This window comes from Eutrema salsugineum, unplaced genomic scaffold (genome assembly GCF_000478725.1).
Source record: "Eutrema salsugineum unplaced genomic scaffold, Eutsalg1_0 scaffold_1, whole genome shotgun sequence".
In the NCBI taxonomy this organism is placed as follows: Eukaryota; Viridiplantae; Streptophyta; class Magnoliopsida; order Brassicales; family Brassicaceae; genus Eutrema; species Eutrema salsugineum.
Genome location: NW_006256909.1, coordinates 652,036 through 780,110, shown reverse-complemented (window position 1 = coordinate 780,110; position 128,075 = coordinate 652,036). Strand labels below are relative to the sequence as shown.

The 128,075-nt window shown below is 36.6% G+C and overlaps 40 protein-coding genes and 1 pseudogene across 47 annotated transcripts in view; 23 read left to right on the top strand and 18 right to left on the bottom strand.

Moving 5' to 3' along the window:
• Positions 1-419, top strand: part of LOC18030080 (probable cinnamyl alcohol dehydrogenase 6) — a 2,714-nt gene extending 2,295 nt beyond the window's left edge. Inside the window, exons 5-6 of the mRNA XM_006411768.2 lie at positions 1-72; positions 184-419. The exon at positions 1-72 is cut by the window's left edge and continues 82 nt beyond it. Coding sequence (XP_006411831.1) covers positions 1-72; positions 184-392 — 281 coding nt within the window. The 3' untranslated portion in view covers positions 393-419. The remainder of the gene's footprint in view (positions 73-183) is intronic.
• Positions 420-2,074: 1,655 nt separating this feature from the next.
• Positions 2,075-4,188, top strand: LOC18030079 (cinnamyl alcohol dehydrogenase 7). Its single transcript, XM_006411767.2, has 4 exons — positions 2,075-2,216; positions 2,330-2,443; positions 2,950-3,617; positions 3,830-4,188. Exons 1-4 carry the CDS (start codon positions 2,131-2,133, stop codon positions 4,036-4,038), a joined length of 1,077 nt encoding a protein of 358 aa, XP_006411830.1. The 5' UTR covers positions 2,075-2,130; the 3' UTR covers positions 4,039-4,188.
• Positions 4,189-5,343: 1,155 nt separating this feature from the next.
• On the top strand, positions 5,344-7,855 carry LOC18030078 (cinnamyl alcohol dehydrogenase 8). The gene is made up of 4 exons (XM_024149331.1): positions 5,344-5,641; positions 5,733-5,846; positions 6,689-7,356; positions 7,493-7,855. Exons 1-4 carry the CDS (start codon positions 5,556-5,558, stop codon positions 7,696-7,698), a joined length of 1,074 nt encoding a protein of 357 aa, XP_024005099.1. The 5' UTR covers positions 5,344-5,555; the 3' UTR covers positions 7,699-7,855.
• A 1,269-nt stretch (positions 7,856-9,124) lies between these two features.
• LOC18030077 (dof zinc finger protein DOF4.7) lies at positions 9,125-10,008 on the top strand. Its single transcript, XM_006411764.2, has one exon. The coding sequence runs from the start codon at positions 9,172-9,174 to the stop codon at positions 9,919-9,921; it is 750 nt and encodes a 249-aa protein (XP_006411827.1). The 5' UTR covers positions 9,125-9,171; the 3' UTR covers positions 9,922-10,008.
• A 130-nt stretch (positions 10,009-10,138) lies between these two features.
• Positions 10,139-12,138, bottom strand: LOC18030076 (pentatricopeptide repeat-containing protein At4g38010). Its single transcript, XM_006411763.2, has one exon. The coding sequence runs from the start codon at positions 12,037-12,039 to the stop codon at positions 10,363-10,365; it is 1,677 nt and encodes a 558-aa protein (XP_006411826.1). The 5' UTR covers positions 12,040-12,138; the 3' UTR covers positions 10,139-10,362.
• A 222-nt stretch (positions 12,139-12,360) lies between these two features.
• Positions 12,361-13,878, top strand: LOC18030075 (uncharacterized tRNA/rRNA methyltransferase slr1673). Its single transcript, XM_006411762.2, has 4 exons — positions 12,361-12,705; positions 12,845-13,148; positions 13,262-13,312; positions 13,406-13,878. Exons 1-4 carry the CDS (start codon positions 12,392-12,394, stop codon positions 13,802-13,804), a joined length of 1,068 nt encoding a protein of 355 aa, XP_006411825.1. The 5' UTR covers positions 12,361-12,391; the 3' UTR covers positions 13,805-13,878.
• Positions 13,879-13,951: 73 nt separating this feature from the next.
• On the bottom strand, positions 13,952-17,671 carry LOC18030074 (rhamnogalacturonate lyase). Its single transcript, XM_006411761.2, has 13 exons — positions 17,571-17,671; positions 17,031-17,100; positions 16,812-16,927; positions 16,658-16,708; positions 16,211-16,444; positions 15,952-16,099; positions 15,664-15,834; positions 15,418-15,576; positions 15,215-15,321; positions 15,045-15,123; positions 14,630-14,928; positions 14,427-14,543; positions 13,952-14,346 (listed from the first exon to the last, which is right to left on the bottom strand). The coding sequence occupies exons 1-13, from the start codon at positions 17,654-17,656 to the stop codon at positions 13,983-13,985; spliced, it is 2,001 nt and encodes a 666-aa protein (XP_006411824.1). The 5' UTR covers positions 17,657-17,671; the 3' UTR covers positions 13,952-13,982.
• A 1,405-nt stretch (positions 17,672-19,076) lies between these two features.
• Positions 19,077-21,249, top strand: LOC18030073 (probable glycosyltransferase At5g03795). The gene is made up of 5 exons (XM_006411760.2): positions 19,077-19,656; positions 19,788-20,074; positions 20,396-20,628; positions 20,706-20,863; positions 20,943-21,249. The coding sequence occupies exons 1-5, from the start codon at positions 19,153-19,155 to the stop codon at positions 21,042-21,044; spliced, it is 1,284 nt and encodes a 427-aa protein (XP_006411823.1). The 5' UTR covers positions 19,077-19,152; the 3' UTR covers positions 21,045-21,249.
• Positions 21,250-21,351: 102 nt separating this feature from the next.
• On the bottom strand, positions 21,352-24,497 carry LOC18030072 (nucleobase-ascorbate transporter 11). The gene is made up of 10 exons (XM_006411759.2): positions 23,835-24,497; positions 23,572-23,669; positions 23,313-23,483; positions 23,126-23,226; positions 22,897-23,032; positions 22,763-22,813; positions 22,372-22,659; positions 22,058-22,292; positions 21,700-21,980; positions 21,352-21,612 (listed from the first exon to the last, which is right to left on the bottom strand). The coding sequence occupies exons 1-10, from the start codon at positions 24,406-24,408 to the stop codon at positions 21,397-21,399; spliced, it is 2,151 nt and encodes a 716-aa protein (XP_006411822.1). The 5' UTR covers positions 24,409-24,497; the 3' UTR covers positions 21,352-21,396.
• Positions 24,498-24,983: 486 nt separating this feature from the next.
• On the bottom strand, positions 24,984-27,003 carry LOC18030071. Its single transcript, XM_006411758.2, has 2 exons — positions 26,010-27,003; positions 24,984-25,775 (listed from the first exon to the last, which is right to left on the bottom strand). Exons 1-2 carry the CDS (start codon positions 26,374-26,376, stop codon positions 25,726-25,728), a joined length of 417 nt encoding a protein of 138 aa, XP_006411821.1. The 5' UTR covers positions 26,377-27,003; the 3' UTR covers positions 24,984-25,725.
• A 2,992-nt stretch (positions 27,004-29,995) lies between these two features.
• Positions 29,996-33,307, top strand: LOC18030070 (uncharacterized protein At4g38062). Its single transcript, XM_006411757.2, has 2 exons — positions 29,996-30,121; positions 30,495-33,307. Exon 2 carries the CDS (start codon positions 30,547-30,549, stop codon positions 33,259-33,261), a length of 2,715 nt encoding a protein of 904 aa, XP_006411820.1. The 5' UTR covers positions 29,996-30,121; positions 30,495-30,546; the 3' UTR covers positions 33,262-33,307.
• Positions 33,308-33,962: 655 nt separating this feature from the next.
• LOC18030069 (transcription factor bHLH131) lies at positions 33,963-34,864 on the top strand. Its single transcript, XM_006411756.1, has 3 exons — positions 33,963-33,980; positions 34,092-34,349; positions 34,454-34,864. Exons 1-3 carry the CDS (start codon positions 33,963-33,965, stop codon positions 34,862-34,864), a joined length of 687 nt encoding a protein of 228 aa, XP_006411819.1.
• Positions 34,865-35,266: 402 nt separating this feature from the next.
• Positions 35,267-35,890, top strand: LOC18029034 (protein PELPK1). The gene has a single exon (XM_006411755.2). It carries the CDS (start codon positions 35,321-35,323, stop codon positions 35,678-35,680), a length of 360 nt encoding a protein of 119 aa, XP_006411818.1. The 5' UTR covers positions 35,267-35,320; the 3' UTR covers positions 35,681-35,890.
• Positions 35,891-35,937: 47 nt separating this feature from the next.
• On the bottom strand, positions 35,938-37,272 carry LOC18029033 (IMPACT family member in pol 5'region). Its single transcript, XM_006411754.2, has 5 exons — positions 36,924-37,272; positions 36,714-36,829; positions 36,520-36,625; positions 36,334-36,387; positions 35,938-36,226 (listed from the first exon to the last, which is right to left on the bottom strand). The coding sequence occupies exons 1-5, from the start codon at positions 37,206-37,208 to the stop codon at positions 36,065-36,067; spliced, it is 723 nt and encodes a 240-aa protein (XP_006411817.1). The 5' UTR covers positions 37,209-37,272; the 3' UTR covers positions 35,938-36,064.
• Positions 37,273-37,576: 304 nt separating this feature from the next.
• Positions 37,577-40,791, bottom strand: LOC18029032 (ATP-dependent 6-phosphofructokinase 5, chloroplastic). Of its 2 annotated transcripts, none has more exons than XM_006411753.2 (13): positions 40,373-40,791; positions 40,089-40,176; positions 39,935-40,008; positions 39,703-39,814; positions 39,527-39,622; positions 39,328-39,429; positions 39,172-39,246; positions 38,924-39,064; positions 38,699-38,815; positions 38,509-38,613; positions 38,348-38,428; positions 38,133-38,261; positions 37,577-38,037 (listed from the first exon to the last, which is right to left on the bottom strand). In XM_006411753.2, exons 1-13 carry the CDS (start codon positions 40,696-40,698, stop codon positions 37,870-37,872), a joined length of 1,614 nt encoding a protein of 537 aa, XP_006411816.1. In that variant the 5' UTR covers positions 40,699-40,791; the 3' UTR covers positions 37,577-37,869. The 2 variants fall into 2 exon arrangements, with proteins under 2 accessions (XP_006411816.1, XP_024005085.1); XM_024149317.1 differs by having other exon boundaries at positions 38,384-38,428.
• A 1,406-nt stretch (positions 40,792-42,197) lies between these two features.
• On the top strand, positions 42,198-42,835 carry LOC18029031. The gene is made up of 2 exons (XM_006411752.2): positions 42,198-42,254; positions 42,361-42,835. The coding sequence occupies exons 1-2, from the start codon at positions 42,225-42,227 to the stop codon at positions 42,754-42,756; spliced, it is 426 nt and encodes a 141-aa protein (XP_006411815.1). The 5' UTR covers positions 42,198-42,224; the 3' UTR covers positions 42,757-42,835.
• Positions 42,836-42,989: 154 nt separating this feature from the next.
• Positions 42,990-44,558, bottom strand: LOC18029030 (GLABRA2 expression modulator). 2 transcript variants are annotated; one of them, XM_006411751.2, is made up of 4 exons: positions 44,197-44,558; positions 44,005-44,106; positions 43,470-43,741; positions 42,990-43,327 (listed from the first exon to the last, which is right to left on the bottom strand). In XM_006411751.2, exons 1-4 carry the CDS (start codon positions 44,510-44,512, stop codon positions 43,139-43,141), a joined length of 879 nt encoding a protein of 292 aa, XP_006411814.1. In that variant the 5' UTR covers positions 44,513-44,558; the 3' UTR covers positions 42,990-43,138. The 2 variants fall into 2 exon arrangements, with proteins under 2 accessions (XP_006411814.1, XP_024005086.1); XM_024149318.1 differs by having other exon boundaries at positions 44,005-44,100.
• A 1,299-nt stretch (positions 44,559-45,857) lies between these two features.
• On the top strand, positions 45,858-46,527 carry LOC18029029 (classical arabinogalactan protein 3). Its single transcript, XM_006411750.2, has one exon. It carries the CDS (start codon positions 45,939-45,941, stop codon positions 46,362-46,364), a length of 426 nt encoding a protein of 141 aa, XP_006411813.1. The 5' UTR covers positions 45,858-45,938; the 3' UTR covers positions 46,365-46,527.
• A 560-nt stretch (positions 46,528-47,087) lies between these two features.
• Positions 47,088-48,521, bottom strand: LOC18029028 (putative clathrin assembly protein At4g40080). The gene is made up of 2 exons (XM_006411749.2): positions 47,973-48,521; positions 47,088-47,877 (listed from the first exon to the last, which is right to left on the bottom strand). Exons 1-2 carry the CDS (start codon positions 48,413-48,415, stop codon positions 47,235-47,237), a joined length of 1,086 nt encoding a protein of 361 aa, XP_006411812.1. The 5' UTR covers positions 48,416-48,521; the 3' UTR covers positions 47,088-47,234.
• Positions 48,522-48,850: 329 nt separating this feature from the next.
• Positions 48,851-50,068, bottom strand: LOC18029027 (RING-H2 finger protein ATL32). Its single transcript, XM_006411748.2, has one exon. The coding sequence runs from the start codon at positions 50,007-50,009 to the stop codon at positions 49,017-49,019; it is 993 nt and encodes a 330-aa protein (XP_006411811.1). The 5' UTR covers positions 50,010-50,068; the 3' UTR covers positions 48,851-49,016.
• A 2,084-nt stretch (positions 50,069-52,152) lies between these two features.
• LOC18029026 (homeobox-leucine zipper protein ATHB-16) lies at positions 52,153-53,736 on the top strand. The gene is made up of 3 exons (XM_006411747.2): positions 52,153-52,444; positions 52,567-52,949; positions 53,037-53,736. Exons 1-3 carry the CDS (start codon positions 52,390-52,392, stop codon positions 53,505-53,507), a joined length of 909 nt encoding a protein of 302 aa, XP_006411810.1. The 5' UTR covers positions 52,153-52,389; the 3' UTR covers positions 53,508-53,736.
• An 8,862-nt stretch (positions 53,737-62,598) lies between these two features.
• Positions 62,599-65,792, top strand: LOC18029025 (protein SCAI). 2 transcript variants are annotated; one of them, XR_002896879.1, is made up of 9 exons: positions 62,599-63,196; positions 63,511-63,717; positions 63,816-64,058; positions 64,176-64,242; positions 64,341-64,532; positions 64,619-64,714; positions 64,808-64,993; positions 65,084-65,220; positions 65,327-65,792. XR_002896879.1 is itself a non-coding variant. In XM_006411746.2 (9 exons), exons 1-9 carry the CDS (start codon positions 62,711-62,713, stop codon positions 65,511-65,513), a joined length of 1,797 nt encoding a protein of 598 aa, XP_006411809.1. In that variant the 5' UTR covers positions 62,599-62,710; the 3' UTR covers positions 65,514-65,704. The 2 variants fall into 2 exon arrangements, 1 of the variants encoding a protein (XP_006411809.1); XM_006411746.2 differs by having other exon boundaries at positions 64,619-64,710; positions 65,327-65,704.
• A 213-nt stretch (positions 65,793-66,005) lies between these two features.
• On the top strand, positions 66,006-66,948 carry LOC18029024. Its single transcript, XM_006411745.2, has 2 exons — positions 66,006-66,113; positions 66,328-66,948. The coding sequence occupies exon 2, from the start codon at positions 66,383-66,385 to the stop codon at positions 66,800-66,802; it is 420 nt and encodes a 139-aa protein (XP_006411808.1). The 5' UTR covers positions 66,006-66,113; positions 66,328-66,382; the 3' UTR covers positions 66,803-66,948.
• A 223-nt stretch (positions 66,949-67,171) lies between these two features.
• Positions 67,172-67,720, bottom strand: LOC18029023 (probable signal peptidase complex subunit 1). The gene is made up of 2 exons (XM_024149827.1): positions 67,707-67,720; positions 67,172-67,556 (listed from the first exon to the last, which is right to left on the bottom strand). Exon 2 carries the CDS (start codon positions 67,552-67,554, stop codon positions 67,279-67,281), a length of 276 nt encoding a protein of 91 aa, XP_024005595.1. The 5' UTR covers positions 67,555-67,556; positions 67,707-67,720; the 3' UTR covers positions 67,172-67,278.
• A 364-nt stretch (positions 67,721-68,084) lies between these two features.
• LOC112082320 (histone H3.3) lies at positions 68,085-69,699 on the top strand. 2 transcript variants are annotated; one of them, XM_024149952.1, is made up of 5 exons: positions 68,085-68,236; positions 68,671-68,742; positions 68,823-68,899; positions 69,013-69,103; positions 69,211-69,699. In XM_024149952.1, exons 2-5 carry the CDS (start codon positions 68,671-68,673, stop codon positions 69,379-69,381), a joined length of 411 nt encoding a protein of 136 aa, XP_024005720.1. In that variant the 5' UTR covers positions 68,085-68,236; the 3' UTR covers positions 69,382-69,699. The 2 variants fall into 2 exon arrangements, with proteins under 2 accessions (XP_024005720.1, XP_024005721.1); XM_024149953.1 differs by having other exon boundaries at positions 68,108-68,236; positions 68,657-68,742.
• A 95-nt stretch (positions 69,700-69,794) lies between these two features.
• Positions 69,795-71,328, top strand: LOC18029022 (histone H3.3). 3 transcript variants are annotated; one of them, XM_006411743.2, is made up of 4 exons: positions 69,795-70,066; positions 70,470-70,541; positions 70,638-70,714; positions 70,815-71,328. In XM_006411743.2, the coding sequence occupies exons 2-4, from the start codon at positions 70,470-70,472 to the stop codon at positions 71,074-71,076; spliced, it is 411 nt and encodes a 136-aa protein (XP_006411806.2). In that variant the 5' UTR covers positions 69,795-70,066; the 3' UTR covers positions 71,077-71,328. The 3 variants fall into 3 exon arrangements, with proteins under 3 accessions (XP_006411806.2, XP_024005718.1, XP_024005719.1); XM_024149951.1 differs by having other exon boundaries at positions 69,927-70,066; positions 70,464-70,541; XM_024149950.1 differs by having other exon boundaries at positions 69,925-70,066; positions 70,464-70,714.
• Positions 71,329-71,646: 318 nt separating this feature from the next.
• Positions 71,647-73,723, top strand: LOC18029021 (myb-like protein X). Its single transcript, XM_006411742.2, has one exon. The coding sequence runs from the start codon at positions 71,647-71,649 to the stop codon at positions 73,510-73,512; it is 1,866 nt and encodes a 621-aa protein (XP_006411805.1). The 3' UTR covers positions 73,513-73,723.
• A 56-nt stretch (positions 73,724-73,779) lies between these two features.
• On the bottom strand, positions 73,780-76,351 carry LOC18029019 (serine/threonine-protein kinase SRK2F). Its single transcript, XM_006411741.2, has 9 exons — positions 76,116-76,351; positions 75,957-76,031; positions 75,250-75,351; positions 75,111-75,164; positions 74,902-74,994; positions 74,695-74,787; positions 74,487-74,591; positions 74,280-74,378; positions 73,780-74,188 (listed from the first exon to the last, which is right to left on the bottom strand). The coding sequence occupies exons 1-9, from the start codon at positions 76,233-76,235 to the stop codon at positions 73,886-73,888; spliced, it is 1,044 nt and encodes a 347-aa protein (XP_006411804.1). The 5' UTR covers positions 76,236-76,351; the 3' UTR covers positions 73,780-73,885.
• Positions 76,352-79,225: 2,874 nt separating this feature from the next.
• On the top strand, positions 79,226-82,885 carry LOC18029018 (tRNA (cytosine(34)-C(5))-methyltransferase). The gene is made up of 15 exons (XM_006411740.2): positions 79,226-79,410; positions 79,487-79,575; positions 79,681-79,747; positions 79,850-79,965; positions 80,112-80,178; positions 80,255-80,303; positions 80,402-80,487; positions 80,555-80,811; positions 80,899-80,954; positions 81,030-81,115; positions 81,192-81,284; positions 81,366-81,639; positions 81,723-82,228; positions 82,317-82,551; positions 82,628-82,885. The coding sequence occupies exons 1-15, from the start codon at positions 79,255-79,257 to the stop codon at positions 82,783-82,785; spliced, it is 2,295 nt and encodes a 764-aa protein (XP_006411803.1). The 5' UTR covers positions 79,226-79,254; the 3' UTR covers positions 82,786-82,885.
• Positions 82,886-83,020: 135 nt separating this feature from the next.
• Positions 83,021-85,444, bottom strand: LOC18029017 (phospho-2-dehydro-3-deoxyheptonate aldolase 1, chloroplastic). Its single transcript, XM_006411738.2, has 5 exons — positions 84,801-85,444; positions 84,436-84,713; positions 83,970-84,246; positions 83,501-83,746; positions 83,021-83,424 (listed from the first exon to the last, which is right to left on the bottom strand). The coding sequence occupies exons 1-5, from the start codon at positions 85,314-85,316 to the stop codon at positions 83,173-83,175; spliced, it is 1,569 nt and encodes a 522-aa protein (XP_006411801.1). The 5' UTR covers positions 85,317-85,444; the 3' UTR covers positions 83,021-83,172.
• A 1,348-nt stretch (positions 85,445-86,792) lies between these two features.
• Positions 86,793-88,881, top strand: LOC18029016 (haloacid dehalogenase-like hydrolase domain-containing protein At4g39970). The gene is made up of 10 exons (XM_006411737.2): positions 86,793-87,315; positions 87,411-87,455; positions 87,546-87,596; positions 87,687-87,761; positions 87,849-87,882; positions 87,977-88,032; positions 88,120-88,179; positions 88,299-88,358; positions 88,501-88,547; positions 88,733-88,881. The coding sequence occupies exons 1-10, from the start codon at positions 86,842-86,844 to the stop codon at positions 88,779-88,781; spliced, it is 951 nt and encodes a 316-aa protein (XP_006411800.1). The 5' UTR covers positions 86,793-86,841; the 3' UTR covers positions 88,782-88,881.
• A 123-nt stretch (positions 88,882-89,004) lies between these two features.
• On the bottom strand, positions 89,005-91,872 carry LOC18029015 (chaperone protein dnaJ A6, chloroplastic). The gene is made up of 8 exons (XM_006411736.2): positions 91,775-91,872; positions 91,245-91,363; positions 90,948-91,089; positions 90,765-90,822; positions 90,604-90,646; positions 90,296-90,344; positions 90,102-90,185; positions 89,005-90,012 (listed from the first exon to the last, which is right to left on the bottom strand). Exons 2-8 carry the CDS (start codon positions 91,352-91,354, stop codon positions 89,155-89,157), a joined length of 1,344 nt encoding a protein of 447 aa, XP_006411799.1. The 5' UTR covers positions 91,355-91,363; positions 91,775-91,872; the 3' UTR covers positions 89,005-89,154.
• A 336-nt stretch (positions 91,873-92,208) lies between these two features.
• Positions 92,209-93,768, bottom strand: LOC18029014 (lipase 3). Its single transcript, XM_006411735.2, has 4 exons — positions 93,145-93,768; positions 92,779-92,871; positions 92,622-92,689; positions 92,209-92,543 (listed from the first exon to the last, which is right to left on the bottom strand). The coding sequence occupies exons 1-4, from the start codon at positions 93,766-93,768 to the stop codon at positions 92,351-92,353; spliced, it is 978 nt and encodes a 325-aa protein (XP_006411798.1). The 3' UTR covers positions 92,209-92,350.
• Positions 93,769-98,812: 5,044 nt separating this feature from the next.
• LOC18029013 lies at positions 98,813-99,987 on the top strand (annotated as a pseudogene).
• An 830-nt stretch (positions 99,988-100,817) lies between these two features.
• On the bottom strand, positions 100,818-102,867 carry LOC18029012 (tryptophan N-monooxygenase 1). The gene is made up of 2 exons (XM_006411733.2): positions 101,809-102,867; positions 100,818-101,593 (listed from the first exon to the last, which is right to left on the bottom strand). The coding sequence occupies exons 1-2, from the start codon at positions 102,802-102,804 to the stop codon at positions 100,964-100,966; spliced, it is 1,626 nt and encodes a 541-aa protein (XP_006411796.1). The 5' UTR covers positions 102,805-102,867; the 3' UTR covers positions 100,818-100,963.
• A 4,522-nt stretch (positions 102,868-107,389) lies between these two features.
• Positions 107,390-110,970, bottom strand: LOC18029011 (adenylyl-sulfate kinase 2, chloroplastic). Its single transcript, XM_006411732.2, has 7 exons — positions 110,608-110,970; positions 110,288-110,434; positions 110,016-110,165; positions 109,802-109,920; positions 109,589-109,673; positions 107,961-108,007; positions 107,390-107,875 (listed from the first exon to the last, which is right to left on the bottom strand). The coding sequence occupies exons 1-7, from the start codon at positions 110,846-110,848 to the stop codon at positions 107,774-107,776; spliced, it is 891 nt and encodes a 296-aa protein (XP_006411795.1). The 5' UTR covers positions 110,849-110,970; the 3' UTR covers positions 107,390-107,773.
• Positions 110,971-112,095: 1,125 nt separating this feature from the next.
• On the bottom strand, positions 112,096-114,644 carry LOC18029009 (tubulin-folding cofactor C). The gene is made up of 2 exons (XM_006411730.2): positions 113,533-114,644; positions 112,096-112,410 (listed from the first exon to the last, which is right to left on the bottom strand). Exon 1 carries the CDS (start codon positions 114,600-114,602, stop codon positions 113,547-113,549), a length of 1,056 nt encoding a protein of 351 aa, XP_006411793.1. The 5' UTR covers positions 114,603-114,644; the 3' UTR covers positions 112,096-112,410; positions 113,533-113,546.
• Positions 114,645-115,565: 921 nt separating this feature from the next.
• On the bottom strand, positions 115,566-116,020 carry LOC18029008 (defensin-like protein 75). The gene is made up of 2 exons (XM_006411729.1): positions 115,954-116,020; positions 115,566-115,750 (listed from the first exon to the last, which is right to left on the bottom strand). The coding sequence occupies exons 1-2, from the start codon at positions 116,018-116,020 to the stop codon at positions 115,566-115,568; spliced, it is 252 nt and encodes an 83-aa protein (XP_006411792.1).
• Positions 116,021-121,091: 5,071 nt separating this feature from the next.
• LOC18029006 (ubiquitin carboxyl-terminal hydrolase 3) lies at positions 121,092-123,484 on the top strand. Its single transcript, XM_006411727.2, has 6 exons — positions 121,092-121,390; positions 121,702-121,818; positions 121,951-122,049; positions 122,153-122,347; positions 122,435-122,616; positions 122,843-123,484. The coding sequence occupies exons 1-6, from the start codon at positions 121,274-121,276 to the stop codon at positions 123,243-123,245; spliced, it is 1,113 nt and encodes a 370-aa protein (XP_006411790.1). The 5' UTR covers positions 121,092-121,273; the 3' UTR covers positions 123,246-123,484.
• A 1,018-nt stretch (positions 123,485-124,502) lies between these two features.
• On the top strand, positions 124,503-126,759 carry LOC18029005. Of its 2 annotated transcripts, none has more exons than XM_006411725.2 (7): positions 124,503-124,759; positions 125,279-125,399; positions 125,476-125,546; positions 125,792-126,085; positions 126,192-126,234; positions 126,327-126,435; positions 126,511-126,759. In XM_006411725.2, exons 1-7 carry the CDS (start codon positions 124,730-124,732, stop codon positions 126,590-126,592), a joined length of 750 nt encoding a protein of 249 aa, XP_006411788.1. In that variant the 5' UTR covers positions 124,503-124,729; the 3' UTR covers positions 126,593-126,759. The 2 variants fall into 2 exon arrangements, with proteins under 2 accessions (XP_006411788.1, XP_006411789.1); XM_006411726.2 differs by having other exon boundaries at positions 126,315-126,435.
• A 139-nt stretch (positions 126,760-126,898) lies between these two features.
• LOC18029004 (F-box/kelch-repeat protein At4g39560) overlaps positions 126,899-128,075 on the top strand; it is a 1,273-nt gene continuing 96 nt past the window's right edge. Inside the window, exon 1 of the mRNA XM_006411724.2 lies at positions 126,899-128,075. This exon is cut by the window's right edge and continues 96 nt beyond it. Coding sequence (XP_006411787.1) covers positions 127,028-128,075 — 1,048 coding nt within the window. The 5' untranslated portion in view covers positions 126,899-127,027.

Below are 128,075 nucleotides of genomic sequence, written 5' to 3'. Positions count from 1 at the left end.
CCAACGGTAAACTTGTTCTACTCGGTGCAACGGAGAAGCCTTTCGACCTACCTGCATTTTCCTTAATCATGGGTATATAATAATCATAAGTATAGACTGTTTTAACTGTTTAGCTGGTATTTTTCTTTTTTTAAAGTCTTTTGCATCTAGATCGTTAAATATAATGAAATCGTGATTCGATAGGACGGAAGTCGGTGGCGGGAAGTGCTATCGGAGGAATGAAAGAGACGCAAGAGATGATAGATTTTGCAGCTGAACATGGCATAAAAGCAGACATTGAAGTCATATCCATGGATTATGTGAACACCGCCATGGATAGACTTGCAAAGGGAGATGTTAGATATCGGTTTGTCATTGACATCGCCAACACATTGGCTGCTACTCGATCTTAACTAAACTTGATATATTCACATAATCATTAGTCCATATTTCTACTCTGACCGTGTCAAAACGGGAGAACGAGTTTTTATATAAACAAGAGTGTGACCAAATAAATGTAAGTTGAGTGATTATGAGTTGGACGCAAACGAATGACTTGATTTTCAGAAGCTAAAGTATTTCTAGTTCAAATTCACACTATTTTTTTTTTTTTGAGATTGTTAAGTATATGAAACCTTGAAACTGAATCGTATGACTAATTTTGATTGGAATTATTAACATGTTACTTTCTTCGAGAATATTATATTATCGGTCTATCGATCATCAAATCTTATTCTAGGATTGTTATTATACTTTATTTGGATCAATCTACTTTAATCAAATTAAGACTTAAACCAAGTCTCCCTTTTGTTTATATTACTCTGATTTTGTTTTTAGTAACTTCTGATATGGAATTCAATATACGAGTTTTCACATCTATCTTTATTTTTACTTTTCTAATTTTATTACTTCTTGTTGAGACAACGTCATAGAATCATTAAATTGTCGAAAAAGCTAGTATTATTTAACTCTCATTAAGTTACTTTTGTAAGTTTTGTTGTAGTCTTGGCATTATTTATAGTTTGTATACATGGTATAAAAGCTCGGAATGGCCCGTACACACTGACTTGTCAGAGTGAGATGTGAACGGAGCGCGGACCTGCAAGAAAAATGTTTATATGATTATATATATATGTGGTTGAGCAAAGTCCCACATGTGGACTAAATTTTATCGTGAAAATAATCCCGCCATTCACGCATTGTTCACACATTTTATGCATTGCTGCAGGCAACGACACTGACCCATTTTCCATGAAACATCTTTTGATAGTTATGTAGTTAAACGAGTTAATTTGCTTTAATACTAAAAATAAAAACAATACTCATAAATTTAAATTCTAAAACATTTTAATCCTGCGTTTACGTTTACAATTAACAATTTATAACTCTTGGTTCGTTTGGAAAAACTGAAAGTTAACATTTTACAACATACAATGTGTACATAAAAAAAATATTCCCAAAAATAAAGGAAGAAACATCAATATCTTACCTTCAGTTTCAAATGAATATAACAGTAGAAAATTTCATGTTCAAACGAACTTTTTTAACTACGTTTTTGAATACAGTACTACAAATAAAATAAAATACATTATATATTTATAATGAACTTCTTCACTATGAAAAAAAAAAAAAAAAAAAAAGAACTTCTTCACTATGAGATTAGAAGGAAAGCTCTTGGTAAGAAAATTTTGTTCAACATGAAACTTTTTTTTTTTACTTAGAATATACTTTATTTACATTATACCACTACCTTAACTACTATAGTCTTTGAAAATGAATTGGTTGCTCGTATGTAAATGGTATAAAGAATTGATTACAGGTATTAATAAGGACTTAGCGGAAATGGTCCAGATGAGAGTAATAAAGAATTGATTATACCACTACCTTACATACTATAGTCTTTGAAAATTCATTGGTTGCTCGTATGTATATGGTATAAAGAATCGATTACAGATATTAATAAGTACATAGCGAAAATGGTCCGGAGGAGTAATAATGAGTATTGGCCCTCTCACTCACATCTATTCAACAAGCCCTCCTATATAAAACGGTGTCTCTCTTCATTATCTCTACACTTGACAATATTTAGCGTCACTCAAAAAAAAAAAAAAAAAAACAGTTGGAATTCTATTCTCTTGTTGGTTATCCATAATGGGAAAGGTTCTTGAGAAGAAGGCGTTCGGATTGGCCGTGAAAGACGAATCTGGTGTTTTCTCGCCTTTCTGTTTCTCAAGAAGGTTCCAATTTCTTTTGATCTCTATCGCTTATGTTTCGTCTATATATGATATGAAATTATTTCTTATTTGAATAACTAACAATATATATGTTTTGGTGGAATTAATGTATATAGAGAGACGGGAGAGAAGGATGTGAGGTTCAAAGTGTTGTTCTGCGGAATTTGCCACACTGATTTAAGTATGGCCAAAAACAAGTGGGGGTTTACTACTTACCCTCTCGTCCCCGGGTAAGACAACACTTCCATACTCAAGAGTAATAATCAATTATACATAACAATTTATTTAAAAAATAAAACTAGTAAATGTAGCAAGTCTAATGCTTTTTTCGAGATGATATCGAGAAATTTTAGTATATTTTACCGGACTAGACTTCTTAATTTTAGATTATTTTTTTGTAAGTCCAGAATTTATGTGGTTAAGCATTTTGATATATGGCTAAAATATGTATGGCCACGGACATCCACATAAACTTTTGAGAGACTAACCAACCACGAATAATTACCTCATTAATTCCAGTGGTAATTACTGGATAAATCACAGTTTTTTTTTTGTAATGAATAATACTATTGGCTCAATCCATTCAATATCCAAATTTCTTGGGAAAAAAGATTATTTCTTATTTTCCTAGTAGAAACCTAGCTCCTACTAGAAGAAAAAATAAAAGAAGAGATATGTCCGGTGTTATTTCAGATTTTATACTGTATTACATTTAATCCGGAAATAAATGTTTTAGGCATGAGATAGTTGGCGTGGTGACTGAAGTCGGAGCCAAAGTGACTAAATTCAACGCCGGAGACAAAGTCGGAGTTGGTTATATGGTCAGCTCGTGCCGGTCATGTGACAGCTGCACCGATGACCAAGAGAACTATTGTCCAAAAATGATCATAACTGCCGGAGCCAAGTACTACGATGACACCATAACCCATGGTGGTTACTCCGACCACATGGTTTGTGAAGAGGATTACATCATCCGTATTCCAGAAAATCTCCAATTAGACGCTGCCGCGCCGCTACTCTGCGCCGGGGTCACGGTCTATTCCCCGTTGAAGTATCATGGGCTCGACAAGCCCGGTATGCACATTGGTGTGGTGGGTTTAGGTGGTCTGGGTCATGTAGCAGTTAAATTTGCCAAGGCTATGGGTATTAAGGTTACGGTTATTAGTACTTCGGATAGGAAGAGAGACGAGGCTATTAGCCGGCTTGGTGCGGATCTGTTCTTGGTGAGCCGTGACCCGGAGCAGATGAAGCAAGCAATGGGGACTATGGATGGTATTATTGATACCGTATCCGCGACTCATCCGCTTCTTCCGCTGCTTGGGTTGCTTAAATACAAGGGAAAACTTATTATGGTTGGTGCACCCGAGAAACCACTCGAGCTTCCGGTTCTGCCTCTCATCCTTGGTAAGAGACTATATATGTCTTCTTTAACCGTTATCTCTACATGTTACTTTTTAGTTAAAATGCTTATTATTTATACTATGTTAATTCACTACTAAATCTGTATATTTTGTGTCATTCCGTCGTTACTTTCATCACAAATCTAAATGCATTTTTAAGTTTCCAGTCGATAAACATCAAGAATATGTTTTTTGGTTGTGTGTATATATATATAGGAAAGAAGATGGTGGTTGGAAGTATGATAGGAGGGATAAAGGAGACTCAAGAGATGGTAGATATGGCCGGAAAACACAACATCACGGCGGATATTGAGCTTATCTCTGTGGATTATGTCAACACCGCCATGGAACGGCTCGAGAAGGCCGACGTTAGGTACCGATTTGTGATTGATGTTGCCAACACATTGAAGAAGCCTACTCCTTAAATTAGATAAAAAGCTTCAGAACTGAATTTCCCCAAAGTTTTTTTCTTGTTTGGTTTGTTGTAATCAGTTTCGTGTTGTTTGATTAGGACTTTGTGTGTAGCATACTAGTACCACTACTGTGCTTTATCAATTTAATGAATTTGAATATTATACGTTAGCTATATATATGAATAAGATTTACGTAAGTATAGATTAAGCCTAATTGTAGCTATATGATTTGAATGAATGACTAGAAAGTACCAAGTCTTCTAACTAGGAGACTAGTTCTTGATAGTGTATGATTTCGAGACTAAATTCTTTTTTTTTTGGGGCAACGATTTCGAGACTAAATTCAAACTATTCTTTTCGAGAATTATTGTTCATGTGCATGCATCTTAAAAAAAGTAAAGTGCATGCATCTTAACAGTGTAAACACGTTTTAATTATGAGTATGTTGCGTGGACGAAACTATTTGGGAGCAAAAGCAAGTACGAGATTAGAAACATATCTCAACTTTTTCGAATTAGACCACAAGAACGGACATACAACAACCCGTAGATTTTTTTTCCAACAAGACGTAGACGTTGTATATGAACAAGACGATAAGTCATAACTCTTAAGTTTCATTTTTCATTTTTGCATTCACATTTATTTGATTAAATATGCACAAATAATATGGGAAGATATGTCAGAGAAATGGGGGAAAAAAAGTTTAAAAGGTCAAAGACGGGAAGGAAGCTAAAAGAAAGGGACTGGGAGGAAAAGAGCTAATTAAAAACTAGTTATTCTTTAACATACAAAACTATAGCATTAATTTAAATATGATCCAAAACTATATCATATTTTTCTGTTATATGAAACCAGCATTTTATATGAAACTATAGCACAAATTTTAATACATCGTTAACCTGCATTAAAAAAAAAAACTAATAATACTATGTCCATTCTGGATTTGAAATTGCATTTACGTATTTATATTTTTCAAATTATACGAAGAGTAACATAAATAAAATGTTTTCAATCATTTATGGTGATCTTTAGTTGTTGATTCACGTTGTGCTGCAATTTTTGGGACACTTTTTTTGCTCAATGTTTCAGCAGATCTGTTTCATATTCTAACGGTAGCTAGATCTGTTGCTTTTAAGGGGGAGTTATGAAATTATCATATTCACGCATACTTAGCAGACAAAATAATACCTAATGCATGTATTCATATTTATATATTTTTTGCATTAAGTTAATAACGCCAAAAAAGCAATGAAATATGAAAGGAGGAAAAGAACGAGTCCTTGAGGTACTCTCGTGATAGTAAGTGAATGGTCCTAATGACACCCTATCACGTCGGTTCCTCAATCCCTTGCTATATTAAAGCACTTGCATCTCCTCCTCATAATCTCAAACTTCTCAATATTAATTGGTGACATTCAAATAAATTCAAACCACACACTTGCTTAGTTTTCACTCCATATCTCAAAGTTTTAGTTAGCAAAAAAACAAAAAACAAAAAATCCCAAATTCTTATTGTTTTTTGATCGATTATGGGAAAGGTTCTTGAGAAGGAGGCGTTCGGATTGGCCGCAAAAGACAATTCTGGAGTTCTGTCGCCTTTCCGTTTTGCTAGAAGGTTTTACAAATTTCTCTTTTAAACGAAATAATCTCTACGTATACTTCTCTTGTAAATGAAATTAATTTTGGTGGTACTAATGTGTACGTAGGGAGACTGGAGAGAAGGATGTTAGGTTCAAAGTGTTGTTCTGTGGAATTTGTCACACTGATTTACATATGATCAGGAACGATTGGGGAATGTCTACTTATCCTCTCGTCCCCGGGTAATACATAAATTTCTATTCTATAAAATTATAACAGATTATATATCCAATTTTTCTTTTAAAAAATCCAAATTTATTCAGAAGAATTTATTAGCAACCCGTAATGATGTTTTTAATCAGTGAATTATTTCTAATAACTATATATAGGTTTCGGTCATGAGCATTAGTGTGTAGACCTAGAGAACACATGTTGATTTTTATGATTGTTATTGTATAAAATTTATATTCCGAAAGCTATAATAAATCCACAGAATATCATCAATATGTATTTGTTGTTGTCATGTTGTGGGATGATGCTACATGTTAATTTTGTTAGGAATACTTGCGAAAATACATTAAATATCGCAAAATAATTTACCTTTTGTTACAACAAGAAAATGAGCATCGCTAGAATTTTAGTGGAGACCTATTATTTTGAATTTTTTGTAATACGACAATTTTAAGCCTTAAAATGGGGAACATAATATGGGAATTTTTTAAAAACAACTTAGATTTTTTTTATTTATTTGGTTGGTCAATGAATAAACCAAGAAAAACTGTTAACAATAAGACACCAAGAAATATTAAGAGAAGTCTTAGAAATAGTGGACAAAAGATCCACGATAAGCTTCTTGTGGCTCCTGTGTTATCTCTACTCTGTCCTAAATAATGGCATTTAATTATTTTTATTTCTATTTGAGTTCTTCCTAATAATTGGAGCTAGTCTCAACAGTGACCAGTTTCATTTTTTTTTACAGCGACAGGTTTGATTATTTCGAAAAAGCCAACATAAATTGAATGGTTTTCATACTCTAAAGATGAAAAATTAAATTTGAAAATAAGGTTGTCTTTTTTGGGTTCAGGCATGAGATCGTTGGCTTGGTGACTGAAGTGGGAGGTAAAGTGACTAAATTCAAGACCGGAGACAAAGTCGGAGTCGGGTGCATGGTCGGCTCGTGCGGGTCATGTGACAGTTGTACCGAAGGTCTTGAGAACTACTGTCCAAAAATGATCCAAACGTACGGGTTCAAGTATTACGACGACACAATAACCTACGGTGGTTACTCCGACAATATGGTTTGTGACGAAGCTTTTATCATCCGTATTCCCGATAATCTCCCTTTGGACGCTGCTGCGCCGCTACTATGCGCAGGGATCACGGTCTATTCACCGTTGAAGTACCACGGGCTCGACAAGCCCGGCATGCACATTGGCGTGGTGGGACTAGGCGGTTTGGGTCATGTAGCGGTTAAATTTGCAAAGGCTATGGGTACAAAGGTCACGGTTATTAGTACTTCAGATAGTAAGAGAGGAGAGGCGATTAACCGGCTTGGTGCGGACGCGTTCGTGGTGAGCCGAGACCCACAACAGATTAAGGGTGCAATGGGGACTATGGATGGTATTATTAATACCGTATCTGCGACTCATTCGCTTCTTCCGTTGCTCGGTATGCTCAAGCATAAGGGAAAACTGGTTATGGTTGGTGCACCAGAAAAGCCACTTGAGCTCTCGGTTATGCCTCTCATTTTCGGTAAGCCTATTTAGCCAAATTTTGGCGAATGATGTGGTTTTAGTAGTAGCATATCCGTCTGAGCTAAATTTGTATTCTCTAGTGGACAAAGTGACATTGAAAATATGTTTTTTTGTTGTTAATGTGTATATTTTAGAGAGGAAGATGGTGATGGGAAGTATGATAGGAGGGATCAAGGAGACTCAAGAGATGGTGGACATGGCCGGAAAACACAACATCACGGCGGATATTGAACTTATCTCTGCGGATTATGTCAACACTGCCATGGAACGGCTTGAGAAGGCTGACGTTAGGTACCGATTCGTGATTGATGTTGCCAACACATTGAAGCCTACTCCTTAATTATAAATCTTAAGATTTGAATTTCCCCAATGCTTTTTATTTTTATTTCTTGTATGGTTTCTTGTACTAAGTTTCGTGTTGTTACTTAAGGAGGTTTTGGGTGACTCTACATGTAGCATGCCTTAATCAATTTAATAAACTTGAACATTATATTTATTTTCCACTCTATGCTAGATTTTGGGGTAAACCAAGAATTGTATATATGTATTTAAGAATTTGATAGATAACAGTTTATAATTAATAGTGAAATATGAGAACGATAAATGAAAAAAATTGATTAACCGCAAAATGACGGTTATTAATATTTTTTTAATCCTTAAATTGATAGAGTGGCAAAATAGACTGGACACAAATACATGGTTAATGAAAAACTATAAATCGTAGTATCAGTTTATCATTAATTAGGTTAGTTATCAAGCTGAAATTAAATTATCATGCATTGTGACAATTAATCTTCATATTCGATGAAGGAGAGCAACATATGTGAAAAGTCAAAGAGGATATTAAATGAAGCGTACGTACGGCTTGTGTAGTGTTGCTTCAAACAAGAGAAAAGACAGTGAAGTTCGAGTTTGTTCCCAATGTGAAGCACTCCACTCCTTGATATGGCTTCTTCTTTTTTACCTCGTACCTTTTACCAGATCTCTCTCTCTTCCCTAGATCGATCTTATCTTGTCTTATCTGTATATTTCATAGTAATATACTATAAGAGATATATTTTTAATTTTCACACATTCATAATTAAGTGATGACATACAAATGCGTAAACCATTTTTCTCCAATGAAAACTTAAACCTCGGAACATGGTCCAACCTCTCTCAAGGTAATCTATCCTCCACTAAATGAATTATTACCCATATTAAACTATATATGTATGTTACTGGTTTTATAGTTTGGGTTCATATATAGGTGTGAGTTCATATATAGAATGATGTAGTTAGACAATTAGAAATGGTGAATTTATCAATTCGAAGATCGGCTTAGATATTTCTTTGACAAATAGATCCATATAACAAATCTGAAGTGTGCTACAAATAAGTGGACGGTGACAAATATGAATTGAGAGATTCTTGCAGTTAAACCGCATCAACCGCTTACCGCTATCACTACTTATGTCTACGATTTTTTTTTTTTTTAAAGCTTATGTCTACGATTTAAAACTGTATATATGTGTGTACATGTTAATTAGTATTTACTGAATGTCATTCGTCTTTGAAATTGTCCATCATGAAATACCAAAACATCAATGTGCAGTTTTTTTTGTTTTCAGTCATGTTTGTATTGTAAGAAAATATTAAAATATAAATACCATATAACAATCATGAATGGCATATACACTTTGATATACATCTATGTGATCATATATATATATATATATATATATATATACACACATATGAAGATTCATTGAATTCACAAGAGCAAATCTCTCTCCTCTTCACCCCATATTGCACCACCTCTCCTTAAGATTACATGATGACGTCATCCCATCAGAGCCACACCACCAGTTTCAAACCACGGAGGATCAAGACGACGGCGAAACCACCACATCGGAACAATCACATGGAACCGTCATCGGCGTCGCAGCCGGTACTCAAATGTCCGAGATGTGATTCAGCCAACACCAAATTCTGCTACTTCAACAACTACAGCTTGTCTCAGCCACGTCACTACTGCAAGAACTGCCGCCGTTACTGGACACGTGGCGGAGCCCTCCGTAACGTCCCCATCGGTGGTTCAACCAGAAACAAGAACAAGCCTTGCAACCTCCACGTCATCTCTTCTCCTCCTCCGAATGTGACGTCATTGTCGTCGTCCTACGAGCTTGTTGATGGGTTTCGTATGAACAGAGGAATTATAAACCCTCCTTCGACGGCGTTTTCAGGTGGATTCTCCGGCTACATGTTCCCGTTAGATCCTAATTACAGTCTTGCATCTTCTTCTATCGAGTCTTTGAGTTCTTTAAACCAAGATTTGCACCAGAAGCTTCAGCAACAGAGACTCATCACTTCCATGTTTCTCCAAGATTCTCTTCCGGTTACAGAGAAACCGGTTATGTTTCAAAACGTTGAGCTGATTCCTCCTTCGACCACGACGACTGATTGGATTTTCGATAGATCCGCCAACGGAGCAGGATCAACAAGTGGCACTAATGGAAATAATGGTGAAGGTGAAGGTAATTTTGGAATTTGGTACCATACTGCTAATAATACTCTGCCCTAATTAATTTGTTTTCAATGTCATTACCATTATTAGTCTCTACTATTGTAGCTAGCATGCAGAAGCTATGGTTGAAAAAATTAGTATTAATGTCCCCTTTTGTTGTAATGTTTAACATAGTAATTTGCTTGATTTCCAAGAAAAAAAGCGATTGTGTAAAATTAAATATTTCCAGAGAGAATTAGAGAATTTTTAAATCGCTGAATCCAGATTGTGCGTGTGTGTGATAATAATCATAATCATGTAACTGCATATACATGACAGCATATATTTTATAATTTATTATATTATATATATATATACATATAATAAGATGAGAGAAGCAAGAGGAACGTGAAGTAGAAGAGGACAAGTTCAGCTTTAGGCAGAGACATGCGAGAAACTCATGAACTCTCTTATCTATCAATCTATGTGAGCACATTCTCATGGATCATACATATATCATCATTGTTTTATGCCATAAACTTCTATAGCACTTGATCCTGTAACCTTTGAGATACCTTTAACCTTCATCAACCTCCTAACCTTAGCAACATCATCCCATCTTCTATTAGCTGCATAAATATTCGACAGTAACACATAAACACCACTATCTTCAAACTCCATCTCTAAAAAACTATCTAATATCTCTCTAGGAAGCTCCACTAATGTCTCTCTACTCTTACAAGCACTAAGAATAGCTCCACATATAAGCACGTCCGGTTTAACCGGCATCGCTTTGACAAGCTCTAACGCTTCATCTAACAATCCAGCTCTACATAGCAAATCAATCAAACATCCATAATGCTCAAGCTTAGGAGATAGATTGTATTCTCTGGTTTTCATCTTATGGAAGTATCTTCTCCCTTCATCCACTAAACCCGTGTGGCAACAAGCGTTTAGAACCGCAAGAAAAGTTACCTCGTTCGGCTTAAAACCGAGCTTAACCATTTCTTCGAAACATCTAAGGGATTCATGTCCATGTCCATGGATAGCTAAACCACCTAACAGAGCATTCCAAGTACACACATTCTTACTTCTGATTCCATTGAAAATCTCCAAAGCTCTTTCGATGTAGCCGCATTTCGCATACATATCGACAATCGCGGTTCCAATATGCGTATCCCATTTGATTCCAGCGCTTACAACATACTCATGAACCCATCTTCCGTAATCCACAGCTCCTAAGCTAGCACACGCAGAGAGAACACTTGTAAGTATATGCCCATCTGGTTTTACACCCGAAGACGTTTGCATCAGAGAAAACAATTCAATCGCCTCGTTAGACTTTTTACACTGAACCAATCCACTAATCATACTGTTCCAAGAAACTTTATCTTTCATTTGCAATTCACCAAAGATTCTCTTAGCATCGCACAATTGCTCACATTTCACATACATATCTATAAGAGCATTGCCAGTCTCTAAGCTGATCAAATATGCCTTTTTCAAGATCAATCCATGGATTCCTCGCCCTAAACTCAAACACCCTACCCGACCACTAGCGACCAACGCACAGACATACGTAGCCAAATTAGGCTCAGCATCCATCTTTGAAAACATATCCAAAGCTTTCTTATACAACCCAATCCTCGAGTAACCTGATATAATGCCGGTCCAAGAAATGACATCTCTCACAGGCATTTGATCGAACACTTTACATGCGCTCCGTAAATCTCCGCACACGCCATATAAATGAACAAGCGAGTTCTGCACATACATATCGTCGGAGAAGCCCATCCTCGTGACAGTTCCATGATACTGTTTCCCTTCTCCAATCCCTGAAAACTTCCCACAGGCCTTGAAAATCGGAGGAAACGTGTACATGTCCGGTGAAAATCCATTGCTCACAAATGTTCGGTAAACAAGAATCGTCACTCTCGGTTTATCGCAGACTACGTAGCTTGATAGAAGCGTGTTATATGGAAAAGAACTCAACGCACGACGGATGCTGTGGAGGAATACACAACTGTAAGATGCAAAATCGGCGGATTCACCCAAAAATGTAACGACTTTGTGGACGACGAATTCATCGCTTAGAAGATCACGAGAAATCAATTGAGTCTGTATCTGCTTGAAAACGCGAAGCGAGCTGCATCGGCTGGTCAATTCCAAAAGTATTGATTTCTCCGGGAAGTACATAACAAATACTTTCTTTTCGCCGCATATAGTGATCGAACAATCACATCGAATTTATCTGTTAATCTGCATTTGCTCCATTTGAAAATATGTAAATCCACAGAACGAACACGAAAGAGCAAAATTTGCAGATTCATAGACGAAGAAGAAGAGAAGACATAAACAGAGCCTGAGATGTTAAAAATCCCAACTTTTCGGCCGAGAGAAGGGATGGTCCGAATATTGGGCCTAGCCCTTTTGATGAAATGGGCTTTTCTGCAGATTATGGAGGCTTGAAGCTTCCCGGTCGAACGTCATCTTCCCCGCCTTGACTTCACCGGACAAGGAGAAGGAAACGGTTTAGCTGCATAACGCAATGCACTGTGGATGTGCTTTCGCTTCACCAGCAGTGTCTCCACGTCTTCCATTTGATACCAAAATATCAGTTTCGAAGCTTCGAGCTTCATCAGCCCATTTACCCAGAACCCAGATTCAGATAAACCCTTCAGATGATCTCACTATCGACGGTTCAGATAAATCTCCGGCGACTAGGGTTTCGTTGCCGTCTCATGTGAATTCCATCACCAGCACTTCAAACCCTTTTATCAAACACTGCTTGAAGCTCCGCCAAAGCTCCTCTTATCGACACGCTCATGGCTCTGTTCTTGTCGTCGGAGATATTCCAATCAGGTACTTATCAGTGATTCCGTATTCTCTGTGTTCTTGATTGCTGCCGAGTGATTTTTGGAAAGTAGTTTCCTTTTCTGTTGGATTGATTCCGTGTGAAATTGAGTTTCAAAGAGATAACTTTTCAAGGCATTGTTCACAGGGAAGTATGTATGTTCCAAGCGAATAAGCAAGGAATCACCACTGACATTGACTGTCTTTTTCTCCACGAGGAAGCTCAGATTCCACAAGGATTAGAGCGTTTAAGTGTACGCATAGTTCGGGTAAGTTCTTTAGTGATGAAGAAACTCTCTGGAGTCCAGTCTACTGAATCTGTTGAAGCCATTGCCTTGATGAGAATCCCTTACAGCTTCATCGATCTTGAAGACGATGAAGACATCATCACAACAGATTGCAACAAATGGTTCCCTTCTGCTCACCGAGTTCTTGTTCTGGACCGGATACAGGTTAATATGCTCCCTTGCTAAATTGTTTTGAAACGAAATCTTTACGTCTAGTGTAATGATCATTTCTTGATCAATAGATTGGTAATAGTTTCTGCCATTCGATGTTGTTGCAGGACCCGGGGAACCTTGGCACATTAATCAGATCAGCTATGGCGTTTAATTGGGTATAAATGATCAGCTTTTCTTCTCAATTCAATAACCAATTTCATTTTAAATAAAAAGAACTCTCATTGTCATGTGGTCAATGTTTCCGATAGGATGGTGCATTTCTGCTTCCGGGATGTTGTGATCCATTTAACGACAAAGCTCTTCGAGCAAGCCGAGGGGCTTGTTTTCAACTCCCTATAGTTTCCGGCAACTGGAACCACCTCAAGCTTCTTGAGCATGAGTTCCAAATGAAGCTATTAGCTGGTCATCCAGAAACTACTACTCAGAAACCGAAACCCGTCTCCAAACTTTCCCTAGAGTTTGCTCAATCTTTAGCAGAGAAGCCATTATGCTTGATCTTAGGCAGCGAAGGGCACGGTTTGTCTGAGCAGTCACGACAAGTATGCGAGCTCGTGAGCATTCCCATGGCAGGTGAGTTTGAATCTCTTAACGTCTCTGTTGCTGGTGGCATTTTCTTATTCATGCTTCAACCTTGTTCCGGTTTTTAATCTTATAATGTTGTTATAAAACCATAACATTCATATCAAATTCAAAATCAATTTCATAAATAAATAAATCAAAATCAATAAGTATAAGTCTCAAAAACCCTAGCTAGATTCTCCTAACAATTGTGTAAAAAAAAATATAAGAAAAAAGAAAAACCAAAATAATAACTAACGAATGAAACTAATCTCTAGAAGGCCCTTCAAGACGAATGTAATCATACATAAGACCTTCAAAAGGTCCCATCGCTTTGGCCTGACGTAGATAAATCGTGTTGGTCCCGGTTCTTAGTAACCTTCCAGGTACATTGATGCTATAAAGCCGATAGGCTCCATGGATTCCATGTCTTGCTATAGCATTGTCTCTTCCGATATTACCTGTTGAGAAGAAGGGCCTCGAGTTTTCGTTATTGAACCGCACTTGTAGATTAGCCCGTGAAGCCGAGGCTAAAGCTAGCTGCAATGTGTAGCTTCCTCGCCAGTTCACGTATGGAAGATGAAACTTAATCTGCCATGTCGTTGGTTCGTAGGTCGAATCATCAATTTTTCTGTAGAAAAGAAATCGATTAAGATTTTCAAAATACTTGATAACTTGTAGTTCAATAAACAGTTTTATTTATTTATTTACCTTGTGACATGAGCGTAGAACCAGTCTTGAGTATAGTTACTAACACCAATTGTGTAGACGAGATCATGATTTGGATACAACTCTGTGTATCGTTCCCACAATCCGTACTGCCTAAACCTGCAGAACAACGAAACCGGAATCATTAGAACCAAAACCGGTTTCGGAACAGTGTGAACCGGGATCATGAGGGTTAAAGACTCTACCTGTCTGTGTGGTTAAGGTATAAGGGATTCAATGTATTCTTGTAAGGTTCCGGTACATAGTATTCTCGTGCGGTTCGATCCGGTACACCAATCTCCCACAACGTTGGACCGTTCCTAGGAGGCTCGAACACGACGCTATGGAGACTAATCTTTGAACCTGCAGCTACGTTAACACGGTTTTGGTATCTAAAGTCTCCGATAAAACCGGGAACCCATCCGTACAGATTGTAAGCTCCCGGTCTAACGTTATCAATCGTGAAATAGCCGGTTTCGTTCGTCTTTGTCCAAAATTGATAACCCTGAAAAAAGAGAGTGAAAACAAATTCAATGAGCAATACATGTTAGACAATTACATTAAAGTTAAATCAAATTTTAGGAAGAGACATCAAAGTGTAATTAAGAAAGGATATTGTACCTTAGTATTTGTCTGCCATGAACCAGCTTGTCCCGGTGGTGCTAAACCGACGTATGCAGATCGTGCCGGTGTCAAGAATCTGAAAATTGAAAACGTTTGCCAAAAATATTAATAAAAAGTCAAAAGGTATAAAAAATTATTTTATTTTATTTTATTTTGGACTTGTATACCTGTCATTGACTAAAAGTCGACCGGTAACGATTCCTCTTTCTTGACGAGAAGGGAAGTCAGAGGAGGCTACAAAATCGTACGGCCAGGCTTCAACTTCTTCTTTGGTCTGAATATTATTAATATTATAAGTAAATTAACATAGAGTCATTTTCATATATTAAACTTTAAAAGGAAATGTGCAAAGAATGTGAAGAAAAATAACCTGTCGTTTAGCATCTTCCCATAATGACTTGCGAGGATTATTGCCGGTAGAATCAGAGTTTAGGTAAATAAAAACAGGTCCCAAGACCTTTTTCCACGCTTCACCAGCTCTGTAATTTGTCTCCATGTCCTTACCAACATAATGCTCGCTTATAAAGGTCTGCATTATTAAATTATTATTATATTATCAATAAATTCAAAATCTTTTTTTCGTTAATTAATTAGTGTTTGATCAATATATCCTTACCGTGAGGGTCGTGGGACCAACGTGAGAAGTGAGCTCCTGTTTGATCGGTCCACCAGAGCGGTATTCGTCGCTCGGTGAGATGAGCCAAAAACCAACGTGTGACTTGGTTGAGATCCAACCGTGCACCTTGTTGTCCTTTATCTCACATGAGTACTGGTACTTATCATCCACCTAATTGTCATTAATAAAGTTTAAAAAATCATAACTCTAGTATGTGATCAAAATCTAAATCTTTTTTATTCCGTGTATATATATATATATATATATATATATATATAGATTGGTAACCTGGTTTTCGAACAGATGGTTATGAGGATGAGTCAATTGGACAGCCTCTTTGTAAGCAAGAGCCTTGGCATGGCCACGATGGATGTCACGGTCATCGTCCGTTGGCATTTCTCTTTGCCGGTTATCGGCAACCACCATGTAATGGAATCTACAAACAGATTTTAATTTAAACCGGGTTTAAATAAGCTTTGTTACTCAAACAAATAAACAAAACATATCATCGGTTTTATTATAACGAATTAATAATCATATAAAATACCTATCAGGGTTGACTTTGAATGCTATTCGAATTAGACCCATCTCGACTTCTGGCCACTCCGGGAGTCTCTCGAAGATTCCGTATGTGTAGATTCCTGAAGTATTTTTACGTATAATATACCTCTTGTCTACGTTTAACGGAATATGACGAGAACCACCGTTCCATCTTCTAGAGAACGAAATCTCCACTTGTTCTTCGTTTTGAGTTATGATTCTAAACTTGGTTCCTTCGATTCTGATGAACGAACGAGAAAAACGAAGTTCATAAATATTAAAGATGAGGTATTCTCTCGGATAATAAATCAAAAATATTTATGACAATAAATGATCAAACCAAACTTAAGTTAAATACATGCTCTATATACTGTATGTGAACATGGGTTAGTTTATTAAATACTTTTTCAGCTGACAATTCAGACGAAGTTTTGAATGAAGTATTGTTAATTACCTATCCAAGCCCTGGCGAATGTTTTCTCCTTGCCATGTTACGTCCCAGTACCTACATTAATTATTGGAATTAATCAGGAAATTTTTGATATAAATTAAATAATACAATATTATGGAATACTATTTGATTATATGAATCATTGATATTTAATCACCCTCGAGCTCGGAGGTGCGGATTAAGGACATTATCGATTCCTTTGTATTTGATCCCAGTTATAAGTCCTTGAGGACTCGAGAAACTGACTCTGATTATCCCATTGTCCACTATCACCTGAAAATATATTAAATTTGTATTATTATTCTCAGCATATATATTTGTATGATATTTGTCTACTATTGATGATAAAAGACATGTTGTAGTCATAATTTACTACCTCTCTAGTTCCATGTCTGTTTCGTATCTGCTGCACTGTTGGAGCTCTTGCACTTCTTCCATCTAATATCCTGTAGTGTTTCAATAATATAAAATTATATAACGTCAATGCATTGAAATATTGAAAACGCTCGAAGTACATACATACATACAATTAATAAAGTTAATTATAACGCAAAGAGGGAGATTAGGGTTTGTTTCTAATGCTAGACACAACCAGACTCTTGATAGTTTTTCTCAAGAAAAAAAAAAACTCTTCATAAATCATAGTTAATACACAAATCGAAGAACATATACACTCACGAAATCCTAAAAACAAATTAAAAGGTCTTCTTGGTTCATCAAAATTTATATATTAAAATCTATAATATCTTCAAACTCATACGAAAGTCACAATTGCTACCATATGACAAACGAAATATGCATGAGATTTGAGAAACATGTGAACTTTGTGCACAGACATTGATGTGGATATATGTAAACAGTAAACGTATATGTATATGTTTGACTGTAACATCATGAGTATAAAAATTAAGCTGACCTTGTCGGCTCAGAAAACGCGATTGGAAGAAGAAGAAAGAGAAGCAAACAGATCATTGACGAAGCTATCTTTTTCTGCGAAATCATCTTTTTTTTCTTTCTAAATCTTCAGAGTTTAATGTAAGAATAAGATCTTTGCGGAGACATGCATATTTATATATATGTGTGGTTTAATTTGTTAAACAAAGTCCAAGACCAAACGGGAATAGGTGCACCAAAACCTAACAAGGAGTTACTTTGACTTCTGACATTAGAGTTCTAATACGACTCAGTTTCATAGAAGATTACCGATAAGATTGAGTTTCTAGGTTGTGCCTTTTTAAATTTTAATTTTTTTATGAAAGATTTTGATTGTCCTTTTTATTTCCTTTTTGGTTTAAGTTTTTTTGGGAACAATTATAAGTTTTAACAACAAAATATATATGTTTTAAGTTTCTGCAATAACAATGGAAACCTTCCTGATTAAAATTTATTTATTTTCTAAAAGTATCTTTGGAGTTCATATACATATTGTGAAATTTTGTGTTGCATTCACAATGAACAAGTTGTAACGTTGGATTTGATTGCATGGTTTAAATGTTATGAAAGAAGCTATTTGAAAAATGTATTTTATAATAATAACGTTTTCTTATGTACGTATAAATATTAATATGAAGAGTAGTAATTTTTCACTAATAAAGTATTAATTATGTTATGTGTTTATTAATAATTTAATATATTATAGATTGGTTTGACCTGCTTTCCTTTTCCCCTACATTAAAATATATTTAATCAGTTGAAATAAATCTAACCTCGTAAGGATATTTTGTTTGAAGCTGAATCATCAATAAGAAAGTTGAAAAGTATACAGCTGATTAGCAAAATTGGAAATTTCTATTAACCAATAGATAATGAGTGGATTAGTCAAATATCTTTTATGTATTGTTTTTTTTTATGTAACTGGATATTATTTTATGTTTTAATTTCTTCTAGATATGGAATTCGTAACACTAGTAAAACTAAGCGGTTAGTTTGGCTTAAATCCAACTCCGATCCATAATTAGTTTACTACAAGAGTTAAAAGAAACATTAAAACATTCAATCGTCATTGATCTAGGCATCTAGCGGTTGGTCAAGAAACTATCGTATATGATGTTCTCCAATCTCCAAACGGGAGTTGAATGTAGAAAAAACCTTTCTTGTACTAAGAACACCCAATATCGATATGTAAAAAAACTCTTAAAATTAGAACTAGGGTATTAACATAAATTAACTAAGCGCAAAAACATATTACATATATAATCCATAAAAGATTGCTTTCCTTAATACAAAACCTAGACATAATAAAAGATAAGGCCTAATCAAAACAAAATACAAAGAATAAAGATTATATTATATCTAAAATCCTAAACCGCCACCATTGAAAGATCATATGATAAAATACATACAATAATAAAAAACAATTTTGATTTATTCAATAATATAACCCATTGTAAAATTGTAAATAAGCAAAAGAGCACATGTGAGCTTAGACAAGGACAGCTAAAAAGACCAAATGCAGAGATTGAAGTTCGCAATCCAATAAGAGAGCTTAGATCCGTCCGATGACGATCGTTAAACCGTCGCAGCTCGCTTCCTCCGGCGGATCCTCGCCGCTATGTTCACTCAAAGGATCACTCCTCACCGTCGCCGTTCTCACTTTCGTCTCCCTCTTCTACCTCTCTCTCAATTCCTTGCGCAACTCGCCGCCGTCTCCGGTCGTGGTAGGACCGATTCAAGTTCCTCAGACCTTCGTGAAGGAAGACACTTTAGATAATTCTGATAACGACGGCGCACCGGCGGAGGAGGAAGAAAATTATTCCGATGTATATCACTCGCCGGAGTCGTTCCGGTTGAATTACGCAGAGATGGAGAGGAGGTTCAAGGTTTACATTTACCCCGACGGAGATCCCAACACGTTTTATCAGACGCCGAGGAAAGTGACCGGAAAATACGCCAGCGAGGGTTACTTCTTCCAGAACATCAGGGAGAGTCGGTTCCGTACCCTAGATCCAGAGGAGGCGGATCTCTTCTTCATCCCTGTTTCTTGTCACAAGATGCGAGGCAAAGTAAGAATTTTTCCGACTCTAAATTGCAATTCTCGAAAGTTACTGAGAGATGATCTCTTGTGTGTGTAGCCAATTTGGGGATTTGACTATCCTCTGGGACAATTTTGTTGATATTGTTGCTTTCTTTGCAGGGAACATCGTACGAAAACATGACTGTGATTGTTCAAAATTACGTTGATGGGTTGATAGCTAAGTACCCTTATTGGAATAGGACCTTAGGAGCAGATCACTTCTTTGTCACCTGCCACGACGTTGGAGTTAGAGCATTCGAGGGATCTCCGCTTCTGATTAAGAATACTATTAGGGTTGTGTGCTCACCGAGCTACAATGTCGGTTTCATCCCTCACAAAGATGTTGCTTTGCCCCAAGTTCTTCAGCCTTTTGCACTCCCCGCCGGTGGAAATGATGTTGAAAATCGGTAAAAAACTAGCTCTTTATCTCTTCTCTTGTGTCGTTTCGCATTTGTTTGGCTTTAGAAAGAGCGCGTATTCAGCTGTCTGGAGATAATCATTAGTCGCTAATCCACAATTTCGTGCCTGTGTTTGATACATCCACTAGCTAAGATGAGAAATTTTGCTGATGTTCAAGTTTATAGCTTTGCTGCTAAACTCCTCCAGAATATAGCTAATCTAGACCTTCTAATACCATTGGCATCGTTTTCTCATCTGCTCTTGGGACTTGATTTAGGATTTGCATTCTCATCAGTGTTACTAATATTGTTAAACGGGGGTTTTTACAGGACGACACTTGGTTTTTGGGCTGGTCATAGAAATTCCAAGATACGGGTAATACTTGCGCGTGTGTGGGAAAACGACACAGAGCTCGATATTTCAAATAACAGAATAAACAGGGCTACTGGGCATTTAGTATATCAGAAGAGATTCTACCGGACTAAATTCTGCATATGCCCCGGCGGTTCTCAAGTCAACAGCGCTCGCATAACTGATTCGATCCATTACGGATGTATTCCTGGTTAATGTTCTTGTACTCTTTCCGCACTCGTTACCACAAACGAAACCAAAACTTACGCATCTTGTTATTTTGGACAGTTATATTATCAGACTACTACGACCTGCCTTTCAACGACATCTTGAATTGGAGAAAATTCGCAGTTGTACTTAGAGAGCGAGATGTGTATAACCTCAAGCAGATCCTCAAGAACATACCACACTCGGAGTTTGTTTCCTTGCATAACAACTTGGTCAAGGTACAGATAAATTTTCACTCTTTTCTCCAATATTATACTTGTATCAAGTAGTTGATTGATTCGTCCTGTTGTTGTGCAGGTGCAGAAACATTTTCAGTGGAATTCACCTCCAGTCAAATTCGATGCGTTTCACATGATCATGTATGAATTATGGTTACGCCACCATGTCATCAAGTACTGATCAAAGACTCGTTCTTTTTTTTAGAACCCCGTAGATACGGTCCCAAACGAAAGAAAAACAAAAAAGCTAGTATGTACACCTCTTGTAAGTTTTTAATATCATAGCTTATAACAGTAACACCAAACAACAACATCACATTCTTTTTGAGGAAAATTCATTATTCTTGTGTACTCTGTTCTATCCTGTGGATTAGTCAGTTTCTTTTTAAGGGTTTTCCATATCACATCACAAACGCAAACGCAACACTGAGGGGGACTATCACAACCTGCAACTCTTTTCATGAGAACCTTTTCTTCCATATATATGTGTTTCTGTGTAACCTATGGAAAAAATGAAACTGGAACTTAAACATCTACTTGCAACATCTGCAACCGAAAAACTGAGCAACTTTTCTTGGCAATGAGTAATCAGCTTGCATTTCAGGGTCCATCTCCATGTCCTCGGCTCGTGACCATACATATACTCCTCGCTCTTCCTTACTACCCGGTACAGTGTTGTCCAGTACGAAAGCAAGTAGAAAGGTTACAACCATATTCAGAGACAGCACAGCGTTCATCGCAAAATCCAGCTGCAGTTTGCATAAGAAGAGAGTGATCACTCGGTCATTGTCCAGAAAAATGCTAATCAAGGTGCAAAGAGAAGGAAAGTGGTTTACTTGCTCGATGCCGGTTTGGAACGGTCCGCTTGACGCGGCTCCAAAAGGCAGGTAATAGCTCGGTAGTATTAGAGTTGATAGCGGCTGGTACTGCTGGAAATAAGCAGGGATGGATAATCCTAGAAACAGTGAGACTCCAACTATGGTTATGTTCCTAAAGCTCGCTGTATGTGTGTACCGGAGATTCGATAGACCTAGAGCCACTGTAAGTGCCCATATAAAGCATAGCACTGAAGCAGCCAAAGCCTGTGGTATGGAAGCAAGAATCGCGCCTAATTTTCCTGTCAGATTATAAGGAAATTTAGAGAGGAGTGTGATAAAGATTTACACTTTGGATCGGTCATTGGATGATGCTTACCCACAAATGATAAAACTATCAAGAACATAGCACCGATCACCAAAGCTCTTCGGCTAGCCACCTTGGTGATGTTAATTGTATGAATATTTTCGGTTAAAGTGGTTGACCCGGTACCGGAGCCCCAGATTCCAGCCAATAAACTGCAAAAGCCTTCTAATGCAACGCCTCTACTGACAATTCCTCGTGTAGGGCGCTTAGCATTCACTAACATAGATGCAGAATGATATGTTCCAACCTACAAGTGAACAAACTCTAACCATTTAGCAGAAAGATCACATCTTTAGTGAGGGGGAATGGCAAAGAGAGGAACATACCGAATCCACTGATGCAACCAAAGACACAAAGATCATAATGATAGAAGTTCTCATGTGAAAACTCGGAAATCCCCATTGAAATGGAAAAGGGATTCTGACCCAAGGGGCAGTTTTCCAAGCATTTGAAGCATCTGTTCTGCAATGCTTCATAGTATATGCGTGCTTCTTACATTCACTTATCAGTATGTTAGAGCTCGGTATGTCGGCGTTACAACCTCTGTAGTCATAAGCCCCACCAACAGTTAGAAAGAATGCATATGTCCATATGATCAGAGCACTCAGCGGCACCTGACAAAATATGATAGCAACATCAAAACGGTTGATTTCTAGTAGATTCCTCAAAAAAAGATTGAATTTTTTTCACTTTTATAAAGAATGTAACATTACATACCGCATAAATTCGGAATAAGCGATGGCCAAAGAGTGAAACTCCACGAAGATACTGAAAGTGTGAAAACAAATCCCTTATCAGCGAGATACAAACATGGCTCTGTTATTTTGTTCAAGTTAAGGCAAAATCCTTACCAATGTGAAAACGAGAAGCAAAAGGATTACGGGAATGCTGATCTCAACACAAGTTCCGGCTTGTGGAAAGCCATAGCTAAAGAATGCTAATCCTACTGCAGCTACGGTTGGGGCTACTACGACAGGATTAATAAATCTGAAATCAGAGTTTAAAGGAAACATATATAAAATGAGAGCAAAAGATCTGATATCTATGAGCTTTAACGAAACCAAGGAAACTGCGGATTACCTAAGAAGGAGAGACATGAGACCACTGAATCCCAATATGCACTGGAACAATGAACCAACAATTATAGCTCCCTGTAGTTCTCTCATTATGTCCCGGAATTTCTGCGAGGGAATTGAAAACAACAAGTTTATCGCAAAGTTTCCAAGAAAATCAAATCCTCTTTTGGGATTTAGATATGCAGACTTACATGCTCCGTGAGGTTCCTGAACTCCTCAGAGTTGATGACAACTAAAGCCGGGGCTAAGTAAACAAAGGAGCTTCCTTGAACCAAGGGAAGCCGAGTACCGAAATAACAGTGAAGTATAGTTGTAATTCCAGTAAGAAGCAACATCGTTGAAATCACTGCGGCGGTATCTTTCTAATCATCATAAGTCCAGAATCAAGAACAAAACAAAAAAGTCTTCACAGAGGAACCAATGGAAGAAGAAGAAGAAGAAGAAGCTTACATCTGAACCATCCATTGCTGGTACAATGACAAGAGGAATAAACACAAGAGAACCAGCAAGTGACAAATAATGTTGCAAACCGTAATAGATAAGTGGAACTGCATTTCACAACCAAAAAAAAATAATTTAGAGAACAAAATCAACAAAGGAGTCTCCCTCAACATGTGTTAAAAGAATCTTCCAGATTTACCAGAAGAAGTATCCGTTAAAAAAAAAGTTTCAATTTTTAGGGGAAGAAGAAGAAGCTGAGATTGAAAACTAACCGAAACCAGGATTATCTCTAAGACCAAACTTGAGTGCAATGGGTTTAGGCCATTCTCCATCTTCTGCTTCTCCACCGCCTGGATAGTAAAACCCGTTTTCCAAATCCCTATTGATTTTCCCGCCTTCATTTTCCGTCTCCGACAGTGTCTCAGCCGAGTTTCTGTCCTCATCCCGGTTGGTTCCTCTCTCTTCCTCTCCAGGACCCGCTTTGGACCCGGAATTAGATCCGGTTACGTGTTCGATATCGGATCCTCTCTTCGGTCTACTTCGTCCCAGAATCGGGTCGATGTCGGTTTTATGAGACGAGCCTTGGCCTATTTGATGTCTACCATTTGGCAAATCAAATTCTGAGCTCTCACCGAACTTGGTACGAGTGCTCGTGCTGGTTTCGCCGGAGTAATCAGAGACAAACCCAGTTTTCTTGGCCCAAGATCTTAGGTCTCTCGGATTCAAATCCTTTTTCGGTAAAAATGGTTCTACTCTCTTTAAGAAAGCACCGAACTTTCTCTCGCCATTACCACTTCCTTTGCCCTTATTACCATTGTCCGGATCCAAACCCGACCCGGAATCCATGGTTTACAAATACTCAACTAACAAGAGAGGCTAGAAGCTTGATTAGTAGCAGACTTACGAGCTGTGAACTGAGCTCCTTTAAGTTAAGTTCGAGCTTCTTCTTTTTTGCTTTTTTTGCCAACTTTGGCTCTGAAGTGAGAAACAGAGCGTAACGTAACTTCTCCTTCTCACTCATGTCGCCATCACACATCAGCGGTTTGTCTCTATCCTCAACTAAATTACTAAACTAGCCTTCTTATGTATGCTTTCACATTGATACCCAACTAATAAATAATATCTTCTGTACAAACCTTATGATTAAAGCTAGTAAAAAGTTAGCTTTAAGAATAAGTATTCAACATTAGCTGCTTAATGATAATTTACTACTTGACGGTGGATGCTGTTAGCACCATCATTCCCAGATATATATATATATATATAGAAAAGCAAATACAATAACTCTTATTCTTATGTCAAATAGTACTTTTTAAATATACAATTTTTATATTCTTGAAGTACATATTGGAAATAGAGATCACAAATTCAAAAACATATCCAAAGAGATATGCCTCTTATTCAGGACACACGAAATCTGGAGAAACTCCTCCTGCTTCACCAATCACAATAAATACATATATATACAGACGATGTTTATAAAGAATTACAATGGCATCACTACTGTTTCTATTCTATATACAAAACTATCATCAGTGGTAGTTAATAACTACATACAATCTGCAATCACTTCAAACTCAGTCTTGAGGAAGAGGAAGAGAGTTATGATACAGGACAAAACTATTTACATCACTCTATGTGTATTTACATTGAAGACTTTTTACATGAATTTACAAACTCAAATGAATAATCCCTCCCTCCCGTATACCATCAATACCATCATCCTGATATAAAACCTTACCACTACTTCTCCTTCCTCCAATCCCCTATTCCTTTCTTTCCGGTTTTAATCATTTCCGTAGCCTCTCTTATTGGATGTTGATCTGTTTTCTGGATCAATGTAACCAGCTTATAACATCTCAATAGGAACCCAAATGTGCTTTTTCTCCATAGCTTTTCTACTCCCACATAGCTCTTTTTTTTCTCTCTCTTTTTCTTTTTCTTTCTATTCTTTTGGGTCTTGATCCGTGTCCAGGATCAGTGTGCAATACCCATCACCTTAATCTATACATAAACTACTTGTGCTTCTCTTTTTTCTCTTTTTCTTTTCCACTTTTTTCTCCTTTTTTTGAGTTTTCAGGATTATTGTAGAAACCAAAATGATTCTTCAGAGCGTATTAGAGAACTAAAACTACTAACTAACTACAAAAGGAAGAGACCTGGTCAAAGGTTCTGCAGAGATGAAAGCCATTGCTCCATGTAGTTCTTCCCATCTGCACATTTGATTAGGAAGATAACGAACCCGAATCAGAAAAGTTTGCACTTTGCTATTAGGAAAAAAGTGACTTTTGAAACATCAATAGCAAAGACTCTGAACCGCAAAATCCAGGTTTCATATACCATTCTCATGATACTAATCAATACCAAATATTCAGAGCAAGTAAGATCAATTACTAAACAACAAGCGTTAGCCTTTACATACAAGAGAGATAATAGTTCGTTCATACCAGGAGACAATCCGTTGGGGAGATTCTTGACGGCAGCCACGAGCTGGTTATTACTAGAGCCTTCGACGACAGCTCTGTAACAAGGAACAAGCACTAAGAAGCCACCATCATCTCCTTCATCATCGCTTTGGAAATCAGGCCCATGTGGCTCAGTCCATCCAACAGACCATTCAGGCCCGTCACCAGCAGCAACAGCTACAGATTCTGAGCCAGAGGAACCAAAGCTCTCAAGTTCCAGCTCCTTCCTCTTGATAACTCTTCCTTTGGCTCGATTTATCTTTGTAGGAAACTTAAGAGCCTCAGTCTCTTTCTCCTTCCTACCACCTAATAACCACCAAGGCCAACTCGGGATCGGTCTCTTCATCATTTCAAGAATTGGATTGTTTTTTCCTTTTGGAAATAATCTGATGAGATACCACAAGGCAAAACCCTTTTTGGTTGTAAATCGACCTCAAAATGAATCAGAAGCAATCAATTAACGCTTGAAAGAATGGAAGAAGGAGCTGATCTTCGTGAATTTGCAGAGCGTAGTTCAAAATTTACAGCCAAGTAATAAAAAAAATGTCTAAAATGAAAATAAAGGACAAAACTTTCGAGCTCGATGTCCCCGGAAAGAGATGAGCTTTTCTTAAATCTTCAGAAGAAATGGGAGAAAAGAAGATCACAAGAGTCACAAACTTAGCTACAGGCTCGAAATTCCAAGCTCAAGATCTAAGTGTCACCATTGAAAACCGGCGAAACAAAGAATGTTTCACCAGAAAATCGGAAAGATATAAAAGAGCCCTAGAATTAGGAGCAAGATTTTGACAATGAAATCAACTGAAACTCGATGGAATTACACGGAGGAAAAATCAATCGATCAGACAAGAAAATATTTTATAAACCCAAATCATCTATTGTCTTCTTCCATCATCTCTCTTGTCCCTCCGACCAAATTTGTCCCTTGTACTCAAGAGCTAGTCGTCTTCTTCTGCAATTTATAATTCGATTTCTCCAATCTTTTGGTTTTAGTTAGATCCAACGGCCACAAATTTGACGATCGTCCCCTCCAATCATTAAACTACAATTATATGATTGATGCAAAAATAAAAGATTTTGAGTCCTTTTCTGAAGAGACAAAATAATACTATTATTTACTTAATTAATAAAAAGATAATAGGGCAAGAGTTCCTATCTACCGTTGATTCATCGACAACTGGGGATGCCTACAACCGTACAAAATTGATGATGTGTCATACTTTATCCAATCGGTTTGCGTATGTATGAGGCTCAAGTTATGGACACGTGGCAAACTCATCTGCCTTTGGTTTTAACTCGGGGTGATTTACGAGGAAATTATGAATTAGATAGAGATACTTTTGGCGAATGTTCTAGAACATTGTTGGAAGATCCGGTTATTTTTTTTTTTTTATTGAAATAGATAACTTCGCTTTCTATAACTAATTTGCGTTGACCACAGAATTCTATTTGGCTTTTGCTTGTTTGTAATATAAAACATTGTGGGAAATAAATTAACTTATCCAAAATATTAATTAGTCTTACGAGACTTATATGTTAGGTTGCTCGGTATAAATTATAGAGTACTTACACAAGTCACCGGCGCTTATGGATAAGTGTAACTAATAGCGAATTATTAATTAATTACTCTCTCTGTTTTATAAAAAATGTCATTCTGATATTTTTCACACATATTAAAAAATAATTAAAAATATAATTTTGTCCCTTATTAATACATTAAATCATTTGTTTTTATCTAATAAATACATTAAATTAATAGTAAAATTGAAATATTATTTAAAATTTTGCATTGAAAATATAAAACGACACTCTTTGTGAAACAAAAATAAAACGCTAAAACGATACTCTTTATGAAACGGATGGAATAATGTTTTGATATCATCTGCTTTAGCCTTTAGATATTAACATAGCATCCAATTAATAAAACAACAACAACAAAAATTATTATTCAGTTTCCATCTCAGGATTGGTCTTATGGATGCTATCTAATTAAGAGATTGGTTGGGTGCTCAATATTTGGCAAAAAGATAATGATGGAGTATGGACAAGTCAAAAATTTACTGAAATCACTGAATAAACTAAAGCAAAGGCGTAAAGGTAGACAGTCTTTTCTAATATTTACGTGTGGATGTTATATTGGATAATTATATTTGAGTCCAATCCAAAACAATTTAATAGTATCAGTGGTGAAGAAGAATGACCGACTCTTCAATCGATTGTACAGTAAAACCTCTATAAATTAATAATGTTGGGATCATGAAATTTTATTAATTTATCGTGATATTAATTTATCTATAAATTAATATTTATTAATTTATAGAGATAATCTAGTTTTGTCTATAACTTTTTTAAAAAAAAATTTGAATAATGTTGTATTTAAGAACTTAAGAGAATAACTTAACAAAAATTATGATTAATAAATATAGTTATCATAACAAAATAGTTTTTAATAGAATATTAATTTGTCTATTAAAAATATACATGTTTAAAAGTTCAAAATTTATAAGAAACCGTGGCTATTATCAAAAATATGAAAATGAAGACAATACTACAATACATTCATAGATATTTACGTGTAAGAAACCCAATTATTATATCAAAAATTCTTCACAAATTTGAATGAATTTCGAAAAAAACAATAAGAAATAGAGATGTAATAAACAAACAGATGAACACCAATAAAATTTCAACTTTAAGTAAAAGTAAACACATTATTCATATTTTAGAATAATATATATATACATTTGTATATATTTATATAATTATTAATTTATATTTTTGTTGGGACCATATATTTACATAGGAGTTTCAAAAATATTATTATCTTATTATTTTATCGAATTTGATGGATTTTTACACTGTTCCCAACTCGGGACCAAATAAATTTATTAATTTATAGTGATTATTAATTTATCGAGTATTAATTTATAGAGGTTCTACTGTATTAAGTTAGTATTCTATCTTCAAGGAGAAATAGAATGGCCATAGAATAAGTTTTTATTGATGAGTTATCTATCTAAGCTGAATTCTATATATGGTGCTAAATTACGCTATAACTCATGTTGAAATCGATAAAACAATGTAAATTTTATTTTGAATTTTCGACTAATGAAAAAGACGTACTTGTTGAGGAAAAAAAAAGGTCAAATCAACTGAAACAACAGCTTGTCGTTCGTTTGCCTCATCGGTGTAGTGTTGTCGAGAAATGAAAGACACCAACTAATTAATAGCACACAAGTATAGACAATAACTCCTAATTTGTATCTAAATTAGTACATACACACGTATGTTTCTAGTATTCAGGAATATATTTACATAATTTTTCAAGATATCATTAGATATCTATTGTTTTGTATTCATTGATTGGGGATCGTAAGTTTGTGAACAAAAATTTACAAGTCAATCTAGTATAATGCAAAATTCGGTTGTTATCGTTGCATGATATATATATTTTTTTGGTAATCAAATTGTTACTTGATTTGATTTTGTATAAAACGTTACACAATAAATAAAATCATATAAAGACTTCAAATAAAATAGGTTTTGTTTTTGTATAGAACATATTCTCTCATACATAACGTTGACGTATGTATATAGGAATAAAATACAAGTGCACGTAAACGTAACGATCCCTCACAAGTTTATTTATTGATAACGTGGAAGTTGCAGTAACATCATCTTGCACAGGAATTTTTCTCGATTCTTTTTTTAAAACGATAAAATTTCCATGATGATTTCATCGACTGCAAATATGCAATATAGCCAAGAAAAAAAACAAAATCGATATTTGAGATGGGCGGAATTTGTAAAGCCCATCATTAGATAAAGGCTTAAATAACGTTGAGCGGAAGTCAATTAACGGTGTTAACTCGATCTCCGTTTGCACATTTTAAAATTTTAAATATTCCCCTTTCTCCTCCAACGGCTCCTTTTTCCGAAAAATCCCTCAGATTATCTCAGTTTGTTCTCTCTCTCCTCTCCTCCCATTTTCTTGCACACTCTCTCTCTCTCTCTCTCTAATCCTCGAGAATCTGAGCAGATCAATCGATTTATTAATTGAAATTTCGGTTTGAAGATTCGGTATTTCGAATCAGGTACTTGATTTTTAGGTTCTCGTTTCCTGGGTTGACATACTATGGATTAGGGTTTGCTTTCTTTTGCATCCAAGAAGATAAGTGGCTTTTTATGTTCTACAATGTTTGATTTTCAATGGAGATTAGCGATTTTTTCCGTTTTAGTTTCATGTAATTTCTTGTAATGTGAATGTGAAGTGTGATTGTTTGGCTCAATGTGGACGAATTTCAGATTGAATCACTGCATGTCTATGTCTTCTTCTTCTTTTGCAGTAATTTGAGATGATAAATGGTTTTAAGGTTCTTAGATGTTGGCTCTCTGATTATCAGAAGCGATTACCGCTTTTTCCTCTTGTAGTTTCATGCAATTTCTCACATTCTTCCTTTCTTCTAGATCTGTGGAGTCAAAGGTAACTGCTAAAGTATTTTGCTTGAACGTAGCTAAAATGGAGAAGGTTTATGAAGAGCTAGATGAAGTGAAAGCCGCGAACGAAAAGCTCAGAATGGACTATCGAAGCAAAACGGAGCTTCTTGACAATCTAAAGAAGGTTCACAACGAGCAATTAGTAGAAATTCAAGAGGCAAGATCGGTAATTGAGAAGCAGGGTTTTGAATCTGAGGAGAAAACCAGAGAAATTTCTGAGTTGAAGCAAACAAACGAGGATCTACAACGTTGTTTGAGAGAAAAGGATTCTTTTCTCAAGAGTTTGAAAGAAGCCTATGATAAGCTTAGAGCTAATGGGGAAGATAAGTACCGGGAATTTGAAGAGGAGAAAAGAAAGTTGATGTCAGCTTTGGATGAAGCAAGTGAGAAGAACATTGACATGGAGCAGAGAAACAATGTCTACAGGGCTGAGATTGAGGGGCTCAAAGGGCTTTTAGCAGCAGCAGAGAAGAAAAAGATGGAAGTTGAGAAAACTGCCAAAGCTTTTAAAGAACTGAGAGGAAGAGATGACGTAGTGATTAAACTGGAAGAGGAAAAGACTCAAGTAGAAGAGAAGCTGAAATGGAAGATGGAGCAGTTTAAGCATCTTGAGGAAGCATACGAGAAGCTCCAAAATGTGTTCAAAGCTAACAAGAAAGAGTGGGAGGAAGAAAAATCAACGCTTCTAGATGAAATCTACTCTCTTCAGGCCAAGCTAGATTCACAAACTAGGATCTCAGAGGATCTTCAGAAGAAGCTACAGATTTGTAACAGTGTGCTGACCCAAGAAGAGACCCGACGGAAACATTTTGAAATCCAAGTTTCTGAATTCAAAGCTAAATACGAAGATGCTTTTGCAGAATACCAAGATGCAAGAACACAACTTGATGATTTGGCTGGCAAAAGAGATGAGGAAGTTGCAGAGTTGAGACACTCCTTGAGCACGAAAGAGGCATATTTTAAGGAGATGAAGTATGAGAATGGAAAACTCGAACAGGAAAACCGGGAGTTGCTGCTTTCACTGAAAGAGCTCCAAGAAGCTACAATTCAGGGATCAGGAAACTCTGCACTATCAAAGCTGAAAAACAAGTTTCGGAACTTGGAAAACTTGCACAAGAACTGTTCAGCTAATTTAAGGGTTAAAGAAGCTGAATGGAGCTCTCAACTGGAGAAGATGGCTGAAGAGACAAATGATTATAAGTTGCAGTTGCAAAGTAAGGAGGCAGCACTGAAAGTGGTTGAGTTGGAACTTGAAAACTGTCATTCTTCGACAGCTAAAATGAGACTACAGTATGAAGAGATCTCAGTTATGTTTTTAGTGCTAAGTAGAACAGTCTCCGAGGCTCAGTCAAGGCTTGCAAATGTCAAGGATGAGCAAATCAAGGATGAGAAAAGAGAAGACAAAAGCTATTCCCTATTGATTGAGCAGCTAGAACAAAAGAATGCTGCCCTAGCCAAGGCGCATATAGAGATCGAAGAAGAACGTGGAAGGGTCGCGTGCTTGCTGAAAAGAATTGAAGGGCTGGATCATCTTGAAGAACAGAATCTTCAGATGCAGAAAGCGGTAGAGAGGTACAAAGAAACAGTTGAGGAATCATCTAGATTCCAAACTCAGATGAAAGAAAAAATGAAAGAGGCTGAAAATGATTATGAAGAGAAACTTATGAAAGTCTGTGATGCACTTGACAACACAAACTCGGACCTGGTCGCTGAACGTGAGAAGGTGGTGGGTTTAACAAGGCAGATTGAGTCCTTCGGTATTGTCAAAGAGAAGAATTTCATGATGGAGAAAGAAATTCAGAAGTATAAGGAGATGCTGGAGGAATCAGACAAGTGGCGGTTGCTTTTAGAAGACCAGATTTCGCAGCATGAAAGTGATTCCAAGGAGAATATTAGAGCGCTTTGCAGCAAGGTGGACATTGCATATGCCAAGTTAGCGGAAGAGGTTGAGAAGAATGTCTCATTGATAAGAAAAACTGAGTCCATTGATCGAAACGAAGAGCATAGGCAAAGGGAGCTTGACAGTTACAAGGAGATGCTTGAGGAGGCAACCAAGAGTCAACTTCTCTTACAAGAGAAAGTTGTAGAGGTGGAAAACGACTCAAAAAGGAAACTTGCTGATGTTTCTGAGGCCCTAGAAACAGCAAACTGTGAACTGTCTGATAAAACCTCCGAAGCGTACCAGCTTGAATTCCAACTATGGGTCTGGAAATCTATTGCTAAAAGGCTGAAAGTCGAACTCGAGCAAAACCAGAACCTGCGCAAAAGAGTAGAAGCTTCTCTTCTTGAACAATCTTTGCTGCTGGAACAGAAGCAAAACGAGGCTAATATGGTTCACAAAGCATGGGAGAAACTCGCTGCTAGTAACATTCTTACCGAGGTAGAAATTGAGGCGAAAAAGTTGATGATCGTAGAGCTTGAAGGGGAAGTCTCTAGTATCAGCCAGAAATTCGAAACCTTGGAAAATTCTGTTTCTTGTTTCAGAGAAGAAGCAAGCAAGTTAGAAGCTGAATTGGAAACTAAGCAGAGAGAGTTAAAGGAAGTAATTACACAAATGCAGGAAAAGCAAAGAACTTCAGAAGCGGAAAAGACAGAGTTGGTTACACAAGTCTCGAATTTGTCATCAGAAAGACAAAATCTTCTGTCTTTTATCAGCGAACTGGAGAATGGAATGTCGAAGCTGTGTGATGAAGAGTCTTCGTTTTCGGTTTGCCATGCCAATAGTATATTAGTATAATTAAAAAAAAAACTTAAAAAAAAAACTAAATTAGAGTACCTTATTTTCGGTGAACTTGGGAAATTAATTTTTTCTCAGTTAGTTTCTTGAGTGGTAGTAAGTGAAAACTGTAAACGACTACGTGAGATTATATAATTTTTTTACTCAGATTTTTCCAACTTCAACATTAAGATTCCTTTGAAAAATATCTCAATCCACCTTGTTCGAGATTTCATTCTCTCATTAACATTCTCATATGTTTTTTTTTAATAATACCAATGCTTTGATGCTAAATTTTTTAATAAAAGAGTTTTTATTTTTTGGCATAAATTAACATTGGTTTTTGGTAAAAAAAAAAAAACATTGGTCATCTCAGTGAAATATTATTATTGGTTAACATTTGAACTTTACTGAACAGTCTGAACTTTTCATTGGCTCTGGATTTTATTCTTATGGGGTTCGAAGTTTCAGGATATTTTGTGTTTGAAATCTCAATAATAAAACAAGAATTGTAATTTTCATGTTTGAAATCTCGTCTTAATATCTATGATCATCTCTTCTTTGTTTCAAGTTATTTATTACAATATATTCTCATGCTTATTTCTCATTAATCACCCATTTATTACATTTGGGATCTTCTCCATATCTTTCGTCTTATTACAATATATTTTACACAACAAAAAATCAACATTCCCTCCATTGTTTCATCTCTTTGTGTCGCCATGGTTTTACTTCAACAAGTAAGTCTCTCTGTTACTTTCTTCTTCTCTAATCAATCAAACTTCTTCTTCTCTGTTCTTCTTACTCTCAATCTTCTTTTGCTGGCCCCTCCTGTCTTGTGTTTAACGCAGTTAGAGCAAGGGATGCGTCCCCTTTCGCGGTGTTACAATCCAACGGCGTATTCAACAACAATGGGAAGAACTTTCTTCAATGGCGGAGCCACAAGCAGCAACTTGTTCTCAAGAGGTTTTTCAGCTGCAAAGCCAAAATCAAAAACCGTATCTAAAGAAGTCGCTGCAAAGAAACATAGCGATGCAGAGAGAAGAAGAAGGCTTCGGATTAACTCCCAATTTGCAGCTCTCCGCACCATTCTTCCAAACTTGACCAAAGTAAGTTATATAATTCTTGTTGCACTCCAAATTACGCAAAAGGCATGTCAAGATTTCTCGCCGGAGAATAAGCGCTCTATTTAAGTTTAATGAAAATTTAACAGCAGGATAAAGCATCCGTTCTAGGAGAGACTGTTAGGTACTTTAATGAGTTGAAAAAGATGATTAAGGAGGTACCAACCACACCAGCTTTAGAAGACAACTTGAGATTAGGTCACTGTAACAACAACAGAGACATAGCGAGAGTTGTGTTCAGCTGTAGCGACAGAGAAGGGCTAATGTCGGAGGTTGCAGCGTCGATGAAAGCAGCGAATGCAAAGGCGGTGAGAGCTGAGATCATGACAGTAGGTGGAAGAACCAAGTGTGCCTTGTTTCTTCAAGGTGTGAATGGGAATGAAGGGTTGATTAGGCTCAAGAAATCATTGAAACCTGTAGTGAATCGTAAATCATCATCATCAATATTAATGGCGAAACACAACAACAATGGAGGATCGTTCTTGACTCAGCAGCAATGAGAAATTTGCATACTTTGTACATCTCTGTTTCTACTTAGTCCATTAGAGAAGGTAGATATAGATGTAAAAGGTATATAAAAGGCCATGTGTTATTGAATTTGGCTGGATACTTGCAAAGTCTATTGTATGAATAAAAAAATGCTGCAACTCTTTCTTGGGATTCCATTAGGTATCTGCAAATAAAGCATCATTATCTTCAGACATGGTCTGAATGTTATATCAGGCTTATGAGTTTTTTGTGAAAAGAAGTCTCATGGTTGGTTGATTCTAGTAGATAGCTTTCTTATGGGAAAGAAACATTTGGTTTAATAAGTTGAACCAACGAATGACTCTTCAAACTTTCCTCACCTACTTATCATCAAACATTAATGAATACTTTCCTCGTTATATATAGAGGGTTCCTGCACAAGACTCTCATTCTCAGTCAACCCAACAAGCAAAACAAACCAGAACACCATGGCTCCTCTCAGGAACTGTTTCTTAGCATCTCTGGTGATGGCATTTACATTCACAAGCTCCTTCACCGTCCTTTCCGCTCACCGTCATCTTCTCCAATCAACACCAGCGACTCAGCCTCCGGCTTTAACATTCCCACCTCTTCCCAAAACCACTATGCCACCGCTTCCTTCTCTACCAAATCAACCACAGCCAAATCTACCACCAATGCCAACACAGATACCTTCATTGCCCAACCCGGTGCAGCCCACGATCCCCAACCTTCCACAGGTGAACTTACCTATTCCCAGCAACTTACCCTTCAATCTACCTTTCAACATCCCAAACATTCCTTTCCTCACTCCACCACCGTCAAAGTAGAAGAAGCGACGAGCTAGGTCTTTAGCTGACACGGATTTATATTAGTCCTTGCGTTGACACAGCTTTGTATCACACACTTTACTTTTGTGTCAGTTTGTAATACACATATCTGTACTGTTTCTTATTCTTTTTTTCGCTGGTGTCGTCCTTATTCTTGTTGCTTCCATTAGTCGGTTCCTTTTCTACTATACTATACAGAATTTTCTTCTCCTGTCAGGTTTTTTTTTTTTAAGGCTTGACTTGCGCAACCCAAAAAGACTGAACTAGAAGTCTATCATTATGAAACAGCTCATAATATCGCACGAGGCATTCTTCAATTCAGTTGCTTTAGAAAGAAAGAGAAAAAATGTTTTATTACAGGATAACGTTTTTACCTAGAAATTGCTAAGTGCTTTTGTAAAAGACAAGGTCTCGTCTGCAGTTGGATTTGATGGCATCCTCTAATTTATCAACCTGGTCAAAATCAACCTTGAAGGAAACCATGGTGGTACCATCTTTACCAGTATCATAGTCTTCCTTGATGTCTTCAGCCTGGCACGATTGCAGCTGAGACATATATATATATATATAGACACGCACAATCTCTCAGATTTGAAACTTAAAACCAAAATTTGAAGAAAAATAATAATTTAAGGTGGATATCAGAAAGTCACCTGATTGTAAAGAAGACCTATAAGATCAAATGTCACCTCGACTCCCATTTGAACCTGCAGAAGCAAAAACGGATAAGGTTCAAACAAAACAAAACACCCAAGAAACAGCAAGAAAAAGGAAACTTGAGTCCAAGATTAAGCAAAAAATTGGTAAGAACAAAGAAAGAAGGAAACATGGTTTTATACTTTAGACTTGACAAGGCAAGTTGGAGCAGTTTTCAAGCAATCAGAAGTAACACCACCATATGCTCTAACAAGACCTCCGGTTCCGAGTTTGATGCCCCCAAAATACCTTAACAAAAACCATTTTCTTTTTGTTTCAAGATTTGTGTTATTCTCAAAACAAATGCCAGAGAACATATTAAAAAAAAAACTCTTACCGAATGACAACAACCATAACTCTGTCTAATCCAGATGAGCAAATTGCAGAAAGCATCGGCTTTCCTGCGGTTCCTGATGGCTCACCATCATCGCTAGATCGGTGTTGATCACCTACCTACCCGAATATGGATATATTAAAAAAAAAAAATTGAAATTGAATGCAAAACGAAGTAAGAGCCATGAAAAAAAAAAATCCAACTTTGAATCACCTTATAAGCCCAGCAATTGTGGGTAGCTCGAGGATCTCGGACCTGGGAGAGGAAAAGCTGAGCGGATTGCTCGCTGGAGATAGGACCCGCGATTGCTATGAACTTGCTCTTCTTAATCTCTTTCTCTACGGATACCACTTCTTTGATGGTCGTGAATGCGGCGGCCGCGCCTGCGGGATCCCGAGGCATCGAGCTCTTAGTGGATAGCATAGAAGCGGCGGATATTCGCCGGCGGAGAACGACCAAGACGGTGGTTGCAGGTGCTACCGGTACGCCCACCCGCATCTGATTGCTGCGGAATCGACGAATAAACCAGGAAGATGGAAGAGGAGAATAGGGGAGAAATAACAAAAGGGAAAAAAGAAGGGTCAAAATGTAAGAAAAGTTAAAAAGGTAGGGCTAGAAAGTTACTGATAAGTGGGATACCTTTTCAGACAATAATAAGTTATCCATTTTACTCTTTGGCCCTCAATCTCTTGTTTTTTCTTTCTCTCCCTTCATAAATCGTATACAGAGAATTTATTTTGTTGAAATGGTATACACAGACGAACATATTACAGACTAAAGAAGACTTGGCCCAAACTGTCACATTATAAGATACATGCCTGGTGGTAACTGGTAAATTAACAAAAAAAAAAAAAAAAAAGGAGTACAGCATCAATTTTTATCACCCCTGTAATCGAACAAGAACAAACTCTTTTGTAATGTGGACCTTTTCAGGTAATAATGAAACAGTCAAAAGTGTATTAATCGTAACATCTTAAGGAGCAATTGTTCTCTATACACTTGTACAGAAACTAATGAAAGTCTTGACAAGGGAAGAAGAAGGTAAGATTTGCTCTAGTTTTCTTCCCGAATGTGAAGTCGTGACGTGTTTTGTTTTATTCTTCTGAGAAGCTCTCTAACAACAACTAAACACCGGCGTCATGAGGATGTCGATAAAAGATTAGACAAAATCAGGCTGACCTGTGGAAGTTAAGCAACGATGCCACATCCGACTATTGGGATCAACTGATTTGGCATAAGCAATCACTTCAGGGATCGGTAAGTAAGCATAATGCGTGTTGATTATCCCCACCGTTATTCCACTGTACCCAGCAAAAGCTCCATGAACCTGCGTGAGAGAAACAGTGAGATATATAGACCAGATCAAATGCTGTTTGAAGCAATCTAGACAGTGTATAACAAAAGTTGTTGTAAGACTTTTACAGCGTTTTGTCCTAAAACAGTGCAGAGGATTCCGTCTGATGCATTTGCACGGACAGCACGGATCATGTATGTTGGATCTATATACTTCACATCCGCCGAAGTACCAATCTCCTTAAAATATTTCTTCGTCTGTGTATATACAAATTTCGAGCACTCAAATTTTGTATTAATCATCATCTTTCATGATTGAAAAGATTCAAGATTCACAACCAAACCTCTTGTTGAATATGAACACCGATATCACCGAGTACCTTGTTTCCAGATGCATCTTTCGCATTTGTATTCTCAAGGAAACTCTGCAATAACAGAAATCTCAAGGAATAAGTTCTCGTTGATCTAGAGGATTTTTGATCGATGTCAAATTTCGAGTTTCTACCTGTCCTGCTCCCTCTGCAACACAAATTACAGCAGAACCTTTTGTTTCGATAAGGTACTTCAGATGTTTCAATACACCATGAGGTCCATGGAGATTGAAAGGAACCTTTTTAAAGTGGAATACACACTTTAGTTGATTAGAAGCAAACTCTCAAATGTTTCTGACAATTCAAGATAAAAACAGAACGTACCTCGGGGATCAGACAGATGTCGACTTGTCCGCTCGCCAAGGATGCTTGCATCGCAATGAATCCACTGCTACGACCCATCAGTTTCACGACGCCAATGCCATGATAAGCACTATGTGCCTGATCACAAAAACCATACACAAAGCGAGGGAGACATATTTAATCGGGTTTTAACATATGCACAACTAATGGTGATCTAAGTATCTAACTCGGGTATTTTTTAAGTACCTCGATGTATGCAGAGTTTATCGCTCGTTGTGCTTCTTCAACAGCAGTGTCAAACCCAAAGGTTTTATCCATATGCAAAATATCATTATCGATAGTTTTTGGTACACCAACAACAGCTACCTTCATCCTTCTTTTGCGACACTAAAAAAACAATAACAATAGAGAGAAAAGAGTTAAAGATGGAACACAAATTTTACAAAAACTTTGTTCAAAGGTTTTCACTTTAGAGTGTTGACAGAGTAATAAACCTCATTGTGTATAGCATTGGCACCTGCATGAGTTCCGTTACCGCCAAGCACGAAAAGCATGTTGATTCCTCTCTCCTAAGATAGATTTCAAAAAACTGTTAATAAATCAGAATGTTGCAATTCCACCATTAGCAATGAGAATTGAATAATCCACACCTCCATGCTGTCCACGATCTCACTAACAGCCGGTCCCCCACGTGAAACACCGAGCAAGCTTCCACCAGATAGATGAATATTTTGCACCACTTTCCTCGAGAGCTAAAAAAACAAATAAAATTATCTTCCAAAAGGTACTCTTGGCAACATAGAGCCAAAAAAAAAAGTCGGACGTTTTCTTGAAATAACTAATATGTACCGGAATTTCAGGTAGGTTCTTATCGGAGAAGCCACGATAACCAAAAGGAATACCAACAACGTTCTTCACACCATAAATCTCTAGAGTGATGACAATCTGCAAAAACAAAACAAGATATTACAAAACAGATCTTTTTTTCAGATGAATAGATATTCTCTCTACATGAGAAAACTCACATGTCTAATGACATCATTGAGGCCAGGACAAAGCCCACCGCAAGTAACAATCGCTGCCTTCACTTTCTCTGGTCTGAAGTAAATCTTTTCCCGTGGCCCAGCACGATGAACCCTACACGATCAATCCTTAGAGAACACTATTAGGTAATCTAATCAATTTGGAAACAACAATAGTAGCAAGGCTCAAAACCTTGAAAAAAACTACATTTTTTTAGTTCTGTAATATAATTACCATTGCTCGATCCAAGTGCAGTCAGGATCAATACACACAGCTCCAGCAGAAGTTGGTGATGAGTAGTTTATAACCTGATCAAATTCATTCCAATACTTATAATTTTTGCCCCGGATTCTTAGTCAAATTTATTTCTTTAACCAATTGCAATTACCTTGAGAAGTACTCTGTCTTTGTTATTGATGTATCCATGCCATTCTTCATCCGACGGGTAACCGCCGGAGAAATCTTCCGTTGGGGACCTACCGGAGGAAACACAATTTTTTAAATAAAAAAAAAAAATCCAAACTTGAGCCCTAAAACGATCGTTAGTTCATGACCCAATACTCCACAGAGATTGATTCCCTCCGAATTTCCACACTAAACTACAAAAAAAAACCCCAGAAAGTGTTTGAAATAAAAGTCCCCGAGCTCACTGGGATTTTGGAAATTACTTACCTCATCTTGAGGCAAAACGTTGAACGGATTGCTTCTGCATCTGGGAACACATCAGTGATATGAGGGATGTTGAATCGCTCCTCGAAATCTCTCTGATACTTTAGTCTCCAATCAGGGTCGCTTAGATCGATCGCCGCCGTTTCCGCCATCACTGCTCTCGCCGCCGCCGCCGCTCCTCGCGGAATCCGCATCGAATTCGCCGGAAATCTCGGTTTCCGGAGGAACAGGGAACCGAGACGAGCAGATCGGACGAGGAAAGAGTTCTTAGGAGATATGCCTACGGCTATGGCGGTCGAACCGACGCCGGAACCGATAAGCACATCCATAGAGAAGACTGATCGGATCTTCGCTTTACAGTTCCCACTAAAAGACTTTTGGAGGGAGATTTATTTTTCTCACAATTCTCGCCAGAGAGAGAGAGACAAAAGTGGTTTTGATTTTCAGCCGTACGATCTCTGACTTTTTGGCTAGATTCCCGAAGAAAGTAGGTAGGACGACTGTAAACGAAATCTATTCTAATCTAAATTAATAATTATTAGAGAGAACAAAATATCAAATTATTTTTAGGGTTTATATACAAAATTGTGTCGAAATTAAACAAATCTACTAGTACCAGCCTCACATTCTCATGAGTCATGACTATACTAATACTAATCAAAACGTTGATAGCTAATTACAAACCTACAAATTTTGTTTTTCTTAAACCTAAATCTGATGGGTTCAATAAAGTGAAAAGATCTTTGACTTTCGCATATGTAGCATCATCACATCACTTCCACTGTAACACATCACATCATAGTCATATCGCTAACCAATAATAGAGTGTTGGATGTATAAATGAGAATATCACGTAACTCCTACGCTATCCTACAAAACGAATATTTGAAGAACATTACGAAGAGAAAGAAAAAAAAATATTCTATCAGAGTATTAATTTCTTTAGTAGGATTTCATGGAGTAGCCAAAAAGTGACGAGAGAACAATACCAAAAAGTTCTCAATAATAAGCCAAAACAAAATTTAATCATTAATTTTCTATAACGCTAGTTTTGTTTTCAACTTATCAGCTTCAATATCATTGAGGCGTCTAGCGACAAAATCAAATTGCCTTACAATTTACAAGTGATCTAATCACTAAACTTTTTTTGTTTAATTAAAAGAAAATAACATACATATAAAACCTGATTTCTTCATCTTCTCATGAATAAGGTGCTATTATTTCTTTTAATTAACAAATATTATCTCAAAATTCAGATAGAAATAATAAATACAAACCAGTCATAAACATTTGAAATTTGTGAACCGCATATTTTTTATTAATGGCAACCATGTTGTCCTCCAGATTTAATATTATGGGGATGCCGGATGTGGTTTGTATAAACAACTGTAGTTAACAGGAAAAAAAGTTTTTTTATATATATAGAAGAAGATACATGTAATGTCTTGACGCAAACATGTGAATCTTCTTCAATATTTCTCGGGCAGAAACACTTGAAAGCAATCCATAGCAGCCTTATAAGTAAAGCACTATTCTCACCAATATATAAAAAAGACAGACATAAGCTTTTTCAGTTTAATTAACTCAAATATAAATCTCCGAATTCGCACTTAAAAGATATTTGGCGCGTAAATGCTTCAAAAGGCTGTTTAGTAAACGGTCACTTAAAACCTTGTTATTATTAAATAACTTTTACAAACTTCAACATGTCGTATTCGGACCACCAACTATAATACCTGAGCCCACAAGCGACCCATCAAGACAAATGTCAACGTCAAAACGCCGTAGTTTTATATCCCATATTTGCGAATCAAGTGTGAAAAAAACTAGACAAAGGGAATTGTGAAGTGTAGCCATGGACCAACAAGACTATAGCAAACAGAATGTAAGTAAAATATAGATATTTATACGCACACACATGACACATGCATGTGATGTAACCTTAATAATACTAGCAGTTAGCTACTGAATGATTACAAGTATGATTGCAGGAGAGAAAACTCTTATTGTCCAAAGAAGAAGAGAGGATTCGCGATGAGCTTGAAATGGAAATAGAAAGAAATTTGGAAGGGGAATTCAAGGATGGGATATACAATCTCGCACTCAAGCTGCGCAGGCTGTATGAACAAAGACGGGAAAGAGAAGAATCGTTGGATGCTTCGATGAGAAAGAGCAAGAGAGTATTGGAGGTGAACATAAGCATAAAGATGGAAGGAGATACCAAGATTGAGATCACAGAGAGGAAGAAGGAAGTAGACAACGTCAAGACGAAAAAAGCAGAGAATTTGGACAATAGAAAGAAGTTTGCAGCAGCTGGTGAAGATAAAACAAGTAAAGAAAAGATGAAGAATCCAACCAGGGCTCATGAACTCAGATGGAAATGGTAAAAGAGATAAATTGATTAATTGGCTTGCACCTGTGCTATTTTCCGGTATCTACGTTTCAAGTTTTTTATCCTATTTATATACGAACGAAATAAAAGCAATTATGCATAATATCACAACGTGCAATGAGATGATCAGAGTTAAAAAAAAAAAAATCTTCTTTTACAAACATATAATATTTGAGTTGCTGCTAAGCTATCATCTAACAAAAAATATTAAAGCCTAGAATCCAGCTAGCTTTTTTCTATTAGCAATGATATGATTTAGAGTATATTTAGCAAAGGAATGCTACCGGGTGTATTAAGACATGGTAACTAGTGAAAAATGGGAATCAAACCATTTAGTTTGCAACAAAAATGCTATTGTGTGTTCACACCAGGGTATATCACACTGACTGTAAGGCACCGGCTTGCAACGTATCTTGCAGAGATGTAACAGCACCTTCGTAGTTTAAGAAACCCATGAACCAAAACTCATGGTCATCGACCGTGATAATCTGGATGTACTTTTCTGCGGGATTGACTGTGCTTGCCGAAGGGTTAACCGATTTAAACTGATGTAATGGGATAATTACCTGTGTTAAGAAGAAGAAGAAGAAGAAGATACAAGTATGAATCATTAATTGGTGTCTCAATAGATTGTAATGAGGTGCTTCAAAACAGCTACAGATTTTCCTTTTTTTCTGAAAAATTGAGATGAATAAGAAAGAGTACTACCTTATAATAGCTCCATTCTGTTTGATCAGAAGCTTTATACGAGAGAGGGTTATCGCTACAGTAGGCAAGTTTGGCATTGGATATGTAAAGAACGCCCATGACTGGACCAGCTGATGTTGACAAGTAGCATGCATAGGAATTAAGCAGCTGCTCCTCTGCAGCTGTTTCAAAGGTCTGCCTGAAAATTTTCTCATAGCCTCCTTCTGCTAGCAACTTTGTACTCTGTGCAATTCTTCCCATTGCAGCATCCGCAAAACTCGGTGCAGTTTTCACTGATGGAAACAACCAAAGATTTGTGTTTAGTGTGAGACCAACCATGTATATTATAATCACTATCAAATCACTTCTTCTCTTTGGCATTGTGGCTTAGCCAGGAATTTTGATATCTAACTCATCAAGAACAATGATTCTACCCAAAACCTATCAAGTCCTCATGGACATGATGCAACCATATCTATTTCAAAACAATCAACCATAAAAGAAGAGTGGGAGGAAACAGAGGAGGCACATTATATCATTCATATCGGAAACTCACGGTGCTGCCACGTGTTCCCGGCAAGGCTCTCCGCCTTCATCGCGGCTTCTCCTACTTTCCTTCCCCATCTCCCAATCACATCTTTCACAGACTCCACTGTTTCTGAATCCAATTCGAAGAGATTTACAACGAACGGTTACACATCTCAAAGGCACATACCAAAACAATAGATATATACCCTTTGCACACTACCTTTCAATGACGCATCCGAATTTTCAGCCGGAGCACGAGCGACGTACGGATTAGAACCCGCGGCGGAAGAAGACGATAAGTCCTTCTGATCCGGTGCCGGCGATTCAGCAGAAACCAACTCTGGGTTCCAATGGACCGATTTACCCGATCCGGACGCCGATCGAGCCGGCGTTTGATCGCCATTCGTCTCGATTCGATCCGATATTACTATCACAGAACTCGCATCCTCTGCTCCTTTCGGCCCCTGATCCACCGGTTTGGGATCCTTGATCGGAACTTCCGATTTCACTGCCGATTCACCCTTCAGCTGCTCCATCCCTCGGACGAATGTATTTGAATTTCGCAAGTATGGTATTATGGTATCGTCGTTACTTAGCTTAGCCTTTCTCTTTGTTTCCTTTCCGTTAACAAAAAATAAATTAAAAACGTCTTTTATTGGGAGTTTTTTTTTTTTTTTTTTGGAATGTTAAATAGAAGATGGGTTTACCGGGAAAAACGGTGATAAACCGTGATAAGCGACGCCGATGAGAGAACTTAGACCGGTTTTGACCGGTGAATAAATTTCTCTGTTAGTAGTATAAATAATTTCATTGCCGTTTGCTATACATCTGACCATGATATGATGATGATCTTCATCATTTAGATTGCTATTTATCAATATCACATAACGAAATCGTTATTCTGTAGAAGATCTACAATATCTTCACGTTAATTTACATTGGTTACATAAAAATGAAGGTTAACTATGCAAATTGCCAACAAACTATAGACGATTAACGAACCAATGGGGGAGTACCAAAACATGATATGAATCAACATGGAAGCTAAGAAAATTAGGAAGAAAGGACTAGAGTTTTGGTTTTGGTTTAATTTTGTTGGTATTATAATTTCTGTTTGGTTTTGGTTTGGGATGAACGTTCTCTCTTGCGACCTAACTAAACTTTCCCCAAAATTTTAAAATATTATTGTAAAGTTTATAAAGTTTTTTTTTTTTTATTTCTCGCACTCTATATGTCATAATCATTGACAAATAATAATACGTTTGCTTGCCTGCTCGTCGTAACCTTAGTGGGAACCAAGTATCTTGCGCGTGGTCTTGACCCTTGACAGACAACAAAATTTATAATTTAAAATATTCGAAGTATATCGCCTGGCCCAAAATATGTCATTTTCTTAATTCGATGTAAAGTCGGCTAATTATATTCCTTCTAGTTGTTACATTACAACATACAAGACAAATTAGAAACTTTCATTGATGTTTTTCTTGGCCATCAAACGTCACGCTCCATGGGATATTTACAAATGAGGATAAACAAAAGTCATAAAAATTGAAGCTGCATTGACACGGTAAATCAGGACGTGAAGTTATCACTAGTCAACGACAGCTAATTAATAATTTTAACACGAAATATGTACAGATTATCTAAATGAAGAAGATACAACCAACAGAACAAAACTTTTAAAATGCAAGAGACTTGGTAAAGACTACTGATTTTGATATTCCGTATCACTAAATGAATGAGAGTTGTATATCTTATGTGCTTGCATGATTGTGTCCACCAAATATTATATAATCATCCTAAATCTAATTTTTTATAGAATTAAATATAATCATCTTAGCTATATATATTGAGAACACATTTCCTCATTTCTTCACCACCAACGAAGACAAGAGCTTTCTCAGTTTCTCATTAAACTCGTCGTTTTTTTCAAGACAACGAAAGAAATTAAAACAGGGATTAATGGCAGCTCTTAAGACATTGCAAGCTCTGATCTTTCTTGGTCTATTCGCCACGTCATGTCTCGCTCAAGCTCCCGCTCCGGCACCTATGACGCTTCTCCCACCGGTAGAGTCTCCTTCTCCGGCTATGACACCAACCGCTTCACCACCGTCTCCGGTTGCTTCACCACCGGTTCCCGTTACCGAGCCAACTCCAGCTCCGGCGACTCCACCCATGGTCTCACCACCCGCTAAGTCTCCGAAAACATCTCCCGTCGCTTCTCCTCCGAAACCAGAAGGTTTGGCTCCCGGCCCATCAGGCCCAACACCATCGTCATCACCAGCTCCGGCTCCTGAAGAACCGGTAGAAGACTCAGCATTGACTAACAAAGCTTTCCTTGTGAGCACCGTCATTGCTGGTGCTTTGTACGCCGTCGTTTTGGCTTAAGAGAGCATTGAGTATATTACTCTTATCTATCTCTCTCCGCCCTTTGTTTTTTCTTATGATGATGTGTTGAAGAATCTCTGTTTTCTGTAATCCATTTCGTATGTTCTTCCTCTTTGTTGATGTTATTTGTTTTTGTCTTTTTGATACTTACTTTATAACTCTGATGGACCATGTGATTAACCTGAGGGAGGAGATTTTTCTTCATTCTATTTTTTTTTAATATATATAAAAAATATTCTTGTTTTATATAATCGCGTTTTAAAGATCAGCATTAAGAAGTGTGTTTATATGTTATTATTGTTAGTTCGAACCATTTTTGAATTTAGTATTATGTAATTTAGAACATTTGAGAAAGAACAATTTTGAAAGTTTTATTCCTAGCTCTTTTAATAGCGATGTACGTATTTGGTTAAATTTTGAATATATTATGAGAATTTTTGGTTAAATTTGTGATTGTTTTACACAACCTTTACTATAAATCCCTAATCTATAGTTTTCGGTTAATAAGCAGTTAAGCAGGTTATTCATATGTAGTTATAGCCAAAGTTCAGGTGTTTCCTCATTAAAAGATCTTAGTAAAATATCACCCAAATGAAAGAAAAATGAAAAAAATGATAATCTACTTAATTACCATCAACGTCTAGGCTTTTATGGTAGCTGAATTAGAAATATATCTGAAAATAATGATCAAAATATAAACTATATTAACCGTCTTTCTCGATATTCAAAATGTAGATCATTACTCTGTTTGAAAAAATTCTTCCTCTATCTTTTGTCACCGTAATTTGTCTTTTAAAATTCACAAGGCATCTGAGAAGAAAAAAAAAACTAAAACCAGAACAAAAAAAACTTTCATAAGACCGGTCACAGTCAACACAATGTGCGACTAGAAACCGGGTAATTAAACGGATCAACATTCGAAAATCTACCGGAAGAAAACCGAACAGCATCACCGTAACCAATAATTAACCGATCAGTAAACCGAGCCGATTCGAATCCTTTTTCTCTCCTCCTAATCCCAACAATCTGCCCATCATTATCCTTGAAATTACCAATTATACCCATAACTTCACGAACCAAACCCCAGAACCCATCGATCCAAGCTCTTTTCCAATTCCCATGGCAGATATCAGACAATCTCTCTTTACTACTCTCGAGCCGCTTCAAAATACAGACAAGCTCGATCGAATCTCCGAAGCTCAGAGTGCTGGATCGCTCTTTAAACTCGTTGAATCTCGTGTAAAGCTCGTTGACCGAAGACATGTAGTCTTCTCCGACTAACTGGTTGATTTTGTCGGCGAGTGATTTGCCACCAGAGGAGGGTAGATCCGGAATTTTACATGCTTCTTCTAGTAGACCGACGAGGGCGTCGATTTCACGCAGCAAATCAGTGTTGGTAAGAGACGAAACCATTTCTTCGTATTCGTCTTTGTGGATTGTGCTCGATGTCGAAGAAATGAAAAATCCCATGATTCTTGAAGTTGATAATAGATGCTCAAGGTATAAAGCGTACCTAAATTCAAAAATCGAACATATAAAAAAAAATCAACTTTTTAACTCTTTATGACATAAAAATTGAAACTTTCTTATTTACTGTTTCGAACTCACCATCGGACCCAAGAGGAAAGCTCCCACTTCAAAGGGGATTTCTCATCTCTGAAACTAGAAAGCTTGAGATAATTCCGACCACCGGATACCGGAATAACAGAGAGCTGATCCTGGAGGATGAAGCGACCGTGCTTGACGATGTGATGGACGATGATCAACGATTTGAGAGCGACGCAGGCGTCTCCGGTGGTGTGGAGACGATCCATGATGGCTTCTACGGCGGAAGCAGCGGTGACTCGTGAGCCAGTACCGGCGGAGAGGAGAACGGCGATGTGGCGATTTCCCGGCGGAGTTGAAGGGTCGTGAGTAGTGGCACGAAGGACGGAGAGATGGAAAGAGAGAGATTTGCTATTTGGGTTTGATGAGACTAAGGCAGCTTTGCTTTGAGAAGCTTTGTCTTTGATTATTCCGACTAGATCTGCAAAACTTGTGATTCTTCCCATCGATTAAAACTTTTGAGTTCTGATGATGATGATCTACAAAGATAGATGACTTCTTTGTGTCTGTTTTTTTGCCAATTAATAAAGAGATAATATAAATATACTAACATTTATTTATCTTGGGTCAAGAATGGAAACTGTTTTTATTTGATTTCGATGTACCAACATGGGTCAAAATAATCAAATATATACATGGAGAATCACTCAATTGTCGATATTTTTTCCCGGTTTGGGTCCTTTCCAAACTACCTTCCATATTGAAACAATCTATTTTTGCCTTTCTTATTCACCAGTTCTGAAAGGGATGTCAAAAATTTATCTTCGATTTCTCAAAAATTGAACATGATAACTCAAACAATCTCTTCATTTTATAAATTTTACATTTAGCACTTACAGAATTTAGAAAACTTGTTTAGCGAGCTCCTAAACAAGCTGGACTCTTTTAACCTTTTTTGTATACAAATTAATGAGGAAAGACCAAAGTGAATAATGAATATCCATCAAATATATTTAATATTTAATCACCACTCGTATAGTCGTATGTACTCCAAAAAAAAATATTCACCACTGAGAGCGCGGCTAACGCGGTAAGCTATAACGTCGTTTATTTCAACGGTTCGTCGTTAGATTTCTGTGATGTAACGGATCCCGAGTTTGACTTTGAACTAAACAAACCCCATGGATCCGCCCAATTGATCAGATCCGATTTTCCACCCGACCCGACTGTGTAACTGCTCTCCTCGCCGCTCCGGCAATGTCTCTCTCTGCCATCCGCCGTCAAATCAGCATCGAAGCTTCTCGTTCGTTTCAGTCTACGTCCTTTCTCCGCCATTATTCGCATCTTCAAGTCGTCAGGCAACCTCAGAGTATACCTCTCAGTGTCGCCACTGAGTCGACCCATCGAATGACCCGTCGAATTCGACCGCGGAAACTTACCGGAGATTTCAGAACTCGGCCGTCGGTGGTGGCTTTTCGCTGCCTCAACTGTCTCTAAATCTCCAGTAAGACAGCCGTCGATGTCAATCGTGACGTGATCTCTCACCGCCGCGTCCTCGGCTCGCGGAGGATCGTCTTCCTCTTTGGCCGTGAGATTGGCTCTGCATACAGGGCAAGTAGCGTGGGAATAAAGCCAAGCGTCGATGCAATCGATGTGGAAAAGATGATTACAAATCGGAAGCAATCGCACCGTCTCGCGATCCTCTAATTCGTTGAGGCAAATCGCACATTCCAGATCACCGGAACCGATCTTCGATTCCTTAACGGAGGAGTAAGCGAAGACAGGAAAGCTCTCTACGACGGCGTCGTCAAGTCCGCCTCGCCGTGAACAGCCGTCGTAAGCGCGGCGACGGGAGTAACTAGGGGAGGATCCGGGATTAGCGCGCGTGCAGTGGCGGATGTAGACCGATAGTAATCCGAAGAAGAAGAAGACGGTGACCAGAATGGTGAAGACGGTAGTTTTCGACGTAGCTTGACCCGATTCCAGACTCGGTGGCGAGTGTGATTGCGCATTCGCTTCTCTGATGAAAGCCACGTGGACGACTGCGATCAAGTTGAAGGTAATCCAACGGTGTGAATGGAATCCCTTGACACGTGTCATCGTTCATTCGAGGCGACGCCGGAAAGCAAGAATTTGACAGAATTGACGGCTGAAATTTGTCCACGTCGAATTGCAAGTGTTTAATTTTTTTTTTTTTCAATCAGTTGTGTGATTGTTATTAAGGTTAGGAGCAATATATCAGATACGGAGATTGTGTTTATATGCAATTCCTATAAAGTTAGAGAGAAGAAGCAACGAGTTGTCTCATAAATCTTTAGAAGGGCAAAATTATATGATTTTGACTTTTGTATGAACTTAAATTTTGTTTTTAAAAAACGACAATAGGCAGACTTTCGACAAATTGAGGTAGATAAGTTAGCTACAAATTCATTTTATTAGTAATTTTCCACCACTTGCTTATTGAATAGTCTTAGCCACTAGATTGTGCTTCGTCTATATGTTAATCATGTCTATCCACATGTTCATTGCATATACACAAATTGTTTGTCTCTTCGATAGGGTCAGATTAATCAATTTTTTGAAGTCAGAATGTTTCATCGTACAGTTGCCTTTTCCTTGATTTCAGACAAGAAAATAACAAACAAACATACAAAAACAAGTAAACAACACAAGTTGATAAGTGGTGTGTATAGCCTTTGGCCAAAAAGAAAAGAAAAGTGATATTTATGGCCATCACACCGACAATCCGAACTATCGTATCAATAGAGAAGGGTCACAGAAATAAGCTTGATGGAGCTAATACTGATTAGAAGATCTCACATTATCCCTTAAGCCACATTGTTAAGGAAACTATGCATGTTGGGTCAACCAATTCAATACACTCTGTCGATGAATCTGTCTTTAGACCTATACAAAATTTATATACTAAAATTTCTGACCATAATTGGGCTTAGATTAAAAGATAGTCTTCGAAGCCCATAATTAAGCATGCAATTCGTAACTATAATACTACTAATTGCTTGGTAAAAGTAAAAGCTTTCTTACTCTCAAGTTGAACATGATTCTGAGGAGGAGGGATACTCAGGTGATATATAAGTTGACCTTCTTTTCCATTTTTTTTTTTGTTTGGTCGAAACCTTCTTTTCCATTAAACCTTTTCGTTTAGTCATAAAAGGTGAAGTTCTGAAGAACATACGACCAAAGCAAATTCTGTTATAGAAAAGCTTCATTTGCCCAAAATCTATCACACTTTTCTAGAATTAAGCTTCGGTTTGACATATTCTATAGTTTTGTATATTATTTTTTATACCATATAATTATAATCTTTCCTGTGGTAAAAAAATATAAAAATGGCCCTTCCTAAATCGGTTCTAGCTACCATTATACTATACATTCTTATAAATTGGATTCCAACTTATTAAAGCTTAAATTATGTGTAATCCACCCTTGAAATTGTGTTTTTGACAGAAAAAAAATTAGGAGCTGAGCAAGTTTTTTTTTTCATGTTTCAGCCCGAGATAGCTTGACCAAGATAATGATTTTATTTTTTTTCTTAAAGATCTTAATCACAAATTTGTTAAGTGGATGCAAATGTTTTGTTAACTTTGATTAATTCATTTGTCTGTTTGACGGTGGCGTTCTTTGAGGCTTTGAGCCCATGGTTTTGGATAAATTCAAAGAACCAAACCCAAATTGAAAGACTTTGTTCCCCCACCCACAGCATTTTTCCCACCCTTTTACGTTGCCAACAATAGCATATTAATATTAATGTTTTAATATATAGATCTCAAATCAAATATATGGGTTTATATATATAATATATCATCCTTATGATTTAATATCTTATCTATTTCAGTTTAACTTTGTCTTTGATTAGGAATGAGAAATATATTTACTTTCATTTATCATGTTGTCATGAAATCTTCTGACGTATCTTATGACGTTTTTCAGAGGATTGTGTTAACTTAATTCTTTTAAATGCATCTTACGTATCTAGTTTCATTTTAATAGTTTATCCGAATTTGCAAGTGTAGAACATGGAAACACCTAAATAAAATAGGGTTGAGCAGGTTCGGTTTTAAAAATCCCATACGATGACGTATAACAGGTTTCCTTTTTATCCGAGCCGAGCCGAGCCATATAAATCTGTTCAAACTTAACCCTAGTTACATTTTAACCCTTTATCTAAACCCAAGGTTGGTTTATTTAAAGAAAGAGAAAGTGTGAAACCATTTTGTTCATACTGAAAACGAAGAGCTCTTGTTCTCTCTCTCCTCATCTTTTGCTTCCTCTGTAAATAGATTGCCATTTCTTCTAAATAGCACCCAAAAAAAAAAGCTTCTCTCTTTCGCAATCCAGTTCCACTTTGTTCCTCTAAAGCCTTCTCTTTTGAAGTGAAGAAGCTAGAACATTGTTGCAACGAAAATTTAGAAAGCATAAAATTAAAACTCCATAAGAATTTAAATCTTTTTTTGGTGTCATGAAGAGACTTAGCAGTTCAGACTCAATGTGTGGTCTACTCTCCAATTCTACAGGTTCTTACCATTTTTTGTGGCTAAATCCATGTGATCCTTTCTTCTTGGAAATAACACTTTAATAGCAAATTCATCATCATTGGTTTCCTTTTACTGACAAACTCATTGGTTACTGATAACAGATGATCAGAGTCCACGAGGGTACGGAAGTAATTTTCAATCTATGCTTGATGGTTACGAAGAAGAAGGTACAATAGTCGAGGAATATTCCGGCAACCACCACATGGGTATATCGGAGAAGAAGAGACGGTTACGCGTTGACCAAGTCAAAGCTCTTGAGAAGAATTTCGAGCTAGAGAACAAACTCGAGCCCGAGAGGAAAACGAAACTAGCACAAGAGCTTGGCCTTCAACCTCGTCAAGTAGCGGTTTGGTTTCAGAACCGCCGTGCACGGTGGAAGACAAAACAGCTCGAAAAAGATTACGGCGTTCTCAAGAACCAATACGACTCTCTCCGCCACAATTTCGATTCCCTCCGCCGCGACAACGATTCCCTTCTCCAAGAGGTGAACATTCGATTTTATAGACTGAAAAATCATTAAAAAATTGAAACTTTATTTTTCTTTTACTGAATTTGGGAATTTGTTTTGCAGATTAGCAAAATCAAAGCTAAGATAAACGGAGAAGAAGTTAACAGAGCTACGATTGAGAGTGATATCTCCGCCGTGAAAGAAGAGAAAGTTTCGTTGCCGGAGAAATTATTTCACAAAACGGATCCGACTCCTTCCTCTCCTCCTCAGTTTCTAGAACATTCCACCGGTTTTAACTACCGGCGAAGCTTCACCGATCTCCGTGACCTTCTACCGAATTCCACCGCCGCCGTCGACGCTGGATCTTCCGACAGCTGCGATTCTAGCGCCGTTCTGAACGAAGAAACCAGCTCCGATAACGGACGATTGACGCCGCCGACTACGGTTACCGGCGGGGATTTCTTACAGTTCGTGAAGACAGAGCAGAGGGAGGATCATGACGATTTTCTGGGCGGTGAAGAAGCTTGTGGTTTCTTCTCCGACGAACAACCACCGTCTCTTCACTGGTACTCCGCCTCCGATCACTGGACATGAGAATCGTTCATCGGAGGCGATTGAGTGATCGGTTTAATTGTGCTCTGTTATTACTCTCTGTGGAGTCCAAAACTGGAATAATCCAAAATAAGGAAATTAAGGAAGGATTAAGGAGTAGTTAATATGGGGTTAATATTGTAATTGTGTTTATTCTCGTGTAATTAAAACGATGTCGAGAGGTGTGTTTCACGGATATGAAATCAAGTCATCGGAGAAACTCAGAATGAAACTAAGCTTGATCCCTCTACTCCAAACTGTATTCCAATATCTACCCCTAAACATTCCACTTAACTAATATAACCTTCTTCTTATGATATATACATATATACTGTATATGTTATTTGACGCTATAGATTTTTCCCTAGTAAGAACATTTGGTTCCCTAATTCACACGAGTGATATTTGATTAAGTTTTAATTTCTCAAAGGAAATCATAGGCTGAATTTTTGTATGACGACATTTCATGTTTTTTTAGTGTAGTTACTTGAAAAATATGTCCAGTGGTAATTACTTGATTAGACATATTTTTTAAAATAAGTAAATATATAAAAAAAGATTATGCATGTAACTCATGCTAATTTAGTAAACAATTTTTTGGACATGTAAACATTAAATACAAATATGTATAATTTGTTTTCGAGATCAATCAAATGATATTTATAGGGACATTACTCTTCAGAAATTATTTATACATGTCTCGTGATGCTATATTTAATTATTTTGCATCAAAATATAAAGGGGGTAGAGATTCGAGTTTTAAAAGAGTAGATGGGGAGAAAGTGAAACTGAGACAAATATGGATAGAAAATGGAAAATGATAGAAAGAAAAGACGTGTGATTATTTTCTCCGTAGCCGCAGCTTTTCTCCCCACGACCACGACATATCTCTCTCTTTCCTTTATTTTCTTTCTTTTTAAACATAAAATCATTTTCTTTTTTTTTGAAAAATAAATATAACCACGAAAACGATAAACTAGTGATCACGACAAAACAACAAATTCATATTTTTCATTTCTCGAGTGTATATGAATAAAGGCTAAATCTGAGGTCACAATCAACAATTAACTAAAATTTACACCATTAAACCTCTTGTGATCTCTTCAACAAAAAAACACATGTTTTCCCAAACATTAACTTGAAAATTCTATGACCGCTTAAATGATTTTTTTCATGAAACTGAGAAAAAATATGCGAGAAAAAGTTGTTCATATTGGAAGTGACTTTAAGAAATGGTGCAGAACCTGATGATTTTCGTAAAAAGGTTTTGGTTAAAGACAATAAAGTTTTTCTTAAAAAAGGAAAAAAAAAAATCCAAAGGCGATAAATTAAGAAATACTTAAAACATAGGATTGGCTTTGTGAAATGCTACCATCATCATCGAGGTGCTTTTGTTTTGATGATTGTGCGAACGTTTTTAAGTGGAAGCATGGGACATCGTTTTTAGTGAATGATGAAAACATTCTGACACAGTCAGAAGCTTTTACCATTGTCACGGATCATATCTGAAATTGAGGCATTCAAATCACGACATGACGCCAACAAATACAAAACAACAAAATCTTGTAATATAGATTCCTTTATGATCCTATTTTATTTTAACAAACAAGAAAATGAAAGTGTAGTTGTTCCAATTAACACAATAATAAAGATCTGAAGCAAATTCAATATTATGTTTACTCTATCCGCTAGAAATGGTGAAACATTTTTCTCTTCAAATATATAAATATTTTTTTTTAATTAAAAGGCTTGATAGTGCATACATATTCAATTTCACCATGTAAAACCCATAAATACCAGTTTAAGTAAAAAAAAAAACATACATACCAATGGAAATAATGTAACTAATTTTCAAAACAATTAAATTCCATTTAAAATAGGTGTTCTATACATAGTATTGAATATATATTTTCTTAAAATGCTCTGTATCTACGAAGAAATTAATATTATAAATTATCAAAATTAAGTTAGGCAAAAAACAGAAATTAAATCAATACTTTTTGTTATTTTCGCTGTACTGCCAAATGGCACAGAAAATGAGTGGGGGCCTACACTGTAGCTTATTTTTCTCCTTTTCTTTATACGAAGCAGCGAGAAAAATAGGGCCCACTTGCCCATGTGTTGTGGGACTATTGATGCATCAAAGAACATGTCGTTTTCGACATTGCCATTTGTCACTATCGACAGAAAATAAACAAAAAAAAAATCGAATATTTTATTTTTATATGAGAAAAATCAGAAAAAACTCGCAGGATAGCTGGAGGAGGATAGACACGTGTACAGTTCTCTCTTCTTAGCCCTCCGATCCGGGACGTCTCATCTATTTCATATATTTACAGCCGTCTATTTCACTGCTTTATTTGACCACTTATACCTCGACACGTTACATAATCAAAGATTAGCGTCGGTTTGGGCTGGTAAGAGGTTAACCGGTCGGTACAATTGTAAATGATCTTAGTGTGAGTAAGGTTTAGAAGATTCCAGATTAGTTTCTTCTTGAAACCAAAATGAAAATAAAAAATCGACGCACATAAACACACCTGCACATTGCTTTGCTTAATAGATGCTTACATTTCCTTAATTATTTTTTAAATATGGCTGTACTTATTATATTAATTTCTGGCGGCGACCATTTATGTTGTGTGCTTCACTTTCTCTAGGCATAGATCACAATGGTTTTCAGAATCTTTGCAAATCATTTAGTTATATTTACACGTAATAATTAAAACCATCCAAACTTAGTTATATTTGCTTGCTAACAGATTAATTGAACTAAACAAAACAAAGCATTTTTTGTAACTATTATAGAGATGGTTGCAGCAAAAGAATTGATCACGTTCACGTATATTACAAAGACTTTTGAATCCGAGACGTTTTTGTATTCTATGGCGTGTGAAGACAATCGAGTTCTGTCTTTTTAATTAAGAATATAAAAAATGTTATTTTAGTTAAAATCTATTGCTATATTAAAAGAATATAATCGCCTTTAGTTTAATGTCGATAGGTTATGTTTTTCAACACACTTGTGTTTCCCAGGGCCCGCTAGTAGAAATTCAAATATGCTTTGATGGTGAAAGGCGTTTTAGTTTGTACTTAAATAATTAAATAGTGTAAACAAACACGCAAATGGGTTATTTTAATGAATATTTATGCCAATAAATAATTACAAGTTGTGGTCATTTAGAAATGTCTCTCTCAGCTTTCAAGTCTTTATTTCTTTAAATTCTTATAATACTCTAAATTTAGAAATAACTAGCTGATGTGATCCAAATTTGGTAAAAATAATACATACGTTTATAAAAATTTGAGACTATTCTATAGGTCTGCGTGAATGTTGGACTATTCAAGCCTATGTAATTTTAACTCAACACAATACTAACATCGCAAATCCTATGCATAGATTAAAAAATAAATAATAATAAAAGTATAGATCCTAGACACCAACTAACCTCTAACCAAATGATCATGTCATTTTTGATCAAGTCACCATTTACTTTGATCAAACGTAAAATGAACATTGTACTGTTTAGTTCATGTATAACTGTAAGTCTGTAAAACAATTACGTACAGAGTTTTATGATTTTTGCTAATCGTAAATTATGTTACAAGATTATTGTTCTGCCGTTATTATATAGTTTTAGTTAAACTCATATTTTTATTTATTTAGTGAAATACCTATATCACATTTTCTTTTCCATTTTCTACAATTTCACAATTCTATCAGTACTATAAACCGGAACCAGATATAGTGTTATATATATATATATATTACTTTTGAATTTATCGCTATTTCAATGGGAAATTCACATATTTAAAACACGACTATCATTATTCTACAATTTTTTCATTTGCTTGAATTTATCGTTTGTTTGTAAAAATATTTAAGGCAATATTTTGCGAACTAAATTATACTACATTTTCCGACACTAGATTATAATCTAAACCTGTTGGTACTTGGTAACATATGGAGTTTTGTAACTCTTTAACAATTTGAATGAGGTGAATGAAATTAACTGTGTAATAGGAGTGATGATCGATACGGGATTTTGTTTCCTTAACCTAGGCTTCAAAGCTTTTAGATTAAGATTTAAGACTATTAATTAAGTGCTTAGTAAATTATACATAGAATCATCTCTCTTAGATACGTGTATCCCAACATATGAAAATTTCCATTGTTTTTCTTTTTTGGACCAAACAAAAAACTTTCATTGTTTAATATTAGTATTCTCGAATCCGTTATCTATCTGTTGAGAAAAAATGGTCACTTGAGATCTAATTGAAAAAATACACTTAAGCTTTAGTTGAAAAAATGGTCACTTAATAAATTACAAACTTTTACATTGCCGCAACGGTAAATGGTATACCTTATACGTTTTAATAGTTACAATAACAGCTAACAATATATAAAACGACATTCCCACCTTTTTTACTGTCCTTTCTTCCCTTTTATACATATTTCAGTATCGTTTACAGCTCTCATTCTCCACGCTTAATTTTTGTTTGTTACTTTACACCATTAACTGAATCCACCTTATCAAGCTATATTCAGGGAATGTCATTTTAAAAAAAAAACCACAAGAGTGTAGTTTTTATATTAATATTATTAAACTTTAGTAAGAGGTCATTTCGTACATCATCATTGATTTCTTTAATCTTTTAGTGTTTCCGAAAAGAAGAAAATATAGTTTACAATTAATCAATTGTAAACAAAAATCAGCACTAGTGCGATTGCGATTTGTTAGGAAATGTATGAAACAACAAAAGGAAAAAAATATGATTAACAAAATATAGTTTTTTATTTTCTTTTTGGGGTTCCAATATAAATAAGAAACAAAAAGGTGATAGATGACAAACCAGTGTCCTAATTAGAAAGAAAAACAAAAAAGTTACGAATACGACGATTACGAAGGTCCGTTGTAGGAGACAACTTTTATACGGCTCGCGCTGCGCCGGCTTAAGCGAGGGAGAATGAGCAAATGGCTTTTACCAAAACGACAGCACTTTTGTCTCGTCTATAAACAAAATGACACGCGTACGTTAACCAGTGGTCCTATCTCCTTAAAACTAGTTCGAGTCAGCAATGGTGGAGCCTACTTTATTTTGTTTTTCAAGGTACCTAAAGTCCAATTATTCGACGTTTTGATATAGAAAATTTAGAATTCTTTTCTGAATAAATATATTTTTTTAAAAAATTATACGTCAGAAGTCACAGAACTTTTTTTAAAATTTCCTCTTTCTCCGACTATGTTATCCGGACAGAAGAAAAACCAGACAGTTATCGCAAGCTCACAAAGTAAAGAGATGTATGGTTGATGTGCAAAAGCTTTTAATCAATAAGTATAACCAAAGAAAATTGCGAGTGTGATTCGTAAGAAATTCAAAACATAGGAGGAACATAGGCAATAAAAAACTATTTGATTGTCATACTTAAATCATTGCAACCTATAATTGAATTGAAATATACCCAAAATATAGCTTTTGCTTTTAGGAAAAACGTGGAAATATAATTCCATTTGTTTTCACATTATGCAACTCCTCTACATGTCCAGTTTCCCCTTAAGCTCTTTTGGCCAAATTGCTGCAAAACCCAAAATCAGTGCCACTTCTTGTTCCTTATGTATCAATCTTACACCAATCTCACAAATTTAACTAAACAACAGATTGCAATCGTCGCACAGAAGTTATCGATCACCGATCCACCACATATCCAACAGAAATGAGAACATATGTCAAAAACAAAAAAAAATCAAAAGTTATCACCAATTCACCATACAGATTCAACTAAAGAATAGAATGTATATTGTTTAAACGTAAAAGGACAAATATTTCAGACGAACTCAGGCTTAAATTACTAAAATCACCAATGAGACACTTGCCAAACTCTGGCCTAGAAATAAAATTGTTGAACGTCGCGTCATTTTTTTTGTTGTTGCTAGACTTCAATAGCATGATCAAGATGTAAGCCAAAAAGACAACGGATATTTCGAACTTAAGAGAGTCAACCAAAAACAGAGAAGCCAGTGAGACCAAAGCTTTTATTGCATCTCCTGTAGAAGAAGAGTAGATTTAGACGTCTCTTTATCGATTTTGCTGCAAACCTTTTCAATCTCATCTTCCCCGACTGATTAACAAAACTAAAAAAAAACAAAAACTTCAAGAATTTCGCCAGGTGGATGGCACGTATGTATCTGAACAACTATTCTAATTTCACTTTCGAGATACCTAGCTATCCCGGATTCTTGAGTTTAAAATATCTCATCTGGATGATCATAACAGATGTACGGATTATTATATCTATGAATGCAAGGAGCAGAAGTTTGTGATGTATAGCGGCCCAACACTTTCCTTATTATTGAGCTTTTCAGCCCAAATAAGGCCCCATTAAACAATGAGATTGTGTTGTAACGAATGATCTAAGATGAGCACCATTGTTTTTGTTCATTTACGGAATTAAGAAATTAACCAATTACAGAGGAAATACAATGACAATCTATAATGTATTATTGTTTAACAGCCTAACAGGTAACCAAAGTTTACTTTATTCTAACAGACCTTTTGCTTCTTTTTTTTTTTCCTGGTAATGCAAAAGCTTTTAAATCACTTTGTGCCAAACAAATATGTTGACATTATTATTTTAGAAAGCAATCTTTACTTCTTTATTTTCTACTTTGACACTAATAAGTTCTCGGCACTGATTTGGACTTACATTTACCTTTTGTTCTTTTATGCTTTCTTTTTTCTTTAATTTTACTTTCTTCATAAACCCTTTGTCACCTATAATGACTTGTCCATCAACCTGAATCATCTAACATCCATCCATAACCAAAAATATTTAATCAATACATGAAACTCTAACATCTATCTATATATATATATATGTATATATTCTCTCAGTTAATTATGCATACATACATGAATTAACGTTCCAACATATAAGACAAATAATTCAGTATTTTTGGATGGATATTCAAAAACAATCACTAATTTATTTATGATTAATTAATCTGCTTGGAGTTTTTGTTTGTTTTTTAGTCCAATGGAATGTATTCATGTGATAGGTTACATAAGAAACATCTAAACTAACTTGTCCAATATAGAGGTACAATTTATAACTAGCAAATAAAGTTTCCCACCTAATAAAGCGTTTAACAAAGGCGACGTACCATTTGGTCTGCGAACGCATAATGAAATTAGTTTAGATTTTTATAACATACTATTTCATGTCAAACAATAATATGACCGAATAATTTAAATATTCAAAATTCAAAATTAATAAATAGAGCTGAGACAACTAACATCTATCTACTACTACAATAAGTTAATGAAAACATGTCCCACTGATATTGTTATTTGCAGATGTAAAGACAAAATATTTATATGACATTTTTCGTATACTCGTTTTTTTAATATATACTGTATGCTAGCTATATACTTTATTCTCATTTCCTTTTATTTTCCTTTTATATGTACAAATTTTTTGTTGTCAACCACCTAGAGATTCTCTTACGATTGGGTAAGTAAGACCGTAAGATAACCACATAATGATTCGAGACAATCAAATTAAGGTAAATTAAGTACCTTAAGCAGGTTTATTAATTTTTGCAAAATCTCGACCAGTGATTAAGAAATCGATTTCGTTATCACCATAATGTTCTCAGCAAGGCCGGAATAAAAATGAGCATTAGCGACCTGACATGTCACGTCGGTCCACCTTTAAACATAAAAATTCAGTAGATGTGATGATTACACAATTAGCTGAATTTAGAACAAAATCCGAAAAGCAGAAAGACTAGTGCTCAGTATGAAAGTCAACGCATTTGCATTTTCCCTTAATATATATATATATATATATATTTTTTTAACAAATTTCAGATAGTAGATCAGTAGCCTTTTTTCACCTAAGAATTACCCACCTTATTTCGAACACCGACTATATATAACACGATGACGATATTAGTAGAAGCTATTTTACTACAAACTTTGATCAACAAAATTACGGGTTTAACAGTTGGTAAATTGCATGGTCGTACACGGAAAATTAACCATGTTTTAATCGAGTTACTATTATTATAGTTTATAAACGATTGCTAGTGGCTACAGATTTACCAAATCATCTTTCCAGGTTTCGACACATACGTACATATATAGTAATATCAACTCCTTTAAAATGAAAAAGGCTTTGCGTCATACCGTACGTCGACTTATGATAAAATAAAATATAGTCATCATGTGCAAGCTGCTTATTGATATATACCATCATTAATTCTCTAAACTAACAAAAAAAATAAATATTCATACATTTGATTTGACTTGTTTTCAAATTTCGTATTCCATGGAGACTAAACTAAGAAAATAATATTTCGTGTAGATACGTACGTTATGTACATGTGCTTAAACTCCATATACATGATACATATGTACTGCATGTATCTTCAGTGTATCATCATCGTGTATATATGTGTGTAAATGCCAGCTCGTCTCACGATGATTACACAACACAAACGAGATTTCATGGTTCTGCAAAATTCTCTTTTCTTTGGTTAAACTCTGCAAAATTCTTTTGTGGGTTCGTGCGCACATGCGTTTTTGCTTATAGCGATGCATACTTTTATGTATAATAATCCAGCTAATAACCATTTTTACATTATTAAATGTTTGTCCAAAATAATGCTGGTTTTACTGTCACGCATTTGGAAAAATAATCTTGATGTAATAACACAGTTCTATCATACCATTTTAAAAGAAAAAAAATAATATTTTAGTAGTTATTAAAACCTCGATTTTTTATTTTGAAAGAAATGGTAAACGCAAAATCTCTTTTTATTTAAAAAAATCTAAAATTTATAGGTTCGACTTACAATAACTAGAAACTAGTATTATTAATCCCAAAGACTCAATATTTTCTTCAACTGCTTTTAGAAAGGTGAACAACTAAAAGAGGAGAGAAACCAAAAAAGCTTAGAAATAAGGAGGATAAATTGGTGGGACAAATACACAGTTAATTCATTTAATTAAAATGAAAAGTAATAAAAAAACAAGAAAAGCATATTTACTTGGGATTCTCTCATCTATAATCTCTCTCCACCGTCGTTCACATTCATTAAAGTCTCTCTCTCTCTCTCTCTCTCTCTTTCTGTAGCCTTTTTCTCCAGAGCCGATGATAAACGACGGCGGATTTCACCGGAACTGAGGGAAGATAGTTGCCTATGGCGGAGGAAGATGTTTCGAGCAATTTCCGAGTCTTGGTGGAGAACGCTGACCGGAAGTACGCCAGAGTTCGTGACCTCCCGGCGTTTGGACGAGCGCAGAGTCACTACTTCCACAAGGTTTTCAAGGCCTATATGAAACTCTGGAATTTTCAGCAGTCGCACAGGTCGAAGCTGGTTGAATCCGGTCTAAACCGGTGGGAAATCGGCGAGATCGCGAGCCGGATTGGGCAGCTTTACTTCAGCCAGTACATGAGGACCAGCGAGGCTCGCTTTCTCCTCGAGGCTTATGTGTTCTACGATGCGATTCTGAGGCGGAGGTACTTCGAGGAAGCTCATGGGAAGGATCTCGGTGCTCGATCCAAGGAGCTACGTTTCTACGCCAGGTTTCTGCTCGTCTCGTTGATTGTCGATCGGAAAGAAGTGGTTATGCACTTATCCGAGAAGCTTAGGGGTTTGGTGGATGAAAGCAAGTCCAATTTCAGGGTAATTTTGATTGATTTCCGATCTGCCCTTTTGATTCATCTTCACCCTCTTTGATCTCTTCTCTTGTATACTGTATACGAACATGTTTGGTTAAGTTTTGTTGAGGATTTTTGTTTCTTTCTTATTCAATATAGAAATGAGCAAAAATAGCTATTTAGGAGTATAATCACGATTCACACGAGGATTGATTGCTGGAATTTAAACTTCATTCTCACCTTTGTGTTTTCCAGTTCATGTGAATTAGCATTATATTTTGGTAAAAGATGATTCCAAACCTGGGTGATGATTTTTTTTTTGGGATATTCGTTGCGCAGGAGACAAATTTCAAGGAGTGGAAGCTGGTTGTGCAAGAAATCACTCGATTTATAAATTCTGACACAAACTTAACTTATGCCAGGCCTCTTCGTTACTGCGCAACGCTTGATTACTATCCAGCTTCTCAAACATACCTAGCACGTTTCCACGCTAAGAAATTGTTCAAGTTTCGTGATGCTCTCTTGGCAAGCTATCACCGTAACGAGGTGAACAAGCATTTTTTTTGTTTTAATTGGCAACTAAGGTTCACTTCATTTCAACTCTGTTTACCTTCATAATCATTTGTATGACTTGGTTTCCTCAGGTGAAATATGCTGAAGTCACGTTGGATACATATAGAATGATGCAGTGTTTAGAATGGGAGCCTAGTGGATCTTTTTACCAAAAACGCCCTGTTGAAACCAAGGAGAATGGTTTTGTAGTTGATCATACACTTACTTCTGGGCTTATAGATATGAAATTGGCTGCTGATATGGCTGATCCATCACTACCTCCCAATCCTAGGAAAGCAATTCTTTATCGTCCCACTGTCTCCCACTTGCTAGCGGTGAGTGTTATGCGTATCTTAATATAAAAATCTGCAGGACTTTCTGATTTTGCCTTCATTATCGATAGACAGGAGACTGCCGATTCATTAAAATGTTTAATGGTGATATATATGCAGGTCTTGGCAATGATTTGTGATGAGCTCTCTCCAGAGAGTGTGCTGCTAATATATTTGTCAGCTTCAGGTTAGTTTTCTTTTTGTTGTCATTTGGAACTTCTAAGGTTGGTAACTTTTTTTTTTTATTATCATGGTGTATCAATGATATTGGTAACAATTATATAGGTGGTCCTGCTCGTGACAATGTTGCCCAACCTGAGAACTCTGTCGGTTCAAGCAGAACATCAAAAAGCAAGCTGCTTGCCCGAGCTTCCCAAGAGCAGAAAAGCTACAAGTCAGAACCTCACAGCAATGGACAAAAATTGTCTGGTGATTACTATGATGATCATCTCTGGTTAGGTCCTAGAGGAGGTTCTGGTAAGTCGTTTTCCTTGGATTTTACATTGTAAGCTGTCTCCAAAGAGCAGACTTTTCTCACTGACTGTATTGTTTTTCTTTTTCAGGTTTAAACAACCTTTACCCTGGTGATCTAATCCCTTTTACACGGAAACCGCTTTTCTTGATCATTGATAGCGACACTAGCCGTGCATTCAAGGCAGGTTTGTCATAACTTAGTGTATCATTCTCTCTGGAGATTCTAATAGTTTCTCTCAGTCAGTGTGCGATATTTGCTGACGAATTGAAAACTCCAGGTTTTGAATGGCGCAGAGAGAGGCGAGCCTGTTGCTCTACTTCTTTCTCCTCTGAAGCCATCTTTGGAGAACCCATCTGCAGATGATACATTAGCGCTAAACGGAAGTCAGTTTACTTTCTTCTTGACAGCTCCTTTACAAGCATTCTGCCAAATGCTGGGCCTCTCAAACTCAGATGCCGACCCTGTAAGCGCTTGTGACTTGAATAATACCTTAAATGAACCAAACATTTATAATGTGATATTGCCTCTTACCATTTTGATCACATTCTTTTAGGAGGTTTACGATGAAGCAGAGAGCATACTATCTGCTTCCTTCTCTGAGTGGGAAACGATCCTTTTGACTTCCAGAGTATTGAATCTCGTCTGGGCACAGGTCTTGCCCGATCCATTCTTGAGACGGCTGATTCTCAGGTGAGTTATTATTATTTTTTTTTTGGTTTTTTCTAGTTTTCGGAATCAAGACCATACAAAGCATGGACTTATGAGCTTCTCCAAATGTTGTGTGTCTGTTGTGTAGATTCATATTTTGCCGGTGTGTACTCACATCCTTGAGCCGCACAGAGGATAATGACCCGTATTTACCTCAATGCCACCCGAATCTCCCAGACTCGGTCTCACCGGTATCTAAACCGGTGCAGTCCTGTGTACAACGACTAGCTGATCACTTGGGTGTTGCCAAATCTTTCCACTTGAACAAGGCATAAGATTAGAAAAAAAACACATGAGCCGAGGGTGAATTAGGTTGTTTGTTCATTTCTATAGAAGAGTCTGTATTTTTTTAGGTTATAAAGAAAATGTAATTTGGGGATTATATATCTGTTATGATTTTGATGATTCTTTAGTTTTGTCCTTTGTAAAAGATTAGAACCAGCCAGGTAATAATTTTTAGTCTCTCTCTCTCTTGTTAGGAGAATTGTTTGTTTTGTGTATGATGAGAAGAACAAATCTGTGCATTGCATAAAGAAAGTGTGACTACTTTGTTCTTTCGCAAGTTCATAATTTCTGTAAGAGATTATTCGAAGGTTTCAACATTTGAGGCTTTGAGCTAGAACGAAGTAGAGATTGTAGAACGAAGAAAAGATTGAAAAAGCCTTTACCATATACATCGTCGATTACTGCCAGATTGAATCCTAACCGTCAAATATTAAAACGCAAAGGCCAAAGTTGTCTGAGTGAGATTGAATCGTAGCCATCGATATGAGTCCAGTTTCTGAGAGGAAACCGCTTGATTTCGCTGTCTTCTACTTCTACGACCTCTCGCTAGTGGAGAGGAGTGGAGGAGGCAACATGAAGAAGAATTCGAGGTGAGTTTTGCTTTCGCGTAATTTTCAATCATACTGAACCTCTTATCCGATTAAATGTCGATTAAAGGAATATTCAAGGCGAGAATTAGGGTTCCTCTAGTTTAATGATTCGGACAATTCCAATCAGGCTATGGTGGATTTGATATTGAGTTCTTTGGATCATCTGGGTAAACTCTTATTTGATTCTACTTTGGCCTCTGTTTATCAATCGCAGGTGGAGTTAAAACTCGCAGAAACGTCCTTTGATTTGAAAGCTCTAATCATCGACGATGTTGTCATTGAGACCCTTGGTGCCTATAACGTTCAAGACTCGTCGTTTCTCGTTAAACATTCCGCATCATCATGTCCATTTCTGCAAATCCCCATCCAAGCTCATGACTTATGCTCAAAATGGCGGCGGCAACGACTCGGCCAATGAGTCTTCTGGTGGCGGAAACAGACCGGTGAGTAACGATGTTGGGAATGGTCCGAAGAAAGACCGATTTGCTGGCTTCAGTTTCCGGTGGGGAGATCTGTTGAATCCGGATCCAGATAACTTTGTGGCCGTTGGGTTAGCTGGAGTATTGACTTGGGCTAGCCTTCAAGTACTATCACAGCTTTTCTTCATCTCCTTCGCCATACTTGTCGCTGCTCTCAAGTATTCTTTTATCGCTGCGCTTCTCATTTTCATCCTCGTCACTCTCCTCTAGCTTCTGTAATGTTATTTACTGCTTGATTGTAGAACATCTAATAGTTCTTCTGAACTGTTCACCTCACAATTTGTATTAGCAACAATTCAGATTACACTTTGTTCTTGTGATCAATTTGGTTATTAGTACAAAGACATGGATGTACATATTTGAGCTTGGTTTTTACTGGTTTTGCATCACATGTTTGAGTTCGAAGTGAATTTGATCTGTTCTTATGTTTAACGTTTAAACACTACTGAAGGATGTCTCATAATTAGTTAAATTCCAAGTTAACAGCTTCCATGATTCTGAAACTTCCAAATATGGATTCAATCCAGGTTCATCCAATATCATAAGCAATTCTTCGGCAAAGATCATGTGATCCAACAATGGCGAGAATCATTCAAAATTTATTTCATTTGACTTATCAAGCTTTTAATAACAAATCCAGAACATGTCTTAATACCAAGGCCAAAAGAGAGTATTCAAAAAAATCGCTACTTTTTAGAGGATTTCTTCTTCGAGCTAACAACGACTTGCGGTTTAGGATGCTTCTCGGCTTCACTTGGATCCAACCACTTGAGAGGATGACGGTTGAAGAACGGCCAACTTGGTACGGTGATCAGAGTCGTGAGTGCAACACCTCCGGCGTAGATCAACATCATCGTCCTAAACGACGCCGTCGCGTAACCAACAACGAACGCCACAACGGCCGCGATCAAGAGCAGGATCTGCATTATCTGCTCCGCCAATTTCTGCCCTTGCCAATCCATCTCTTAAAAGAACCAAAAAAAAAAAACAAAATTACGTCTTCGAATTGAATCCGAAATCCAATTGATCAATTCAAGCCTACGAGAACGCAAATTAACAAATACGACGATTCGTGCAGATCGAAATCCTCAGAGAATCCTCAGAGAATCCATACCTGGAAAATGATCTGAAACCAGATTTCTTCTTGACGGAATTGAATTTGGGGAAGAAGACGACAACTCCAAAATCGGTTGAATGCAACTAAACCGGAAAGCCTGACTAATGCAACTAATGTAACGCACCGTATTCTGCAGTTAATGGGCCTTGCCTTATCTGTGAACCCATTATGTTTTGCATCGGAACAGTTGATTTCGTCGATCCATGACGTTTCGAATTCAACCAATAGTAATCGAGTATCCAGCATTGGCGATCCTTGTCAATCTGTATTATTAGATCGGGACCGTTGATTGGATGCAAGAAAGCACATGTTGTAGTATTCTACTCCGTACGATTAAAAAGCACGAGAAACACATTGGTGAGCGATAATAACCGTCAGATCGTCAATCTACTTTACCACGTTGCCTATAAATTAATATCGAGAGCCGTACACGCGTGAAAACTCCCATTACTTGCTTTTCCGAGATCAGAGCACAAATTTGAATTCAGAGAAGCCAGAGAAGTTTTCGAAGAAGAGAGAGAGAGAAGGTACGAGTTCTCCGAATTTCTTTGTTTTTTATTTTCGTGGAATGTTTTCTCGATTGATCGTTGAACGACTGTTATGGGTTGATAAATGGAGCTTAATTGAGACGGATTCGTTTCTGTCTTGATCATTATCTTCTCTCCGCCGTTTAATCTCCTGGATTTAGGCATTAGGTTAGTGAGGAATCGCTTCGCTAGATTTAGGTATCCGATTGTTTCTTTGGCTAGGATCATCCTCTAACAATGGAATTGTTGATAGTTATAACCTATAGATACATCGGCGTTTGATAATTAGGGTTTCGTTCTTCCTCTTCGATTGTATCGTGATGACGCATTGATGATATGTGATGATTCTTTGGATTTCTCTGTAATCTTGTTGATTTTAATATTCAATCGAGCAATTGATTTCTGATGCTCGAAATCTAGTTTTAACTGATCAGATGGCTCGTACCAAGCAAACAGCTCGTAAGTCTACTGGAGGAAAGGCCCCTAGGAAGCAGCTTGCTACTAAGGTAAGTCTCCAACTATTTGATATTGTGTAGTCGTATTTCACATTGCTGGCTTTGTTTCTGAACGCTTGTTTCAATATCAGGCTGCACGTAAGTCTGCCCCAACCACTGGTGGAGTCAAGAAGCCCCATCGTTACCGTCCAGGAACTGTTGCACTTCGGTATGTGAAATGTTTCCTTCAAATAAAAGCATAGTATCTTTGTTTTGGGTTGGTGCTTGATTGACAATCCATTGACAAACCCTGTTTCTTTGTTTCTTGTTTTTGGTTGACAGTGAAATCCGTAAGTACCAGAAGAGTACTGAGTTGCTGATCAGGAAGCTCCCATTCCAGAGGCTTGTCCGTGAGATTGCCCAAGATTTCAAGGTAATGTGCTTACTCATCTAACTGGAAATTTGATGGGTTTCAGCTTCTTCATGTTGATCATGTGTAATCCTTTTGCTTACTAATTTCTTTTCTCGATGTGATTGCAGACTGATCTGCGTTTCCAGAGCCATGCTGTGCTTGCACTTCAGGAGGCTGCAGAAGCGTATCTTGTGGGTCTGTTTGAGGACACAAACCTGTGCGCCATTCATGCCAAGCGTGTCACCATCATGCCTAAGGACATCCAACTCGCTCGCAGGATCAGAGGAGAACGTGCTTAAGTGTGTTGGTGTTGGGGATATGTGAATGTGGGTTGGTTCTACTAAATAGATAGTTGGAATTAGATAATGCTTTAAAAGCTTTTGGTTTTAGGAGACTTTGAAAACTATGATGACGGTTTGTTTCTTCTTGTCTAGTCGTTTTTATGATTTGCGTTGTGTTTAGATCTCTACGTTTTGTGGTGGGTATTGTTGCTTCTTTGGCAATATTAAACACCTTTTGTTGTTGAATTTCAATTTTAAAAACACTGAATATGTTGATGTTTCTTGACTTTGTTTTCATTTGATTCTATTTGTTTAAGAGTATATGATTTGAATCTATCAATCGGCTCATAGCATTCCAAGGTCTAAATTTCTCCAAACTTTTAAACCTTAATCTATCAATTCTACACAAACCAATAATGTAAAAATTGGTTATCCGAGTGACACGATAAAAGTTTCGATCGTAGCCGTTGGGTTGGATTGAGGAAACACAATGTTCAAATGTTATAACCGTCGGATGAGAGAAGTAAGAAAGCACAAGAGCGTATCGTGATAACCCTTTCGTTGGGTATTATAAATAACCATTCAACGGCAATTGTGGCCACCACAACCATAAAACTTCGATAATCCGCGATTACTGTCTCTCTCTGCCCAAAGGAGGCTTAAAAAAAAGAAAGAAGAAGAAGTCAGCGCAAGCGAAGAAGAGGTATGATCTTAGAATTAGGTTTAGGGTTTAGGCTTTTCAATCAGTTTGCTGTTACTGTCTGCGATCGCAATATCTAATTACACGACAAACGGATTTTGGGTCCTGATCGATTCCAATTTGAAAAAACAAAGAAAATTATCTGTCAAGATAGTGTCTGGTCCTTTTTTTGTTTTGTCGAATGATCCACTCGTCATCTTTCGTTTGTTTCTCACTTCGAAAGCTTATTGTTGCCGATGTGTTTGAGTGCGATAGACATTGCGTATCGATGTTTTGGTAATTAGGGTTTTAGATTCAATTTTGGCCATGTCTAGATATAAGCTAACGATTCTTCATCAATTAGTTGTGGATAATGGATATCCCCAATTGCTTCACTTAATAAGATTGATCTTGGTGTTAGGAACAGATGGCTCGTACCAAGCAAACCGCTCGTAAGTCCACTGGAGGAAAAGCTCCAAGGAAGCAACTTGCTACTAAGGTTTGTTTCTGCTTGTCTCTTTTTCTGTCTCTTGTATGCTCAAAGTGCTCTTTTGTTATGAAATTGAGTTTTCATCTTCTCTATATTCAAACTCAGGCTGCTCGTAAATCCGCACCAACCACCGGTGGAGTCAAGAAACCACATCGTTACCGTCCTGGAACTGTCGCTCTCCGGTTAGTCCATCTTTGGTTTTCTTCTGATTCGTTTTGTATTCCAAAGTTGATGTTACTCTCTCTGTTCAATCCTCAATTTTTCTTTTTTTGGGGTTGACAGTGAAATCCGCAAGTACCAGAAGAGTACAGAGTTGCTGATCAGGAAGCTCCCATTCCAGAGGCTTGTCCGTGAGATTGCTCAAGATTTCAAGACTGATTTGCGTTTCCAGAGCCATGCTGTGTTGGCTCTCCAAGAAGCTGCAGAAGCTTATCTTGTTGGTCTCTTTGAAGACACTAACCTTTGTGCCATTCACGCCAAGCGTGTCACCATTATGCCTAAGGATATTCAGTTGGCTCGTCGTATCAGAGGCGAGCGTGCTTGAGCCAAACCCGAAACCAGTCAATGTTAACCTCGCTTTGCGGATTTGGTTCAAGATTGGTGAATGTACTAGTTTTTTTATGATAAGCAAGCTCTCTCCATTGCTGTCTTAGGGTCAAAAACCAAAGTAGTAGTCAGAATGTTGTCTTCTTTCCGTTATGTGTGTTGCAAACTCTTTTTAACTCTTTTGTCACCAATCTTCTCTTTCGTTGAGTTTTCTCTATAATTAAAAAGTTTGTGAAAAATTTCTAAACTATCAGACTTTGGATTTGGCAAAATAAGGATAATATCAGAAAAAAAAAAAGAATTAGAGAGACAGAGGTAATGTAGGGAGGCATGATCTTTGGAAATGGACCGATTGGATGGGCTCTCGTTTGTTTGTTGCCGAACAAAAAACAAATCTTTCCCCTTAAAAAAAGGAGGCTACGTTCTAAAACATTGAACCATCTTTATTTGACCATAGATTTTTTTTTTTTTTTTTTTAACCTCTTAAATAAATTTCTTAGTCCATTTCAATCAAAAACCCATTAACCCAAATCTTCATATTTTTCGAAACTAAATATATTCATCGCCAATGGGAGAAGAAGATGAGAAACCATCTATTGACGGAGCGTCTCCGAGGTATCTATCAAACAAAGTTGCGGATATTGATACCGAGCTTTCCGAGATGAAAGCTTCTCTTGAGAGCAGAGAAACTGAGGTCGTTTCCTTAAGAGCCGCCTTATTGGAGAAAGACGTCTTGTTGAAGAACCTTGAAGCCGAGATTGAGAAAGGTAAAGAATCAGAGAAGAAACTGCTTGGCTCGCTTGAAGAGCAATCAAGAGAGCTCGAGCAATCCAAGGTAGAGATTGCTTCTTTGAAAGAAAGGATTGATGGGTCTTTTCATAGCCAAGACACGAGCGAAGAAGAAGAAGAAGATGATAGCTCTGTTCAGGATTTCGATATTGAGTCTATGAAGATTGAGATGGAATCGACAAAGGAGAGTCTCGCACAGGCTCATGCGGCTGCAGAAGCTTCTTCCTTGAAGGTATCTGATCTGCTAGAAGAGATGAAATCGGTTAAGAACGAGCTCAAATCAGCGACTGATGCAGAGATGACAAGCAAGAAAGCTATGGATGATTTGGCAATGGCTTTGAAAGAGGTAGCTACTGATTGTAGCCAAACGAAAGAGAAGCTTCAGATCGCAGAAACAGAGCTCGAGGCTGCAAGATTAGAATCTAAGGAATGGAAGGAGAAACACGAGGAAGTGAGGAAAGAAGCAGAATTGCTCAAGAACACGAGTGAGAGACTAAGGATCGAAGCAGAGGAATCTCTTTTGGCTTGGAATGGGAAAGAGTCTGTGTTCGTGAGTTGTATAAAGAGAGGAGAAGATGAGAAGAATTCGCTTCTTGATGAGAACAACAGATTGCTTGAAGCTCTTGTTGCTGCAGAGAATTTGAGCAAGAAGGCTAAAGAAGAGAATCACAAGGTGAGAGATATACTGAAACAAGCGATTAGCGAAGCTAATGTTGCGAAAGAAGCAGCGGGAATCGCGAGAGCTGAGAACTCGAATTTGAAAGATGCCTTGTTGGATAAAGAAGAGGAGTTGCAATTTGCTCTGAGGGAGATCGAAAGAGTCAAGGTTAATGAAGCTGTGGCTAATGACAATGTTAAGAAGCTGAAGAAGTTGTTGTCTGAAATTGAGGTAGCTATGGAAGAAGAGAAAAACAGAAGCTTGAGCAGGCAAGAGTCGATGCAGAAGGATGTAGAAGTTGTTGAGAAGAAGGTCGAGGAGAAGGAGAAGAAGGAAGAGAAGAAAGAGAACAAGAAGGAAAAGAAAGAGAGCAAGAAGGAGAAGAAGGAACATGGAGACAAGAAGGAAGACAAGGAGAAGAAAGAGCATACGCAACAGAATATCGACAAGAAGATGATCGGGAAGACTTGTAGTTTCAGTATCATGAAGCTGGCTCACAATCACAAGCACAAGGAATCAGGAGAGGAAGAGACAAAAGCACAGTCACAAGCACAAGACAACAACAACAACAACAGCAATCACAATGATGATAGTGGTGAAGGAAACTCTCCAGCTTCAGATTCTTATCTCTTCAAAGGTTCCATCTTTGATGTAGCTGAGACGCCACACGCAGCAGCGGCGCAAACCCATCACAAAAGGAGATCTTCGTGTACGTTTTTGGAAGAAGTAGAGACGATAAATCCAGAGGATTTGGAGAGTTTGGTTGGGAATCATTTAGAAGAAGGAGAATTAAACGACAAAGGAGCAGTAGCAGCGAGGAAGAAGAAGGCATTTATTCGTAGATTTGGGGATCTTCTCGTTAGGAGGAAAAGCTTGAGTTTCTCACACAAGAAAGAGTCTTCCACTGACTCACAAGATAAGCAGCAGCAACCGCAGACGCCGACTTCACCGTCTCCGCCGCAACCGCCGCTGTCTCCCGAGCCCTGAAGACAATTGTTTTGATCTGTTTGAGTATTTTTGATACGCCATTGTTGTCTTTTTTTTTTTCTTTTTCTTTTTTCTGCTGCACATAAACAAACACTAATAATGAGTTCGAATTTGTTGTAATAAGGAGTGATTTTTTTTTGTTTTCTTTAAAGTTTGAATCGCTCATCGAAAGGCAAATATACTGTATATGCGATACGAAATAATCTCAATGGCACACACAAGTCTTACATTTTATTTGACTTAATTAGGGGTTAATTGTTTGACTTAATTATACAAATATATATGCGATACGAAATAATCTCAAGCTACATACGTAAAAATGTACATGAATGAAATACAACACACATGCAGGCATGTATATATGGATATGAAATCATAGAGCACATACAAAATCACCATTTCTCTCATCATCATCATCATCAACATCATCATAAATATCAGCATCATCAATATCATCAAGATCCATGCTCCCATCTATTAAGCCTAATCCACCATTATCATTCTTACCATTCACTCCCTTTCTCGCTTCTTCTATTATCTTCACTATCTCCTCAACACTCTGTCGACACTTCTCTTCCTCTTCTCCTTCTTCTCCTTCCACTCCTGTCTCTGAAATCTCCGGCAGAGGATCCTTCAAGAACCACGTGTGCTTTTCGATTTCCGGTACAGTTATTCTCTATCATGGATTCAAATCAAAAACCCGTCATTAGAATATATAGTTATCCAATACAAAGCCAACTTTGTATAATTTGGTTTTCATTAATTACCTTATCAGGGTCAGCGACGAAGATACGAGACAAGAGATTCTTGCATTCGGAGGAAATCCTGACGTAGTCCGGTATGGTGTAATGTACACTTAATATCCTCTGTAAGTCGATATCACATTAAATATTATTTCTTAAATTTATATAAGACAATATTATAAAAATTTAATTAGTGGGATGAACGATTGGTTGTAATTTAATATTTAGTACCTGAATGGTTTTTCTAATGTTTTTTGGATCTTCTGGATCTTCAAAGGGATAAGCACCAACTAACATTACATACAATGTCACCCCACACGACCACACATCTGCAATCTATATATTAAAATTCATATTTTATGCTTAGTTATATGGTTTTTTATAAGCAAGTTGATGTTATTAATTTATAATCAATATTAGTTGACAAATTAATACGTACCTTCCCGTTATATTCTTTTCGGGACAAGACCTCCGGAGCAACATAAGCCGGAGTTCCCACGGTGGATTTTGGCTGAGAATGTAAAACTGATGACTGCATTTATAAAAACAAAAGCAATAAAAAATAACAATTAGTGTCAATTATAAATACCTGTTGATCTGATATGATCAGTGATGATGAACTAAATGTGTAATAATAGTTTAATACCTTTGAATATCCAAAATCGCATATTTTGAGCTGCGACGATGGGCTCCCATCTAAGAGTGTATTCTCGAGCTTAAGGTCTCTGTGACATATTTGCTGCAATAATTAAAAAAAAAAAATCAGTAACATAAAGTTTAAATTATATATATTATACAACATGATTGTAATTTTATAATATTTATACAAGACTAATTAAGTGTAGCAATACGTACCATGGCGTGACAATAGCTAACTCCCGAGATAAGTTGTTTGAAATAATACCTTGCCTAAATAATAAACAAAAAAATAATCAATATAGTTAACCACGAGATTAGTAGTTTTAAATTATGTCCATGATGAATTAAGTGATACTTCGTCTTCGCTGAATCTACCGGCACTGCAAATTCTTTCAAAAAGTTCACCACCTGCTGCATACTCCATTACTATGGCAAGATGTGTTGGTGTTACAAAAACCTGCATAAATAGACAGAATACAACACATACACATAAATAATTTATTTTTATTCTACTATGATATTCCTCAAGACCGAGACGATCTATATATCGACTGCTTCTATTTTTATATAATCTTGAATTAGTTGTACCTGAAGAATTTTCAACGCCGTGACTGTTTTTTTTTTTTTTTTGGCCGTGCCTAAAATTATATAGATACGCTGTCATATGAAACTAGAAGAATTTTGGACCGTTGGAGAATAAGACATACTATTTATTAAAAGCAATTTAATAATTCTCTAAGAAGAGGTCCAAAGTCTAACCATATGAAATGATACATATAATTTACATGACCGAAATCTCCTAGCACGCTAACTTTATGTTGCAATGGTCAAAGAAAATTATGTGTTAATAACCATATATTCTATAACACTAATTAACTTCGACCAACAAATATACAAATCTTACAAATTAAATCACCACTGGACGACTATTATTAACATATTTGGTTCAAATCATTTTGTTTTCTGATTTATGAGTTTTCTCGAGTAAGCTGGATTAAAGATCAAATTTTCAGACTCGACTGTGGTTATATGGTTTTGACTTTTGATCATGTTCATATATACCTCTTTAAATCTGATGATATTGGGATGCTTCAAGTCTCGATGATTTGTGATCTCTCTCTGTACATGTTCATCAATCTGTCTCAAAGAAGGAAGAAATGAATTCTAAAAGCAAGAGCAAAAGCAATGAATATACTATAGGGAAAGATAAAAAAAAAATACCTTAAGGCCTCTTTCGATGTATTTGACGGCGTAAAACTTTCCGTTGGCTTTCTCTCTGACAAGCTTTGCAACACCAAAGTTACCGGAGCCAAGATCTCTTAAGATGTCGTATCTCTCCATCGATGGTCGGATTAAAGAACAGAGAAAAGAAAGACCAATTGTCTATGGCTTTGGTTCCCCTCTTTATTATTTCTTCGAGGTTATTAAAGTGAAGATGCAAGAGAATAATAAGGCTTTTGTTTGGTTCAGTCGCGTATAGCATATTTATATACATACACATTAATATCTCGTAAGAACCGATACATACAGTCAGCACCAACGCGAGACGTGCTTTTTATCGTTGTAGGCCCCTGTGTGTATTGGGCCTTCATAATTTGTCGAAAATAGGCCCATTTGACACGTGGCTTCTCTTCAAGAACATGAACAACAAGGACAGGAACAAGGTGGTGACTCGCGAGCCGTTCAGTTCAGTTGTCTTTTCATCGTTATTTATTGTTCGTACGTTCTTCTGAAAAAGAATATACCTTTTTTTTGTCAACAAAGAATATACGGTTTTCGTAAAACCAAAAACAAACAAAACATTTAATTATCAAAATCATTTTTATGCTATCATTAATCATCATCGCATGGCTTGACAAGTTACACCTAGCTACTTTGAGTAATTGCGGTTATCCATTTTTAGTATTTATTCTCACTTTTTTTAGAAGAAATCGTCTGCCAAACTTACCTGTTTTTCAATAAATTATAAAATGGAGTACCCATTTTTCTTAGATCGGAGAAAAAGATGGTCCACATTTTTAGATTCGTGATCCTTTTTCCGCAACCCAATAATAAAACAAGCTCATATAAATAGTATTATAAATAAATAAACGAGCGATATATACCAATTAGAAGATGTCGACGGATTTAACAGGTCAACGGCTAAATTATAATAAGCTAAAAGCCAAGAATTAAACAAGTTGTTGCTTGAATGAATAACCTAAAGGTTTAATAATTATAATTTATAAACAATGTCGGACTCGAAAATACTAACGTGCGTTGATAATTAATTATCTGATCCTTCTGTTTTTGCTTGTGTAATCCTTTTCTTGCTTAAGCGTCTTACATTCTCTAATTTAGCATAACTTTTTTAGAAAATCCAAATAGCAATATCCGTTTATAGCCGCCCACAATATTGTTTTCATAAATTTTTATTGATTTTGTATGCATACATGCGCATATAGAAAGTCGAATTCACTATGGCTAAAAATATATCTATTTCACAAATAAAATCCCCTCGACGAAAAATCGTATCAAATCCTCACAATGATCTCTTGTGATATACCAGGAAATATATAAAAATCATGTTATTATATACCTCATTCTTATATGTTATATTATTTTGTTAAGATATATTTTCTTATCAAAGTTGCTAATATACCTTACTCTAATAATATTATGATACACTCGTATAATGTATTGTAATTTGATGTACTGCATCTTTCACAAAAACAAATTAAACGAAGAATTATATCACGAACTTATGGAAGACTTCTTTAGCAAAAAAAAACTTATGGAAGACTTAAAAAAAAAAAAAAAAACTATGGAAGACAGAAAGATATAAAAAGGTCACGAAGTCAATGGTGTACGTGACCAAATTATATCCGCACACGTGGCAGAAAGCAAGTGACAAAAGTACAAAGCCAAATGGAAGTGGTCATTGCGCGTCAGGGACTCAGGCGTAATGAAAAAGGTTACGTGGAAGGTGAGGATTGGGCCGTGAAGTAAAGCCCATCACCGTTGAGTGGTTGGGTGATAGCTAAATGGTCCCCACATTAACTACTTGGTAAGAGTTTTAGAACATTATGATTTCCCTCCCAGACATCGATAAAGATATACTGTACTACCATTTTATGTCAACTGTTCGATAGAAAAAAAGATAAAAAGTTGTGGGAATCTTCTAGTATAACACTTTGATGGCTTATTTCAAAAGTTTGAAACATTACAATTTTCTCAATTTGTGGGAATCTTAATATCATTACAGTTGCGTTATAATTAGGTGAACTGTGAAAAAAGCCAAATTTCTTAGCATACATAGAAACTAAAAGTAAAGACCACAAAACATAAGGGGAAAACCTTTATATAAATTAACCTTGAAGGGCTTGAGAAAAAGCTAGCTAGCTATAAAAGAATTCGCACTAGAGGATTTTTGATTGACAAATAAAAAAAGGAAATGTTATTTCTTCTTATTTGGAAGTTATAACAAAACAAATTTTAATCTTACTTTTTATATTCCGGTAAAGTGGGATTATTTTCTCATGAATTACCATTGTCGTCCATTCAAGTTAGACGCATATATTACGGAAACATGATTTTAATTATTATGGAAGTTTGATATAGGGATATGTTCCTTTGGTTTCAATACATACTTTCGATTAGGTTAAGAATTTTTCCGATTAACTACTCTACAATTTAACCTAATCTCCCCTGGTTTCTTAGACTGCAAGTCACCCATCTTCACCATCCCTTCCGCAAATGCCATGAAAAACTCTGTTTCGTTCTCACCAAACATTTTCACATACTCTCTCGTCTCCGGCGAAGTAAACAATGTTTGATCAGAGTTAAGAAAGCCTCTCCTAGAAAACAAGTCTTTGAAATATTGATTACCAAACACTTTAGAAGTTGCGTTCATGCAGCTTGTAACGTTTTCATCTCCTCCATTGGGACACAGTTTGCTCATTTTCTCTCGGTAAATCGGTTCGAAAGCCGGGTCGGATTTTCCTGAACCGGATTGGTTACAGAGTCTGAGTGTGTATTGCTATTATTTACTTTGACTACTATAGTCAAAGCACATCTTGGCTTTTGTAAACTAATGAAATTCATTTTGTTTTCATTCTTACACACACAAACACCTTGTATGGCATACTAATAAAATTGTTGATCACAATAATTTCTTCAACTTTTAGATTTTTGTTAGGTCAATTCTCTAAAATATAAACATACAATTAAAACGTGTAGCACACGCGCCTAATATTGCGCGCAAGACGTAATAATTAAAATGTTTATACAAAATTAAAATCTATTAAACCCAACAAAACCCATAGCTGCGACGCCGCCGGCTAAAACAGAGAGTAGAGACTCGTCGACGGATTCAACAAGAATGGGAAGAGGAAGACGACACAGAGGTCGTTCGCAGAGAAACCAATTAGAAGATAGCAAAGAAAATGTTCGCAAACCCCTCAAATCCGATGCTTCCTTTGATTCCAACATCCAGAACCGCACCTGGTCGAATCTTGATTTCGAGGAGTATTACAAGGTACCACTGTTTAAGAATCATTGTAATGGGATTTTACAGGGATCTGAAACTGTGTTTCTAAAATTGTATTGTCTAGGAGCAAAGGATAGTGAAGGCAGAAGAGTGGGATTCGTTCATGGATATTCTTCGTAAGCCATTGCCTGCTGCTTTCAGAGTTAATTCCAAGTATGCTAAGTTTATTTTACAGTCTTGGATCGTTTCATTTCTTGATAATAATACCTCAAAAGCAAATGTTTTTGACTAAAGTGTTAAAGATTTCATGATTCTTAGTGGCCAATTTTGCGATGAGATTCGGTCGATATTGGAGAATGACTTCGTGAAATCTCTTCAGGCTGAGGTAAATTCATGAATCCTGTTTTCTTTTGTAGTTCTCATTGCTAGTCTACACAAAGAAGATATTTTTTTCTTCTCAAATGTTGGCTTTTTTCCCCTTACTTAGGCTATAGAGAGTGGTGAATTGGAGGCTATCAAGCCCTTGCCTTGGTACCCTAAGAATCTTGCTTGGCATTCTAATTTTTCACGGAAGGAGATTAGAAAAAACCATACACTTGAGAGGTACATTTTCAAAGATACAATTTGGTTGTCTTTTTGTTTCCATGCCTGTTGTGTCAGAATAAATCTTCAGTTCTATTGTTTACTCGTGTTAGTTAATTCTCTCTTCTAGTTATAAGTCTTTTTTTCTCTATCGGGGTTTTATTCAGGTTTCATGAATTTCTAAAGTTAGAAACAGAAGTTGGGAACATGACCAGGCAGGAAGCGGTTAGCATGGTATGGTTTAACACTCTTTAAATGCGTTAATCGATTACATTTTACAGTTTTTGTGGTTGATTCAGTGATCATGTAGGTGCCTCCTCTTTTCCTTGACGTACATCCAGATCATTTTGTCCTCGACAGTGAGTGATTTTTACTCGGCATTGTTTGAGATGGCTATGGACTTGAGGAGTAATGGTCAACTGATTCACTTGTCTTCTCTTCTCTTTTGTCTGAACAGTGTGTGCTGCACCTGGTTCCAAGACATTTCAGCTGCTTGAAATAATACATGAAACATCAGAACCAGGATCTTTACCTAATGGAATGGTTTGTAATACTTTTTCTTGGTTGATAGATAATTTTCTTTTTCCCTAATGTTTTTTGTTTGAATCAGGTGGTGGCGAATGATGTTGATTATAAAAGATCTAACCTTCTTATTCACCAAACCAAAAGAACGTGTACGACCAACTTGATGGTCACTAACAATGAAGGCCAACATTTCCCTAGCTGCAACTCGAAGAGAACCTTGTCCATAGCATCTGAGATTTATCATCATACAATTGATCAGCTTCTTTTTGATCGTGTCTTATGCGATGTACCGTGTAGTGGTGATGGTACTCTACGCAAGGCTCCAGACATATGGCGAAGATGGTTTAGATCTTTACAAGCTTCCAAATTGACATTTTTGTTATAGTTCCACTTGCTTCAAGATTCTCATTCTTTTTTTTTCCTGCACAGGAATTCTGGATCGGGAAATGGACTTCATAGTCTACAGGTTGTGCTTGCCATGAGAGGTAAGCTTTTCTCCTCAGATGACCCGACTCACATAATCTTGTGTCTTGAATTTAATCTGCATTGTCTGGTTTCAGGTTTGTCTCTGCTAAAAGTTGGTGGGAGAATGATATACTCAACCTGCTCAATGAACCCGATTGAAGATGAAGCTGTTGTTGCTGAAGTAATTTATTTGTTTCTTTCTTCTTTCTCCATAAACCCGTTCTACTGCATGCTGTTTCATTGTTAGTATTGTTCAGATTCTGAGAAGGTGTGGATGCTCTGTTGAGCTTGTAGATGCCTCAGATAAGCTTCCTAGACTTATCCGAAGACCAGGTCTTAAGAAATGGAAGGTAAACGACATTTATACCACTTTGAAGCAAAGAGAAACAGTAGTGGAGTTTTTACTCTTGCTGGTATCTGTGTGGATCCAGGTGCATGATAGAGGTGGCTGGTATAGATGTTACAAAGATGTTCCGAAATCGCAGAGAGATGGAATTCTGAAAAGCATGTTTCCTTCTGGTAGAAGCGATAAAGACTCAACAAATGGCGGAAACAGCTATGAAGAAATGGCTTCTATCTCTTCTGATGAATCAGCCGAGGAAGTCTGTGATCTTCCCCTTGAACGCTGTGTGAGGATACTGCCTCATGATCAGAACACTGGGGGATTTTTCATTGCAGTCCTTCACAAAGTTTCACCTTTACCAGGTGAGATTGAAGAACATTCGAGTGCATAACCTCTCTAATTGTTTTTTTTTTCTTAATTGGTTTCGCTGTTTATTTTCTTGCAGAAATTCAGGAGAAACTAAATCAGAGAAGAAACTTGTCTACTAGAAACAGAAAGTCATCATATGAAGCAGTTTCTGACACTGTGGTTACTAAATCCGAGGAAGGTGCACAGGAAATAGTTCTAGAAGAATCATCAGCTTCAGATAATAATGGCTTGAAGCCGCCTGAGAAGGAAAGCACCAGCAAAGAAGGCATTATAGAATTAGCTCAAGAACTCGACGAAAATGGAAAGAGGAAAGTACCACCAGTGCAAGGGAAATGGAAAGGCCTTGACCCTGTTGTTTTCTTGAGAGATGAAACAGTGATCCACGGGATCAAAACATTTTACGGCATCAAAGATGAATCCTTTCCCCTGTATGGTCATCTCGTGACTAGAAACAGCGACACGAGCAGCAAAGGCAACGTGAAGAGGATTTACTATGTTTCAAGATCGGTTAAAGATGTTCTTGAGCTTAATTCTGCGGTTGGGCAGAAGATTAAGATCGCATCTGTTGGCCTCAAGATGTTTGTAAGCACCACATATTTTTCATTGCTCACTATCAAATATACTAAATCGCATGTTGTTAAATTTTTTGTTTAAACTGACCGAAACGCAGGAGAAACAGTCGGCAAGAGAATGTGAAGCCAACTCTTGCTCATTCCGGATAACGTCAGAGGGATTGCCAGTGATCCTTCCGTACATGACCAAACAAATACTTCACGCAACAATGGTGGATTTCAAGAATCTCCTGCTACACAAATCGATCAAGTTCTCAGATTTCGTCATACCACAGTTTGGCCACAAGGCAGCAGAACTAGCCTTGGGATATTGCGTGGTGGTTCTCGACGACGGTATGTGTATATATATAAGATACGTTTTGATCATATTGGGATATGGTTTTTAACAGTTTTTATTGGCTTCCTACAGGTACTCAGAAGCTCGGGTCAGAACCAGTCAAAGTGAATTCGTCAACAATAGCCATTGGATGCTGGAAGGGGAAAGCTAGCTTAACCGTTATGGTCACGACAATAGATTGCCACCAACTTAACCAGAGGCTGTCTGATACAAAAAGTCTGAACGTCTAGCTACTACCTATGGAGACAACCTCATCTTCTTCCAAATGATGACAATGTTGATTAGTTTTAATGATATTACCAAAAGTAAAAGAAGAGTGGCCTCTTTAATACTGTTGTTTCACATTTCAATTGATACAGAGAGTTTATTGATCAATTTAGAAATATCATAGATAAATAAACTCATTTTTTTTTGCTTAGAAATGCACTAATTAATTGATCATTTGTGGGATACTACTCATGATGATGATTAAACTAAATTAAATTATCTTTTTAAATGGGTTGGAAATGCTTAAGAGGCATTTGGGCTTTATAAACCAGGTCATACAAAACAAAGAGAAACGAGTTCTTGGAAATACAAAAAAGTGTATATATATATATTTTATAAAAAAACTGCACTCAAGACAGACGCTGACTAGAGGTTCTTCTCTTCCTGAGCCGTTCAGCAACAATGAAAGCCAGTTCAAGAGACTGGGACGCGTTGAGCCTTGGGTCACAGTGTGTGTGGTAGCGAGAGCTTAAGTCATCGTAGGTTACAGTACGGGACCCTCCGATGCATTCTGTCACGTTCTGACCTGTCATCTCTAGATGGATACCTCCTGCGTGGCTTCCTTCTTGCTCATGCACATCAAGGAATGCTCTTACTTCAGCCTGTAAAAAGACAGCAAGTTTTAGTAACTCTAATGCTAAACGCTATATACATGTTATGCTCATGGGAGGTGTGTACCAGGATTGAGTCGAAGGCTCGTGTTTTGAGACCGCATGGTGCTTTGATGGTGTTCCCATGCATAGGATCGCAGACCCATGTCACAATCTGGCCTGACCTGCGCACTGCTCTGATCAGGTGTGGAAGCTTAACCCTCATGTTCTCTGCCCCCATTCTCACAATCACAGTGATTCTTCCAGCCTTGTTGTGAGGATTCAGGATTTCGACTAGCTTGACCAGCTCATTTGGATCCATTTTGTTGCTCACCTGCATCAAGTGTCTTGGATATTCAGCCAGTTCCCAGTAAAAAGTTAAAAGCCAACAACTCTGGCTATTCAGTTAGGCAACTCAGATCAGCTATCACTAGAGATAAGAAGAAGAAAAATAAGTTTTCCTTCTTCACAAACCAAAGTTAATATCTACCTAATCCTTTAAGGTTGAGTATTATCTACGAGTTGATTTATGTGTTTTCTTCTAAGAGGTAAATTACCTTAATCCCGAGAGGATTAGCAATCCCCCTGAGAAACTCGACATGAGCACCATCCAACTGTCGGGTACGCTCCCCGCACCAAACCATGTGGGCAGAGCAATCATAGTAGAGACCAGAAGTTGAGTCCAACCTTGTGAGAGACTGTTCATAAGGCAGAAGCAAACACTCATGGGATGTGTAGAAATCAGTTGTAGTCATGAGTGGATGATCAGTGGTAAGTCCACATGCAGACATGAACCCCAAGGCCTCATCAACCCTGTTGGCTAGTTCCTGGTACCTGTTTAACAAAAAACAGAGTAATTACAGATCCGTCCTAGTTTCTTGGGATAAATTGAACTACAATCTATTCCTTTCAAAGTAATTTCTTTCCATTCTCAAGACTAATAACACCAAGTCAAGGCAGTCTTCAATGAATTTTAAAGCCGAAAAAAACGAACTTTGAGCAGTAGTGAAAAGTGTGATATACCTGTCAGCTTGCTCACTTTGCTCAACAAAATCAAGGTTCCATTGAGTAACTCTTTGAATCGCAGCATACCCTCCAGTGGCAAAGGCTCTAAGAAGGTTCAACGTCGCAGCAGATTGTGTGTAAGCACGAATCATCCTATTGGGATCAGGGATTCTTGATTTCTCATTAAAATCATCGCCATTGATGTTGTCTCCCTTGTAGCTTGGTAACTTCACTCCATCCTTCTCCTCGAATGGGTCAGATCTAGGCTTCGCAAATTGACCAGCCATTCTCCCAACCTAAACACGAAAATTCTCAACTTTTCCGCTCGACACAGCCACAACAACATATTCAACTGAGATCAGTAGAGAAGAAGAAAATCTGACCTTAATCACCGGAACTTGGCCGCCGAATGTAAGGACAATGCTCATCTGAAGCAGAACCCTGAAGGTGTCTCTGATATTAGTTGCATTGAACTCCTTGAAGCTCTCAGCACAATCCCCTCCCTGGAGAAGAAAAGCCTTGCCGACGGCAGCATCGGCCAACCTCTCCTCAAGGTTCCTGGCTTCTCCGGCGAAAACAATCGGAGGAAACGCCTCGATCGTCTTGAGCACAGACTCGAGCTCGTTCGCGTTGGGGTAATCAGGGAGTTGCAGAGCTTTCTTCAATTTCCAGCTCTCCGGCGTCCATTTCAATGATGACGACGGAGCAACGGATTCCTTGACTGAGACAGCGTTTCTAGCCGGCTCAGAGGCGTGGACCGCCGTAACGAGGTTAAGGGACCTAAGCTTGGTGTTGACGACGGTGAAGGAAGATTGACGGTTGCTCTGACGGTGAGAAAGACGCGCGTCGCCGCCGTAGATAGATCTGGAGGAGAGAGAGGAGGCGTTGGAAAGAGCCATGATCTCTGTCTCTCTTTCTCTCTCTGATGTCTTTTCTCTCTCTCTGTCTGAGGAGTCTTTGATTTGGTGTTTTAGGTGAGAGAGAGAGAGAGAATGACAATGGAGGCGGTTGATGAGAGGAGAGAGAAGCACATATGTGGAAGAGATAAATTTATAGGGAAGATTTGGTACGGAAAGGGTTTGGTTTAGACTTTTCAGACAAAATTCTTTTTCAAAGGGGGTTGTTGGGGAATTTCAGATGTGAAGCCGTCTAGGGGCAATTCCGTAAATTTATGATTCCAGATATTTTGAACACGTAACAAAAAACCACGTACATACATATATATCTTGCACGTATAGCTCAAAAAAAAATACAAAGTGTTAAATTGACAAATTTGTCAAAATTGAGATGATGACAACAAAATAAACACTTTAGAAAATTAAGAAGAAAAGACTGGAAATCCGGTTAATGACAATAATATCCCTTCACCAACCAAATCCACCACCTCTTCAGCAAGTTGCATATGATTATGTATAGTTCTGTCACCTAACACGCAGAATCCTTTTACAAGATATGGATTCATGGACCACGCCCTTTTAATATCTTGTATAATATTAGAATACATTTAACAGAAAATCGGATATGAACCCTACCAAAATCGTTATAATCAATGTACGTTCAGTTTGATTACTACTATTACTTCGAGTCTAGCTACAATATTTTGAAAATCAACTCCTTAAGTCTCTAGCATTTGTTTCTTACTAAATATTATTTTTTTTTTTTTTAAAAAAAGGTTTGATCCCTTCACCTCATCAACCAATACGAACAACTTAACCAATTTGTGCCAAATGTTATTTATAAATTATAAGCCTAAAGTCTATAGCATAAATATAACACATAGGCAGCTAATGAGCCAGGGCCAATACCATCGGACCCTATCAACAAATTAATTTTCCCTTCATTGCATTGTAATGGACCACAAGATTGATGAGAAACATTGCCTGATTTAAAATATTAAATGATAGAGTGACACCATGGACCGCATTTAAAATATACAGTGATGATTTTTTACTTTGATTGCTATTGATTATGTGAATTGTTCATAAACCTACCACATTTATTGATTATATGATTAAATATTTCTATGAGCATGGGATTCTATTAGAATCTATAGAAACTATAAATACATTTTCTCTTTTCCTCTGATTCAGCATTTACTCTTTGCTTTGAATCTAGAACATAATCAAAATAGACTTCCAATTTGGTTCAAGTCAAAACAAAAACAAAAGTAATTCAAGTCAAAAATTGGATCTTTACTACCATTGTGCTGACATTATAAATGTCAATTGGATGAACAAACAAATGTCGTTTTACAAGAATATTTTAACCACGAGACATTTGGAGTATGGTGGAAAAGTTAGTTAATGACCGTTGATTGCAACGAAGATTAGCTTTTGCAAATTGTAGCCACAGATTTTTATTTTATTTTATCTCACTAAGTCACAGTAGCCAAAAATCCTCATTCACACGATTTGAGCTTCATCAATGGCGGTTTCTTGCAACCACTACTCGATTATCCTTTCTTCATCAACCGCCGGTTCCTCCTCCCGTTGCTGTTCTTCTTCTTCTTCCTCGTTTCTCGGCTTTCCTCGTCTCCAAACGCTGCGTTTGAAATCCAGAAGCGTTTATCCGAGATCCAGAGTTTCCCATGTCTCGGCATCTTCACGATCTCTCGAAGCTCTGATTTTCGATTGCGACGGTGTGATACTCGAGTCGGAGAATTTGCACCGTCAAGCTTACAACGACGCTTTCTCGCATTTCGATGTTCGTTGTCCTTCTTCTTCCTTAGAGTCTCTCAATTGGAGCCTCGAGTTCTACGATAAGTTTCAGAATCTTGTCGGAGGTGGAAAACCCAAAATGCGATGGTACTTTAGAGAAAATGGATGGCCAACATCGACCCTTTTCGATTCACCTCCAGAGAATGACGATGATCGAGCCAAGTTGATCGATACTCTTCAGGTCACTCACTATATTTCTTGCAAAAACATAATAATAAAAAAAAATCTCTAATTAATTGCAACTATTGATGCTAAAAATATGATTTTTTGTTGCAGGATTGGAAAACTGAAAGGTACAAAGAAATCATAAAATCAGGAAGTGTAAGTAGAGATTATGAAAAATCTCTCTGCTTTTTTTGCTGAGAGAGAAGCTAATTAAATCTCTCTGTTTTTTTTTTTTTTTGCTTTCAGGTAGAAGCAAGACCTGGTGTAGTAAGACTAATGGATGAAGCAAGAGCTGCTGTAATAAGATCTTCTTCAAGATTTGTTAAATCAATGTCCTAATTAAAAAAAAAACTTTTTTATGATTTGGTTCTTGAAAATATGCTACAGGGGAAAAAACTAGCTGTTTGCTCTGCAGCTACAAAGAGTTCAGTTATATTATGTCTCGAGAATCTTATCGAAATCGTGAGTTGTTTCCTTTCACCAATCTCTTACCGACCATGCTTCTCTAGAAATTTTTCTTTAATCGGTTATACTTAATTATGTCTCTAGGAGCGATTTCAAGGACTCGATTGTTTCCTCGCTGGTGATTTCTCTCTGTTCTGAGTCTTAACTTACTTGGTGGCCTTTAACACTTGTATAAAGTTTCAATCCATTTGTTTGTATATTTGGATTTGCAGGGGATGATGTTAAGGAGAAAAAACCCGATCCTTCGATATATATAACAGCTGCCGAGGTAAGCATAAATCCAAGCAAAAGAAACTTCATATAGCTTAACAAGAATTGACCAGAGTTTCACATTTCTGCATTGTGTTGATTGCAGAAGCTAGGTGTTTCAGTGAAAGACTGTTTGGTTATAGAGGACAGTGTGATTGGCCTGCAGGTCAAAATCTGATTTTTTTTTTTTTGTGCTCGTCTTCGTTGTTCTAAACACTCAGACCATCTTTAAACTTGGTTTCTTCAAACACAATCTTACATTGCTTTTTTACTTTCGATATATAGGCTGCGACAAAAGCAGGGATGTCTTGTGTGATCACATACACTTCTTCAACCTCTGATCAGGTTTTTTTTTTTTTTTTTTTTTTTTTTTTGACATCAACTCTGATCAGGTTTTTTCTACAACATTTTCCTTTTCTTCCCTCTTCATTTCCTTTTCTATTCCCTTTTTCTAGGTTTTATAAAAGTCAAAAACTTGTTCTTTCAGGATTTCAAAGATGCAATCGCTGTATACCCTGATCTCAGTAATGTGAGGTAAGTAGGATTATATATCAAACTAGAAGTTTTGCACAATAGTTGTGCAAAAACGTTATCTCATTCTCCTCGCACTCATTATCTCATTCTCCTAATACTCATTTGGTAGCTTATAGTGTTTTTGTCATTATCTCATTATCTCATTCTCCTCGTACTCATTTGGTAGTTTATGGTGTTTTTGTCAGATTGAAAGACCTCGAAACTCTGCTTCAAACCATTGTCACTGCAACTTAAGACATTTGTCTCCTTTTCATTTGTCTCAGTTCTTCTGCAACTCTACATTTGTTTTTGTTTAATAAATTTTCATTAAAAAAAAAATTCAAATATAAAAATAGCAGTACAATACAAACAAGAACTACCACCCTGAATCCTGATAAATCCAGAAAATTGAGTTTTAAAAGAAAAAAAAAATTCAAATATAAAAAAACCAAAATTAAAGAGGAGAAACCAAAGAAAGAGAGTTCTTCAATTTTCCTCTCATCTAATACGTCTTTCTTCCTCCTCTTGCTTGTGCCTTCTCCATCACCATAAGAACCAATAGAAAGATCACACGCAAAAGGATGATGAATCCTATATAATACCACAATTTCACTGCTTCTGTGTTGTCTTATCTCCTGCTGTTAGCTACCTTGTTCTTGCTCATATCAGCAAGTTCTTCAACAAGTTTCTTCTCTTCTTTGCTCAATCGCTTAGGAATCTCAACTTGTACTCTAACTAACTGATCACCTCTCATCTTACTCTTATTCAAAACCGGAACTCCTTTTTTGGCCATTACCAGCGTCGTGCTCGGTTGTGTCCCCGCCGGTACTTTCAAATCCACCATCCCATCAACCGTTGGAACCTTCAAAGTCGTCCCCAAGATCGCATCTACATACGATATCTTACACGTATAAAGAATATTCGTATCATCCCGCTTCAGAATCGGATCCGGAATCACCTCAATAACCGCAAAAAGATCTCCAGGTGATCCTCCTCTCTTCCCTGCGTTCCCTTCTCCTCTTACTCTTAACCTACTACCTGAATCCACACCTGCAGGAACTTTGAGACTAATCCTTTTCGTCCTTCTCACACGTCCATCTCCTGAGCAAGCGTTGCATGGCTTTGAAGTCTCTCCTGTTCCGTTGCATGGAGAGCAAGTCATGACTTGTTGGAATACACCGAGAGGTGTCCTCGTCGACGCTACCACCTGTCCTTGTCCGCCGCATGTTTTGCATTTGGTCGGTTTGGTTCCCGCTTTTGCGCCTGAACCATTGCAAGTCCCGCAGCTCTCTAACCGTGATGTCTCAATCTCTTTCTCCACACCAAAAACGGCTTCTTTGAAATTCAAGATTAGCGAGTAATACTCGTCTTCACCGTCGACAGCTCTGCTTCTTGAACCTCTACTACCCATTCCACCTCCCATTCCTCCCATCCCACCCATTCCTTCGAATAATGACTCGAATAGATCAAATGGGTTACTGTAATCCTACAAAAAAATCAAAAAGATAACAAAAAATTCAGCAATTTTTGGATCAGATTCTGATCATGAAAATGTCTTAGAGAACAATATTATACCCCCATGCCTCCCATTCCAGCGCCTTTAACTCCTGCTTCACCATATCTGTCGTATAGGGATCTTTTCTCATCATCTGATAAGATCTGCAAACAAAACAAAAAACCAAAAAAACATCTTTTAGTCTCTTCAAGTATCTGCACAATCATTAAAAAAAATGGAGCTAAAAGCAACCAATGAAGAAGATGGGCTTTACCTCATAAGCATTACTTATTTCTTTGAATTTATCTTCTGCCCCAGAATCCCTGTAAAACAAAACGGAACCTTTTAGAAGCAGTTCCGAGGTTCTGCAGCTTCTTAGTCTATGTTGTCATAATTTTGAAGGTTGGTGGTTATATGATTATGAGGAAACTTAACCAAAAAATTGCAATAATTCTCTCTCTTTTGCGTTTTTCAAATATTGTAATCGAGTTCTAACAAGAAACACACCAATGATGCAGGAAGGTAATAACACATACAGACACCTTATATTGGATGCTAGATTAAGTAAAGTTTCCCACTTACTTGTTCACGTCCGGATGGTAACTCCTAGCGAGCTTCCGATAAGCTGAAAATAGGTGCAGAGGAAAACAATTTTCCTAGTCAAACTTTCGAAAAGCTGAACAAATGAAGCTCAAATGGAATCATTTCGATGTTGTAGTTTAATGATCACGGAATTCACATACCGCTTTTAATCTCAGCTTTGGTTGCAGTTTTTGAGACTCCAAGGACAGAATAGAAATCCTGGAAATCGAACACACACACACTCTTTAGTAAAGAACATATAAAAAAAGGCTTCATTCTGCAAAGTCTTTAGCAGCTGAAGAGCTTCATCATTCCATATCTAAAGAAAGAGAATGTGGACATACAGTATCAGCTCTAACAGTGAAACGAGCTCCTCTACGAGAATGTGTATTTCGGGATTGTCCCGTCAATGACAAGAAGGGCAAGGAGCCATGCGAAAACATAGTCGACCTTGAAGCTCCCAAACAATTTATTTGGCTGATGGAACTGCAAGAGATTACCAAAAGAGAAACAATTCGATTAGCCTATCAGATACATAAAACTCTACGAAGCGGTAAAGCTGCTAACTTTTACAACAATTATACTCTATGCATTGATAAGATAGGGTATCTGAACAAATCAAATTTTCTGTAAATTCGTACTTGTCCTGGTGAGATTCCAATCTGCTTGGATAGTAAGCTTTTACTGCAAACTGAGGACGAAGAATCCCCCATTGAGCAACACATGAACTTCCAAATTGTATAAGAGCCATTTACACTCCCTGCAACGAAAACAAGTCGACTCAGTTTTTTGTTACACCCTAGCAACAACCCAAATTTCATCAAACAAACAAACAATCCAAAAGCAAACTACACGAAAGATGAAAGCTTTTGAAACCTAAGAAGGGTATGCAAATTTCATGAAATGAAATATTGAACCGATATCATATTCCAGAAAAGAGTTTCACTTTCACCCTCAAATCTAGAAAAATACACAGCTTTCAGATGAAATTTCGAGGAAAATATTTAAAAGCACTAGCTGGGTGCCACCTACTTCGCGGGAGGAAAAATTAGCACAAGTGAAGGAACCCGTGAATTTTTTTTCGAAAAAAGGACATTGTTTGGATGATTCCAATCGAATAAGATAAAGAAAAACGGCGAAGAAGAGAGATGAAGGAGAAGATGAATCTTACCGTAATCGAATGGTGACGACTGACGACGGGAGAAGCAAGAGCAGAAGCGAGAGTTGTGCGATAGATAAGAAAATGAGTAGACTTTAATCAAATGAAAGACGACTACTCACTCCAACTTTTTTTTTTAGCCCTTATTTATTTATTTCAAAATTATATATTAATTTCGTTATTTATTATCTTTATTAGTTGTTAATAAAACTATTATCCCTACCGGATAGGTAGGTCACCGGTTTAATTACCACAATATCAACTTAATCGGTTTAATTACGAGATTAAATCTAATTAAATAAAAGTGATAATCTTAGTATGATTAGCTATGATAAGAAGAAAAAAAATGAAACAAGCTTCAAGAGAGAGAGAGAATTTTTAAAGTGTTTAAGGCTTCAAGCTTTATTAGATCTCTTCCTTTTCTCCGGATAAATAAAAAAGTATTCTTAATTCCAACAAGAAGCAATGTCTTAATATTGAGGATCATAAACCGTAATAATCACACTTAGTGACAAGCTAAACATGAGTAAGGGAGAAAACAAAGGAAATCTTTTCGTTTATCAGTTTATGAATTGGCCTTGAGTAACATCACTTGTTGATCTGATTTGGGGATATCAAGTTTGCAATCATGAGCCTCTTAGCATTGTCGTTTGGAAGTATCATCGCGTCTGTGCAAAGAAAAGATTTCATGTGTTTGTACATCTCCTTTGGTTTCTCTTCATTAATCGCATGTCCTGTCTTCTTAAGTAGCACTAATTGTGCTCTGTCTTCCCCTAAATGTCTGAAACAAGTCTTTACCAATTAAAAAACTCGTCGAGTGAGAGAACGACTGGAATCGTTATTTGTGATAGAAATAAACCTTTTCAATCTATGTGCCAGTTCCACTGGAAAAACTTGATCGTTCTCTCCCCAAATCATCAATGTGGGCTACAAATGAAGCCAAGCAAACAAATGAGAACAATTAAGAGACTTCAAACAGAGGGATGATTTGAAAGCCGCAGCGATTGATTAGAGACCTGTGAAATCTTTGGAAGATTGGCGAATCTTCTACCCTTATGCAGAGCTTCCACAAGTTCTTTCCTTTCTTGAAGATAATCTCTACACATCACCTTGCAACAAGATTCTTACACATCAGGTAAAAACCTTCAAAACCCCTTTTTGCGCCAAAACAAGATCGCAGACAAAGAAAGCTACTTTTGGTCTTGTGAACATCAAAGATGTTTGAAGCTATAAAACAAGGGTCCCCTAAAACAATAACCCATAAAACATTTCCCTGATAACTTTAAAAAGTGTGAGGTCCCATGAAATGAATATACATACAAAAGGACTAAACTTTCATCAGTTTTCTCAACCAACTATTATTGTTATTTATTGAAACTTACATGAATGTAGTCCATGGCAAAGCAAGAGGGTATCCAAATCGGAGGCTTGTAGAAAGATAACCGGAGAAGTCGCCTGAGCATCGACGGAGACTGAGGAAACAAAACGGCCGCCGCCTCCTCCGAGCTCTTCACTTTAAACATCCCTTCCTCCACGTCTCTCTCCTCCAGAGCAACCCCGGCGCATATTAGCACAACTCGCTCCACCCTCTCCTTAAACTGCGCCGCCACGGAGTACGCCACGAACCCGCCGTAGCTGATCCCGGCCACTGTCATGGTCCCAACGCCGTGAGCATCCATCGCCTTCATGACGCAACTCGCCTGGAACGACTCGGACCGGTCGGGCCGAGTCGTGTGCGAGTCGCCGAAGAAAACGAGGTCCGGTACGTAGACGTTGAACCGGGGGATAAACCGGTCGATGAAGCGGTCCCACTGCCACATGGCGTTAGCTCCGATCCCGTGGAGGAGGAGGAGCGTGGGCTTGGCGTCGATGTGGGTCTGTGGGACCCAGCAGTGGACGACTGTGCCGTCTCCGAGATCGGAGGCTGACGATCGGAGACCGGCGCGAGAGAAGCTGTATTGGTAACATTTGTTACGAGAAGAGACGTAGCTGAAGCAACTCGCCATTGATTAATGATTATTTCACTTCAACTGTCTTCTTGTGAGAGTTGCAGAGAGACAGAATCTAATTAAGGTAAGCAAGTGCAATGAAGAGGAAAAGGAAGTGGTCAATATTTTAATAATTAGATTAAAGAAATAGAATAATAGCGCTAGTGATTACGTGACATGTTTTGATTCGCTACAATCATATTGTTTTGGTGACTTCTCGGTTCTGCCTTTAAATTTATATTTTTATAAAAGAAAAAAAAGGTTATGTGATAGAGAAGTGTGTTTTTGTTTTTTTCGGCGAAAGCAAATCTCTGAGACAAATTTAAATTCTTTTTAAACGGCATATTACCACATTGGAAAAAAGAAAAGGTGTCTAGTCCCTTCTGATTCTTTTTCTTCTTTTTTTGCTTGCTAAAAAAAGCCCCTTTTTCTTATTCTTACGTGATTAATTTCTTTTTCGAATCAATCAGTGTCTGAGACTGCGAGTGTAATAATACTTCAATAAAAAAAAATGGTCATGGCCAACTCGTAAATTTAATATGTTTTTGAAACTGTTCGTATATATATATATATATATTTTTTTTTAATACAATATAGCAAAACCGGAAATAAACTCTAACCATAAAACCTGGATGTGCCGACTTGTGATTTTGATACGTTGATTATAAAAAGTTACAATTAGAAAATAATCTGCTGGCACCTGGCAGTCGCAGATGCTTTTGAAAAATTAGGTATTTCTTGGTATTGAAAGTCCAACATTTTTACTGGCCATGCAATTGAGAGAATTTTTATTTATTTTTCCATATCAATAACAATCATTGTCATGACTCATGAGTTTGAATCTACGTGGTGATACAGCAATGACATTAACATAAACGCTAAGCCACATCCTACATGTAAATTATTATTACTAGTAAATTAGTAATCCAGATATTATTGAGAACTATTTGAATAATTTATAGAATATCAATATTTTTGAATAAGGGATTGGTTTTGGTTTAATTAGTTTGGTTTAAGTGATCGGCTTTGATTTGTAATTTTGGTATGATTTTATTGGCAAACCTTAGTTTGTGGCACAAAATGCTTCTTTGACCTCTGAGGTTTATTATTGGCTTCATGTTTGTGTTCAAACTAACTTTGAAAGGCCTTTCACCACAGAAATTTCATTAAATAAACGAAAAGTGTTCACCAAGAAAAAAAAAAGACAGAGAGACTATATGTAGATGACTACACTTTGATGCTCTTACATTCGTATTCACTCTGCTAACTAAATACTTGAAAACCAGAGGAAATGAAATATCTGATATTTGTTATGTTGATTATCAGTTTATATTTTAGGTTGCATGAAGGTGCTTGCCAACTAAACGTTGTGGCAATTCAAAACCTACTCGGGGAAGGTCGTAATCTCAAAGTGAATTGCTGGTCGAAAGACGACAATCTAAGCTTCCATTATGTGGCCTATAAAAAAGCTCCATACCAAGTGAAATTTTACGAGCACACAGATGTGGCCTTTAAAAGAACAAAATGGTGGTGTAGCCTGCGGCATGGACGTAACTGGGCTTTCTCTGCTGTGAATTTTTTAGAGCATACAAAGGAGGCCGTTTGCCTCGTTGTCAACAGACACGCACTTACAATGCCAAACTTGATGGCATTTACTTGAAGAAAAATTCAGAACCAGAGGTATACAAGTATTATTGGGTTGAAAAAAAACCTTGATTTTTTTTGTTCTTGTTCGTAAAATTTGTTAATGGTGATGATGCTTTTATTTATTTTTCTGAACTAAGTCATCTTTTGATTTCGGGATTTATACAATATTTGTTGACAAAAATATAAATACGTATGAAGATGACTTACTTATCCAAAAAATCTAAGCTCTAGAGATGTTCAAGTATAATTGGTGTTAAACGAACGGCCGAGAATGAATCGAGGTTGGGTTATTAATATATATATATAGATCTAGGAGGTCTTTTCAAATCTTCAAAACCTATCTTTCTCCGATTGAGAGTTTCGTTGGGAGCCGCCATGAAGCGCAAGGACGATGAGAAGGAGAGGTTCCACAGCAGGGGAATTAAGTTAGAAGATCCGATCCCTCTCAATCTAAAGAGGATTAACATTTCTCAATTCAAAGTTCAAACTAAATTCTTTCTTAAATGTCTGATTAAATTCAGAAATCCAATGTTTTCAGACCAATTCATTGGATTTGGGCTAGCAGTTCTCTAAAATGTATTTTATTACATACATATCTATACACGTTTAACATGTATTCTTTGGGTTACGCGTGTCAATTTGATACCGAGGCTCTGTAATAAAACCATACCATTTAGTTATCAAGATAAAGAAACCGATAAAATAATCCGGTTTAAACCATCTACAAACATCATACTCAGCTTGGTTAGGTTTAACCATATTAACTACTGATTTTGGATTACAATGTAAGATACTTTTGTTCATGTCTCAGAATCAAACTCATGTTTAGTTTTCACCACTCATTCATAATTCCTTTGAAGTAAAAACTTGATCGTTCTCTACAAATGAAGCCAAGCCCCAAGGTTCCCTTCCTCTTCAGCTGGTATTTGCCCTTGGTTCCCTCCCTCTTTGTTCCCTCCCTCTTCATACCCGTCCTCTTCCTCTTCGTCTCATCCCTCTTTGTCCTCTCCCTCTTTGTCTCCTCCCTCTTTGTCTCCTCCCTCTTCGTCCCCTCCCTCTTCATCAAGTATTTTTCCTTGGTTTCCTTCCACTTCTGCAATGAAATCTCTTTCCTGGTGCTGTATTTTTCTTTGGTTTTCTTCCACTTCTGCAACGAAATCTCTTTCCTGGTGTTGAACTCCCACGTTCTGTACTTGTACTCTCTATTTTGAAGATTTGTAATGATGAAAGTTTTTTGGATTGCACAAATTTTGTATGATATTAAAAAAAAAACAAGTAAAATTTTCTAATTTATATAATATATAAATGTCTACAGTAATGGATATCAAAAAATAAAAAAATGTGTTTATAAAAATTAATATTATTATTTAATAAAATAAATAAAATATACAAACAAAAATATAGCTCTTAAGGAAGTGTGGTACTTGCGAATTTTTTAAAGAATATCTTCTTTTTTGGTATTATTATGAAATTGCATTAGCAAAAGAATCGATTTTTTTTTGTTTCTAGTTTACAACTTCTAAGGCTAAGTTTAAGTCATTGTTTCACTGGAATTTGCATAGAGAATCAGACACAAGTTCCTTCCATCTAATATATACATCCAAAAGACTCAATCTCTGTCGTTATAGTCTTGTTGCTTGCTGATCCAGAAATCTAGCTCTGGAGATGTACAAATATAATTGGTCTGAAAAGAAAATCAATTGTTGGGATATGTTTATTGAAGCTGACTTAGTACTTATTTATACTTCTTCTTATGATCATCAGCTAAGCTTTACCTCTCAGTTTTGGTTTTGAATACATAGAAGAAATTAAATTATAATAAATTATGGAAGGTCACAAGATAAAGAGTAATGCTTTATGTTGGGTTTCACGTTGTACTGATGCATCTTGAGAAATAGATTTCTGCCTTGTTCAACTAAACCAGCGTGCGTGCAAGCTGATAGAAGGGGGACAAACGTAGGCCTTGTTGGTTCAACATCAGACTCTTCCATCTTATGAAACAGTTCTAAGGCCGATTCAACATTTCTGTGCATTACATACCCTGTGATCATCACAATTAAACGGTATCCTTTCGATTTGCAGCGTTAAAAAGTTATCGTGACTTTTCAAACCGTCCACATTTCGCGTACATGTCAGAGCAGTTATAAGAAAAAGGTTAATCTTTTGTTATGTGTCAGTGATGAGATGAATCTTTTGCCCTCCCTCCAGAGATCCAGTATTGGCACGAGCCATAAGCACAGTCACCAAAGTAATTGAGCTGGGTTTAAAATCTCAGAGATCATTATCGAACAGCCCAATGGCTTTGTCGAATTGCCTTCGAAATTTCTGTTGAAGGCCCACCAAAAGAAACTCTAAGAAGACATTGCCTTCGAGATTTCTGTTGAAGGGCCACTAGGAAACTTCATACCGTGAAACGCGAGGAGGACGATGAGAAAAGGAGGTTCAATCAGTGACGATCGATGTAGCTTGAAGAAGAAGAAGAAAAAGATTGTTTCTAGAGTAACAAATCTGGGTTTGAAGAGATATGCTCCTTTCAACATCAACATTGGGCCTTTTTTCTTAATTACATGATCATGTGTTATAAAGTTTATTTACGACCCTCATCCAATTTAATTACTCCTTTCTGGGAAACAAAAAAAAAATCTAAAAAGATTCAAATAGTGAAAGAAAGAAAAAAAACAGAGTATTGAAATTTTAGAATACGCAAGTCGTAAAATTCTATTCTAATCAAAAATATGTAAATTTTTAACTTTAGAAAACTCTAATAAAAACAGGGAGATTCAAAAACCTTTATGTTGTTATTTTGATATGTAACGAATGTAACGTGATTATTACCTAATAATAACCTAATGATGGGTTTGATTTCATCAAGCAATGGGGTTGCCTTTTTCATCCTTGATCGAAATGAAAATATCTAAGAACGGGGTTGAATTCGAATAGTTAATAAAACCACGGGCGTATATTGCAAATCTATGAAAATGTGGAAGTCTCAGTTATGACAATTTCAACCCTAGTATTTTTTAGAGAGGACAGAGGATTTTGTTTCTCGCATAATCATTTAATTAAAAAAGGAAGAAACTCCGGGAAGAAAAGGAAAAGAAATCACTTTTTTTTTTCGGCAAACTATATCCAAAAAACGGTTATACAAAATCAATATACAAAACTCAAAGAATTCACTTGTTTGTTTCTTTTTATAAATAGAAAAGTGAAATCTCAAACGAACGGCCTAGATTGAATTGTTGTGGGGTTCTGGCTGAATCCCCGCCAAATCTCAATCTCTTGTGTTGGGAAAAAAAAAAGGAAACACTCAAAATTATATATTTTTCGTGGGTAAAATCCTTTTACTACGTCTTACATAGATATTAGGTCTTTGCAAATCTCCCAAAAACCTATCTTTCTCCGATTTAGAGTTTCTATGAAGCGCAAGGGCGATGAGAAGGAGAGGTTACGCAGCAGGCGAATTAAGTTAGAAGATCCGATCCCTCTCCAAAGGAAACTGCATACCGTGAAACGCGAGGAGGAGGACGATGAGAAAAGCAGCAGGTTCGAATATCAGTTGAGTCTTGATCTAGAGGAGGCTATACTGAGTAGATTGCCTGCAAAAGCTGTCTTCAAGTTCCGATGCGCTGTGCTCGCACGGGTTTCTTCATCTTCTCGTCTTCCTTCGAGCAAGAGAAATCTGACTCTTTGCAAGTCGACCTGGAGATGACAATACCTTCTCTGTGCTTATATCCCTGGGCCACCTTTGCTTCCACCCATGGCTTAATCTGGTTTAGTAAGGGTGGTCTGTTCCTTGTATGTAATCCTAGCACGAAAAAAGTCACTACCTTACCCTGTATTGGAGCACGCACACACTTGGGATACGATCCTGTTGATGCTCAGTGCAAAGCCTTGACTAAACCCAATTATCCTTACCCGCATCAGAAGTGTGTTGTGCACGAGGTTCTAGCACTTGGAGGAGGAGGAGGAGACTCAGAATCTTCTTCTTCATGGAGACGCAAGAAGGACGTTATCACCAAGCCTTATCACTCTGTAACTAAATCAGTTTGCATCAATGGTTTCATCTATTATGGTGCTGGGACCCCAACCCGAGATGAGGAGCGGGTGCTTGTGTGTTTTGATGTTAGGTATGAGAGGATTAGCTTTATCACAGCGCCTGCCCAGGCTGTGTCGTTTACTATGTTGATAGAATACAAAGGCAAGTTAGCTTCCATCGCAAGGCACCCTCTTCGTCCTTTTCTTAGTTTTGATTTATGGATACTAGAGGACGTGACCAACCACAAATGGTCCAAGCAAACATGTACGCTTCCCTTCTCTCTGGCGCAGGAGGGGAGAAGTATTTTTTCCCCTGGCACCAACAATGCTGGTGATATCATTTTTGCCCCACATAGTCTGTCCAAAGATGTTCAGCCTTACTACATTTTCTACTACAATGTCGAAAGGAAAGACATCAGAAGAGTTAGGCTCCAGGGGCTTGCAGACACCCAAGAGTTTAGGCACCGATATGGACTCGTACAAGAATCATATCTCGGAAAAGAATTGTCCGTCTACATGGCACCCCAACACGCCCAAAGCATTGCCTCTCTTTGATTGTAAGTTGTTTTTTTTTTTTTATGTATTATCTTCCTTTCTTCAAGGAACCCTAATGCAAGATGCTTTTTTTATCAAATAATATTTATGCGTTGGCTTTTCAACACTAAGAATGTGTTTTAAGTGTGTTTCTCTTTGCTTAATTTGCATAGCAAACCGTGTTCAATGAATTGTTTCAATATTCACTAGTACTGATTCATATATCCTCGACTAATTATTGTCTTAACAAACAATTGGTCCTACGAACCGATTACATTTTAAGCTTGCAGATCCCCCTTCACAACTTCTTCAACAATGTACTTATTGTGTTATTGAAATCAAAGACAGGATATACATATTCTCTGGTTGAAATCTAGGCTTCATTTCTTTCTCTCGCCTACAAACTCTTGATCCTAAGGAAGAGGTCTGTCCAACAAAGATCTCTGTTTCTCCATGGTTTGGTTTGGTTATGTTTGTTTCTTTGTTTATCCTGCCTAACTTGTGTCTCTGCATCTTTCAATATCAGATGGGTCTTACTTGTTTATGTTTGTTCGTTTCATCAACATTAACATTTGTGTGATTCTATCTAATGGGCCTTTTTTGAATGTGTTTCAACCATTATTCTAACATTTACATTTGGATGATGTGTTATATTTACGACCCACATCGAATTTAGTTATACTTCTTTCTGAAAAAAAAAAAGAAGATCCAATTACTGAAAGAAATAATTAAAATTCAAGGACATCAATGTTTTTCAAATTATTATAGTTTTTCTTTTTATTCTTATTTATAAAAAAGAACAAAATTTATTGAAAATTAAAAGTAAAAAAAAAAAAAAAAAAGAGGTGAAGGAGACACAAGTCAAGTGTCCCCAAAAGAACCAAAGACCAAACACAATAGTTTGTTCACAAAATGACCGATTATCTTTTGGTAACCGGAGGAAATCGACCAAGCTTAGCGGTTTTTATATAAGTACATAAAGTTAAATCATATATATTTACGCCGTCGGGTAAAGATGCTCCGGCAATCTTAGCTCACCGACCATAACCAACGGTTTAGCCAAAAACATATCATGACTAGACTCCATCAGCTCGACACGTGTCTCATTCTTAGGTAACTTCCAAGTAAAACCTTGAAGAAGTCTCGCGAGCATCATCGTGGTCAACGCCGTACCTAACGCCGGAGCAGCACAGCCTCTTTTGCCGGTGCTAAACGAGATAAACCGGAGATCGTTCTCCGTCAAAGTAACTTCGGAGCATTCGTTGAGGTGTCTCTCCGGTTTAAAGCTAAGTGGATCGGCCCAAACTTTTGGGTTACGGCCCAGCCCATATCGGCTAAGAAGGACTTGACTTCCTTTAGGGATGTGGTATCCGGCGACGGTTGTGTCGGAAAGTGCCACGTGTGGGAGGTTAAAGGCGGCTACGGGATGGAGACGGAAGGCTTCACGGAGAATAGCTTTGACGTAGTTTAGTTTTGGGATATCTGATTCTTGGACAAGTCTTTCTTTTCCGACGACTCTATCTATTTCTTCCATTGCTTTACGGAGAATCTCCGGTTTGTTCACCATCTCCGCCATTGCCCATTCCACGGCGTTTGATGGGTTGTCTGGCGCCGCCATTACAAGCTCCTATTGTTCATAAATAAACAAGACTACTTATTAAATACAGATCTTTATTAATGAGTAGAAAACACAGTCATTTTTTAAAACCAAAAGTTATAATTAATCTTTTGTGTGTTTTTTGGACCAAAATGTACTTTTTTTTTAAGTTTTGTAAAACTCTAACAAAAACAGAGATATTCCAAAAACATTTTCTGTTGTATAATATGTAACGTGATTATTACCTTGATGGTGGGTTTGATTTCATCGGCGGTAAGCAACGGGTTGCCTTGTTCGTCCTTGATGGAAATGAAAATATCAAGAAAATCCTCGATCTGAGTTCTCTTCCCTTCTCTCCACATCTTGATCCTTGCATCGATGATCGGATCGTGGTACTTGTCCATGATCGCACTCGAATCTCTCATGATCTTCTCGTGACCGTTAAGATCAAGACCCGTGAGCATAGGTAGATAATCAGAGATACAAAAAGCGAACGTAAAACCTAATGCTTCAAACATAGCTTCCATATGCTCGATATCCTCTGCGGTCGGTCCACCATCAGGTGCAGTGTTTTGAGAGAAAGTTCTTGTCCCGAACATGAGCTTCTTGATCGCATTTCCGCAGTAATGCCTCGTCACGAACCGGAAATCGACCGAGCCCGAGTTCTTGACCATGTTGTAGACCCAAGCGGTTAAATGATCGTTTTCTTCAGCTCTCTTCTGGTGAAGCCACCTGTGTCTCGCCGGACAAACGAGCTCCGTCATCACGACTTTCCTCATTTTCTTGAATTGTTCACCGAAGGGAGTAATCACGCAGGTTTTGTATCCGTTGGAGAGGATCTTCTGAGCGTAAGTCATAGGTCTTGAGGCGAAGAGAGCGTCTTGTTGCTTGAGTATCTCACGTGCTATCTTAGGACACGTGACGGTGATCACGTGAGTGTTTCCTAGCCTCACGCAAGCTATCTCGGTGTTTAGCTGCTTCATGATGCTATGGAGCCACCGGAAAACAGGACGGCTCTTTAACATAGCTGGAATCATTCCGATGATAGGCCATCCGCTGGGACCCGGCGGGAGAGACAATTTCTTTTTATCGGGTTTAGCGATCAGTTTCTTGAGTAGCATCATCACTAAAGTTATAGCTACAAATGCTTGAAGTGTTGTGAGGAGATACATGTTGCTGAGCGATGACGTTTCGGTTGAAGTGGAACTGAGATCCGAAGAGTTTGAGGTAAATGTGTTCATGTTTATTTATTTTTTTAGTGAGAGAGAGAGAGAGAGAGAGAGATAAAGGGAGAAAATAAGAAGAATCAAAGCTTGCTTTGTTTCTTGTTTTCTCTGCATGGATAAAGAGGCTCACCTTCCTATTTATATGATTTTACTGGTCGTTGTTTTATTTGGAAATGACCATAATACCCTTATGTGCTGGAAGGAGTGAGGAAAATGTTGGAGCCTTGGAGGGATGTGTGTGGGTCGGGTCCATCTTGAGTACTACCACCATTGTTGAACATAATTAAGTAGATAATTCAAAATATCTATATTTTATTTGTATAATAATATAAAATTTTGGATGGGAATTTTAAATATTCTAACTGTTTTTATTGGTGACCTGCCAAAATTCCTCGTGTTATATATGCACTTTGAAAACCAACCGAACAACAAATAGAGCCTCAGAGGCAATATTATTCCTATATATTTATGATTTAGAGGATCAGTTTTGGAGTTGAATATATAACAGCTGTTACTGGTGTTATAAAATATATATTTGGATGAAAACATTCATCTTCGCTGCCCAAAGTATATGTGGTCTAGTTGTACGTAGTTGGGTTTGGAGTAAGGTATATATAAACTAGCTAGTTTTGGGATTCAATAAAATTTTAAAACAAAATCGCATAATTATAATAACAAGGGTCGGGAGTGTCTGTTTTGCCGGTTGTTTGTGTTTTTCTTGTTTTCTGATAATGTGTTTGCAAAGCAATATGAACCAAAAACCTCAAATCTAATGTCGGGGCTACTTAAAAATTTGGTTGACCAATCGTTTTCTATTAGGCTCATTCACTTAATAAGACAGCTTTAATCGGTTGTGTTGGATCAAGTTCTAGGCCTATAATCTGATGTTAAACCAGATTGTTCAAGTTATACAAAAATGAAAAATATTCATTTCGTTGAGAAAATGGAACACAGAAAATTAGAGAAATATGCATAATATATAGTTTATTTAATTATGCGTTTACTATATTGATCTAAAATGTCGAGTATATTACTTAATAAAAATGGATTAACACTTTATGTCTAGCTTATCGTACTGTTAGTATTATTTGGGACAAACAAGGCCTTCGGTAAAAAAATGTTTTCTAATACTAAACTTCGAGTAATTATTGGACCGGGGAACCTATAAAACATTTTAACTATTACACAAACAGAATCAAACTGAGACCTTTTTTTTGTCAACAGGAGAATTAAACTGCGACTAAAATTTCTGATTTTCTAGTTATAAATCGTAAAAACTTTTGATGTATTCATTTTTTAATGTTGTTAACTAATCATGTTAATTTTTTTTGAAACCTCTAAATCATGTTAAATTCACATACCTTTTAGATACAGTTTCTAAAACGAAAACAAATTTCATATCTTTCTTTTCTTTTTCAAAAGAAATGACTTGTATATTTCTCCTCTCTTTATGTATGTAATGATAAAAAAACTGCTTGGAAACTGTTTTTTTTTTTTTTTGTTTTAACTGTGTTTTGAGTCTTTGAGATAGTGTAAAAAATGATTATTATTTTTCTTCTAAAGTTAAACTTTAAAATGGACGAAGATTTATTGGCAAATATGAGAAAAGGCCATAATCTAGGAAATAGTTGTTATGGGTAGAGTTCACCTGCCAAAAACCCTCGTGAAAATTGGAATTAATGTGGAAAGATTCAAAGTTGTTTACTAAGTTTTTTTATTTTTTTGTTGCTTACTAACTTAGTCAGTATAATTTCGTGATTTGTAGTCCCCACAACTTGTTTCCATGTTGCGATGCCGTTTAAGGGCCGATGTCAATTTTCCTTTTTCGATTTTACTTTTTTGATAATCTTTTTGAAGGCAAACTGCAAACAAAACGTGTTTCTTCGATTATCGATAGAACAAAAAAGATGTTACACACGTAACTACCGTCATCTATTTTACACATGTACTAGAGTGATCAAAGAAATTTGGGCCAATATCTTAAAGGCGTGACGCTTATGTTTTTATTTTGTTTTTTGGAGAAAATGTGACGCTCATTTTGGATCCGTTTTAGAACATTTAAAAATGTTCATTGAAGATCAACCACGTATCTTTACTATCAAAATGATTACTAGTACGTACAAAACTAGTAATACAATCTGTTGGGGTTTTCGTGGTTAGTAATGCTGAATCTTTAAGTAATAGAAATGTACATCGACAGTACTTGACACTGATCATGAGTGGAACCGATAATCTTTATACAGTGCTGTGCGACTAGCTTTAAAGATCTAAGATAAATTTTAAAAATACATATATATTACAATGTTTTAACAATAATGATATAAAATATATTAAAAATTATACATAAATTTTAAGTTTTTTAAAAATTTCTTACATAAATATTATATATCTTTTTCTTCTATAAACAATAAATTCTTAAAAACTTAAGAAAGAATTAAACTTATAACATTGAAAAACAAAAACAGAATGCAGCTCTTAAAAACAATTATTAAAATCATTCAAATTTTAATTAGAATATAAAATTAATTAAAAATAGCTATTGTAAGCATAAGTGAGGCTTGAATAGCTGAATTCATTGCATATCAAATTAGGAGAAGACATTAGCCACTACAACATAAAATATATTTTGTATTTAAAGGCCCTAAAATTATGTATATTATCTGGAAACTTGAGACAAATACCTTTTTCAATTCACTATAAGAGCCATGCTCTGTCTTTATAATTTATATAACAGGGGCATGAAAAAAATAATATCTACAGCGAAATCCAACACTTTTTCAAATACTAGTTTTGGACACCATATTTCCTTTGACAAGTATCACACTTATCATTAAGCAACAGCGTTTTCAAGCATCCGAAGATGTAACGAAGTTCACGTAATTCATTAATTAAATTTTTTTTAGCAAGACCAGTCCAGTAAAATTCAACGATGTATTGGTCATGTTCAATTTCAAAATATTGAATATATGCTCTATTTTTATCAATTTAAATAGCAAATTAAATTAAACTATTTTAGACCCTTAATTACACAAACAACTTGTTATTTTATCAATTCTGAGCTTTAGTCAATTTCGGCATTCAAAGCTAAATTATTGACTTTTCAGATTATATTTATGCATCAAATCCTGTATAAGATTCGCTGTATCAAACACTATCGATCGCTTGACGAAATGTTTTGTTTTTCCCACAATTTTGAAGTCTAATGTCGAGACGTACGAATTGGTGTAGTTGGAAATATACTTCGGATCCTAGCACGAATTTTAAATGGTTCGATTCAATTATTTCCATGAATAATTATTTCAGGTTATTCGATTTAAAATTTAATCCAATATCCTAATGTGATTCTTTTTTTGGTGTGGAATCTTACAGTAAAAAAATAAAAAATGAATTCCGGAGAGTACTAGTACTTTACCCCATGGATGCATGAATAAAGCTAATTTGAATTATCAGTTTTTTATATAAAAAATTATAGGGGCATATATAAACTGTATGATTGTTTATATGATTAATTATATCAAATATTTTAAAATGTTATCATAGCTAGTGATGGACCAAAAAGGTTAATCGACCTAAATCACGTGGATTAGTTTGGCCATGTGCTTGCCAACAACCAAGGTAGTTATTTGTGGACACGTACGTATATGTGTATATGCATGCTGGAGGTAAATTAAATAAAAACGTGCTCCATCGGCTAAAACTCACCTGTCAAATTTCACAAATTGCACCAAATTTTATATTAAAAAAAAGTTTCGCCGAACGCTGAAATAACACCATTCTCTCACTATGCCATATATATACTAGCTCGTTCATGAATCATGATTGTTTGGTAATATTCATGGCGTAAATCTATGTCTCTCCAAACAAGATCTGAACTCGAATCCAGAACGCTGAAATCACACCATTCTCTCACTATGCCATATATATACTACATCTCCATTTTTGAGAAAAGGGTACATCGCCATTTATTTAATTTAGAACCAAAAAATTCTGCCAATTTCTGGACTTAATAAGGAGGTATAAAAATTATTTTTCCATAAGGCAGAAATAAAACCGATTAAATAATGGGGCATAAAATGATACACCACCATAGACAACATTAAAACAATGAGAATAATTTTGAAAAGATCATAATTAAGTAGCAACTGGCAACTGCCCCCCAAACCCTAGAGGCGAAGGTAGTAATTATTTGGAGTATTATCTATATGATCATAAACACTTTAAAACAGATAAAAAAAGTCTCATGATAAATTACCTATTAGTTTAACAAATCAACTTAAGTGTACATAAAAAAATTATATGCATTTTGTTAAATACTAATTTTGTAATCTTGTTATGAATCCTACGTTTCTAATGTTAATCATATTTGCTAAACGGAGATTTTTCCACACTAGATGAGCTTAATATATATTAGTAAACAAGAATCATATTTACCAACCAGAGTAATTATACAATTGTAACCTATGATGAAACTATATGAGTATATATTAGGAGTTACTATTAAACATTAGCTGAGTAAAGCTATTTTTTTAGACTAAAGCTTGGATCAAGGAGGTTCCGAATTACCAACGTAGAACAAGCTAAGGGAGTTCGAATCACATAATATTTTAAAAGGAATTTAACTAAGACAAGTAAAATACAACGAAGTGTCAATGTGTCATAGCAAAAAAAAAAAATACAACGAAGTTCATTTTATTAAAACATATTATACAACACAATCGATAACATTGGAGCAAAAGCAACTCTTTATTAACTAACTAAGTAAATGCTATTTTTAAAAAATAAAAATATTTCCCCTTCATCTGGCTTCCGAGTTTAACACAAACCAAGAACAAATGATAGCATGACGGAGCGAGACGACGTCGTAAAGGTCTCAAGCTTCCGAGGGAATGTGAGAGAGCAATCATTTAACCATTTATAAAAATTTAATTAGATTCGACGAGTTGGGGTTTTTGTTTTTTGTCTTTAAATTTTTTTCAGACTTGACTTAGCCCTCAAGGTAACCTTTGCTCTGCAGGTAAGAGATGATGTTCTCAGCCATCTGACGTGGCGAACAAGAAACGTCGTCTCCCGTGTGTTTCAGCACTACCTGTAATTTTACATCATTTATTATATTTAGAAATTCTACGTATCTAATTCTTCGATTACATTATTACGGAGACGACATGACCAACCTCGCAATTCAACGGTGCCTCGTAAGGGTCATCGATTCCGGTGAAGCCTGTATAAAGAAAAATTCAACGATTAAATATCTTTTAATACTACTATTTTAGAATCACACCTATGTATATGTTATATTGTTACCTTGTGAAAAAATCTTTGAATAATATATTAGTAAATAAGAAATTATTTTTACAAAAATAAAATCCTAATGAAATATATATAGCTAATTATGTTATACCAGACAAATATCACTAATGAAAAACTTATGTCATTTGTAACTTTTTGAATAAGTTTTGGAAGATGTAATCAGACCTACTTCGTAATAATAAGCATGTTTACTCACAAAAATTTAGGGTTTATTTGTGTGTCTATACAAGAATATTTACCGGAACATAATATTTCAGCACATAATAGTCTTAATATTAATTATATCCAGAGCCGTGCTTAATGAACAAAAAATAAGGCATTTGCCTTAGGTCCCCTTAATATTAAACAAATTTTATAGTCCCTAATTTTTGTATTTTTATTTAGTATATTGGTTGGTGTCCAAAAAAAGGAAAATTAGTATATTGGTTAATATATATTTTTGTGTTATTTTTTGTGGTTGAAAATTTATTATAAATTAATAAAAGCATTAGTACTTTATAATATTTTATAAAATAATATTTAAATCTGATTTACAACTTATTTTTTTTAGAAATAATTAGAGCAAAATGGAAATTTTTTCTTGTCATTTGCCTTATGTCCCTAATACTCTAAGCACGACACTGATTATATCAGCTCCAAAATTATCCAACAAAAATTCAAGTAGAAGTTTCAGTGCTATAGATTGTTTTTCTGACTCAAGTCAAAGGTCAACAAGTCAGAGTCAACGTTTTTGACAAGTAAAATTTGGATATATGTATATCTAGGGCTGGAATTATTATCCGGTATCCGCTATCCGATCTGGTATCCGGTTTTATCCGATCCGTAAAAACCGGATATCCGTGTAGTTCAGATCCGGATCCGGATAGTGAAATTAAGAATTCGGTTATTTCGGATACGGATCCGGATAATAGAAAATTTAGAAATCGGATATCCGTTATCCGTTATTAAGATTTTAAAAATTTTGAAATCTTTGGATATGCATTTAATTTTTTGTTTTAATTATGTTCGAAAATTGTTTTTGGTTTAACTTTTTTACACATGATTAAAATTTATATTGCATGATAATTTTCTATTTCAGATTGTGAGAGAAGAACATGAAAATAGATAATACAAGGATATGAAGATAAATTAACTTCTCTATTACTGTTTTCTCTTTTGTTATGTAAACTTTTAAACTTTGTGTTATTTGAATGCTACTTGACTGTTTTTAAATTTTTGGTATTTGTAATTTTTGCTATGATGATACATTTTAATTATATATGTTATCTCATTATAATTTTAAAAATTGAAGATTTTTTTTTAAATCAACGAAACCGGATATCCGGTCGGATATCCGTAAATATTCGGTTCAAACCGGATATTCGGTCTCCAGATATCCGGAGTTTTCGGATCCGGATCCAGATAGTAAAATTGATTATCCGTTAAATCCGGAGCCGGATCCGGATACCTTGAAAAGTCCGGATATCCGGCTCCGTTCCAGTGCTATGTATACCTTTGATTTTGCCGGCACGTGCGAGCTTGTACAAACCCTTTGGATCTCTTGACTCGCACACAGAAAGAGGAACATCCATGAAAACCTAAAACAATTTAAACGTTCGTAATATTACTTTTTAGCATCTATATATACGTACGAATTATAAAATGAAATAAACGTAAAATCGAATCGGACTACAAAGTAAGTATAACGTTATAATAAATAAGGTACCTCAACGAAATCGCCATCCGGTAACAACGACCGGCAAGCATCCCTGTCTCTCCGGTAAGGAGAAATCAAACTTGCTATACAAATAACGCCCACGTCAGCAAACAGCTTAGCCACCTCACCTGAAAATATTCAAGATCGCTGATCATTAATCACTACTTAACCAGCTAAACATTATTAGTTACTTATTTGTAATATTTGATGGAATTTATTGTACCGATCCTGCGTATGTTTTCGGTACGGTCGTCTGCTTTGAAAGTGAGGTCGCGGTTAAGGCCGTGACGGACATTGTCGCCGTCGAGTGTGTAAGTAAGTTTGCCTCTTTCGAACAATGCTTTACTTAGAGCACAAGCAACAGTGCTTTTACCTAAATAATTAAGAAGGGAACACATAACCGTGAGTTAGTTTTACCGCAAAACACGATACACAAAGTGTTGCTTTTTTTGATTTTTGGTAAACAGAGGAAGAAGAATTGTGTTCTTTAGAAACCTGAACCGCTGAGACCAGTGATCCAAATGACACAACCCTTTTGTTGAAGAAGTTGTTGTCGATCGCATCTGCAAATGGAACTCTCGTGCCACACGATGTTATCTGGTTTCTCTTCTCCGTTGATTCTCTTCTCTTTTAGATTCAACTCTGACCACAACAGAAATAAAGATTCCAAATTTTCAGAAGCGATCAGATATTCAGATCACGGAAAAAAATGTTTTTTTTTTTTTGTTGCCTTTTGTTAATTTCACGAAAGATTGTTGAATTGTGAAGGATCAGCCATACGAAGAAACAGAGAGAAACAGGGGAAGATGGAGAACCTGAAAGGGCGGGAAAATCGGCGGTGAGGGAAGCTTGAGCAGAAACATTGACGGCGGAGATTGGATGATGAAAAGAAGCAGAATTCGACAATAGTTTTGGGTTATCCGCCACATTCGACGACGACGCCGGCAGCCTGAGGAAACCGTCGCTTAAAGGTCGTCGCTGAGAATCGCCGCCGAGACCTGGAAGAGAACAGAAAATCGACGGTCGCGATGCTCTGATCACAGCTAATCCTTCCATTGAATCTGTTGTCTGTTAAGAAAATCACAGAGCCCAGACGGTTCTTGGGGGGTTGACCAATCAAAATGTACGAATCAATCTGCTCTTACGTATATAAAACGAGATTGAATATTTGAAAATATATAGAGAGAGGAAAGGACAGAGGAAGAAAACTGGTGAGAAGACGAGTAATGGTACCAACAATATATTCCTCCACTAAAAACACATGACCATATTCCATCATCAAAACCCACCCCTCATTTTTGTAAAAAAAAAAAAAGCTCCAAAATTGACATTCAACATTTACTAATCATTTTAGCAAACGGAAAAAAATAATTGTACTAATCAGGGAAAAATTACTCGAACTAACTAATTAGTAAAAAAATAATATATATAATATTTTTTTATATAAAAAATAGTGGTTTAGGTATGTGTGCATGGGTCACTGTTGGAGGCCAATCTTTTGGGAAATGATTACATGACTTTTTTCCATCTACCAACCTACCAATGCCCATTCATAAACCATGTGATTTATATAAGCTTAAACTATTTATCATATTGCTTTTATTATTATCTTCCCCCTACTATGTTTATTATTAGAATTTTTTTTTTCTTCAAATAAATTTGCTTGACTGTATATATGAAGTTAGACTTAAGAAAATATATAGAGTACTAAAATCATATTCAACAGTGTCCAATTGCAGTACTTGTTTGTATTAGGTTTTATAATGTTGTTCTTAACAGTCAACAGTCAAAGGAGGCGGTTCCATCCTCGCTATGAGCTTTCCACATTTGGGCTCCTAATATTTATATTAGGCCTCTTCATTTTTGTAGCCAATAGTACCCAGGCCCAACTATTGCTGTAACATATCCAAAAGAGTAGAGAATTATGAGAGACTTTTGTTTCATGATGTTCTGCGGCAGAGTATGACTGTGATTCAAGTCCAGAACTATTTGAAGTTTGTGTTATTTTGCGTTGCGACACCTTGGTATAATTCGTCTTTCTCTCGATGCGAAATACATTTTTTCAAGAAACAAGTCGATTCAAAATACAAAAATCCCAATATTATTAATATATAACTTAGATTTGCATTATCGTTTTTAGGAACAAATCTATTGACATTATAATAATAAAATATTTAATTTATTTCTTTATTTTACTTACGAATTTATATCACCAATTAACTATATAACAGACCTATTAGATCTCAACAAAATCCTTCAACGCAAAAACATAAAAAAACACACAACTACTTCAGATAAAAAATGAATAAAATCAGATATTTAGATGTTGTTAGTACCATCACAATGATTTTGTTGTTGGTCATTGCAGGTTAATCTTCTGTCTTCTTTTCCCTTTTTTTTGGGAGATCTAATCATTACAGGTTGGACAAGCATTATATTTATGGGGATTTACACATTAATTTTTTTAACTAATCTTTATTATTTGCAGAACAAGCAAATGCGGTATCTGTTGATGGCCCCTGTTTTGGACCGTGCACTGACACTTGCTGGTGGACTTGCCAAATTCATGGTTTTACAGAGTATGATTGTGCAGCTTTTAGACACCAGTCGGGTTGTTGCTGCAAAACACCAAAAAAGCATATATTTGAAGAATCTGCTCAATTGAACAACTAAACCTCTTTTGACATAGCTTTCAATTTGTATGATCACTAATAAGAATTCCAAATATAATAGATTGTGTCAAGAAGCTATAAAATTATGAAGCAAGCTAAACGTGTTATGGGTAATGGATGTAGTGATCACGTAGCTCACACTGGTTAATATTACCAAATGAACTTTTGATATAAGAAAACAACCAACATTCTACTGATTCTGAGCTAATATTCTCCAATGATTCAAGCGATGATGTCAAACGCAATCAAATAAAACATAAATTAACAGGATATTTAACTTAGATTTGCAGGTACGATTTAGACAGCAAATCTATTAACATTACTATCAACAAATATAAATGATTTAGTTTCCTTTTCCTACCAATTTACCAGGTGATAAATTTCTGTCAAATTTTCAAGAAATCCTTTATTTTAATTATGAATACATATAAGATAACAAAATCCATCAACACCTGGCACATACAGCTAAAAAAAAAAATACAGACAACTACTTCAGAAAAAAATGGATAAGATCAGATCTTTTGTTGTTGTTAGTACCATCGCAATAATTTTGTTGTTGCTGCAATACACCAAAGGAGCAAATCTTTGAACAATCTGATCGGTTTAACAACCTAAACCTCTTTGTGTGACATAGTTTTCCAATTTGTATGATCACTAATAACAACTCCAACTATAATAAATTGTGTTAAGAAGTTATAACAGATCCCCGTTTCTTCATTTCACGTATCATGAAGCAAGCTAAAACGTGTTCTGAGTGAATATAATGTTTGAGGTAATAACAGGCGAGAAGAATGGAATTAGTGGCCAGTTTACGAGATGAACGTTGATTTATAAAATATATTAGACAATGCTGTTTTGGTTCTTCATCGCCATGAATGTGATACAAGAAAACAAGCAACATTCTACTGATTCTGAGCTAATATTCTCCAATGATTCCAGCGATGAAGTCAAACACAATCAAAAATCTAATCTCAATTTAATACACAGACACTTGTTCCTTTAAAAAAACTGCTTCTTTTAAGAGATAGTCTCGCATAAATGACTCAAGCTTGAAGTAGTAATTGGTACCTGATGATCTCTGATCAAGAATCTCCATCATCGCCGGATATAGAAACCGGATAAAGCCTTTCTTCTTCCGGCAAAACGGACCAGTTAGGCGACTGTACGGCTCTCAGCCACAAGAAATCATCCACATTGGCCCAGCTCTTCGTCTCCTCCTCCAAACCCGCCTTCTTCAAGTCTTCCTCGATCCCTGAGTAATCCAAGCTATAAGGCGCGAATCTGACACCATTGCTGTCTTCGATTATGGGACGGCTTCTTACCCTCAGGTAGAAATCACTCTTTTTTGCGCAATGGATCCTGATCTGATGCGAGGCCAGCACAAGAACACAATCTTCTACGTCGTCGATCAGAATCGAACCAATCACTGGACCAGTGTAGACATTGCAGCTCTTCAATCGGTGAAGGAAGAGAGCGTTGACAGTTCCGGTCAATTCTACTCGACAGGAATCGAGATCCGACAGTGTGAATTCTCCGATGGACGAGCCTTTGAAGCTTTTCACCAGAGTCTCTTTGTGTTTGTTCCTGAATCCCGGAGAATCGCGCACGGGAACTTTCGGGAGTGAGACGAAATCGGGTTTCTTGATCTCGGGGGGTTTGGATTCCGGCTTTGTAGAAGACGATTTGGTCTTGAAAGAGAATTTCTTCTTTGGGACTAACTCGCTGGAGAGGCTATCGAGACTCTGTTTGAGATCAGATACAACTTTGAGAGAGGATCGAACCTCGTAGGAGGGAAGGAAATAAGAGTTCTCGGCGAGAAGCTTCTCGAGATTGGCAATCACTAATGAGATCTCAGCGAGATCCGATTTGAGCTTGGAAGAATCTGCGGAGGAGGAGGCGAGTCGTGACTCGACGATTCGAGACTCGATGGACCGCTTGGAATCGGCGAATCGGGCGAGGAACGAGGAGGTCGATTCGAGAGTGGAAGACGAAGAAGACGAGGAAGAGTCAGGTGAATCGGATTTTCGAGCTTGGTGGCGAGCAGAGAGGCGTTCGAGCATGTCATGGTGCTTCTTCTGCAATGCCGAATCTAGGGTTCCGGTAGCGAACGCTTGGTGGCTCGGATCGTCGTCTTCCATATCGTTTACATTACAGTTACACCATTGTTGGCTTGCGACAAATCGAAATTGGGAGCAGGAGTACAACGAAACGGTGTCGTTCCTCTTAATCAATTGAAAATGATAAAAATAGAGTTTGATATTGCAATTTGTTCTGAATAATGTGAAAGTGTACTCTCAGGTCCATCTGCAAGAGTAAAATCGCCAATTTCCCCAATTAATATACAAATAACTTTTAATTGGCTTGTTTCAAGAAGAAAAAAAAAGCTTAGACAAAAAAACAGTAAACTTGAAAACTTCTTTTCTTCTGAACGTTATTATTATTTTTTTTTTAAGTGTTGCAGAGAGTTATATCCGCTTGTCGTCGTGATTGTGAATCATAATATCATTATTTGTAATAAGATATAATGTTGATGACAAAAAGTGTTTTTTTTGGTGAGTATTAGGAGTGCTCATAAGTCAAGGTTTGAGTTCTACGAAAGAAGAAAGATGTGATTTCTAAATACTTTACAAATCAATGTTCATGTCGTAATACTAACCAGTAACCACTATGAGCTAAATACGTGATATGAATATATGGTATTACTCAAAGGCTTAACCGTACATTTATTGATAACAGGTTTCGATTGCACCATGATATACGTGAAAAGAAGAAGAACAATATCTCATAACTTCTTAAATCATTTCTTATATTTGAAGTTTTTGTTTAGTGATCATACAGATTAAAAACTATGCGAAAAGCAGTTTAACTGTTCAGCTAAGCTATTTTTTTTCAAAGATTTGCTTCTGTGATGGTGTGCAGCAATAACGCGACTAATTGTTAAAAGTTCTACAAAACCAGTCCAAACCGGTCGCAACGTTCGGTGCAAGTTAGCTTGCACTTTGATACGTTAAAAGAAGAAAACGGATATATCTTTTTTTTTTCTTTTTAATTGGGAATTCTTAATAATGATCATACAAATTAAAGACTATGCTAGCCGAGATTTAGTTGTTCAATAGAGCAGAGTGTTCAAAGATTGGATGTATTGGTGGTTTGCAACAACAACCTGACTTGCCTCTAAAAGATCCACACTCCCCGTGTGTATAACCCATCGACTTGCAATACATGTCGCACTGGTTAGTGCACGGTCCAATACAGTCAGCATCAACAGAAGTCCCGTTTGCTTGTTCTTCACAATAATAAATATTAGTTAGAAAGAAATAATAAAACCAATATATATATATATATATGTGTAAATGTATACTTTTAACTAATTCGAACCTAAGAAAAAAAATAAACTCAAGGTTCAGAAGAAAAATTAAAATAAATTCAACATAGTGAAAAAATATTTAGAAAATTTGAGAATACTAATAACGAGAATGCTCAATTAACCTGCAGTGACCAACAACAAAGTTATTGCGATGATACTAAGAACATCTAAAGATCTGATCTTGTCCATCCTTTTTTCTGAAGTAATTGTTGGTATTTTTTTGTTCGTTTAACTGTTTGTGTAAGGTGTTGTAAATATTTCTTTCAAGTTTTGGCGTTGATTGTTGAGATCTAATAGGTCTTTATATAGTTACTTGGTGATATAATTTCCTAAGTAAATGATTTCTTGAAAATTTGACTAGAAATTAGCCACCCAGTAAATTGGTAGGAAAAGGAAACCAGAAAAATCTTTCATTTGGCATCTAATATTTTTTTATAGAAAAAACATTTTAGTGTAGAAAGACTTTGACTATTTGTAAGGAATAATGAACAACATTAAAGAAAAACACATGTATCTATATATGGACAAATTTCAAACAGTAAACAAAAACACATGTACAGTATACGAAACTGTGTATGCGGGGACACACAATCTGTAGCTATATAGACATATATAGCCACTGGTTCCATCTTTTGCATGTGGACCGTCGCTATCAAAGATAATAAATCGCCATGTATAACAACAAATCGGTAACCTCATTGCGACATGTGCTTAACTAGATAGTACATATCCGTTGTTTCAGAACGATGTGGTTAGCCACATAAAGCGACGAAGTTACCACCGAGATGTCATCGATTATCTAGCAATCTATGATTACCATTAAAGGTCACTTAGATTGCATGTCTAAGGTCAATGCTCGAGCATAGAGGCGTTCGAGCATGTCATGGTGCTTCTTCTGCAATCCCGAATCTTCGGTTCCGGTAGCGAACCCTTGGTGGCTGGGATCGTCGTCTTCCATCGATTGTGTCTTGTGACGGCGTTTACAAAATTCGGAGCAGTAATAAGAAAACGGTGTCGTAGAAGTATAGAAAAAAAAAACGAATACTACTAAGACTTGCAGATAGTTATATCTTATAAATTGCATCTTATTTAATGCAGATAGTTATATCTGCAACTCTTATATAACGCAGATAGTTATAATTCAGATAGTTATGTGCAGATAAAATGGTAAAAATAAGAAAAGCGACATCTTATAAATTCTTAATATTATTTCTTATATATACTTGAAGTTCTTTATTTAGTGAGCTCATACAAACTAAAATTTAACTGTTCAATTGAGCTGTTTCTTCAAAGATCTGCTTCGTTTTTGCTTGGCAGCAACAAGCCTTATAGGTTCCATAAGATTTACACTTCCCGGTTTCATAATTTTTACTCTTGCAGTCCTTCTTACATGTGGCATCGTCAATGCACCGTGTATCACACAAGCGATCTTGACCATTTGCTTGTTCTGCAAAATAATAAAATTAGTTAAAAAGCTAAAAGAGATGTAATGTGTAATATACACACACTTATAATTTCGAAACTAAGAAAAAAAGCTTCAACATAGCTAAGAAATTTGGAAAATTTGAGAAGTAATAATAATGAAAACGTTTAATCAACCTGTAATGGCCAACAACAAAATTATTGCGATAGTACTGATGACAACCAAAGATCTGATCTTGTCCATTTTCTTTTCGTTTCTAATGTATTTGTTTGTTTTTACAACTTATTGTAAAAAAATTCTTATGTTTTGGTGTTGATGAATTTTGTTTAGATATAATAGGTCTTTATAAGCTAGTTGGTAATATGAATTCCGAACTAAACTAAAATGGATACGTTGAACCAACTAATGTTTTTTTTTTGGAGATTTTGACTGAAAAGAACTCATGAACATTTGACTAAAGATTTATTAGCTAGTAAGTTTGATAGAAAATTGAATTTAGAATTGACTGTATGTAAAAACTAATTTGGTAACAAGTAAATTTGGTAGAAAAAAGGATTCGAATGTTATAACGCTTTGACTATTTGTAAAGCAGAAAATACTAAAACACATTCATAGTAAATCCATTGCTACCAGAACTTTTGATAAACCTCTATTGAGAATTGGGTTTACTATATGAATATGTATTTACGTCGTCGATCAGGATCGAACCAAATCACTGGATTATAGACATTGCAGTTCTTCAATCGGTGAAGGAAGAGAGCGTTGACGGTTCCGGTCAACATAACTTGTCCGGAATCCAGATCCGACAATGTGAATTCTCCGATGGACGAACACTCTTTGAAGCTTTTCAATGTTCATTTCGTAGTACTAACCACTGTGAGCTAAATACGTGATATCATATAGTAGCTAGTAAACTGTCACAAAATACCATTCTTCTTATCTGTCAATACCTCATACATACATTTATCTATAACACGTTTCGTTTTCACATAACTTTTCAAAAACGATATCTCATAACTTTTTAAATTATTTCTTTCATTTGAAGATTTTATTTAGTGATCATACAAATTCAAGGCTTTGCCAAAAGCGGTTTAGTTGTTCAACTGAGCTATTTGTTCACAGATTTGCTTCTATGATGGTGTGCAGCAAGCCAGCAACAACTCGACTTCCCTTAAAAAGTTCTACAAAAATTGTCTGTATACAACTTGCATAACCGGTCCCCATGGCCAGTGCAAAACAAGTAATAGCAATGACATGGACCACGCATGCAAGTAAACATTACGAGATTCTAACTATGGTAAAAAGAAGAAAGTGACATCTTATGAATTCTCAGCATATATTATTTCTTATATTTAAAGTTCTTATTTAGTGATCATACAAAATAAAAGACTATGTAAAAAACAGTTTAATTGTTCAATTGAGCTGTTTCTTCAAAGATTTGGTAATCTTGGGGGGTAATCTTTTACTACGCAGCAACAAGCTTTATAGGTTCCAACATTTATACATTCCCCGGAACTATAAGCTGGATGCGAAGTGCATTCCTTATTACATGCGTCTGTGGTAGTGCACCGACTCCCACACCAGCGATCCTCCGCGTTTGCTTGTTCTGCAAAACAAAAAAAAAGTAGTTAAAAAAAAATATAATGTGCAATATATATACACATATACGCTTGTAGTTAAGATTAAGGTCGAAACTAAGAGAAAAAAAGCTTCAACATAGCTAAGAAAAAGTATTTGGAAAAATCGAGAAGTAATAATAATGAGAACGTTTGATCAACCTGTAATGACCAACAACAAAATTATTGCGATGGTACTGATGACAACTAAAGATCTGATCTTGTCCATTTTTTTTTTGTTTCTAAAGTATTTGTTTGTTTGTTCTTATGTTTTGGTGTTAATGAATTTTGTTGAAATATAATAGGTTTTTATATAGGTAATTGGTAATTTGAATTCCGAACTAAAATGAAACGGATACGTTAAACAAATCTATTTTTCTTGATATTTTGACTGAATATGGATTCTTGAAGATTTGATTAGAGATTTATTACCTAGTAAGTTTGGTATGAATTAAATTTAAGGATTGACTATATATATTTTCTTTCTAAATGTAAGATTGACTATGTATATTTTCTTTCTAAATGTAGGATTGACTATATATATAGTCATCGTGTAAACTTGGTAGTAAAATGATTCGAATGATATAAGACTCTTGACTATCTAATTGTAACGAAAAACAAACACTAAAAACAACTACGTATAATTAATTCATCGATACCAGATAAAATCGGTCGCTCTATGATGGATATAATAGGGCCATTGGTCCCATCCTTTGCATGTAAACCATTTCGAAATAGAATATAATTAGTCGCACTGTATAGCAAATCGCGGTAACCCTGTTGCGATTTTACTTAACATTATATATATATATATATTATATACTGGTTAGTATATAGACGTGGATTAATGATCGCGGCCGAGATTTCATCGGTAATCTATCAACCGTGGTTCTTTGTGTAATGTGTAAAACTGCTGCCTTTTAAAAGTTGTCTATGCCCTTCTCAAACAAGAAAGAGTGATGTCATGGATCGCAAGTAAACATTACGAGGTAGATTTCGAACGTACGTACGTAGTACATATGGTAAAAAGACGAAAAGAGATTTCTTAAAAAAAAAAAAAAAAAAAAAGAAAAGAGTTTTCTTATTAAATTCTTAAATTATTTCTTAGATAGTGATCATACAAATTAAAAGACTATAAACAACAGTTTAATTGTTAGATGGAGTTGGTCCTTCAGGTAACGTAACATCTTTGACGCAGCAACAAGCTTTGTAGTTTCCAAAAGGTTTACAATCCCCAGTAACGTAACCCTGCTTCTTGCACTGTTCCTTACAGTTTGCAGTGCACGGACCAGCAGGTCCAGCACAATCACGAGTACCGTAGGCGTTTGCTTGTTCTATCAAAATAACCAAAACAAAAATATAAGGAAATAGTTAGAAATGTAATCAACGTCGAAACTAAGAAAAAAGCTTCAACAACATAGCTAAGAAAATATTTAGAAAAACTGAGAAATAATAAAAATGAGAACGTTTCATCAACCTGCAGTAACCAACAACAAAATGATTGCGATGGTACTAATGACGACGAAAGATCTAATCTTGTCCATTTGTTGTGTTTCTAAAGTATTTGTTTTTTTTTTTTATATATAACTTGTTGTAAATGTTTGCTTATGTTTTGGTGTTGATGAATTTTGTTAAAATGTAACAGGTCTTTATATATCTAATTAGTGATATGAATTCCAAACTAAAATGTAACGGATACGTTTGAACCATTTTATTTTTTTCTTAAGATTTTGACTAAAAATGAATTCTTGAACATATTTGACTAGAGAATTACCAAGTAAGTTCGATAGGAAATTGAATTTAGGATTGACTATATGTAAACCCTAATTTGGCTAGTAAATTTTGTAGAAATTGATTCGAATGATATATATATATATCTATTGAAATAATTTTATCAAAAAACAGTTTTACATCAAGTACATCAATTCAGACTTTAAAGAGTTTTAATTAAAAACATAGACATTAGTTCCTATTGCGAAACCAGTAACTGAGACAAATTAGTCATCGGTTGTGATTTTCCTTAACAATATAGCAGATATCTAATGTGTACATCTTAGTGAGCTTTTCTTATCTTAGTTCATTTTGTGTATTATAAAATTAACGTTTATTTGGTAAAGATTTAAAATTTGGAGGTGTTCTTTGCAATTTTGACTCGGATGTTTTTTGATTTGATCGTCAATATCTCTCTTCCTTCCTTGGCTTCGCTTTTAAGAGGAAAAATTATAAGAAAAAAAAACTTTGTGATAATAATAATAATCGATCCCTCCCTCGTTGGAAATCTGAAGAATTTATCCGATCGAATCGAACAAAAACGCAGACGCGGAAGAGGAGAATCGCTTGGAGAATCTCCCGAGTCAAATCGGATCAGAAAAAACGGTGATACGGAGGCTACTTCTAGGGCTCATGGGCGCCGCGGGCTCCAAACTCGAGAAGGCTCTCGGCGACCAGTTCCCCGAAGGAGAACGCTACTTCGGTTTCGAGAATTTCGGCAACACTTGCTACTGCAACAGCGTTTTGCAGGTCCTCTTCCTCTCTCCCTCTCTCTCTCTCGAATTTATTCTGATGTAGGGTTTTGTTGAATCTCCAAGCTTTTGGCGAATTTCCCAAGTAGAATCGTCTCGTACTTGTTCAAATTCGTATTGAGTTGGTTGCAAATTGCGATTTTCTCGAGTTACTAGCTCTTTCGAATCGGGGTTAGAAACAAGAGGCTCAAATAGGTTACGTGCGTGCTATGGGACTGGAGAGAGGCTTTGTTGATTAACATCATCGACAAGTTTGATCTCAACTAAATAGTCTTTTATGTGCTGAATCTCTCTCTCCCTCTTGTGCAGGCCCTTTATTTTTGTGTTCCCTTTCGTGAACAATTACTCGAGTACTATACCAGTAACAAAAGCGTCGCCGATGCTGAAGAGAACCTTATGACTTGCCTGGCAGACTTATTTTCCCAGGTATTTCTCATATTTGCTAATGTGCTTGATTAGTGTGTCATCATCTATTTCATTATATCGTGAGCTAGTCATTTCTGCGGATAAAAATAGTGGTACCGTGTAAAGTCTGCTCATTGTAAAATCATTCTGTAGATAAGTTCCCAGAAGAAGAAAACAGGTGTTATTGCGCCCAAGCGATTTGTACAGAGGTTGAAGAAACAGAATGAGCTCTTCCGGAGTTATATGCACCAGGTGATCTTTGCAAATTTCTTCATCTTACCGAACGTTATTTATATAGAAGATGTGTGAAAAGCAATATACTTTTGATTGAATTGGCGATACTATTCTCATGCAGGATGCGCATGAGTTCCTGAATTATTTGCTGAATGAAGTTGTTGACATACTGGAGAAAGAGGCAAAATCTACAAAAACCGAACTTGAAACTTCATCATCATCATCTCCCGAGAAGATTGCAAATGGACCGAAAGTTCCTCAGCCAAATGGTGTTCACAAAGAGCCTATTGTTACTTGGGTGCACAATATATTTCAGGTCACTTTTCTTTTGAATGAAACGATTCACTTCTTCTTAGGTGATTAGTGCAATCTTTGGCTAAATAAAATCCGGATATGTACGCAGGGCATACTTACCAACGAGACAAGGTGTCTGCGGTGTGAGACAGTGACGGCAAGAGACGAAACGTTCCTAGACCTAAGCCTTGATATCGAACAGAACAGTTCGATAACTAGCTGTTTGAAAAACTTCAGCTCGACAGAGACGCTTCACGCTGAGGATAAATTCTTCTGTGACAAATGCTGCAGGTAAAATGTTGGTTCTTAGCCGTACGCCACTGCTTTTCAAAGTTAAATTCCTTAGCTTTCCTTTGATAGCTGCAACTAAATACTAGTCTTTAAGTTCCCTTTTTTTTTCCCCCTTCAGTGGCTGTTTTGTATGATTCGGCGCTCCAAAGTGTTGTGAATTTATTACGCACAATAGATTTTCATAGCGATGACCAAATCCGGATTCTTTAATGTTTTACATTTGCAGCTTACAAGAAGCACAAAAGAGGATGAAGATCAAGAAACCTCCACACATCTTAGTCATCCATCTAAAGCGATTCAAGTACATTGAACAGCTAGGCCGCTACAAGAAGCTCTCTTATCGAGTTGTGTTCCCCTTGGAGCTAAAACTGAGCAACACGGTGGAACCATATGCTGACGTCGAGTACTCTCTCTTTGCAGTGGTGGTCCATGTGGGAAGCGGGCCCAACCATGGTCATTACGTTAGCCTTGTGAAAAGCCATAACCATTGGCTCTTCTTTGATGATGAGAACGTTGAGATGATTGAAGAATCAGCTGTGCAAACATTCTTTGGATCGTCTCAGGAGTATTCAAGCAATACTGATCATGGTTACATCTTGTTCTATGAGAGCCTTGGACGAACCAAGTAAAAGCTGAGGAAGAGAATATGAGAAAAAAGGACTTTCTTCGTTTTTTTTCTCCTTTAACTATTTAGTAATGGTATATGTTTGTGACTATAAAGTCAATTCAATTGACAGTTACTTTTTTTTTGTTTGGTTGACTTTCTCTGCGTCTCTCTCTCCCGAAGATATTTGGTGAGAGTTTAAATTGGAAAAGTTGTTAACTGAAATCTGTAAACTTTGAAAAAACATGTACAGTTAATGGCAAATAACTCCTTCTCTTTGTATCTTTTTTCAAACAAAGAAAACGAAGGAAGAAGATTTTACAATACATTATGTTGAATTACTTTGGTTACATTATCATTATGTCATGTTTTTAAGACTAATGTGTTTTCAGTTTCAGGGAAAAAAAAAACGAACACCAACAAAATGTTGTTGATATGATTGGATAAGTCTGTAACAGCCCATTAACACTATAAATTGGGCTGATAATGATGAAATTAGGCCCCGCGATAAACACTTTTGTCGTGAGAATAAAGTTATAAGCAAAAATACAAACAAATAAAATAGTCGCGGGTGCCTAGATAGAGAGACAAAAACTCAAAAAAAGAGAGTTCACGGGAGAAGCTGACGAAGAAGATACAGCCAGAAATATTGGATCACCCGTGAGCCATTCCCTTTTTGTTATGTTGGTCTATAAACATTAATACTTTCACATTATAATTTTACAAATTTATAAGATTCTAGAGTTATTAAGAACAGTGATGGTATGTGTGGGAATTCAATGCATATGATGATATTTTTTTTACGTTTCAGCAATGAAATGGAGAAAAGAAGGAATATGGAGATGGGTGGATTTGATATGGTTGGTTAATGTCTCTCGATTCTTATATACCATTTATCATATTGTTACTCAAAATAAATAAATTATTGTTTTTGTGCATTACAAAATGGTAGATTGTTATGGAATATGGACAGCTCAGAAAAAATAGTAAATTATAATAATGATTTATACTATATCACGCAGACGGAAAATTTAAAGTACAGACATGCATTTATTGTCAGAGTAATTAAAATGTCAGTATGTTGATCCCATATGGTATAAAACTAGAAAAATAAAAATAATAATGAAACCCCTAATCAAGTTAAGTATTTACCACATGATCCAGAATTTTTTTTTTAAAAAAAAAAAAAGAAGAGAAAGAAGTAAAAGGGTATTTTGGGTATTAAAAGAAAAGTGGAGGCGAAGAATGAGGAATTGTCGTTATCCTTTGTTGTTGATGTCGCAATCAGATGAAGGCATTCACAGGCGAATCGCGCCGGGCCCTGAGGAGAGCGTTCTCAACTTCTCTCTCTCTATATACTTCTTCTTCTTCTTCTTCCTTCTCTCTCTGAATCTGCCGTTACGCGGAAGTTTCTCCACATGCATTGTATACAACACAAGTCTTCAAGCTTCTTCTTCCCCGCTTAATAACCGCTTCTGATTTCTCTGTCGTTTCACGATTCTCTCTGCAATGGCCGCTACTGGTGATTTTTTCGAAGGGGTTAGTTTAGATTACTCCTTCTAGTGTCAGTTTCTGTTTGTTTCTCCATTTTTTCCAATCGATTTGGGTTTGATGCCTTTTTGTTTTGGAATCTAATCTTCGATTCGGAATATTGAGAAGGTGATGAGACTTACGCCTCTTGAGATTCGATTCTGGAAGTGTTTTTAATTTTTTTCCCTTGAATGATTCTATCTTCCTGCATTTGGCTATTTCTTTCTTTAGAGGGATCAATCAAGAGAAAGACTGAGTGTGTTACGAAGTACTAATCTAAGAAATGTTTAGTGTACTCGCTTACTTATGAGAAGAGAAATATCACTCCGATCAAATAACAACTCATTTGCTGCGTTTTTTGCTTTCTTTATTCTCCAAAATTTTGAATCTTAGAGACTCCTCAGACTTGTACTGTACAGTGTTACTGTTTGTATCTTTTTGATGGTCTTTTGGTCAACATGTTTAATATTTTGGTTGGATCTTCCATGTTGTGAGTCTTTGACGAAAGACTCTGCTATTTTCCAACAGGGGAAGCAGCAATTCGCAAGTGTTGCAGATGGGAACGATAACGGGAACACACCAGTCAAGTATCCAAGCTTCAAGGCAACTAAGCCTAGCTTCAGTGATGGTGGCAAACATAGCGCCATAGGTAAAGCTTAGGATTAACGCAGTTTAGATTCAGCATCATGAGTTAAATGACCCTTTTTTTTGCTTTTGTGATACAGATGTTTTTCCTCTTCTTGTCAAGGAGTCTGCATTTCCTTTGAATGAAGACTCTGACATCGATAATTCATTGGTAAGCCCTTTGACTCTGCTCTAAATCTACGATGTTTTTAAGAGTAGAAATTCAAGGCATCACGTTATTATCTGGTTGCATTTGATCTTTACTCAACTTCTTTACACATTTGAAAACACATTTGAAAGAGAGCCTGAACATGTTAGTTGGTAGATCACACGCAGATCTATGTAGACGTTCCCAAGTGTTGTGGGTGTTATATGGTAAAATGTGCTAAGTCCTCTAAACTCTGCATTTTCGTATAGGTCCAAGACGTGTGTACTATCTCAGTCCTACCTGATGAAGGAAGTACAATCCCGCAATGCACATCGCAGTTTACTCTCTTGAGCTTCGTCAAGGCTCTGCTTCCATCTAAAAATCAGATGTTGATGGATGCGCAGCTGAATTGTCAGAAAACGCAGAATCGCATCAATGTGCTACTGGGAGGCACAGATTCCTACCAGTCATGCGTTGTGGATATAAATGTCGAGAAAGGGAATGGTGGTGAGACGGTGACATCCCATGACGAAGTTGCTGGAAGTGTGAAATCTGAGAGTGTAGTAAGTTGTTTCTATCTCTGTGTTAACAATTATATATGTACTAGTTTTGCTTGGTCCAGAGATGATATCCAAATGTCTCACTCTTATGTTTTTACATCTCTTACAGCATATGCAAAAGGTATTGCAGAGACAAGCAAGCTTGAGCACTGGTAAGATATAACAATAATATCGGTAAAGTTGCATAATATAGGATTGATCTGATGTGTTTATTAACTGAGTCTTGGGGAAGTTTTTGTTGCAGATAAAGCTATCTCCGAGAGATGCCATGATGTACCAACGAATAGGTGGAGAAGATACAAGCGTGCTGCTTCATTTGATTCAAGGAAAATCGTCATCCTATTCTCCATCTTGTAAGTATATATACACCTCTACCTAATTTCTTGGATATATGCGTGTGTATTCACTATGAATGTATTGGATCGCAGATCAAGCGTGGGAACATTGATATTGATCTACCTGACACTGAGAGTGAGGCAAAACGGAGATAGCAGCTTCAATCATATGTAAAACTGTAACATCTATTTTGGCATCTTTCTCCTTCGTTGTCTCTCTTTTGAAAATCTCTGTCCCTAAACTCGTCTTTTGTTCCGAGTTTCATAATGTTGATAAAGTGGATACTTTCTTTGTGAATAGCACTTGCGAATGCTTGCTTATTGCTTAATTCCTACTTAACGTGTAACTAAACAAGGAATTCAAAAGAATCAAGTATTCATAACCTTGAATAGTTTTTTTATGACAACATTTTTGTTTTTTTGATTAAGTAATTCTATGTAGAAAACAGAAAACTATTATGGAGATAGAAGTTGACACAGACAACAGCAAAAGACACTTACTCACGTCCTTGACTTGATCAGACAATAGTTGAAAATTTCTTCCGCGCACGTAAAAAGACAGAATAATTATAAGAGAACCCATCAAAGCTGATTTAGCTTTATCAAAGAGATGTCCAATTCCGCCGCCAAAGAGCCTCCGACGAAGGAGGAAACGTCACCGTCGTTATCTTCATTGCCAGACGCGGTGGCTCATAGCTTCCTGGCTCGAGTCCCGAGATCGGACCACAAGGCCATATCTCTGGTCTCCAAGAAATACCGGTCTCTCGTACTATCCCCTGAGCTATACAAGACGCGATCACTAATGGGTCGCAGGGAAGAGTGCCTCTACGTATGCTTAAGCTCCAGGCCTTACTCAACACCTCTCTGGTTCATCCTCCGCCGTGAAAATGTCAAAACCACAGAACCCGCCGCGGAGTTGATTCCGATCTCTTCTTTCCCTTCTCAGCCTCAAAAATTTTCCTCTTTCGTATCGCTGGATTGTGGGATTTATGTGATGGGCGGATTCATAAACGACGATCGCACCTCCGATGTCTGGTTCCTGGATTGTCGGTCTAACAAGTGGCGTCAGGTCTCTTCCATGGGAGTGGCTCGAGCCGCCGCAGCCGCTGGAGTGGTAAGCGGGAAGATTTACGTGTTCGGAGGCTGCGAGGACACGACCTCCTCCAAATGGGCAGAGGTATTCGATCCAAAGTCACAAACTTGGGACACTTTGGTGCCAATGGACGATCGGAACGAAGGTGATAATTCGATCCGCGAGACCCTTGTGATGGAAGACAAGGTTTACGCAGTGGATATATGGAACGGATGCTTCTATTATTGGCCGAGTCAAGGTCAATGGGGAAGAAGGAAACCAGAAACCCAAAGTTTTTATTGCGATAGCTTCGGGAATATGTTTTGGCGTGAGTCAGAGGAACTGGAGTGGAAGAAAGTTAAGGGTTTGGAGTCTCTACGGAAGTTTTTTCCTAGGTCGTCCGTACGGACGTGTGCGTTGGAGAAGCGTGTCAGGAAGCTGAGCAATTTCGGTAACAACATTGTCGTCTTCTGGGTTGGACCTTGGTGTGATGTTTGGTGTGCTGAGATTTCATTGGAAAGAAGCCAAGAGGAAGGTGAGATTTGGGGCACCATTGAATGGTCGGAAGCTGTCACCATACTTGATC

Excerpts from the sequence above, each read along its gene's own strand:
- LOC18030079 (XM_006411767.2), top strand. The coding sequence starts at position 2,131 with ATGGGAAAGGTTCTTGAGAAGAAGGCGTTCGGATTGGCCGTGAAAGAC. Across the intron at positions 2,444-2,949 it reads ACTTACCCTCTCGTCCCCGG|GCATGAGATAGTTGGCGTGG; the intron begins GTAAGACAACAC and ends TAAATGTTTTAG. Across the intron at positions 3,618-3,829 it reads GGTTCTGCCTCTCATCCTTG|GAAAGAAGATGGTGGTTGGA; the intron begins GTAAGAGACTAT and ends ATATATATATAG.
- LOC18030078 (XM_024149331.1), top strand. The coding sequence starts at position 5,556 with ATGGGAAAGGTTCTTGAGAAGGAGGCGTTCGGATTGGCCGCAAAAGAC. Across the intron at positions 5,642-5,732 it reads CCTTTCCGTTTTGCTAGAAG|GGAGACTGGAGAGAAGGATG; the intron begins GTTTTACAAATT and ends ATGTGTACGTAG. Across the intron at positions 5,847-6,688 it reads ACTTATCCTCTCGTCCCCGG|GCATGAGATCGTTGGCTTGG; the intron begins GTAATACATAAA and ends TTTTGGGTTCAG.
- LOC18030077 (XM_006411764.2), top strand. The coding sequence starts at position 9,172 with ATGATGACGTCATCCCATCAGAGCCACACCACCAGTTTCAAACCACGG.
- LOC18030076 (XM_006411763.2), bottom strand. The coding sequence starts at position 12,039 with ATGTACTTCCCGGAGAAATCAATACTTTTGGAATTGACCAGCCGATGC.
- LOC18030075 (XM_006411762.2), top strand. The coding sequence starts at position 12,392 with ATGCACTGTGGATGTGCTTTCGCTTCACCAGCAGTGTCTCCACGTCTT. Across the intron at positions 12,706-12,844 it reads GTCGGAGATATTCCAATCAG|GGAAGTATGTATGTTCCAAG; the intron begins GTACTTATCAGT and ends CATTGTTCACAG. Across the intron at positions 13,313-13,405 it reads CAGCTATGGCGTTTAATTGG|GATGGTGCATTTCTGCTTCC; the intron begins GTATAAATGATC and ends TGTTTCCGATAG.
- LOC18030074 (XM_006411761.2), bottom strand. The coding sequence starts at position 17,656 with ATGATTTCGCAGAAAAAGATAGCTTCGTCAATGATCTGTTTGCTTCTC. Across the intron at positions 16,100-16,210 it reads TTCAAAGTCAACCCTGATAG|ATTCCATTACATGGTGGTTG; the intron begins GTATTTTATATG and ends ATCTGTTTGTAG. Across the intron at positions 15,577-15,663 it reads TTGGTCCCACGACCCTCACG|ACCTTTATAAGCGAGCATTA; the intron begins GTAAGGATATAT and ends TTAATAATGCAG.
- LOC18030073 (XM_006411760.2), top strand. The coding sequence starts at position 19,153 with ATGACGATCGTTAAACCGTCGCAGCTCGCTTCCTCCGGCGGATCCTCG. Across the intron at positions 20,629-20,705 it reads CCATTACGGATGTATTCCTG|TTATATTATCAGACTACTAC; the intron begins GTTAATGTTCTT and ends TATTTTGGACAG. Across the intron at positions 20,864-20,942 it reads TGCATAACAACTTGGTCAAG|GTGCAGAAACATTTTCAGTG; the intron begins GTACAGATAAAT and ends GTTGTTGTGCAG.
- LOC18030072 (XM_006411759.2), bottom strand. The coding sequence starts at position 24,408 with ATGGATTCCGGGTCGGGTTTGGATCCGGACAATGGTAATAAGGGCAAA. Across the intron at positions 22,293-22,371 it reads TGGTTGCATCAGTGGATTCG|GTTGGAACATATCATTCTGC; the intron begins GTATGTTCCTCT and ends GTTCACTTGTAG. Across the intron at positions 21,613-21,699 it reads TCCAAACCGGCATCGAGCAA|CTGGATTTTGCGATGAACGC; the intron begins GTAAACCACTTT and ends TGCAAACTGCAG.
- LOC18030071 (XM_006411758.2), bottom strand. The coding sequence starts at position 26,376 with ATGATGAAGAGACCGATCCCGAGTTGGCCTTGGTGGTTATTAGGTGGT. Across the intron at positions 25,776-26,009 it reads CCCCAACGGATTGTCTCCTG|ATGGGAAGAACTACATGGAG; the intron begins GTATGAACGAAC and ends TCAAATGTGCAG.
- LOC18030070 (XM_006411757.2), top strand. The coding sequence starts at position 30,547 with ATGGAGAAGGTTTATGAAGAGCTAGATGAAGTGAAAGCCGCGAACGAA.
- LOC18030069 (XM_006411756.1), top strand. Across the intron at positions 34,350-34,453 it reads TTCTTCCAAACTTGACCAAA|CAGGATAAAGCATCCGTTCT; the intron begins GTAAGTTATATA and ends AAAATTTAACAG.
- LOC18029034 (XM_006411755.2), top strand. The coding sequence starts at position 35,321 with ATGGCTCCTCTCAGGAACTGTTTCTTAGCATCTCTGGTGATGGCATTT.
- LOC18029033 (XM_006411754.2), bottom strand. The coding sequence starts at position 37,208 with ATGCGGGTGGGCGTACCGGTAGCACCTGCAACCACCGTCTTGGTCGTT. Across the intron at positions 36,626-36,713 it reads GTTATGGTTGTTGTCATTCG|GTATTTTGGGGGCATCAAAC; the intron begins GTAAGAGTTTTT and ends GTTTTTGTTAAG. Across the intron at positions 36,388-36,519 it reads CTTGCCTTGTCAAGTCTAAA|GTTCAAATGGGAGTCGAGGT; the intron begins GTATAAAACCAT and ends TTGCTTCTGCAG.
- LOC18029032 (XM_006411753.2), bottom strand. The coding sequence starts at position 40,698 with ATGGATGTGCTTATCGGTTCCGGCGTCGGTTCGACCGCCATAGCCGTA. Across the intron at positions 40,009-40,088 it reads AAGACAGAGTACTTCTCAAG|GTTATAAACTACTCATCACC; the intron begins GTAATTGCAATT and ends GAATTTGATCAG. Across the intron at positions 38,429-38,508 it reads TTGCAGAGGGAGCAGGACAG|AGTTTCCTTGAGAATACAAA; the intron begins GTAGAAACTCGA and ends CTGTTATTGCAG.
- LOC18029031 (XM_006411752.2), top strand. The coding sequence starts at position 42,225 with ATGGACCAACAAGACTATAGCAAACAGAAT. Across the intron at positions 42,255-42,360 it reads AAGACTATAGCAAACAGAAT|GAGAGAAAACTCTTATTGTC; the intron begins GTAAGTAAAATA and ends GTATGATTGCAG.
- LOC18029030 (XM_006411751.2), bottom strand. The coding sequence starts at position 44,512 with ATGGAGCAGCTGAAGGGTGAATCGGCAGTGAAATCGGAAGTTCCGATC. Across the intron at positions 44,107-44,196 it reads TTCGGATGCGTCATTGAAAG|AAACAGTGGAGTCTGTGAAA; the intron begins GTAGTGTGCAAA and ends AATTGGATTCAG. Across the intron at positions 43,742-44,004 it reads CGGGAACACGTGGCAGCACC|TGAAAACTGCACCGAGTTTT; the intron begins GTGAGTTTCCGA and ends TGTTTCCATCAG.
- LOC18029029 (XM_006411750.2), top strand. The coding sequence starts at position 45,939 with ATGGCAGCTCTTAAGACATTGCAAGCTCTGATCTTTCTTGGTCTATTC.
- LOC18029028 (XM_006411749.2), bottom strand. The coding sequence starts at position 48,415 with ATGGGAAGAATCACAAGTTTTGCAGATCTAGTCGGAATAATCAAAGAC. Across the intron at positions 47,878-47,972 it reads CTTTCCTCTTGGGTCCGATG|GTACGCTTTATACCTTGAGC; the intron begins GTGAGTTCGAAA and ends TTTTGAATTTAG.
- LOC18029027 (XM_006411748.2), bottom strand. The coding sequence starts at position 50,009 with ATGACACGTGTCAAGGGATTCCATTCACACCGTTGGATTACCTTCAAC.
- LOC18029026 (XM_006411747.2), top strand. The coding sequence starts at position 52,390 with ATGAAGAGACTTAGCAGTTCAGACTCAATGTGTGGTCTACTCTCCAAT. Across the intron at positions 52,445-52,566 it reads TCTACTCTCCAATTCTACAG|ATGATCAGAGTCCACGAGGG; the intron begins GTTCTTACCATT and ends TACTGATAACAG. Across the intron at positions 52,950-53,036 it reads ACGATTCCCTTCTCCAAGAG|ATTAGCAAAATCAAAGCTAA; the intron begins GTGAACATTCGA and ends TTTGTTTTGCAG.
- LOC18029025 (XM_006411746.2), top strand. The coding sequence starts at position 62,711 with ATGGCGGAGGAAGATGTTTCGAGCAATTTCCGAGTCTTGGTGGAGAAC. Across the intron at positions 64,533-64,618 it reads AGGTCCTAGAGGAGGTTCTG|GTTTAAACAACCTTTACCCT; the intron begins GTAAGTCGTTTT and ends TTTCTTTTTCAG. Across the intron at positions 65,221-65,326 it reads TTGAGACGGCTGATTCTCAG|ATTCATATTTTGCCGGTGTG; the intron begins GTGAGTTATTAT and ends TCTGTTGTGTAG.
- LOC18029024 (XM_006411745.2), top strand. The coding sequence starts at position 66,383 with ATGTTGTCATTGAGACCCTTGGTGCCTATAACGTTCAAGACTCGTCGT.
- LOC18029023 (XM_024149827.1), bottom strand. The coding sequence starts at position 67,554 with ATGGATTGGCAAGGGCAGAAATTGGCGGAGCAGATAATGCAGATCCTG.
- LOC112082320 (XM_024149952.1), top strand. The coding sequence starts at position 68,671 with ATGGCTCGTACCAAGCAAACAGCTCGTAAGTCTACTGGAGGAAAGGCC. Across the intron at positions 68,900-69,012 it reads CCAGGAACTGTTGCACTTCG|TGAAATCCGTAAGTACCAGA; the intron begins GTATGTGAAATG and ends TTTGGTTGACAG. Across the intron at positions 69,104-69,210 it reads AGATTGCCCAAGATTTCAAG|ACTGATCTGCGTTTCCAGAG; the intron begins GTAATGTGCTTA and ends ATGTGATTGCAG.
- LOC18029022 (XM_024149950.1), top strand. The coding sequence starts at position 70,470 with ATGGCTCGTACCAAGCAAACCGCTCGTAAGTCCACTGGAGGAAAAGCT. Across the intron at positions 70,715-70,814 it reads CCTGGAACTGTCGCTCTCCG|TGAAATCCGCAAGTACCAGA; the intron begins GTTAGTCCATCT and ends TGGGGTTGACAG.
- LOC18029021 (XM_006411742.2), top strand. The coding sequence starts at position 71,647 with ATGGGAGAAGAAGATGAGAAACCATCTATTGACGGAGCGTCTCCGAGG.
- LOC18029019 (XM_006411741.2), bottom strand. The coding sequence starts at position 76,235 with ATGGAGAGATACGACATCTTAAGAGATCTTGGCTCCGGTAACTTTGGT. Across the intron at positions 75,352-75,956 it reads ATATCATCAGATTTAAAGAG|GTTTTTGTAACACCAACACA; the intron begins GTATATATGAAC and ends CTATTTATGCAG. Across the intron at positions 74,379-74,486 it reads ACATTAGAAAAACCATTCAG|AGGATATTAAGTGTACATTA; the intron begins GTACTAAATATT and ends ATCGACTTACAG.
- LOC18029018 (XM_006411740.2), top strand. The coding sequence starts at position 79,255 with ATGGGAAGAGGAAGACGACACAGAGGTCGTTCGCAGAGAAACCAATTA. Across the intron at positions 80,488-80,554 it reads GATCTTTACCTAATGGAATG|GTGGTGGCGAATGATGTTGA; the intron begins GTTTGTAATACT and ends TGTTTGAATCAG. Across the intron at positions 81,640-81,722 it reads CAAAGTTTCACCTTTACCAG|AAATTCAGGAGAAACTAAAT; the intron begins GTGAGATTGAAG and ends ATTTTCTTGCAG.
- LOC18029017 (XM_006411738.2), bottom strand. The coding sequence starts at position 85,316 with ATGGCTCTTTCCAACGCCTCCTCTCTCTCCTCCAGATCTATCTACGGC. Across the intron at positions 84,247-84,435 it reads CAAAGTGAGCAAGCTGACAG|GTACCAGGAACTAGCCAACA; the intron begins GTATATCACACT and ends TTTGTTAAACAG. Across the intron at positions 83,747-83,969 it reads CTAATCCTCTCGGGATTAAG|GTGAGCAACAAAATGGATCC; the intron begins GTAATTTACCTC and ends CACTTGATGCAG.
- LOC18029016 (XM_006411737.2), top strand. The coding sequence starts at position 86,842 with ATGGCGGTTTCTTGCAACCACTACTCGATTATCCTTTCTTCATCAACC. Across the intron at positions 87,316-87,410 it reads AGTTGATCGATACTCTTCAG|GATTGGAAAACTGAAAGGTA; the intron begins GTCACTCACTAT and ends TTTTTGTTGCAG. Across the intron at positions 87,456-87,545 it reads AAATCATAAAATCAGGAAGT|GTAGAAGCAAGACCTGGTGT; the intron begins GTAAGTAGAGAT and ends TTTTGCTTTCAG.
- LOC18029015 (XM_006411736.2), bottom strand. The coding sequence starts at position 91,354 with ATGGCTCTTATACAATTTGGAAGTTCATGTGTTGCTCAATGGGGGATT. Across the intron at positions 90,345-90,603 it reads TACCATCCGGACGTGAACAA|GGATTCTGGGGCAGAAGATA; the intron begins GTAAGTGGGAAA and ends TTTGTTTTACAG. Across the intron at positions 90,186-90,295 it reads AAATAAGTAATGCTTATGAG|ATCTTATCAGATGATGAGAA; the intron begins GTAAAGCCCATC and ends TTTTGTTTGCAG.
- LOC18029014 (XM_006411735.2), bottom strand. The coding sequence starts at position 93,768 with ATGGCGAGTTGCTTCAGCTACGTCTCTTCTCGTAACAAATGTTACCAA. Across the intron at positions 92,872-93,144 it reads TTGCCATGGACTACATTCAT|GTGATGTGTAGAGATTATCT; the intron begins GTAAGTTTCAAT and ends TCTTGTTGCAAG. Across the intron at positions 92,690-92,778 it reads ATCTTCCAAAGATTTCACAG|CCCACATTGATGATTTGGGG; the intron begins GTCTCTAATCAA and ends CTTCATTTGTAG.
- LOC18029012 (XM_006411733.2), bottom strand. The coding sequence starts at position 102,804 with ATGAACACATTTACCTCAAACTCTTCGGATCTCAGTTCCACTTCAACC. Across the intron at positions 101,594-101,808 it reads AAATCAAACCCACCATCAAG|GAGCTTGTAATGGCGGCGCC; the intron begins GTAATAATCACG and ends TATGAACAATAG.
- LOC18029011 (XM_006411732.2), bottom strand. The coding sequence starts at position 110,848 with ATGGAAGGATTAGCTGTGATCAGAGCATCGCGACCGTCGATTTTCTGT. Across the intron at positions 110,435-110,607 it reads CGATTTTCCCGCCCTTTCAG|AGTTGAATCTAAAAGAGAAG; the intron begins GTTCTCCATCTT and ends TGTTGTGGTCAG. Across the intron at positions 109,921-110,015 it reads CGAAAACATACGCAGGATCG|GTGAGGTGGCTAAGCTGTTT; the intron begins GTACAATAAATT and ends GAATATTTTCAG.
- LOC18029009 (XM_006411730.2), bottom strand. The coding sequence starts at position 114,602 with ATGGAAGACGACGATCCGAGCCACCAAGCGTTCGCTACCGGAACCCTA.
- LOC18029008 (XM_006411729.1), bottom strand. The coding sequence starts at position 116,020 with ATGGACAAGATCAGATCTTTAGATGTTCTTAGTATCATCGCAATAACT. Across the intron at positions 115,751-115,953 it reads TTTGTTGTTGGTCACTGCAG|AACAAGCAAACGGGACTTCT; the intron begins GTTAATTGAGCA and ends ATTATTGTGAAG.
- LOC18029006 (XM_006411727.2), top strand. The coding sequence starts at position 121,274 with ATGGGCGCCGCGGGCTCCAAACTCGAGAAGGCTCTCGGCGACCAGTTC. Across the intron at positions 121,391-121,701 it reads ACTGCAACAGCGTTTTGCAG|GCCCTTTATTTTTGTGTTCC; the intron begins GTCCTCTTCCTC and ends CCTCTTGTGCAG. Across the intron at positions 122,617-122,842 it reads TTCTGTGACAAATGCTGCAG|CTTACAAGAAGCACAAAAGA; the intron begins GTAAAATGTTGG and ends TTACATTTGCAG.
- LOC18029005 (XM_006411726.2), top strand. The coding sequence starts at position 124,730 with ATGGCCGCTACTGGTGATTTTTTCGAAGGG. Across the intron at positions 125,400-125,475 it reads TGGCAAACATAGCGCCATAG|ATGTTTTTCCTCTTCTTGTC; the intron begins GTAAAGCTTAGG and ends TTTGTGATACAG. Across the intron at positions 126,086-126,191 it reads GTGTGAAATCTGAGAGTGTA|CATATGCAAAAGGTATTGCA; the intron begins GTAAGTTGTTTC and ends CATCTCTTACAG.